Below are 144179 nucleotides of genomic sequence, written 5' to 3' on the forward strand. Positions count from 1 at the left end.
TTCGTTTAAAACATATAAATTCGTTCGGTGGTCAACAAACTTAATGGTCTTGTAGAGGTAATTAAATTTAGAAATTGAATAAATTACTCTTAATATTTTATTGATCAATCATAAGTTCATAACATTAAAAGAATAATTTGCGGGTGTGAACACCTAACAACAAAAGTATTATTACAAGACTATGTAATTAGTTTATTAAAATACTAGTTAATCATCCCGGCTTCAACCCGGACATTTTTACTAAAATTTTAAAAGCAATAAAAATCTAAAAAAATATATAGAATTTTTGTTATTGATATATTATAACTCGGCTTGAAAATATTAAATTGATTAACACAATAAATTATATATATATATATATATATTAGTACCTATTGCATTAATAAAACATAAAAAGACATTTATGATATTATATAAAAAAGAATTTATTTTGTTTCTAATAAAAAAATAAATTTGTAGACATCATAAATAAAATAAAACATTTTAAAAATATTTAATGGGCTATTTATCTTTAAAATTTTATTAATTAGATATGACATCATAAATAAAATAAAAAAATTTTAAAAAAATTTGTAGACATGCCACGTCATAATTCTTTCTAAAAATAGTTTAAAAAACAATTATTCTTTATTATATATAAAGATATTGATAAGTAGCTTTTAAAAGCCTAATTATTTAAGAGATACGATTTGTTCTTTAAATTAATAAATTGCTGTCTACATTAATATTTAGTATTAATATTAATGATTTTATATAATGTACATAATTCATAATGGGGTATCTTGATGTAGACATTAATTTGTTTGATGTTTGATGTATACTTAAGTAGTTAGTCATTCTGGGTTTAACCAGGTTCATAATACAAGTTTTGTGAACAATTATATATATACCTATTTTATTTGCGGTGTTGATTAAAATCAAACGGTTTGATAAAAGAGTTTAGGATTAAAAATGAAATAGAAAAATAGAGTTGGTATAAAAAGTACAATATTAAATAATATTTTTTAAAAAAAAATATGACATGAGATCATGCATTGTTAGAAAATAGCTTTGAGAAAAAATGCTAGTTTGCTAAGCATAAATTATTTCAAAAAATGTTCCCAGAAGCAATGTTGTTTTATGTATATATGTAAGAGATTAGCTTAATATGCGGATAATTAAAATTTGTTATGACGAAATGCTTTAGATTACTGAAATGTAAAACACCATGTATGATTTAAGAGAGTTTTGAAAAGAGACAAAATTTCTTTAAAAATATGACATCATAAATCACAAAAAAAAAAAAATTAAAAGAAAACGAGTATGACATCATAATTAAATAAATGGGGAAAAATAGCTTTTAAGAGAAGATTTGGAGACACCGTGTAATCTATTTTTATAAAGTTGATGTCAATCATAACGCTAAAAGAATAATATACGGGCGTGAACACCTAACAATAAAAGTATTTTTACAAGACTATGTAATTAATTTATTAAAATATATTGATAAGTAGCTTTCAAAAGCCTATTTATTTAGGAGATACGATTTGTTCATTAAATTAATAAATTGTTGTCTACATTAATCTTTAGTATTAATATTAATGATTTTATATAATGTACATAATTCATAATGGGGTATCTTGATGTAGACATTAATTTGTTTGATGTATACTTAAGTAGTTAATCATTTTGGTTTAACCCGAGTCATATAATAAAAGTTTTGTGAACAATTATATATATACCTATATTATTTGTGGTGTTGATTAAAATCAAACGGTTTGATAAAACAGTTTAGGATTAAAAATGAAATAGGAACATGGTATAAAAATTACAATATTAAATATATATGTTTTTTTTTAAAAATATGACACGAGATCATGCACTTTTAGATAATAGCTTTGAGAAAAAATGTTAGTTTGCTAAGCAGGAATTTTTTCAAAAAATGTTCCTAGAAGCAATGTTGTTTTATGTGTGTGTACATATATATACAAGAGATTAGCGTAATATGCGAATAATTAAAATTTCGTTATGACAAAATGCTTTAGATTACGGAAATGTAAAACACCATGTATGATTTAATAGAGTTTTGAAAAGAGAAAAAATTTCTTTAAAAAATATGACATCATAAATAACAAAAATAAAAATAAAATATTTTTTTAAAAAGAAAACGAGTATGACACCATAATTAAATAAATGGGGGGAAATAATTTTTGAGAGAAGATTTGGAGACACCGTGTAATCAATTTTTATAAAGTTGATGTCATCGCAATCTTATTTTATTTAATATAATATAAAGATATTATTTTTATTTTAGCGAGTAGAACATATTTCTAGAGTAAACTTATTATTTAATTCATTTTATATTAATTGTTTACTTTTTTTGTTTTTTTTCTAACATAAATAACCATTCACTAGTTTACCTTTTATACCATTGGAAATTTTATCAAATTAAAAGTTTTCAAGTCAGATGGATCTTATGTAAAAGGATATAAATAGTTTAATATTAAATATATACAAAATCATAAATTACACAATTAATTTTGTATTCCTTAGACAATTTTTCTAAAATGCAGAGTATTATTTATCTAAATATTAAAAGAATTACATGTATAGTTGTTATACATGATGGCAAGATTTCATACACTCTATTCTAATACTCACAAGTCATAACACAGTATATGTATTGAGTTCCTTCTAGCTAGTGCAAATAAACAAAAATGAAATCCAAGGCCTAAGGTCAATCTTTCATTCTATCAAGCATTGAACGGGATTAGCTCAAGCTGTTCATGTTTTTTTTTTTTTTTGAAATTTAAAATCATGTTATTTTTTTAATTAAAAAAGCTTATGTAAAAATTTATAAAGTCTACAAAGCTATGGGTGTGCTGATGTAAATAAATAACCAAAAAAGAGCTTAGGTGGTGCATTTAATACGAATAATAAACGCTGGAAACATATAGAAATTCGGACCAAAAATAAACTTAGGATGCTTTTTGTTACAGAGTGTAAAGTTTTGGAATTTTGAATAATTTTTTATTAATCAATATCTAAAATGACATATTTTATATTAGGTAATTCTGTCTTTAAATTATCAAATTTGCCCTTGGACTTTTTTGTTTTTTTCTTTATGTAAATACCAAAAATCTCTAACAGACCGTCTTCCCCACTACTGCCGCCGCATTGCGCGAGTACCATACTCGTTAATATTTATATACGGAGTGATGATTATATTTCTTTTAACGGATGACTTGACTGGATTTAATTATGGATTTGATATTATAACATAATTAATCAAATACCCGACATCATTACTCCAAATAATTATTTATATTTTCTTATGTAATACCATATATGAACTACATTATTGACTATTTTTGACTATTAAGCAACTTGCTTGTAGTCAAATGTTAATACAATTCCGCCTTTTAAAAAATAAGAAAGTACATTATTATGGAGTAATCCCCCTAAGCAATTCTCGTAATAATCCTCGTAATATCTCAAATTCATAGACATGTTTAATCAATAAGTTTTCTCTCTTATTTTCATCCTTTGATTGTATCATATATCATGATTATACTATTAAAAAGATTTTTAAGATGATATATTAGGGGCTAAGGATTTTTTCAAGTTGGGGTAAAGTTAAGAGACGTTTGGTTCGCAGAATCATATGTAATTCATTGGAATTGAAATTTGAATTTCATGTTTTTCCATGTTTGGTTGGACAAGTTAATGGAATTGGAATTCAATATTATCCATCAAATTCCTTAAAACATGAAATTTAGAATTCCATCACAAAACCCATGGAATGTTTTGAATTCCAAAAAAATTCAAAATTTGACAAAATGACCTTTCCATGTTATTATTATCATTATTATTATTATAGTTATAATTATTATAATAAGATATTTTTTATTATTATTTTAATTTATTTTTTCTTCTTATTATTATTGTTATAATATTTATATTAATTTATTTTATATTTACTTTATTATTTATATAATTATTATTTATTATTATAAATTATATATATTTTATTATATCTAATATTATTATTACTATTTATAGTAATTATTTTTTGTATAATTAATTATTTTTATTATTATATTATTTTTTAAACTATTTATATTATTAGTTATTTATATTATTAGTTATTTATATTATTATTATTATTAATTTAATTATTTATATTATTATTTTATTTATATTCATATATAATATAAATTTATTTTATTATTTATTAAGTAATTCATTATTATTATAAATTATATTTTTCATATTGTCAATTTTATTATTACTATATTATGGTAATTATTTATATTTATTTATTATTTATGTTATTCTTGTTTTAATTAATTATATTAATAATTAAATATATTATTTTTTATATTATTTAGTTATTTATATTATTATTTATATTACTTTTATTTTATTGGTTTTAATATTGTTTTTATCTAAAATTTATTTTATATATATTAAAAATACTATTTTATTATAATGAATTAAATCTTTATTTATTTATTTTTTTATTACTTTTTTTAATTTAATTTTATTATTATTTAGTAAATATATAGTTATTGTGGTTGTAATTATTATTATTAATATTTTTTATTTTATAATGATATTATTTATTTAATTGTATTTATTTATTTAAATATTAATATTTTGTTATATTTATTTAATTATATTATATTAAATTATTAATATTAATACTTGTTATTTTTAGTTATTTATCATTAATATTATTATTTCATTATTAAAAATTTTTATTATTAATTTTTATTTTAATTTATATTTAATATAATAATAATTATTGTTATAAGTATTAACTTATTATGATATTTTTTTATTTAGTATAATTTTTATTACTTTAATTTATAATTATTATATTATTATAAGGGAAAAGTGAGTATGAGACTGTTATGCATCCAACTTGGGTGAAAAACCTCTCACATACTAATTTTTTAATATGTTTTGAATAAACACTTGGGTCCCCATGTTTTTTACCTTTTAAAAAAGGTATGTGATAAGTTTTTCATCCAACTTGGGTGCCTAACAGCCTCATATTTCATTCCCCCTTATTATAATTATGATAGCTTTATTATGATGGTAATTTATATTTTATTGAAATATTATAAAAATTTTAAAAAGGGTAATTTTGTCATTTGTTATAATTTCAATTCAGATTCCTTAGTTGAATTCTGTCAACCAAACACATGACAACATTTAAAATTTTCCAATTCCAATTCCTTCAAATTCTAGGAAGATCTCAACCCTTTAACTAAAATCAAGGGTCAAGATTCAATAACCATTTTTTATTTTTGAATCTTAACCTTTGATTTTAAATCAAAAGTCAATATCCCTCCGACTTTACCTCTCTTTACCCATACCGAGGATCAATCATTTTCTTTATTATAATTCTTAAAAGTCTTTTCAAACTTATTTCAAAAGTGCATTGATTAGACTTTAAATTTATGTTATTGCGTAAAACCTTTAAAATCCATGGACGAATTTGCATGGAACTTGAACAACCTGAACACAATGGCTCCACTATGAAAATGAGGAAGTTTCGAACAGAATGATGTCGGAATAATGTCCAAATTCTTGACCAAATCTTCCATACCCACAAATTTGAGACTAATTGAAAACTTAAACATGTCAATTAATGCATAAACCTGAAACATACAATCTCTATCTATTTATAACGGGGAGAGGAGTTATGCCTCCCAAATTTTTATCTCTCCCAAATCCCACCAATCAAATACTTCAAACTCAATTTTCCTTTTCAACTCTCCCAACCAAAATCAATGGCATTCATCACTTTCTCAACTCTCCCAAATTTTATTTTTCTTTTTCATTTAAATTTAATCAAACATAAACATAATTTAAAAAATACATCAACATAATTAAAAAACTATATATTGAAATCAATGAAACATATTAGCCACAAGCCTAAAACTAGCAAGCGGAGTAAAAAAAATAAAAAAGAACAAAGAAATTAATCTAGTGGAGTGGTTATACAAAAAACCAAGTGCTTTTTATACGGACTCCAAATTTCATTAAATCTAATTTTATTTCTCATCATCTCCTATTCTCTTTCTCCACTATCTTCTTCATCATTTACCAGACCAAAAAAACCACCATTTTTCTATATTGCAAATATAGTTTAAATGGGCTTAACTAAATAAGAGTTTTTTTTTTATAGCTGTTACATTATTTTCAGTGTGACCCCACCTCCACATGCTCCCCTAGCTCCCAACGGTCACATTCTTCTTCAAACCGCGCAGGGCTTAAAGCTCGTCCACTTCCATGCCATTGTCATGCTGCGTTGATGGCGGCGATGTTCCTTCAGCGGGCTGGGCAAGCCGCTTGCCATGTCGTGACCACTCCTCTTTCCCTAAGTTTTGAAAGAACAAGCTAGCTAGGTTTGATTGAGAATTTAAAATATTATGTTTATGTTTCTTAGATAATTAGGTTTGAACTTTAATTTATTATGTTTATATTTATATTATTAGACAGATTAAACGACTTATAAGGCTATGCATGGTTGTAATATACGAAATTTTATGGCATGGAAACTTGTTTGATTGACGAGATAGGTACCCGCGCAATGCGGCGGTGGTGACGGCAACGGATGGTGCTAGTGGCAGTGGTGGTAACGATGTGGTTATTAATCTAAAAATAATTGACGTAAATGGTAGTGTAGTTATTTTATGGTTAAGGGATGTATCTTTTCTAAATAACTTTATTAAAAATATTGGAAATATTAGGTGAAAATATTTAAGTTAATTAATATATTAGGGATATATCAGGTAGATTTAGTGTGTGAGTTAAGAATGTGTTGAAAATTAAAGGTATTTTGGGTATTTTAAAGGTAGAGAGTTGAAATAAGGGGAGAGTAATTTGTTTATTAATATAGTATAGATATAGATAAGAATATTGGAGATATTATGTGGAAACATTTAAGTTAATTAATATAGGAGATAAATAGTTTGGATAAATATGTGTGTAAAAATATATTAGGGATATATCGGGTAGATTTAGTGTGTGAGTTAAGAATGTGTTGAAAATTATGGGTATTTTAAAGGTAGAGAGTTAAAATGAGGGGAGGGTAGTTTGTTTATTAATATAGTATAAATTAGGTCCAAAACTTTTTTTTCTAACGACATAATAATATAATTCTACTTTTATTCATAAATTATACGTATTTTTGGGACAAAACTCAAGACTCTCGGAAAAAACTCAATATTCCACCCCTACAAATGTAAGAAGTAAGATCAGAACCTGGTGTCTTTTTTCAAGGTCAAAGACCTTACGTATATATAGGCCACCAACCTCATTGGCAAGGTCCAAAATTTATTACCAATACTTTTGTCTTGTGATGGCAAATTTATCATTCAAATTGTTGCTAATCTTAGTATTTTTCAGGGTGATAATCATTTGGTTATTATCTTGGCCAAAGTACTTTTTTTCGTTCATGTGGTTTTTTGATTTTACGGTTTTCATCCTCACCGTTAAATTTTGGCTAAAATCATCCTCGTGGTTTGCATTTCATCCCCGCCATCATAACTTTGTCGTTAACCCCCTCACATGTAAGTCATGTGTGGGGCATTTTTGTCTTTTCACCCATTGAAGTGCAAAAATCGTCTCAGTGGTTTGTCGTTTTTGCATTTTCCATCTTCGTCATTAACACCAAGAGAACGTTTCGTTTTTTATATTTTGGTTTTTCTAAAAAAATATTTTTATAATACTTTAATGTTATTTTTTTTTTAATTTGTGAACTTTAAAACTTATAATCTGTTATAAGGTACTTGTTTGGTATTATTTTTGAGTAAATTGTAATTATATTTTGACTATTTTCGTTAAATTTTAGTAAGTTTTATAACATTTTTATAAAAAATAAAAATATATTAAATTATCCGTACAGACTAGTATTTTCGATATCGATAATACAGTAATACCGGATTAAATCACCATATCGGTACGACCAAAATACCAGTTTTTAAAACACTGCCTACATATGAGGATATGGTCATCTTTCTCATTTTAACCTGCATTTGAATATGAAGTGGACTTTTAGACATAAATCTGAGTTAAAATGGAAAAGATGATCAGATTCTTATATATGGATTTTTGGATTTGTAGGTGATTGATTAGGTTTTCATATGTAGGTTTATTAGATTTTTTTATTTGAGTTTGTTTTGGTTTTTGATTAAATTCTTGTTTGAAGGTTTGTTAAAAACAAGGATGGAAAATGTAAAAACGACAAATCACATAGTCGAATTTTGCAAATAACTATAAGGACAAACCATAAAGATGGATGAAAAGACATAAATGCCCCTCACGTGCATGGCACATGAGTGATTTAACGGATCCAAAGACGAAATGTAAACCACATAGATGATTTTAGCCAAAAGTTAACGGCGAAATGTAAATGTTGGGAAAGTTCAATAAATATAGAGTCAAAGGGTTTCTAAGATAACTTTTATTTAGTCCTAGTGGCTAATTCTCATTTATGATTGTAATATGTAAATGTTTGGGAAAGTTCATAAACTCTGTTTGTATACCAATCCAGACCCTTAGGGGGTGTTTGGTATGATGAAATGGAAAGGGGAGAAAGAGAATGATAAAGACTTTTCTTGTTTGTTTGCAATGGAGAAAGGGAAGGAGAAAGGGAATGAGAAAGGAGAAAGGGGAATCGATTCCATTCTCTACAAATCTACAAATTGTAGAGAATGGGTGAGAATGAAATTTTTTTTTTAAAGATGTTATATGTAATAAATGTATTATTATTTAAAATATTTTTTTTATATATCCATTTTGTGTGGGTATCAAACAACGAATTCCATTCTCTTTCTCACTATTTCCATTCTCTATTACATTTCCATTCTCTATGATTCCTTCCTACCAAACACCCCCTTAGAACGTAATGATGGAGGATGTATAAGATGATTGACTAGCGATTTCCTTACGGTGAGGTAATACCTTTTTTGTACGCCAAATATATGTATACAAGTGTGTAGAGGAGGGGTTATTTGAGAACTCCTAAAAAAAAAACTCAAGAACTTCTATACACCCTTGGATCAAAGAAAATGGATGGACAAGATTAAAAATAAAAAAACTCCTCTCAACACTAGAGGGGTATTTTCGTCAGTTCTTTTTTTTTTCTCTCTCTTACTTTAATAGAATTCTATCTAATTCACTAAAAAACATTTATCTCACAAACCGTAAATCGTTAGAGGAAAAGAAAAACATGGGTAGTCTTAGAATTTCATCATCTTTCAATAGAGATGCAATTCGATATACTTTTGACGACTTTTTAAATTTTGTTTTTTTTTTCATCACGTTCATCTTACACATGTGTAAGTTGTACTTACCCCTAATACATCCCGCTCTAGGGTTTAGGGTTTGAAGGTCGAGGGTTAGCCATAACCCTCGGGCTTCAAACCCTAAACCCTAGAGTGTGAACCCTCATCCTTTTTAGGTTTTTAAGGTTTAGCATTTAGGGTTTAGATTTTCAGGGTTTTTAGAATGTAGTGTTCCCCTCGGATTAGCAATTAAGGTTTAGGGTTTAGGGTTTCAAGTTGTAGGGTAAAGTGTACCGGCTAACCCTCGACCTTAGTGGGAGCCCTCATCCGTGTTAGGTTTTAGGGTTTAGCATTTAAGGTTTAGATTTTCCAGGGTTTTTAGAAAGTAGCTTCCCCCTCGGATTAGAAATTAAGCTTTAGGGTTTAACATTTAGGGTTTTACAATGCGTCCTCATCATTTTTGAACTTTATAAGTAATTTACCCATGTGTTGGTTATACTTACCCATGGGCAGGTTGTACTTACGCATGGGCAGGTTATATAACTCACTACTTCCAGGTCTTTCCTACACATGTGTAGGTTGTACTTACACATGTGTAGGATGAACGTGATGAAAAAAAATGAAATTTAAAAAGTCGTCAAAAGTATATCGAATCGCATCTCTAATGAAAGAGGACGAAATTTCAAGACTACCAATGCTTTTTTTTCCGTCTAACGATGTACGGTTTGTGAGATAAAATTTTTTTAATGATTTATATATTTTTTGATTTAATAAGAGAAGAGAAAGAGAATGCTGGACAACTTTTTTATAATGACAAACATGTCCTTCCTAATCTTGATGAATGGAAAACTGAGATTGGTTCTCACGTTCTTTTTTTTTTAGTGGTTCTCAAAATAACTCACCCCTATATATCCTTAATTCGTATGGTGTGTCATCCTTTTATAGGGGTTCGAAGTTTTTCCTCCAAGTCGGTTACAAGCTTTGTATATAATCCTTTCCGAGAATATCTTGATTCGTATATATCTCGTTACTTGATAATTGTGTTGAAGATATGCACGTATCTTTTCCCTTCTTATTGGATCTCATGAGAGTGTGTGTATAGTCTGCATATCAATGGTTAGGTGGATACGTCATCAAATTCCAAGAGTTCAATGTTGTTATATCCAATCGGTATGATCATATGAACCAAAGTTTTCTTATTATTAGATTTATGGAAGTGTTATACAATGCAAAATTATGTACACGCAAATTTTACCCATACAACTATGTATTTGTTTACTTCAAATTAATCACTAAGTTTGTAATAATTATATACTTATGCAAACAGTGTTAGAATATATGAATATAAACACATAACAAATCACGAGTGGAAAAGAAACGTTTATGCAATCATATTAATTAACAAAGTAATGAATAGAATATGTGTATCTTTGTGTAAAGCTTCCAATAAAGTTGATAATAATAATAATTATTATTATAGGGTCTAAACTAAAACTCCTCTACGATCGAACACTTGACACCCTTATATCGTATGCTAATACCCGATCACGAACTCACAATCCCATTGTGTAAAAAATAAGTTGCAGTCGAACAAAAAACATAAGCACACTTAATGCTAAGTGATTTAAATATATTATATAACATCACTTTGAAAAGTAATTCAAAGTCTAATGTCGTTGGCTTTGTTGTGTCTAATGTCGTTGGCTTTGTTGTGTTTCTTTTCGACCGAGAGAGAGGATAGATATTTAGGGTTTTTACAAATCTAATTGTCTTGAATGAATAAAACCCTTAACCCTTGATTTCTATTTAAAGGGATTAATTAGAAGGGTTTTCTAACTTGGTGAACAAGTTAGAATGGGATTAGGAAACTCCATAAGGAATTTCGACCCCCCCCCCCCCCCCGCTTTGTACAATTAGGAAATTTCTAAGTTACAATATAATCCTTCCTCTTTAATTAATTAAACACTATTAAACCTTTAACATAGTTTAATTAATAATTCAAGTGATCGTTTAATTAATATATTATTATAATATACTTATTAAATATAGAAAGTTAACGTGTCATTTTGTGTAACCCCGTAGGCTTAAATAAATACCGGACATGCGTTTATTATAACGTGATCATATTCCAACAAACAGTTATATATATAAAAATACACAAATGTAGTTCATATAGTCATATAAATATACTAGCATAGTACTTACGTAATGCGACAACGGTGACGACGATGATGACATGTTGCTAGTTGTGGCGAGTAATGTGGTTAATTGATATAAAAGTAATTAATCCTACAAGATAACAGAGACAATTTAGAAAATAAGATCTATTGGTATAAGTTAATTTATTAAGGATATCTCTATATATATAATTCTCTATCTCTTTGATGATGTGACATATCTCAGAGCTCGCCACATCATCTTTTTCCTACGTGGCGATCTTACGTCGTTAGTCTCTTAAACGTTGACACGTAAGCTAACACCTATACATACTTGACAAATCATCATCATAGCTTTTATTAATTATGAATAAATAGCATATTAAAAAGTCATAAGCATGATTAGAACCCACAACCTCAAGTTTTTTATGTGAAACATAAACCACTTGATCTAATGAGATTTTTGTTTATATTTTGAAAAACATGATAGATATTCGGACTAAAATCCCACAAAAAATTATTAAAAATATTATTTATATAAATAGATGACACTTAACATATATATAAAAGAGATATATGGTAATAGTTTTTTACCTAAAATATATATTAATGACATATTCCAAATTTATAAAAAAGTTTTCATATTTCAAAGATCTTTTTAATTCTTATTAAAAAATAATAATGATTCTTAATTTTTTTTTTTAATATAATATCTTTTGAGATGTAAATTTTTTTAATTTATATTTAATTTTTATTTTCCAACATAAATATATTGCAAAAATATAAACTTTAGATTACTTGGAACATAAAAAAATGTTGTCTTAATTTAAGTTGAATTTATGTTTTTATATACTCTATGTTTAATTCTTTGAAGGTGGACGTAATACGTAAGGAGGCAAGGTGGTGATCGACTAGTGACCAGTTGGAACACCACCCGCCCTGTAAGTACCAAAGGGGTGGGTAGCAAAGTGGTGATGGTGGTGTAAATCTGGTTTCTTTCTCACCCTCTCACCTTTTTAGTTTTATCTTTTTCTTTGTTTTTTTTTTTATCACTTTCAACCTCACTCAGTATGTATATTATGTATGTTAATATGAAAAGAGAGTAAATACGTACAAAAATATAGAAAACAAAGGTGAAACTTATTTCTCATTCAATGACTGAACAAGCCTTAAATAGGCAAAACTACATCTCATGTGATCCTAAAAATAAAGAAATAAACTACCAACTTTACCTAAGGAATTAGTCATGGGTATGACCCATAATGTCCATATTCTCAATTGCATATAATTCGGTCAACCCTATGACTTTATACCATTTATTTGAAGCAACACTAAAACCAACTCAAATACTAACTTAAATAAAAGCAACTCAAACTAGATAATATGACTGAGTCAGGATTAATTCCTACATAGACGGTGAGAGAATGGTGAAATATTCATTGCTTGTGGAAGGGGTGATGGAGGATGAAAAAAAGTGAAGATTTATCTTGAGGTTTATAATTTTTCCTTCTAATAATGTTTATTACTTTGTCATTTGATATTTTACTTCATTACATAAAAAAATATCTCTGTTTTTTGATGACAGTTTTTTTTTTATATTGAACATTTGTTGAACTATTTGATAGAAATTTATGTTATCTCGTGCAACGCACGGAGCTAAACCTAGTAATGAATATTTTCATATAACTTTTTCCAAATGTGAGGTTAATTAAAAGTACTTTAGTCCATTTCTAACTCACTTTTGTGTAGAACTTTTAGAAGCGGGATGAAAAATCTTTATATAGTACTACAAAATTAAAAAGATGGATATACAAACTTAATACAAATACAAATAGATATATGGATATAGCTAATGCTGAGCTGGGAAGAGGCACTTAGATCTTGAGTTTGATACTCACGGAAGGCTTGTTTTGGGGTTTTTTATTTCGAATATTTGTTTAGGGTACATGCAAAGTTTTACTATTATACGATGAGATTTTTCTGATTTTATATTTCGACTGAATGTTCGAAAAAAAAATACATCGATAGATATTTCTTGATCGACTACCTTGGCTGAAGATGACAGGGACTAGTTAAACTTTATTTGGCGTCTATATATGGTCCCATTGAGATTAAAGAAGAAATATCTTCTTAAAATTTATATATTATTAGGTACCATGTGGAATTTTACCAATTCCTTTTTATTCTACACATCTTGCTCTTCGTCTTTATTCCTAGCTCTTTTTTGCTTTTGTGTTCAGTATTTCATGCGTTCATTTAATGAAAACAAAAAAAACAGGTCTATTTATTAAATATTACGTTATTACTGTATATAATACACAATAAATTCGTCGACGTATGTATAACCCCACACCTTAGTTACCTACATAGCAAAATACTCTACAGTTTTGTTTGTCTCTATATTCTGTTTGTTTATAATCAGCTACCAACAGTGCCAAACAAGCAAGTGTTTAAACAATAAGTTAAGCTATAAAATGTCATTCTATTTTTCTTCTAGCAAAAAAAGTTTAGATAGACGATAAACTCCCTACTTGTGGTTCTTAATTTGGACCCACCTGACCATTTTCCAAAGATCTGTTTGGGAAAATAAGTACCTCCATTTGGATACCATTTCATAATGTTGAGAACGGATTTGAACCCGTCATTCATCTATATCTATATTTTTTATTTGAAAGACAGAGCGGATAACTGGCTGATACTCTCAACTTTGGTGCACACACGCCGGGTTCGAATCCTGGCAATACCCTCAGAGGCGGTTCTCTTTGGGAACCAGTGAGAGTTCGGACCACCGCCGTTTTTTCGCTTAGTAGTACTAATATATCTGTATATTGTCCAAAAAAATTTATATCTATTAAGTCGGCTCTCAGAAATTAATTTTTAAAAAACTTTTGATATGTTTAATAAATTTAATAGTCCAATGAAATTTACCTTTTTAGTTATAAACCACAATTTACTTAGTCCATTCATAATTCTATGTTAGCCCACAATTCACCAATTCATGTAATAAGGTTTTCCTTCCTTTTTTGAGTTTTAGGCTCTAGCAAAAAATAAAATTTACCTTTTCAGTTTTTATAACCCACAATTATTCACTTAGTTCATTCATAATTCTATGTTTTAGCCCACAATCCACAATGCACCTAAAAATGTCTTCCTCCCACAATCCACGATCCACGTCTTTTCTCTTGGTATTTTCACAAGTCTTTGTAGTTTTTTGCTGGTTATAAACTACGTATTGGTAATTTGAATGAAAAACTTACTATTAATGTTATTTTTGTTTGACCCGACCCAATTTATTGTATTGCATAACCATAATATAATACCCGGAACATAACGATGATAAAAAAAAATAATTTGGCCCTACCGTTAAAACTTTCAAGATCCGCTACTTAATACCCTTAAGGGTTTCTCTCCATGTGTAGATGCGTATAACATTGATAAGGTCCCCTCACCACATTTACATATAATAGGATTTGAACCCATGACCCCCTAGGAAGAAACCAAATACATTAATAATCACACTGCTACCAGGGGCGGAGGCAAATAGGGGGTGAGATTGGCCACGGCCCACCCCCAAAAGCTAACTGATATGTATTTTAGGCTTGCATCTTGGTATTTACTAGTTTGGCCCACCTAAATATAGTTTTATTTTTGGTTTAGTATTAAAGTCCAATGTCATTTCTCTATATCCAATGTCATTTCTCTAGAATTCCCTTATACAAATATCAACACAAGTTCATAGGTTTTAAATTATTTATAAATTAAATTTGGGGGTTTTTAATTTAGAGTCTTTCATTTTTTAGGATGAAATTTCCATCCACCGGATGATTTTTTTGTTTAAATTTTTTCATGCTAATCAATATTCAACACTCATTTATGTTTTTAGTTTACTACCAATAATTAACTAACTTTTTCTTTTTATTTTCTAGTAATGAACTATTTTATTGTTTATATAATATTACAGTTGTTATTGTACTAGTAATTAACTAATTATTGTTTAGAAATATGGTGGCTATCTTTAATAGACTATTATCATAATTTTACTATTTATAATTATAAATTGTAATTTGTGTTTAAAATTTGTGCTTTCATAATATGTTCCAGTGTTCCACTCACTGAGTGAATCATAGTTCTCTACACCGACGGTGATATTGTTAACACTATTAGTTTAGACACAATTAGATGATTCTAATGGTTTGAGAGAGCCTCATGTACAACTGAAATGAACGGTTTTATTTTACAAGCTTCATATTTTGGTATAATATCAAGTATTGTTTGATATTATTTGGCACACCCTAACCCCAAATCCTATCTCCGCCACTGACTGCTACCGCCGTCGTCATCACCGCCACCACCATCACACTGTCGCATCGCGCGGACATGTAACTATTTCTAGTAAAACTCTTCCAAAGTAGTCTCAGAAAACATTTGTGATGGGAGAATATGAATTATAAGTTCCACAAGAACATAAAGATTTATTAAATGGTTTTATAAATTTCAAAACTTACAAAATGGTTTTATAAGAATTATTATTTAAAACTTGTGTTTTAATTATATAATAGAAATGACAATGTAAAACTTGAGCCTGGGCGACACCATGTGGTTGTATACTTGTATACTCTACATTGTGACATTATATAATTAAGGTCTAAAAGAATGGCTGCCTGATAAGAAAAAAGGAAGATAAATAACATGTGTTTATTTTATGTGTGGCTATAGCTTTCAGTCTCATAATTTCGTCCAGCTGTGTAACAGCCCATCACTTTTTTGCTGGATTGCTGTTTACAACCATATAGGGTGGCACTGACTAAACCTTTGACTTTAAAGTCATGACATTTAGAAGCTCATTATTACCTTGGATTTTTTATGTTCTTCTCCGAATATATGATAATACTAATATGAATGTATCCTTTTTTTATTTGGACTACTCAATCAACTTTTTTGGGCTTTTGAACATTGAAGATTTGAAGATATATTGTTCTTGAATTACATTCCAATTGTATCATAAACTTCAATTAGCTTGTGTAAAGATTTAAGCAACAAAGTAATTAGCTAGCAAATGGCGTTTCTCGAAGGAAAAATCTATCGAAGAAGATGAGTATCGTTTCACTAGTTTATATTTTTTAGCGATAAATAACGACACCATGAGGTTGTAAAGTGAAACTAATACCGCTAGGCTAATGGCCCGTTGGGTGCTTATATTAATCAAGGCTGCATATTAGCACAATAGCACTCTAATGTCAAAAAGACAATACCTCCTAAAATGAAGGATTGATTATGCGGATATGCAGAAAATGAGAAAATTCATACTGTAATAAACAAAGGCTTGTTCCCAGTATAAGAAACCATACCTAAGTATCTTGTATACACTAGATTGTCGAAATAAGTTTTTGTTTTCGGTGTGGCAAAAGACAGTAGAAAGTTGAGTCCTGCTTAAAAGTTTGAGTTGTTTGACAATGCTAGTACTAAAGAGGCCATGTTTGCACTTTTTGAAGCTTAAAGTATAAGATGAGAATTATGAGAAATGAACTTTCTTAATCCAAGTTCATATTAGTTATTCAGTTGTGCTGCAGAGTGCAAATGAACTAAAACTCATCTATTCTGTGTTGCAGTATTGTTACATCTTATGATCTGGTTATCAACTTTTTCTTCATAGTACAGAAAATGAACCAAGCAATTAGTGTGTTTAACCTTACAGTCAGAACATGCCGATTCTATAATACTTAGTGAAATACTTCTCTGTAAATTGTAAAACAAGATCGTTGTAGCATTAGGTTTTTGTAGAGGACCGACCCTCTTAAACTGTAAGTTGCATTCGACATATTTCCTTTGTTTAGAAGGTCAAAATCATGCCAGGCAGATTTCATATGATTTATATACATCATACAATAATAGCAGGATTGGGACAGACGGACAGTTACAAATTTTAAGATGTAATATCAAGTGTTAGTGGCAACATCAGAGGCCCAGGACCTTCTGTACCTAGTACCTGGGATACCAGGCCGGGTTGGCTCATCAAGTGCACTAGACTTTTTCGATAACATCATTACAACGTGGTCCATGGTGGGTCGTAACTGGGGATCAGATTGAGTGCACAACAATCCAATTTTCACACAAGCCATCACCTGATCAGGATCAACCAAAGACACCAATCTGGCCTCTATAATCTCAACAGCTTTCCCTTTCTTGTACATCTTATAAGCCCAATCCAATAGATTTTTGCAATCAGAAACCATAGTAAAATTAGAGTTCTTCTGACCACTAATGATCTCCAAAAGCAAGACACCAAAACTATAAACATCCGTCTTTAAAGTTAAACTACCGTGCATTGCATACTCTGGTGCCATATATCCGTTGGTGTCAGCCACACGTGTGTTAAAACGCGTCAGATCTTCAGGATAAAGTGTAGCCATACCAAAATCAGCAATCTTGGGTACCCATTTTTCGTCTAGTAATATATTGCTTGCCTTCAGATCTCTATGAATGAAGCATTCGTGTGAGCCTTCATGCAAATAACGCAATCCACGAGCAATACCACATATTATATCATATCTTCTCTTCCAATCAAATGAATCTTGGTTTGTAGATCCAAATATAAACTTGTCTAAACTCTCATTAACAACATACTCATATACTAAAAGCTTCTCAGGGTGCACACAATACCCTAATAAGTTCACAACATTGCGGTGCTGGACGCGGGTCAACAACCGGGCCTCTTTTGTTAATTCCTTAACCATCTGAAATAAGTTATGTGACAACCTCTTGACAACAATCTCTCTCCCATCTTCCAACCTTCCCTGTGTATATTTAGAAATTCATTTCAATAGGGTTATTTTTGCATTATAACTTTCGTTACCAATGAAGCATGCATCATAATATCATATCACATAGATTTGATAAAAGTAAACAAGTCGAACACTTGAACACTTCATCAACAAACTGGACTTATACTTACCATAGAACACTATAAACTTGCAAGAACTAGCAGTTGTGGACTAAGAGGGCCGCTAGTTTTTACGTGCTTATGGCTTTAAAAATATGTTTGAAATAAGCAGCTTTCATCTGACTTAAAAATAAGTGAAATTTTCCCTTAAATAAGCTAAACAACCTAATAGCCAAATAGTTTACCAAAGGGTTGCATTAAGTAAGGTGACCATCAACCAAAAAGATTGTAGCTAGGTTCTACTCGTACTATTTAAGCCCATAACTCCATGATGGACATACTGTAAACATTTATAACTATGAATATGTATGGATTACTTTGCCTAGTAAACTAAATAAAGCCAACATTGTGCTTTGGCTTTCAGAAAAACAGTGGCGTAACCAAAAATCGAGGACTAGGGAACCGAAGAAAAAACTTATGCTCTATTGGTTAGTCAATTAACTTTGGGCTAAACTAATACATATAAATAATACTCGTATTAGAAATATAAAGTTTTATAACCATTGTGGTGGGCCGTGACCACCTTTCGCCTCCATATGGCTCCGCCACTGCAGAAAACGCGATAGGCTAGACGCGCTCAAAATACGCACTCCCAAACATTCTCCCAAACTATGAAATCAATCATAAAATGCAAAAAGACATTTAAATGGAGTATCAACAGGTGTGAAAAGATTTAAAAGATGGAACCTTAAAAACAGGGCCAAATTCCCCATGGCCTAGTTTATTTTGATGATGGAAGTTTTTTGTGGCTGAAACTAAAGTTTGGAAAGCGAAGTCCTTGTGTTCTTCTGCAGCAAGCTTTTCCAAGTCTTCTTCTTGTCCTTCTGATAATGATTTCAGTAAACATGAGAACAAAGCATCATATAACAAAATCTTTTACAAAAAAGAAATCTTGGACTTAAAGGTTTTACCTTTTCGCGAATTGAGTTTAAAGGGTTTGATGATATTTTGGAAAAAATGATTGGACTTATTCATGCTGCAAACTGCTAAGGAATAAAACTTTTCTTAAGAAATCGTAACTTGATTTACTTAAGTAGAAATCTCAAAGGTCAAGCAAACATGTGTTGACCAAAACATGACTAACTATTCTTTACATCTTTTGACTTTTCAAGTAAACATCATTTTTATGGAAGCTGGAAGTTTCTTCTCTTTTTTAAGAGCTGCACTCCAACTGTTTGATGTTTTGTGCTGATGTCCAATTGTTCCTCGTCATGTTGTGCTTGGTAGGATTTTGCCATTTTGTTATTGGGTTGTCATGTGTACGCCAAGATTTTCGTTCTCAGAGCATTCACAATCCACAATGGCTCTAATCTATCAATAGCTTTTTTTAATTTCCATCTCATTTTTTCTTTTTCTTTTTCTTTATCATATAAAAGAGATATAAATATGTATTTTTTAAGAAAAATAAAAAGTGATCATAGAAATACCATTTTGGGCTCATTAGATTCGTATTGGCAAGACATTTTCAAAAATACTTTTATTTTTGAAAAATAATTAAATTAAGTATGTTTAATTAACAAAATGAATCAAATCAATAACTTTGACAAGGATAGAAAATATAAATATATAAAGTTAAGGTTGTTAGTGTTGTACATTACATTCTCGTAAAATTGTAAAACACACTTAGTTTGTACAGATCATATTGTCCTCTTAATCAAAAGTCAATATTAGCAACTAATACTTTCAAAATTGAAAAATGTTACCATGATATTGAATAATGAGGCTGGCCTTGTAGTTCTGTCGGTACTCGGTATCAGATACAACTAACATATAGTATTTTTGAACCAGGACCTAGGGTGTGTTTAGTCGGGGAAGACACCCCTTGTTTTTCATTTTTGTTTCCAAAAAGACATGAAAAACAAAAAATGCGTTCAAAAATAGTTTTTTAAAAATGTTTTCCATGAAAACAAAAAACACTGTTTTCCACTTTTCATTTTCCATTTTCTAAATTTTGTAAACCTCGAATTGTTTTCCATTTTCTAGTTTTGAACGCGATTTCAAAATTTTCATGTGTTTTTTAGAGATGGGAAACTCCTTTCCATAGTCACATGGAACTTGGTACGATACGGTACACAGAACGAAAACGGGTACGCGATTCGTAGGTCTCCAAAATCCGGTACGAAGGGGTAGGTTCATTCGGAACGCAAACTCGGTACATGATACGATGTACCATTCTAGGGACGTAAATTTACAAAACATATAAACAAATAACATATACAATAAAATTTGCTCGATCCTCCAAGTTACGAAAAGCCATTGTTAAAATAAAAGAATTTTGTATAACTAATGGATTTTGTGAATGAATTATATTTTATGTCGTCTTCTTATTACGTGAATATATAGATACCGAATATAAAAGAGTCCAGACTTTAAAAAAGGCCCAATATAAGCCCCCTCTCTTGTTCCTAAATATCTTTTTCCTAATATAAAAAATAGGTCACACATTTACAGCCGCTATATCTCTTTCTCCTTTTTGACTTCTCCCCCCATCTGAAAACGATTTCTGATTTCTGTTTACTGGTACATCGATTTCTATTAAACGGTACGGCCAACCGAAGCTTTTAGAACACGAATTTCAAGCTGAATACATCAAATCAGGTACGCTAAATCTCACGTTCTGGATCGCGTTTTCCCATCGTTCGGTACTACTTTGTACCGCGTTTTGGTACAGAGTGTACCGTACGAAAAACGCAGGCTCGCCCTAAATTCTTCTATCAAGTTGGCAAGGGAAAACGGCCATGATGAATAACAATACTTTTGGAATCCAGATTTTCAATACATTTTAATTTAACTCTGTTCTATTTTGGAAAAACCGAACTTAGTACAGGACTAGAATGATATAATTGAAAATTTGGATTCTCAACAACATTGTTGTTCATTATAAATAATTCCCACCGCCAATTTGATGGTTCCGTTCTTAGTTTGGTTTTTGTTTCCTGTTATCTGTGTGTTCTCATGGGCAAGGTTATTTCAGCTAGCTTCCTGTTATCTGGGTGCCCATGGCATTTTGAATACAGTAAAATAAGCCATTTGTTTATGAGCCTCATTGATATCAGCACATGTATTTTGATATTTTTATCAAGCTTTTGTAGATGGAATTATATGTAAATTATATACGTATGATTGATCATATGGGCCAAATCTGCATCCTGTTTCTCACTCATTTTATCTTTTACAGGATTTTAGGACCAGGATTATACACTAGTAAAGATGTGGTTACGTTGTAAAAATCCCCTTCATCATTTGGAGGCTTTTAAAATATGCGTAAAATCACCATGGATCCTTCAAACTTCTGGATTTTCAGATACCGCTTTCAAGAAACCAAAGCTTGCACCCCTACAGGTCTCCTCTCTATCCCCATTCCTAGTGACCGATATCTATTGCTTTTCAACTGCATCAAAATAATTTTTTTCGCGTCTAACATTACTTGTCCACATAATATTATAATTGTTGTTGAAGGAGCGTAGAATGATAGACCGCCGCAGATTGTGTGCTAAAGGAGGAGATGGCGGCAATGGCTGCATTAGCTTCCACCGTAGTCGTCATGAGCGTCGTGGTAAAGCTGATGGTGAGCAATTATGCCTTTAATTATTTTACTAGGTGATTAATGTCAGACACAGTCTCTTTGTTAATTTGGTAAGGTTCCTTACACCTTTTTAAATCTGTGTTTAGGTGGAAATGGTGGGAGGGGAGGCGATGTGATTCTAGAATGTTCCCCAACGGTTTGGGATTTGAGCAGCTTGCAACATCATATTGTTTGTTATCTGTCCCTTGTTTCATCTAATCTAACTTTTTGCATTTTCTTTCAACATCCTGTCCTCCCTTTTCAGTAAAAGAAAACAAGCACTCGCATATATCCTCATTACTAATAAGTAATGACTAATGAGCTTTGGTATTTTATAGAATGCAAAGAGAGGGGGGCATGGAACTTCAAAAAATAAGATAGGAAGCCGAGGAGATGATCAGGTGATATTCAGTTGCATTATTTTTCCTTGGCATTTCTTAGAGGTGGCAACTGGTAATGAAGTAGCATGTTTTGACCCGAATGTGTCGACATGCCGCCACACCTATTTTGCCATCTCTGACATTGCTCCACCAAAATAAATTTCATCCCCAACTTCTTTTTTTTAGGTGGTTCTAGTACCTGTTGGGACTGTACTACATCTAATAGAGGGTGACACACCTTCCATGGTCGGAAAGGGACCCTCTGCACCATTGAACCCTTGGGAAATTCCTAGTACCCTCAAGGGTGATGAACATGAAAGTGCCTACAATGATTCTGCTTCTAGCAAGAACCAGGAGACCTTTAATAAGGAAATGAAAATACCTAAACTTTCTTCACAAACTTGTAGCAAGTCAACCGTTGATTCGGAAAACTTTGACTTTTGGGATGAAAACAAGATAAACTCATGGGAAGCTCGAGTATCAGGTAATCATGCGTCTGAATCAGAGCATGAAGATGAAATGGAACAAACTGACGGGGAGGAAGAAGAAGAAGAAGAGCATATTGAATATAATGTTGCTGAGTTGACGGAACCAGGACAACGTGTAATTGTAGCTCATGGAGGCGAAGGTGGTTTGGGAAATGTCTCCCACTCAAAAACTTACAAAAAACTAATTCAGAAAAAACGTAGTGGAGTAGAAATACGAGATAGCACTGAGGTGCAAGAAGATGAAGATGACAAGAATTCATCACTCACTATCGGTTCTTCTGGTTCAGAAGCAGTTCTTATATTGGAACTCAAGAGCATTGCTGATGTTGGTCTTGTAGGGATGCCAAATGCCGGTAAAAGTACCCTTTTAGGTGCTTTATCTAAAGCACAACCTAGAATAGGTCATTACGCATTCACAACTCTAAGGCCTAATTTAGGAAATCTAACTTATGATGATTTATCAGTCACAGTAGCTGATATTCCTGGACTTATAAAGGGTGCTCACGAAAACCGTGGACTCGGGCATGCTTTTCTTCGTCATATAGAAAGGACTAGAGTTCTTGCTTATGTTCTAGATTTGGCTGCAGCATTAGATGGTAGAAAAGGGGTCCCACCATGGGAACAACTTAAAGACTTGATTTTAGAGCTGGAGTTTTATGACGAGGGTTTGTCGAGTCGACCAGCATTAGTAGTGGCAAATAAGATTGATGAAGCAGGGGCTGATGAAGTATACAATGAACTAAGGAAAAGGGTTCGTGGTGTAAACATATTCCCAGTTTGTGCTGTTTTGGCCGAAGGTGTGCCAGAGCTAAAGGATGGTCTTAGGATGCTTGTGAGTGGCGAAGACTCGAATAGACTAACATTGGATGACATTGATGTTGATTAGGATGAATTCTTGTTTAGTACTAAACATCTTAGTTGCAGCTGGTGTTTGATATGCTATTGCCAAAACAGATGATGCAGTTTTGTGATAAAGATCCTGCTGGGAGCAGTTTTAGTTATATTTTTCGTTAGTTTATGTTGCAGACAATTAGTTTTTAGATACAATGTAAAACATATTCTCCGGAATAGTAGTTTTTTCAACAATCTCAAGATGAGAAAATGATGTTTCCAAATACAAATGTTTCTATAGTATGCGTGAGAGATGTGTTCCATGTAAAAGTTCAGACGATAGCTCAGGCACACAATGGGTCTGGGAAGACAACATGTTTTGTTCTTGGTATGTTGAGTCGTGTTGATCTGAAGCTTGGTGCTCCTCAGGCACTTTGTATATGCCCAACCAGAGAATTGGCAAAATAGGTAATTCAATATACAAGTTTTTTGTGTTTTAATCGGCTAGTGTTAATTGTTTTTCTGAGGTGTGGCTGGATTCTGATAGCACTTTATTCATGTATTTAGGTTATTCATGTCATCATTTTGTTATAATGACAATACAAGATAAAGTTATGATATGATATGTTCTAAAAAATCACACCCATATACATAGTAGGAGATATAGTTAACTACAAAATATGTGTAATTGTGTCTTTTGGTACTCATATCATCTAGCTATGCCAAAGATCTGGAAAGTTGAGCGGTAATTATGATTTTTCCTTTGTGCCTGATAACATGGCGTAGCTTTAAAATTTGAAAGGAGTTTATTTATGGCGTGTTACGTAATGTTGAACAAATTAGACACGAATTGATAATAAGACTGCTGAAAACAGAAATGATACATAGGGAAGATTGAATTTATGATCATAATGGTTGTTTGGATGTGTGTTTAAGTTTGTTAGTATGATCGGTTAAATGTTTGCAAAAATTTCCAAGTTTAGGATCAATGTTATTCGTATATAAATCTTAAATGTGTTATGGTAAGAAAACTGGTTATTGACATACAGATCTAGTTTTGGACCGAATAGGATTGTGAAGTTGCGAATACAAATATAGGGCTGATATACACTATTTTAAACATATCATTCTATGAGTTATGGGAGGTGTTGCAGTCATGCGTCTTTGTGGTTGCACATTTTTATCTTTAACCAACGTTATGATTCTGCAGAATATGGAAGTGCTACTAAAGATGGGAAAATTTACTGGTGTAACAACAGAGTTGGCTTTTACGGATAAAGCGAATTATGTTTCAGTTGCCAAGAGAGCGCCTGTAACTGCGCAAGTAGTTATTGGCACCCCTGGTACCATAAGTAAATGGATTGCAGCTAAGAAACTAGGCACAAGTTGTATGAATATTCTTGTGTTTGATGAGGCAGATCATATGCTTGCTGAGGTGATATTGAAATTCTGACATGTTATATTCTTTTTATCCATTATTATTAATATTGGAATTGTTATGGTTGGTGAATTCTCATGTTCATATTGTTATAGAGCGGTTTTAAAGATGAATCTGTGAGGATAATGAAGGAAATAGTCAAGTGGAGCCCCGACTGCCAGGTCTGTTGTCTCTATTATTATTCTGTTTATTTACGTGTGATTGTAAAGATGTAATGTACGTAAATCCAGGTAGGTTGTTAACTATCAAAAGGGGTTGAGCTGAAATGAGACAACTACTAGATGATTAACATATGTGGTTTTATGCTCGGGTTGTCGAGTGTTGTTTTATCTTGAACAAACAAATTATGTAATATTACATTAAATTTTTTTATCTCATGCACAGGTGCTACTGTTTTCTGCAACTTTCAACGACAATGTGAAGGCTTTTGTGTCAAAAATTGTGAATGACCTATTTGTAAAAGAGTATAACCAGTTGTACGTAAAGAAAGAAGAACTGTCTTTGGATTCTGTTAAGCAATATAAAGTGAAGGTACCTGACGAGCTTACAAAGATTATGGTGATTAGAGACAAAATAATATACTTTGGAGAAAAGGTAGGGAAGACAATAATATTTGTTCGCACAAGAAGAAGTGCTGTTATTTGCATGATGCACTAGTTAAGGATGGGAATCAGGTAACTACTATTCAAGGCGCTCTTACACAAGAAGATAGAGATAAAATAGTTGAGGAATTCAAAGATGGGTATACTAATGTTCTCATATCAACTGATCTTCTTGCTAGAGGGTTTGACCAATCTGAGGTTCGCATTCCTTACTTTACCTTCTCATAATGTGTATTCGTGCTTTACCATGCAGAGGTAGCAAAATGGGTGGGTCCTGAGGGATGGGTAATGTTCAAACGGGAAATTTTGTGGTACTCTTTTGGGTGACTACTTACTTATTTCCATTTGCCTAATTCCTTTTTAAGCTCATTCTTTTTTTGTATATTGTTAAAAGGTTCACGGGTTAAGAATTAAAAATAAATTTATCTCAGATCTTCCAATATGTAATTATGGCTTTCCTTTCGTCAGGTAAACTTGGTGGTTAACTATGATCTTCCCATAAGACATGAAAGTCCTTCAGATTCCGATTACGAGGTATACTTGCATCGGATTGGTAGAGCAGGACGGTTTGGCCGGAAGGGTAAGTCTCTTTTACTATATCGGTATACTCCTCATATTCTCATTGTCATTGCTTCCTAGAGTACAAGGCCCTTGTTGTATTAATATATTTTTTATTCTATAATGCAAGCTTTTGACATCGTATCTATCTGCTAAACATCTCTTTTATTATATTTGAGTTTTTTTATGGAAAGTTTTTTGGAAAGGACCTAAAAGTGGGCGTGTGCTGTCATGATTAATGGCCATAATCTGAAACACGCTCGAACGCTTCTAAATGACCATGTCCCTGGTCAAGAACTGCGTGTCCTTTCAGTCAGGTAGGTGTATAATGGGGATCACTGAAGTAAATCAAACGTCACCCTCTACAACAATAACGAACTGATGATTCATTTAGAGGTGACGATTCTAACCAAATTACCCGAAAAAGGGTCACTTTGGGTGACATTATAGCCAATGGGTCAAATGTGTATAACTTGCATAAAATGGAACAAGTGGAAAGCAGTCTAAAGGAAGTGTATTAAAATGCTTAAAAGTGTCTAAATTGATTGTTTCCATAAACAAGATTATTACATATTTGATAGTGTAATTAATCTTGTTTAATGCATGAATAACTTATCAACACTAAATAAACAGACTAGTAGGTCAACCTGACCGGCCCATTCTGACCTGTTTCAAATAATACTCATTTGACCCAGACCCGGTTTTCAAGCGTTACATGACTTGGTCGACCTACCTAATTTGCCACTTCTACACTTTGCCTTCACATGGATCTGGGAAATCATGAAGAAGGATGTTAACATGGTTGTAGACTTACAGTTTGGGGATTTAAAAACTGAACTTCACAGTGCATTTCGTTTTCTACCATTGTGCTCAAACTCATTCTTTATTTTTATTTTTTTTTCTGGTTTCTGCAATGCTGTTCCTCTTTTTTTTTTTTTTCAAGCAATCTGGTCTGTTCTTGCAAATTTTGTGTATGCATATGGCAATTTCTGTTGATGTGGATAGCTTTTCAAGTTTCTTGTGCTTAGTGTAGCGTTCAAATTAGAATAATATCTGAACAGTTTCAGAGGGGATATAGTTGAAGCACATCTAAATTCTCTGAATTCTGTATTTATATGTGTATAATGATGATGAATTTGTTAATGATACTTGCTAACATATTATCATGTAACAGGAGCTGTATTCAACCTGCTGTGCGGTGATACAGATAACATGATTATGAAAAAAATAGAGCGCCATTTCAATCATTATGTTGCTGAGGTATAAAAAATGAGACAACTGTATTTTGTTAGTATTTTTTTGCTTTAAGATTGCAATTACATGCTCCCCTAAAAGCCAGAAAGGTTAAATGGGTCAACTGTGTAAAAAGCAGCCCCATGTGTAACCAAATGTTTACAACGTCCTAAATCATTTTATATAAGGAACCATATAATATGTCTATCATAATGATTAACTTTCCTTGTCATTGAAAAAACATTACTTGTATTTGTTTATGAAAAGGGACATTATTATTATTAGAGTTGTCACAACCTGACCTTTGCCCGATTGTAACCCGCACAAAAATTAACCATTTCGACATACTTTTCAAGCAGTCCGTCTTTCTACTCTATAATTTTTCCTGATCAGCTGGACAGTTATCAGTGATCAGATGGAAGAGTATCAAAAACAAATTTCATTTTGAGAAAAAGTTAATTTTTTACAAAGTTGTAAACTTGTTTATGTGGTGTGTATCTATAGGTACCTTCTTGGGAAAGTGAAGAAGACTTTGAGGATGCTTTGAAGAGAGCTGGATTAAGATAGATTTAATATCCAGTCCTTGTTTTAAACTCGTTATCGCATAATTTTGTAGACGGCATGCACTGATAGTTTGTGGAGGTACCCTGCAAATCTGCAATGCGTTACGCTCAGCAGATGCATTATGTTCAGCAGTTTTGAAATAGATTTTGCATTAGTTGGTTCGGTATCTAATTATCAATTCGTATAGATAGTGCCTTTAAGTTTCAACTTCCCTATTCATCCTCATCAGCCATTTCTTATAGCGAAAGTATGATATATAACTCATTATTAGGTAGGTGTATTCCGTAATTGAATTGTAGGCTTACATTTTACCTCGTAGATTTCAACGTTTTTCGTGTTATATATATAGGCTCATATTCCACTTCCACAAGTCCACAACCTGTCGCATCCCTTGCTCCATTTTGGTATGCCTCACAACCAAAGCCATCTCTCGATCTCTCTCTCTCTCTTTTTGCTTTACAACTATCTATTGAGATTATGAATCTGTTATCAACCCACTGAGACAACCAAAATATGAAGAAAAAAATGTACAGCATTTTATAATAAAAATATTTAAAAAGAAGATGCCCTTTTTCAATAAAATTGATATTTTCCTTCCCACTAAAATATCAATCATCAACCCAGTGGGAAAAATGCAAGCTTCGAGTCTTCCACTTGTGCATAGTAAATTAGTAATAAAGATACTTTTAGTAGTTAAAAACTTAAAATACACTAAAAAGAGAGTAGGCATCTTGGAAACGGTTCCTAATAGTCCTAAATGATATCTAAGATAATACTATAAAATAAATGATAATCTTCATATAATTATGTCGATACTTTAAGCAACACGCACCAAACTAAATATCTTAGAACATCTCCGGTGGTATAAATTGAAAACCCAGTTTGCCACCGCTAAAAAGAGCCTGTCTGTATAATCGGGGCCTGCTTGACAATATTTAAAATGTGAAGAACAGGTTGTGAATTATAATTTCGTATGTCGTCGACTGTGAAAATAGTCCTTGCCATCCAATATCGTCTGAAAAATTGCTTGTTGGTTTAACTGTTACCTTCATCAAAGTAGTAATTTTAGTTTATACTTGCTAAAACCCAGTTAATCACTTTTAAAGACAAACTAAATTCATCATACTAACTCACTTTAATGGAAAGAGATCATATGCATTAATTTACCATCATCATGATTCATACATGACAATTTTTTCTTAATTCACAAATTCATTAATCTTTAACATAATCACATCAAAGCTTCCATTCAAATACTCCATAGTCCACTCACATCATAAAACAACACTCGTCAACCCGAGCATAAAAACCACATATGTTAATCATCTAGTAGTTGTCTCATTTCAGCTTAACCCCTTTTGATAGTTAACAACCTACCTGGATTTACGTACATTACATAAAAACATTACGTGTGTTGAGACCGTCACGCTCATCATCACACACACAACATCACCGAAAAACCCTCAAACCCTGTCATTTTGGCACCACGGTATTCTTCTCTTCACATTACATCGACCTTTTCTTCCTTATATTGTTCGGCTTCTCGTGCCATTACCACCATCACTTAACTTCTTCACATTTGACTGTCATACCGCCTACAATGTGTATCCCTCGGGCACCACACAAACAAATGCCGGTTCATTGAAGATGTCCCGGAGAACTCGAGGGCAATTATGGGAATTCATATACCATTGTGATCTAGTCAGCAAATTGAAACCTGCACTGTGGGTTCAGATGTCCATGTGAAAGATGTGACCAGTGATATGATATTTTGTCTTCCCCGTTGAAACTTATCCTCAGTCCTTCGCATTGGCCCATCCTCGAACATTATTACATGGTGATTCTTTTTATTTTAGATCATTTCATAACAAAAAGGGAGCGTCCATGAAAAATTATTGCATAGTGGCAAATGCTAGAAGAAAATTAATAATAAATGTTAATGAGTGACGAATATCAAAAAGTTGTTTTTGTTGACATGACTTCCTAATATTCTTCTTTTATGATTAATGGCAACAGTGTAATCGGTTCTTTCTATTGGTTTGTCCATTGTACATTTTGGCACATCGGTTCCATTACACCCTAATTTTGGCATATATCAGCAAGGGGCATCGGTAAGGTAATCAGCCTAATGGAGTCGTTGCATATGAACGCTGAGAGCAATTGAAGTGAACGGCGAAAGCATTTGATTGGATGTGGTTGTCCGTACTTTTTGGTAAGAATTGGTTCCACCACCCCCTTAAATTTGATAGTTTTTGGCAAAGTTTGATTTAATTTTTGGGAGCCCACGTGTAACCATTTGATTGGATGTTGTTTGTGGCAAAATTTGGCACATCGCATTACACCATTACCCCTTAGAGGATTGTCATCGGTATCGTGGGTGTTCATTATTTCATTGCTTCAAACTGATATCATAGGCAGAGCCTCGTTCCTTTGTGAAATTGGTTTCTTTGACACTTAACTGATGATGCTAAGACCGAGGGGTGCGGGTCACCTCTTTTTATATTTGTGTTACTTGTGTGATATTTTTGTTATTTGTATCTATAAAAAGTAAATAAAAGTCAAAGATGAGAAGTGACGAGAATTGACAAGTGATTGTTGGTAGTGATGCGTCAGTTTAATATTAGTTAAAAAGTGATAGAAAAAAAACTTAAATACCCAAAAATCACTTTGAATATACCAAAATACCCATTTATTTTTTAGTTTTCATTAAATAGCCATAAAATCGCAAATCTTAATGGAGAATCGCAAGTCGGAATAGAGATTCGTAAACAGTCAAAAATCGCAAATGAGATTTGCGATTTTGATGCTAGGTATTTTTCTTATCTTTTATGTATAATATAGCAAAAATATGTGTAAGAAGTACAGAAAATCAGAAAATCCAGCAAAAATCTTACCCAAAACCTTATCTTAAAAAGTCAACTTCGCAAATCGTAAATCTGATTTGTGATTTTGGTCTAAATCGCAAATTTGATTGCGACTTTGGGACTATATCGCAGATCTGCGCTTTTATAGGTATTTTATGAAAACTCAAAAAAAGTTGGGTATTTTTGTATATTTAAAATGATATTTGGGTATTCATAAGGTGGAGCTAATGTGATAAACCTGATGTATATGGACATACGTCACCATTCAGAGTGGTCTAATTGAAACATACAAAGGTATGTAATTTACGATCAAATGTGCTAGTTGTCGTGAATTTCACGGCAATGAAGAAATAGCTTCGAGACACAAACTCGAATAATTAAATGGTTCAAAATGATGTTGCGTTGCTACTAGTCATCTGGATGTTGTGAATTTCACGACGATTAGCTTTGAAACACAGTAACGTTAATGAAGTTAATGGCTAAGTTGATGTTGAGATACCATAGAAAGATGTCAAACTAAAAGAAGATGTCTTATCAATTATGAATGGGACCATAATGTAACGTACTAAGTACTAACCGGTGTCGATTTATTATGGTCTTGAGGTATTCATGTGCATATTTTTTGATACATTTAAAAAAAAAAAAAAAATTATAAATCTTAATATCCCGGAATGTAAGCAATTTTACAACTTTTCTTATTGTATGTAAGTATCAAAAATTTTGTACATTGTATCAAGTAGGGATGTGCAAATGACCCGACCCGTGAAAAACTAGCCCGACCCGCGACCCGCGAATGCATGAAAATTGGAACCGTGACCCGGCCCGTGAAGGTACAGGTAGGGTTTGGGCGGGTCGCGGGCGGTTCACGGGTTTTCTTCACTTTTTTTTCGATTTTTGCCTTCACTCGGCCCGGCCCGGCCCGACCCGCGTGACCCATGACCCGCGAATGCAACAAAAGCGTGACCCGTGACCCGGCCCGTTGGGGCTTCGGGCGGGTCGGTTCGGGCCGGTTCCGGGTCGGTTTCGGGTCAGGTGCGGGTCAACGGTTTATTTGTTCATCCCTAGTATCAAGGACGGATCTACAATGGGGGCAGCTACCCCCACTCCAATTTTGGTACAATGTAATTTTTTAAAATTTAAATGGTATGTGTAATTTTTTTTTTCTCAAAATAAGAAAAAATGAATAGGAAATACATACAAATATTATGTTCGTTGTCATAAGCTTATTCTTTAAAAGTCATTGGTCATCGAAGCATTTCCATTGATAGAATAAAAATCTGTTTTAATTTTTAATAATCATAGTAGTTACGTAGAAAAGATATATATACAAGCTAATTACTTTATTAAAATTATATTTTTCGGGTTTCCAATATTATGATTGTATAAGTTTTCATTTAATAAGACTTGCCCGACAAGTGTGGTGTTTATTTATTAAAAATAACTAGTACCTTTTGAATATGAGCGTTACACCTGATGTGGGGAACAAAATTATTTTGAGGGTCCATTTTTTAAACCCTGAGCTAGGGTCCAATTTTTTTACATTATCGGATACGGCTTTTATAAGTATGACAGACAACATTAAAAATTGCCCCATCACAAAAAAAAAATTCGGCTTCGTCTCTGCATTGTATGTAAGTATCTCGCTAAATTGAACAATTAATGTAAAAATTTTAGGTTGACCAATCAAAAACTTCTACGTTGGCAACTCATATGGTTGCCATGTATACATTTTTACATTAAACGTTCCATTTAGTGAAATACTTGCATACAATGTCAAAAACTTTGATGCATACACACAATAGGAAAAGTTGCAAAGTTACTCACACTCCGAGATACTTAACCTATTAATAACGATCAATAAAAATGTCCAGCTTCAAAGACGATATGTTAAAAACATTTTTTAGTTTATGCTCTATATTGAATATTGATCAACCTATACTTGAGAATGGGTCATATTCGCAAGGTTACCTGCCCAAATGTCAACTCTAAAATTGCAACCAAGATGGATAAAACTCGATCGGGTCTCCACTCGAAAATCATAATCCCCACTTCCTAAGGGCTCTCAAAAAGAGTTTTTTTTTTTGGTAGTTAGACGGTATTCAGAATTAATAAACACTTGACTATATGTTGATGGAACGCTATAAGTACTTTAAACTATAAGGTGTAAATAATGAGCTGTTATATGTGATTAAAAGAAAACCGTAGGTGATTTAGAAAAATCTATTCAATTGTGAATTTTGCATAATACATGCATTATTGAAAGTTTGAAACCATTAGGCCGGAGGGAGTACTAGTTGGGTAAGGGGTCGGGTATCCCGACCACAATCGGGAACATCGCTGCCACCCTTCGGGTACGAATCGGGTGTCAAATTGGCTTGTGAAACCGAGTGTTGGGTATGAGAATTGGAACGTTGGGAAGGCGGTCCCTACCCCACTGCACCTATTTGTTTTTTTTTTAACCCTTCTCATTTTTATATCTACATATATATAAAAAGTATGCATGTATGTATAGTTTGGTTTTGTAGGTGACTTTTTTGAGAAGACAACATATTTTAAATATTAGCAAGTTTAGTCCCTGTAGTTTCAGATTTGGTAAATATGTATATGTAATATAATTTTGAGTAAATTACATTTTTCGTCCCTGAAGTTGGCACGTTTTTCACTTTTCGTCCCTTAAGTGAAAAAATTACAATTTTGACCTTAAATTTGGCAGATTTTTTCAATCATCGTCCCTCGCCAAACGTCGTTAAGTTTTAACCGTTAAGTCGGACACGTGCAAAACACGTGAGGGACTGAAACTGCAAAAAATGACAAGTTCAGGGACAAAAACTAAAATTTACTTTTCTGTTGTCATCATCTTCATCTCCTCCGGCTTACTTTCGTCGGAAAATTCGCCGGAAAACTTAAAAAGCCGATATCTCACTCGTTTATTCGAATTAGACCACGAAACCACCACCAAATTTTTCAAAATTAATTTTCGCACGAATTCTAACCAAAAGATTTCAGATTCAACACTTGCCGAAAAACTCAAAATACCCATAACATGGATTTTGAGCAATATTTTTATACGATTTAGCTTGTTCCAAGAATGCACATTTCTATTTTTGCAAATAAGTCCATGTTGGATTAGGTTTACGTGCTCCTCACTAAGACACCAATGGTGTGCCTCATTTATTATTCCATAAGCTCTGCACCAAAAAGAAAAGTACAAAATGGGGAGAGACCTTCATGTGGGTTCGGTTTTTATTAATGAGGCAAAGACATAAGATCGAAAAATTAGAAACATATACAAAGAGGGACGAAAGGACCAGGAGGTCTGACAAGCCCCTGCAACTCAAATCTTTTGGTTATGATTCGTGTGGAAATTAATTTTGAGAAGTTTGATGGTGGTTTCGTGGTCTAATTCAAAGAAACGAGTGAGATATCGGCATTTTAAGTTTTCCAGCGAATTTCCAACGAAAGTTAGCCGGAGAAGATGAAGATGATGAAAACAGAAAAGTAAATTTTAGTTTCGTCCCTGAACTTGTCAATTTTTGCAGTTTTAGTCCTTCACGTGTTTTGCGCGTGTCCGACTTAACGGCTGAAACTTAACGACGTTTGGCGAGGGACGATGATTGAAAAAAACTGCCAACTTTAAGGTCAAAATTGTAATTTTTTCACTTAAGGGACGAAAAGTGAAAAACATACCAACTTCAGGGACGAAAAGTGTAATTTACTCTATTATTTTAAACATTTTTAGTCCCTACAACTATTATATATTGCTTTTTTAAAGTGTAATCAATTATGTATTGTTTTTATTAATTTTTTTAAGTTTATATATTTATGTAATAAAAAGTATATGAAAAAAGAAAAATAATTTGGGTAAGAATTAGATATGTATTGCTAGTGATTTGGGTAAAAATTAGATAAAATTGAGTATTTATGAGTTGGAAGGTTTTGATTAGAAGAAAGATTGGGTGGTACCAGGCCTTCCACTCTCTACGATACAAACAAACGCTTCTTTATCCGATGGGAGGTCATGTCAAATCAACCAATCAATCCATAATTCTTACAAATACTATAAAAAACAAAATAGAGTTACACGATCGCACTGACTAAAATACTTGTTTGCTTTCAAGTTTCCTTTGTAGAAAGTAAACTTTCTAACATCACAATTCACACGAAACAATTCATACATATATTCGATCATTACGGGACTTAAACCCCAACTGAATGTTAAAAAAAAATTAAATTAAATTGTAAGAATCATCTCCTCTACCAACGACATCCAGTTGGTTAATAATTTGAGAGTTTTAATGTCTTTTATTCAAGTTTCTATTTTAAATCTCAAAGCTGTTTGTGAAAAGAAAATAGTCAAGTCATTGTTGAAGGATAACTTGTAACCATGTTGTTGTAAAAACTCAAATATCACTGGGAAAATACAACTATATATTATGTTAAACACTTAGACACTCATATAAAGTGCCATAGATCGATTAATGTTTCCACATGATAACTTGTTATTCACCTTAATTTGCTACATATAATAGTGATCGATTTATTTGTTCCTAAGACGATTGTACAAAATTGTTAGTATATGATCGCGTAAAATGAACGTATGTTTGGAAATATTTTAAGCTTACGGGGTCACACAAAATGACACGGTAACTCTATATTATTAAATAATATATTAATTAGTTTGATCACAAAATGATTAATTTAAATAAGTTAAAGAATTAATTGTATTTAAATTAATTAAAAATGAGGATTAAATGTGACATTAGGAAATAGAGTTGGACCCTAATTCCTAAATGGAGGGACCGGTTTCTACAAGGCTTTTAGGGTCTTGATTAACTTGGTCACCAAGTCATTAAACCCTAAATATCTACCAATAAATTAAAACATGATTGTATCTCTTAAATCGATATGTGGCGTTTTTTTAGATTGACATGTATACCTTTTTATTATAACAGAATTTAAATATATATTAATTCCTTATTTGTAGTTTCCTTATTCTTATGAAAAACTAATATTATCGATAAGTTTTTACCATATATAACACTTATCATCTACAAAGTTATAGGATTTTTTATTTCAAACATCACACGAAGAACAAGTAATATATGATTTAAATTCTATTATCTTTTTTTTATTTTTATTAATAAATTAGATTAGACATTAATCAATACTTCTTACATTATTAGGCTACCATCACAGATACTATAAGAATGTACTGGTCAATCCGTACATCGTACTGGTATTAATACTCGTATCCCTATATATAGAGGGCTTTATTAAAAGGGTTCATTCATTCACACAAGAAAACCTTTTCTTTCTCTCCTCTCTTTTTCGGCCGAGAATTCTCCTAGAAGTTTTCGGAATGTACTGGTCAATTCGTACATCGTACGGATATTAATACCCGTATCCCTATGTATAGAGGACTTAATTAAAATGGTTCATTCATTTATTCACACAAGAAAACCATTTCTTTCTCTCCTCTCTTTTTCGGCAGAGAATTCTCCTAAAAGTTTTCGGCTTTGTGCCATTAAAATATCCACATGTATAGAGGGCTTAATTAAAAGGGTTTGTTTGTTTTGACGGCAACAAAGGATTTCGATTCATTGGGATTTCGAAATTGAGGAGATACACAACGGGTTTGTGAGTTCGTGATCGGGGTACTAGAATACGGTATAGGGGTGTCTAGTGTGCGATCGTAGAGGGATTTACTTCAAATCCTTTTAAAGTTTCTTTACTTTATCATGTACATTAAAAGGTATTCCTTAATCCTATTTCAAGGTTAATTATTTGATTACATGGTCTTATTTGCTTCCATTGCGTACTCGTGTTTAATGATATTTGTTAAATATTCCAACAAAAATAACTCAAAATCTAAGTTTATTATTTATCTTACATAGTACTTCGCTTTTACATCCTACCGTTTTTAGCTCGATATGTATAATTCTTGTTAACTATAAAAACGTACATTATTCTTAATTGTTTTTATTAAAGTAAAATTATGCAAATGATCTTTATATATGGTTTACTTGGAAATTCATGTTTTGAGCTTTATTTTCTGCACGTACTCTAAACAATATGACCATAAGCTTTATTTTGGCTACTAGCTTTTCTAAATGTCAATTTTATCGCTTTTGTTTTTATTTAATAAAAAATGTATCATTTTTCATGTTTTCTACCATTCAAACAAAAAAAATAAAATTAGTATCGCTTTTCATGTAATACTCTTAAATTTGAAGTACTAATTGAGAACCTTGTTAACTAATTTCAACCTTTGTAAATCGAGGTAGAAAAACTCAATGAAGATTCCCCTAAAGTTAGATTCATCTTGGTATTTAGATTCAGAGATTCAAATATCATTTTTAAATCTAAACTTTTAATTTTAATTTAAAAGTTAAGATATCTTCAATTTCAACTTTACCATTCAAATTAGAAACCACTTAACGGGATTTCATCTCGAAAACACCTAATTTTGTATGACGAGACAATTTCGTCATACAAGTCAAGATGGTTTAGTTCCATTTACTAAACCATGAAGGTAGTTTAGTAAGATGCATTTGACTAAACAATTTCGTTTTGAAAGAATCTCAACGTATATAAACATTGTATGACGAGAATACACGGTCCATGTTATCATGAGACGATTGATATAGTTTCCTAAACAAAAGATATATTTAATTAAGAATTTATATGAATAAAATTCCTATATCTATGCTTTAATTAAATCTTTTAAAAGATAAATCGATGTTTGCATAAAGCGTAGAAGGCATGATATATGTTCGGTGATAAGAGAAAAGAAACAAAAAGCAAATTCTCACCGTAATTGGATAAATGCTGTACGACTTTTATTTGGGGTGGAATTGTTTTTGATAGAAAAGGAGAAACCTTTTTCTTAAAGTAAGGTATGGGACTCCATCAATTATCACCATACTTTTTTTTATCACAAAATAGATGTGATGAGGGAACCCCTTTAATTACATATCATTGATTTGTAACCCGAATGTACATATGTAGCATTTTAATCACCGATTACCATATTGAATTGTATAATTATTGGAATATTTTTTTGCTTACCCTAGTAAATATTTCTATATTTAATTAAGTATATCTATCTTGATACCGGTTTTGATAACGAGGTAAGGATATGAAGTGTGGAATATACAACATGTTTTAAGAAGTGAATTTTGAAAATGTGAATACCAATATGTTACCAAACTCTGAAACTCACAAGTTAATTAAACACATCATGTGTTTTAATTTGACACCAAAGACTCTACCAAAATGTTTAGAAATGATATAAGTTTAAAAAGTTATTTGATCGCTAATAAAAAGCCCAAGTATATCCTCAAAATTTAAATACTTTCACACTCATATACAAAATATAAAAAAGTTTTTTTAAAAATATGTACAACATCAAACTAAACCAGCCTAATATTAAATTACAAATGTAAAATTGAATCACAAAATTAAATACATAATATAGTATTAAAAATGTAATATTTATAAATATTAATGATATGATTATGCCCTCTACATTAGTTATTACATACCTAATCCATGCATAGTCATCCACTAATAATATCATGTCATATCATTTCATGTCTATCTCATGTCTAAATATGTCTAACCTCTGACAACCATGTCTCTCTCATACCGCACAATCTCCCAGTACTTTCATACAATCATACACACTTTGTATCCTACGCTCTTCACAACACACTTTTTCTCCTCCATGTCTGTCGGCAATTTTTGCCTAAATCTCATGCCTAGCCCCATGCTTTTATCTTGACAGCGGTGTTGTCGCTAGACATGAAACATGCCTAGCCCATACGTTGCTCCATTGCTACCTTCCTCAGAGACAGAGACACAATGGGGGCAATTATCTCACTCCAATTTTGATACAATGTAAAAAAAATTTTCAAGGGTATATTTATAATTTTAACTTAAAATTTTAAAAAAAAAAAAAATTACATACAAATTAAGGAGTATATTTGACCTGGATAAACCCAAGACAAACCCTCATAAAAAAAACTTCTTTATATCCTCCTAGGGCTCGAACTCAAGACCTCATGAATGGAGGATGATTTTTCAACCATTAAACTAATCCTCGATGAAAAATATACTCCATAATTAACTTCATAAAGTATATCATATCATGTTGACGTGATAGATCAAAATAATGTCATGCAATTCAACGCAAATGGACAAATGAAACACATCCATACACGTGTACGGTGGATAACCATTCTAGTCATCACTTTTGGCCTATAAATAGAGTCCATGGATCATATTATTAAAACCACTAAACATACTAATTAGCAAACTCGACTAAAAATCATTGTCAATATATCAAAATGTCTTGCTGTAATGGAAAGTGTGGTTGTGGATCAAGCTGCTCTTGTGGCAGCAGTTGCAAAGGGTACGTATTTAATAATATTTCATCACAAAAATTTATTACTCGTAATATCTTTTTGCATGTTATCTGGAAATTTTTTTTTAAAAAAATTATGTAACGAAATATTATTTCAATTTATTTGCAGATGCGGAATGTATCCTGACATCGAGACCTCGAACTCTGTCAACAACGTGATTGTTGACGGTGTTGCACCAAAGAAGATGTACGTATTATATCATCTTTAAATAGATACTATTATGTATTGATATCATTGGTAGCAATTTAATTTTTGTGGTCTATAAATATTATAAGGCCTTGTACTGTCACACTTCAAACACATGACCAAATAGTTCAAACATATCAACATGAACCAAAGGTTTTGGACTAGCAGTATATGATTTGATTCCCCTGTTTATATGTGAGATATTTGCAATATCTAAAAGAAGAAAAATAATTATGACATAAAATGAATTACTCTTGTAACTTCATAACAACCATATACAAGTCAAAAGTGATATATATTTTTTTGTGGCATATATGTTTCAATTATTTGGTTATTAACTATGATTTTGGACATTTTGTAGGTATGATGATGGAAGTGAGGGAAGCTTTGTAGCTGAGGGTGGACAAACATGCAAGTGTGGGGCAAACTGCAAGTGTGATCCTTGCAATTGTTAATTAATTAAAAGAGTGAAGATATGATGATGATAGTCTAAATAAATCAACTTATATATCTTCCTATCTTTTAATATGTGTCTTTAAATATGTCTCTCCATGTTTTCTAGCTAGTGTTCAAGTGAACAATAAAAAGAATCTCTATCCCTACTCAGGGATTGTTGGTTGTGTGTTTATGATGTGAGTGGACTATGGAGTATTTGAATGGAAGCTTTGATGTGATTATGTTAAACATTAATGAATTTGTGTGATAAGAATTAAGAAAAAATTGTCATGTATGAATCATGATGATGGTAAATTAATGCATATGATCTCTTTCCATTAAAGTGAGTTAGTATGATGAATTTAGTTTGTCTTTAAAAGTGATTAACTGGGTTTTAACAAGTATAAACTAAAATTACTACTTTGATGAAGGTAACAGTTAAACCAACAAGCAATTTTTCAGACGATATTGGATGGCAAGGACTATTTTCACAGTCGACGACATACGAAATTATAATTCACAACCTGTTCTTCACATTTTAAATATTGTCAAGCAGGCCCCGATTATACAGACAGGCTCTTTTTAGCGGTGGCAAACTGGGTTTTCAATTTATACCACCGGAGATGTTCTAAGATATTTAGTTTGGTGCGTGTTGCTTAAAGTATCGACATAATTATATGAAGATTATCATTTATTTTATAGTATTATCTTAGATATCATTTAGGACTATTAGGAACCGTTTCCAAGATGCCTACTCTCTTTTTAGTGTATTTTAAGTTTTTAACTACTAAAAGTATCTTTATTACTAATTTACTATGCACAAGTGGAAGACTCGAAGCTTGCATTTTTCCCACTGGGTTGATGATTGATATTTTAGTGGGAAGGAAAATATCAATTTTATTGAAAAAGGGCATCTTCTTTTTAAATATTTTTATTATAAAATGCTGTACATTTTTTTCTTCATATTTTGGTTGTCTCAGTGGGTTGATAACAGATTCATAATCTCAATAGATAGTTGTAAAGCAAAAAGAGAGAGAGAGAGATCGAGAGATGGCTTTGGTTGTGAGGCATACCAAAATGGAGCAAGGGATGCGACAGGTTGTGGACTTGTGGAAGTGGAATATGAGCCTATATATATAACACGAAAAACGTTGAAATCTACGAGGTAAAATGTAAGCCTACAATTCAATTACGGAATACACCTACCTAATAATGAGTTATATATCATACTTTCGCTATAAGAAATGGCTGATGAGGATGAATAGGGAAGTTGAAACTTAAAGGCACTATCTATACGAATTGATAATTAGATACCGAACCAACTAATGCAAAATCTATTTCAAAACTGCTGAACATAATGCATCTGCTGAGCGTAACGCATTGCAGATTTGCAGGGTACCTCCACAAACTATCAGTGCATGCCGTCTACAAAATTATGCGATAACGAGTTTAAAACAAGGACTGGATATTAAATCTATCTTAATCCAGCTCTCTTCAAAGCATCCTCAAAGTCTTCTTCACTTTCCCAAGAAGGTACCTATAGATACACACCACATAAACAAGTTTACAACTTTGTAAAAAATTAACTTTTTCTCAAAATGAAATTTGTTTTTGATACTCTTCCATCTGATCACTGATAACTGTCCAGCTGATCAGGAAAAATTATAGAGTAGAAAGACGGACTGCTTGAAAAGTATGTCGAAATGGTTAATTTTTGTGCGGGTTACAATCGGGCAAAGGTCAGGTTGTGACAACTCTAATAATAATAATGTCCCTTTTCATAAACAAATACAAGTAATGTTTTTTCAATGACAAGGAAAGTTAATCATTATGATAGACATATTATATGGTTCCTTATATAAAATGATTTAGGACGTTGTAAACATTTGGTTACACATGGGGCTGCTTTTTACACAGTTGACCCATTTAACCTTTCTGGCTTTTAGGGGAGCATGTAATTGCAATCTTAAAGCAAAAAAATACTAACAAAATACAGTTGTCTCATTTTTTATACCTCAGCAACATAATGATTGAAATGGCGCTCTATTTTTTTCATAATCATGTTATCTGTATCACCGCACAGCAGGTTGAATACAGCTCCTGTTACATGATAATATGTTAGCAAGTATCATTAACAAATTCATCATCATTATACACATATAAATACAGAATTCAGAGAATTTAGATGTGCTTCAACTATATCCCCTCTGAAACTGTTCAGATATTATTCTAATTTGAACGCTACACTAAGCACAAGAAACTTGAAAAGCTATCCACATCAACAGAAATTGCCATATGCATACACAAAATTTGCAAGAACAGACCAGATTGCTTGAAAAAAAAAAAAAGAGGAACAGCATTGCAGAAACCAGAAAAAAAAATAAAAATAAAGAATGAGTTTGAGCACAATGGTAGAAAACGAAATGCACTGTGAAGTTCAGTTTTTAAATCCCCAAACTGTAAGTCTACAACCATGTTAACATCCTTCTTCATGATTTCCCAGATCCATGTGAAGGCAAAGTGTAGAAGTGGCAAATTAGGTAGGTCGACCAAGTCATGTAACGCTTGAAAACCGGGTCTGGGTCAAATGAGTATTATTTGAAACAGGTCAGAATGGGCCGGGTCAGGTTGACCTACTAGTCTGTTTATTTAGTGTTGATAAGTTATTCATGCATTAAACAAGATTAATTACACTATCAAAATATGTAATAATCTTGTTTATGGAAACAATCAATTTAGACACTTTTAAGCATTTTAATACACTTCCTTTAGACTGCTTTCCACTTGTTCCATTTTATGCAAGTTATACACATTTGACCCATTGGCTATAAATGTCACCCAAAGTGACCCTTTTTCGGGTAATTTGGTTAGAATCGTCACCTCTAAAATGAATCATCAGTTCGTTATTGTTGTAGAGGGTGACGTTTGATTTACTTCAGTGATCCCCATTATACACCTACCTGACTGAAAGGACACGCAGTTCTTGACCAGGGACATGGTCATTTAGAAGCGTTCGAGCGTGTTTCAGATTATGGCCATTAATCATGACAGCACACGCCCACTTTTAGGTCCTTTCCAAAAAAACTTTCCATAAAAAAACTCAAATATAATAAAAGAGATGTTTAGCAGATAGATACGATGTCAAAAGCTTGCATTATAGAATAAAAAATATATATTAATACAACAAGGGCCTTGTACTCTAGGAAGCAATGACAATGAGAATATGAGGAGTATACCGATATAGTAAAAGAGACTTACCCTTCCGGCCAAACCGTCCTGCTCTACCAATCCGATGCAAGTATACCTCGTAATCGGAATCTGAAGGACTTTCATGTCTTATGGGAAGATCATAGTTAACCACCAAGTTTACCTGACGAAAGGAAAGCCATAATTACATATTGGAAGATCTGAGATAAATTTATTTTTTAATTCTTAACCCGTGAACCTTTTAACAAATATACAAAAAAAGAATGAGCTTAAAAAGGAATTAGGCAAATGGAAATAAGTAAGTAGTCACCCAAAAGAGTACCACAAAATTTCCCGTTTGAACATTACCCATCCCTCAGGACCCACCCATTTTGCTACCTCTGCATGGTAAAGCACGAATACACATTATGAGAAGGTAAAGTAAGGAATGCGAACCTCAGATTGGTCAAACCCTCTAGCAAGAAGATCAGTTGATATGAGAACATTAGTATACCCATCTTTGAATTCCTCAACTATTTTATCTCTATCTTCTTGTGTAAGAGCGCCTTGAATAGTAGTTACCTGATTCCCATCCTTAACTAGTGCATCATGCAAATAAACAGCACTTCTTCTTGTGCGAACAAATATTATTGTCTTCCCTACCTTTTCTCCAAAGTATATTATTTTGTCTCTAATCACCATAATCTTTGTAAGCTCGCCAGGTACCTTCACTTTATATTGCTTAACAGAATCCAAAGACAGTTCTTCTTTCTTTACGTACAACTGGTTATACTCTTTTACAAATAGGTCATTCACAATTTTTGACACAAAAGCCTTCACATTGTCGTTGAAAGTTGCAGAAAACAGTAGCACCTGTGCATGAGATAAAAAAAATTTAATGTAATATTACATAATTTGTTTGTTCAAGATAAAACAACACTCGACAACCCGAGCATAAAAACCACATATGTTAATCATCTAGTAGTTGTCTCATTTCAGCTCAACCCCTTTTGATAGTTAACAACCTACCTGGATTTACGTACATTACATCTTTACAATCACACGTAAATAAACAGAATAATAATAGAGACAACAGACCTGGCAGTCGGGGCTCCACTTGACTATTTCCTTCATTATCCTCACAGATTCATCTTTAAAACCGCTCTATAACAATATGAACATGAGAATTCACCAACCATAACAATTCCAATATTAATAATAAATGGATAAAAAGAATATAACATGTCAGAATTTCAATATCACCTCAGCAAGCATATGATCTGCCTCATCAAACACAAGAATATTCATACAACTTGTGCCTAGTTTCTTAGCTGCAATCCATTTACTTATGGTACCAGGGGTGCCAATAACTACTTGCGCAGTTACAGGCGCTCTCTTGGCAACTGAAACATAATTCGCTTTATCCGTAAAAGCCAACTCTGTTGTTACACCAGTAAATTTTCCCATCTTTAGTAGCACTTCCATATTCTGCAGAATCATAACGTTGGTTAAAAGATAAAAATGTGCAACCACAAAGACGCATGACTGCAACACCTCCCATAACTCATAGAATGATATGTTTAAAATAGTGTATATCGGCCCTATATTTGTATTCGCAACTTCACAATCCTATTCGGTCCAAAACTAGATCTGTATGTCAATAACCAGTTTTCTTACCATAACACATTTAAGATTTATATACGAATCACATTGACCCTAAACTTGGAAATTTTTGCAAACATTTAACCGATCATACTAACAAACTTAAACACACATCCAAACAACCATTATGATCATAAATTCAATCTTCCCTATGTATCATTTCTGTTTTCAGCAGTCTTATTATCAATTCGTGTCTAATTTGTTCAACATTACGTAAACACGCCATAAATAAACTCCTTTCAAATTTTAAAGCTACGCCATGTTATCAGGCACAAAAGAAAAAATCATAATTACCGCTCAACTTTCCAGATCTTTGGCATAGCTAGATGATATGAGTACCAAAAGACACAATTACACATATTTTGTAGTTAACTATATCTCCTACTATGTATATGGGTGTGATTTTTTAGAACATATCATATCATAACTTTATCTTGTATTGTCATTATAACAAAATGATGACATGAATAACCTAAATACATGAATAAAGTGCTATCAGAATCCAGCCACACCTCAGAAAAACAATTAACACTAGCCGATTAAAACACAAAAAACTTGTATATTGAATTACCTGTTTTGCCAATTCTCTGGTTGGGCATATACAAAGTGCCTGAGGAGCACCAAGCTTCAGATCAACATGACTCAACATACCAAGAACAAAACATGTTGTCTTCCCAGACCCATTGTGTGCCTGAGCTATCAAATTCTTATAAGGTGGTGTCAAAATCACCGGTAAACTGATTGACTGAATCTTACTCGGCCTCTCGAATTTCATCTCCACATATATCCCCTTTAATAACTCATTTGAAATATTCAAGTCCTCAAATCTCAATGCAGATGTATATGGAGTATCTCCTGCGATAACCTAAACAGAATTTCAAATATATAAACCCTAATGTAAATATTCAATCATATCATATGTCATGCAAAACATTAATAACTGTATGTACATAGATAACATCATAGATGTTAGACACATATCCAACATTACACCAATTAGTATGTATCTCTCTTATACTATTAAACTTTTACTTTTATTGATTAGCGTATTATTGTGTATATGCATATTAGGGGGCGTTTGGCATTGCGTTTCATTTTGAAAAAACGTGCATATCCTTACCTACTTTTCAAAACTCCATTTACTCTCAATGCAAACGCAAATAATCACTTTTCCAACACTTTTTTGATTATTTGAGTTTTACAAACACAATAATCAGATAATCTCTTCAAAACGCAACATAGGTTACCAGATAATTGAAATATATACAGTATGGGAGGTGATCCCTACACAACACAATTTTGCCATACACAACAATATATGCATCAGACAGTTGTACTGTACAACCTTTTAATGCGTATATTGTTGTGTAGGGATCATTTCCCATACAGTATTTATACATACATACATACATACATACATACATAACTACATATATATATATATAACGATCGAATAGTAATGATAGACATATATGAAATTAAGCATATATAACAATATATACCAATAAACTAAAACAGGATTGAGATGTTCTTAAAACAACACGTGGCGTAATCTTTGATCGACACATGTCCTTTTAATTTATTTATTTTATTAAATTAATTTTTTTTTAATTGTGTATAGATTCAATTTCCTTATTAGATTCAGACTTAAACGCTAATAAATACAAAACACATTATAACCTTATTTGATTGATCGTTTTCAAATTAATAAAATTGTCTCTTTTTCATTCTAAATTCTTCAACTACTATTACTTATATTATTTATAATAAGTTATTAGCATGAAGACTTCTAAAATTTGTATCCACTATGCTTATAAGTTCCGATTTTAACGTAATTGTAAAAACTTTTAAATAAATCCAAAACTTTAACTAAACATATATTATATTTATCATTACTGTTTATTATAATTTAGTTTCGATCATTAGTTTACTTTAACCACGATTTATTTCATACTCATGAATCATGTACGAGGCATATTAGAATCTCTTTATGATACAATCTATATAGCTACAGTACATTAGGAATTTAGGACTAGTATATATATAGAGAGAAAGAGAGCAAAATGAGAGAATGTGTGTAAAATTACCCATTGAACGTTGGAATTTTCTGAATTGTCGGGCAAGTAGTTAGGGTTTGTAGACTGATCGGCGATGGAGAGGGAGTCTAAGTGCGCTTCTATTGAAGCTTCGGACGGCTGATCATCATCGGCAGCTGATTGAACCGCCGGGGGGTTCACAGTTGTGGCAGACTCAGCGGAAGAGGCGGCAGCATTATGGTGGTTGTCCATTATTTTGTGGGGGAGGAATTAAGCATATTCTCACGGATGATGACGATCGACTGCATATATACATGGCGCCAAGCAGCTTTAGAATGACGCTATTTCTATTTCTATTTATTTTTCTCTTTTTTGTTTATTATTATTATTATTATTATTATTATTATTATTATTATTTTGGTGTAAATTGTGTGCATATATTTGATGAGAAATTTTTGTGTGAGAAACACATCTTTACTAATAAATTTTACAAACCAAATGAATCAATAAAATAAAAGAAAATGATATAGTTTCTGGTAATTTTAATGTTTTTTTAAAAAATATATTGACATCTAAATATATATTTTTTAGTGATTATGTGACGCACCACGTCATCATTTCTCTACGTGGATATTTTTTTTTATCAATTATAAAATAGCAAATTAAAAAGCTAAATATAAGATTAGAACTCATAACCTATAACTTTAAATATTATGCACAAACCACTTAATCTAACTTAATATTTATTTATCTTTTGCAAACTAAGATAGATATTTAGTGAATATTAAAAATAATTAAAAGACATTGATAATATAATTATCAATCTTTGTAACTTATCATTTTTTTGTATTTAATTAGTATTGTACATAAAAAATATAATTTACTTTAATATAATATAAACTAGATTATATTATTATCTAATTCCTACCTTCATTTATATATATTTTTTTCTTTATTTTACTTTATATATGGTCCTTTCAGATTTTACATGCATAATAAAAGTATAATTATCATTAAAAACTCTTTTAGTTATAATTATTATATAAAATTTATTAATACTTTTGACGTATATATGTTAATCATTGTTTTTCAAGTAATATTACTTAAAATCTTATATTTGTAATCAATTTAATGTAATATATACATTATCATGCATCGCATCAGGATTAAGGATATAAAAATCATTAATCTAAATAAACTTATATTGTTGATGTATATATGTTAATCATTGTTTTAAAGTAATATTACTTAAAATATTATAATTTTAATCAACTTAATATACATTACTTTAACCGTGCATCGCACGGAACATAATCTAGTATATAAATAAAAAAATTGGTTTCTAGAACTTTTTTTCTTATATGGCATGCTAACATTTTTTTCTTAAGCTATTTTCTACAAATTTATGATGTCATAATTAATTTTCTTTATTTTTAAAAACTCTTAAGCTCTTTATTTTCAAAAGCTCTTAAGCTTTTTATTTTGTACAAATTATTTTTCTTAAGCTCTTTATTTTTAATTCTATATCTGTCATTGATTTATGTTAGTTACTTTTTACTTTTTCATCGTGTTAATTAGTTTATATATTAATGTTAATTTTATAAGTATGTTGTTATCTCCATATAAAAATTTATAATGTATTGACAACAAAAACATGTCCATGTGCGTAAGAACTCCCTTAAACCCCCTCCCAGCAAACCAAAAAAGCAAATAGGGTTGAATCAGACATACATAAAACTCTCTTAAATTACATACATAAGTCTATATATTCTTTGGTTTTAGCGGGTTGAACCCGGGTTTATTAGCTACTATATAACACAATCAAAGAATTAAATTAGAAAAGAGAATCAGTGGGTCACACTTGACATGAAGTTAATGTTTTAGATATATCTTTGATTGATATATTTTTTCATTGGGTATTATATTATACAAACAAAAATAGTTACGGTCAAAGTTAGAGAAAAAAGAATTAACAAATCAAATTTGGACATTTAAATTGGGGCGGAGAGGGTTTTTTTTTATAGTTTTTATATGTGGTTTCTTTTATATGATATTTTTATCATTATGATTATTTCAATATTACATGTTTAATAATAATGAGTACTTTTACACATTATTGTTTTAATGTCGCGTGTTACATAATAATTGATACGTTGTTATTTTACTGTGATTGTTAAGTTACGTGGTATAAATGGGAAATGAACTGCCCACTGTTGTTTTTTTACGGGTTATGAGCCCTAATTATGGAAGAGATTAAGATATAGACAAACATTACCTCTATCCAGGTAAATAGAGTTCTACCTAAATAGTAGAAAAGAAACTCCGACCTAAAATGGGATGGGGAACGAATACCACACCGCTTTGTTATGTTATATGGTATATAAGTGTATATTTTGTCAACTGATTGATGCTATTTCATGTTGAATGGTAACTTGAAGAGTACAAGTGGTTTGTGAGCAAATGCATTGTGTGTGAGAATCATAAATCCTAACCACTGCCGGCTTAATAACTTTAGTGGGCCAAGCAATAGCTTTAGGCCTCCACTTTTTTAGGGCCCCCAAATTTTTTAATTTTCGGACTTTCAGTTTTTAGATCAAACAATGTAAAGTCTTGTTACCACAAGAGTAAATGAATAATTGCTATAAATATATAAAGAAAGCATATAAAATAAAAACTCACAACCCCATAGAATTGGAAAAGCACACACCATGACCCTAAGTCAAAATGAAAATCTCAATCTGTGGTTGACAATTTCAAGCCCAACTTAGCGCAGTTAGTCCAACTTTATAGTTTTTGTGGTTCACAATTTTGAAGACTAAGAATCTGTGTAATTCGAAGTTTTAAGTGCGGCTGATTTAGGTGGTTCACCATTCCTACGAATCAATATTTCTTTTTTTATTTTTGCACTCTAAAGTTTTCTACAGATTTTGTGATTCGTTTCATTTAAAAATGGAAAAAACTTCGAATCTGAATAGAAGAGAAGAGTTTCAGAGGTGAATGTCAAAGTTAAGTCATTTGGTTGTATAATGTTTTAGAGAAAATGTTTTAATATGAAATATTATCCCACGCAAATGACTGCTTTAAATATTGAAGTATGAACAAATTTTCAAAAATCTCTCCCGTTTTAACCTTTAAACTTTGGGCTATTGTTTTCTAAAGGTATCCAACTATTCCCAATCATGATTGTTATTTGTTAATTATGTTTAAGCATACCATAAACTACCAAAGGCGTCCAAAGCGGTGTACTTAAAAGACTCATTTAACCAACTCCGTGAAGTTGCCCAGAGGTATCTTCTAAATCTACTATGTAGGCCCCGGAGGTGAGTTTTTCCCAAGGTCTCGGGTTCGAGTCTTGGGTTTCTCATCTCAAGGTATTTTCCATAAGGAGTGAGTTGGAGGTCCAGCAAATCGCTGGTTAAAATAGCCTTCGGCACGTAAAAAAAACAAAAAAACAAAAAAACCTTAAAGACTCGTTTAACTCGCACTTATAACCAAACTTATAGTTATTCTAAGTTTAAATCAAACAACCCATCATTCTCCTAATCAAAACCCAAACTCACAGATTTTCATTTTAACATATCTACCATCACTCAACTTGTATAGTCATTAAGAATATGTTTAATTCGTAGATTGGTTTTACAATATCGGTATGGGTTTGATACAGTGAATCAATGAAAATGAAAGAAAGTGTGACTGACTATCGAAATCCATCCCTTTTACGGGTTTGATATTTTACCTACACCGATCACTAGTTGACTCACATATTTCATAGGTACTTAGAGTAATGAGAAACTTGTTCATTTTTCTTAGCATACTTCAGCAGAAAGCATACATAACTTGTAAATAAATCAAATTTGCTAAGAAGTGCAAACCGGACGGGTTGGATAACAGGTCGAGGGCTAATTAAGAAAACCAGGTCACATGGTTATTTCTAACAAAAATAAAATCATAAGACATGGCCCTGCCTCTTTACTAGAAGGTCTTATCAGATTATAAGATACATTGTGCAGTGCCAAAAGATTGAAGGCAGATGAGATAGTATTATCAGCACATAAAAATACAGAATTATGTCAAATATCAATCTTTAGGTAAGATAGCTAATGAACTCTGCAGCAGTTGCAATTGCACCTCCTGTGATGGCACCCATTACAATATCATCTCCTTTGCTGCTGTTGCTGACCGCAGATACGACTGCCCCAGTCAGCGCACCACCAATCATTGCATTCTTCTGTGACATCCAAAAGCACAATTTATGTCATAATAATAATACAGTATGATTTATACAAGCAATTTATCATGCCAAATTAAACCCGGGGGGTGGGGGTGGAACTTTTGTAACACAATAGTACTCGACCTATGTGTTTTTTTCTAGATTAAGGAACCAAAGACACATAACATTAGCTTACCCAGTCTCTAGTGCCACGCACTCTCTCAACGCCATATTCCATTCCGACATATACCCCAGCTATAGCGCCTGTCACGGTGAGATGAAACTAATTTTCAGTCTCCAATGAAAGAACCATGTATAATGATCAGTTTTCATGTAATAAATAAAATTACCCCAGTATGCGCCTTCTTTACACATCTTCTTTAACTGCAATAATAACAGCAGTCAAAATTCTCATACCGAATGAAACATTTTGGAAGGCCAAACTAGTTTGATAATATAGTGTGGCAGAGAAAGAACGCGACAACATATGTGTTTATCTACACTATAATGCTCCAATCAAGATTTGGATATAGTGATACTAAACTCGGAAGTACTTAACATTTAACAATGCCTAATTGAAAATTCAAACTAAATAGATTTAAAGAGATACCAGTATCTTACCGCAGTCTCAAAGTTATGCTTTGAAACACTCCCTGAAAGAGGAATAAGAACACAATCAAGTCAAAAACTAAAATGCGCATTTGGGTATACTAACTATGAAGCATTCAGTATGATAAACACTAATGCATTTGGGCAACTTTTACATTTATAAAAAACACACAAATGATCATCATATCAATATCAATCAATGAGGTAAGTAGTAAAACTGTAAAACTGAAACAAACCCAATAAATTAAGTTGTATATACAATAAAACATGTACATTTGTTGTACTTATATGACTAAAAAGGAAATTAATATGCTTCTCATATAGATTAAAAAAAAAAAAACCTCTTTTGACAACATGGTAAGTTTCCTCCACAGCTACTTTTGCAGCAGCAACCTGAAATATATAACCATTGAAACAATTAAAAAAATACAGAAACACACATATAATTAAGGCCTAAAGGCTAAATGATAGTACATTAAAAAAAATACACACAAGTGCATTATATTATATACATACAGTTCCAATCTTCAAGAAGCCATCAAGAGTGTGATTCAGCAAAGGGTTTCCCGTATCGACGAAGATGTCAACCTTAGGAGATGAGATTGAACCCATGAAAGTCTTTCTTGGCATATCCTCTTTTTTCTCTACCGTATTTTGTACACACTCGAAGCTAGCCTTTGATTGTTTTTGTAAAGAAATAATAATAAAAGAGTTACGAGTATTTTAATTGAATGATTAACGGTGACAGACACTTTGTCATGTACACACGTGCCATGCATTGTGTACCACAAAACCAATGCACTTTATTTGCACCGTGGCCCAATGTTTCATATCCACAGTCGACATAATAATCAAATTAATTTTTTTTTTTTTATTAAAATGATTCTTTTGGTTTTAACCTTCCACGTTCGATTTCGGGGTTAGACTTGCGAAGGATCAAAAAATTCTAAACGTAATTGTCACTACTATAGGTAATCGAACCTAAAATCTATGGATGGAAACCAATGAAGTCAAATAAAATTTGCCTTAAAACAATATAATGTTATTTTAAGATGTTTATTTATTTTTAACTATTAACTTTTTTTTTGTGTGTGCCTTTAAAGTAGTCTTGCATTTCTTGTAATAGAGACTTGCCTTTGAAATATTACCCTAAGATTAGTGACATCTTTGTAATCATTTAAATGAAAACTTAAATAAGCATGTTAACTTTATCTTGTCGGCTTTCCCAATTAGATGTCTTTGAAGGTTTAGGATCTAATTGACCTCTCATTGTTGGGCTACAAGGGCTACAAGAAATCACAATCATAAATGCTATGTATATGAATCGATTCCAAATCCTGAACTTAATGTTATTGTATCAGTGAGCCTTATTTCGCTATCAACACGTTTATTAGAAGAAACTTTTTTTTTTGGATTTTCAGAAAAATTCCAACATTTTTTAAAATAGATATTTGAATCTAAATTTGTATATCCAAATATCTTAACTCTCAGATTCCTAGTTTTTAGATCAAACAACCATAGTCCTAGTAGTTCTATGGTTTGTTTAACTGAGTTTTAATGAGCTTAATAAGAAATGTTTGAAAAGATGAAGTCAATTAAAAATATTTGATTGTAATTTAATAAACCACAAAGGTTTTAATAATGGAAATATCAATAACGTGTACAAATCAAGTATATTTTTATCATAAAATTTATTGGCCAAGTTTTTGATATGAAAAATATAAGTTTTTTAATAAAGCAAACACCAATTATTTATTGATAATCTATATTTCTTAATAAAGCAAATTACTCATCCTTCCCTTTTTCTCAAATGATGATTTGAAGGGTTTATTTTATCAAACTTTCTATTGTATCTTTTAATTCCCTTATTGATGTACCACAAGTATCGTGAATGAAATAATTTATATCATCAATCCTTTAACTCCTATTATAAGTACACAACCCTTTTTTATATCCATTTCCTTTACACCAATGGCCTAAATCAATCACCATCACCACCACCACTAATTGTCGTCGTCACATCACACTATTATCACCGACATCGTCGTATTACACAAGGACCCTTATGGTTTAGTCAATATAAGAGTTATTAAAGAAAACCAACCTAAGACAAACTTTTCATTTTCAAAAATGAAATATGATAGTAATATAGATAATTAAAATAAAAATTTTTAAAAACAAAATTATTTAAACTATACATAACTCAAGTTCTATACATAACTCAAGTAATTCATTGTTTTATAAGCTCGAATATTTTATAAAAAAACTTAAAATAATCATGATCTAAGAGTTTATTTATTTACTTATTTTTTGTAATAAACTTTTAGAGTTTTGCTAACCTTTTAATCCTACATTTTAAAAAATGTATCATATGATTAGTAACTAGCCATGCACAAACAACATGGTTGGATCAGTGGTAAACACTCTTGTCTTTGGAAACAGAGGTCATGAGTTCGATCCTCATCCCATGCAAAGGTTGGAGGGCCTTTTTTACCATTTAGGTAGAAACTGGAAGCAACAGTTACTTACTTTAGTAACTATTAGCCATGCACATTAAAACTGGTTTCTCCGAAACCGGGTTGAAATACCCAAAACAAAACTTGGTCAAACTTGGGTTATACCAAAACCGATCGGGTTTGGTTAAATTAGGTATTTAGTTTTGTTGACCAAATCCGGTTCAAGTCGGGTCCAGCAAAATCCGATTCTTGCGCATCTCCATTTGTATCTATGAAATATGGATTATATAAGATTTAATTTTAATGGGCTCCAATGCTGAACAAAGGCAGCCCAGTAAAGCCTCAACAGACTATAGTAATAAACCCTACTTTGAAATTCAACATTTTACCCCAATATAAATTATGCTGCTCTGAAGAACAGGGCTCCACCATCTCTTTTCTTGTTTATGCTTGAAAAATAAGCAACTTGGATGAATAACATAAATAAAAATTGAGGTTTGCTAAATACAGGTGTTTAAGGTGCATAAATTGTTTGTATATTTACCATAAAAATCAGGAGGCGAACTTTTAATATGAAAGGTATAAGTTTTTTTTATACACGTTAAATACCGCCTTTATGCTGGATTTAGCATTTCCCATAAAAATTCATATGTATTGTTTATTATATGCAAATCTTTACTTTCGTTTTCTCAAATATTTTATGCTTGGTGCCATTGTTTATTTGTTTATAAGATATATTGACACATTGAGATTTGAAATTTGTTTCTGAGGTAATCCCAAATGATTTGTTTAATGTAAATTTAAATTTATATAATTGCGTTGAAATACACTGAATCTTGGATTTATTTATAAAGTATGAATTTGTTTCAAAAAGGTTTTGAGTCAAAGACCCTTCTGTTTTTATATTCAAAGTCGGATTTTTTTTATTTTTAAAGTAACTTTAATTAACGCGCCGACTCTTCAAATTGGAGAGTGGCCAACAATAAATACAAGAATTTACAGAGATTTACACTACATTTTTCGAGTCGGATAATTGCATTTTTTTTTTCGAGTCAATACAATACGCAAAGTCGTAGCAACATTTTTGGGATTTGTTTCATAGCTTTTTTTTAAGCTTATTTACTTATTTAAATTTGTGTAGGTGTTTTTCGTTAAAAAGGCTGTTTTTGTAGTATCACTTGTTTCGGTCAGGGTGGCCGTTTTAGATGTTTGATGTTGACTCTCGATTTACACTTTCTCGTTAGTATTCTTCTTTTAATAGAATTGCCTTTTGAAAGAAACAAGAGTTTCCTGCTTCACATAATATTGTTTTACATGACTTACCTTTGTAAGTTATGCATTTTGTGTGGAAGCAATAATAATATATGTTCTCCTAAAAACCAATGCAATTATGATGATGATATTGCAGTTGGACGTTAAGGGAACAACATTTATGCATGATTCAAGAATTGTGTGTACTCAATTTGTATGATTTCATCCTTAGAAGTAGCTGTGGCTCTCGGAAGGGGTAAACCAACCCTGTCCGGGGGACTTCTTTTAGGGCAACTAGAAGTTTTACGGAGTGTTTTTATTTTATAATGTTAGTCATCATTTATAAGACAAATTTGCTTATATATTTGAATTCGTTAGACGTCATGAGCATTTCTTTCTTGACACTTGGATCCTAGTATGTACCAGCCTTGCATAGAAGTGAGATTTAAGGGTGTCCGACACTTTTCATGAATTTGTCGCATGATCGGTCTTGTGTATGATCGTGTGAACCATTTTTTACATTCACACATGATCGGTCTTCATGGCAAACACAATTATTTAGAATATATAATTGAAATAATTTGCCGTGTTAAGTGTTGAGATACTTGTTCATTTTTCTTAGCATTCTGCTGCTGAAAGTTCACATAACCTAGAAAATAAAATCATATTTTCTAAAAAGTGTCTAAACAAACAGGTTGAGTAACAGGTCGAGGCCTACTTAATTAAAGAAAACGGGTCAGGTGTTGTTTTTAACATAGAATCACAAAACATGGCCCTTCCTCTTTATTAGAAGATCTTATTAGAATGTAACATACATTGTGCCAAAATATTGAAAGCAGGGGAGATAGTATTATTAGCACATAAAACACAGAATTATGTCAATTTCAATCTTTAGGTAAGATAACTAATGAACTTTGCAGCCGTTGAAACCGCACCTCCTGTGATGGCACCCATTACAATATTTTCACCTCTATTGCTGCTGCCAACCACCGATACGAGTGCTCCGGTCACTGCACCACTGATCATTGCATTCTTCTGTGACATCCAAAAGCACATTTTAGGCCTCATTAAGAATCTGATTTATACAATCAGTTTAAAATGCAAATTTATACAATTTAGGTCCAGTATCGTCGTGGAACTTTTGTTACACAATATAACTGGACCTATCTGTTTTTTTTTTTTTTTATTAAGGTGTGTGCAACCAGAGAAACATAACATTAGATTACCCAATCTTTAGTGCCAAGCACTCTTTCGGTACCATACTCCATTCCGACGTATACTCCAGCTACAGCGCCTATCAAAATGAAAAGAAACTAATATTCATTCTCTAATAGTGAAAGAACCATAGAGGTGTATCATGAACTTTTCATGTAGATAAACTTACCCCAATACACGCCTTCTTTACACATCTTCTCTAGCTGCAATAATAACGGTTGTTAAAGTTCTCGTACCAAATGAAACATTTGGGAAAGGCCAAACTGATTAAATAACAATGCAACTGAGAAAGTACATTACAACATATATGATATATGTTTATCTATAGTGATACTAAACTCGGACGTACTTAAAAATACTTCAGAATTCAAACTACAATAATTTAAAGAGACATTAGTATCTTATTACCGCAGTCTCAAGGTTGTTCTTCGAAAGACTCCCTATAAAAACAGAAACACAATCAAGTCAGAAAGTAAAATGTGCATTTGAATATGCTAACTACAAACTATGAAGAATCAAATATAATAAACACTCTCTTCAGAAAAAATAAATAAAAAATACAAGTAATAAACACTAATGTGTCATCAATAATAGACATTTGATTTACTATATTTACTTTAAAGCAACATTTTAAAAACCATCTAGATTGGATCAGTGGTTAGAGACTTTGCCTCTAGAAATAGAGGTCATGGGTTCGATCCTTATGCCCAGCAAGGCTAGAGGTCATTTTCTACCTTTGATAGAACCTGAAAGCAGCCTCTTTACTCTTGATAGGGTAAGGCTATCTACATATCAACCTCCCCCATACACCGTTGAAGATCGGCACTTGGGGGTTACTTTTGTTACTTTAAAGCAACTCTTAATTGTTCATAAGGACTCGAATTCACAACCTATTAGTGGGCGAACGGAAATAATATATATGTGAAATGTTGCAAATAATAGGGAGTAAGTAAGAAATCCAAATTAATCCACTGCTCACTTGTTCGATAAAGATATATATTTTTTGACTTTGAATGGTAAACATCATAGAAGTCAACTTCAAATAGTAAAATTGTAGTATTTTCGATCCTACCTACTCATAAAAGGTCATAAAATGGTTGACAACAATAAAATTTGATATTATTTAAATCATAGGCAAAACACACAAATAATGATCATCATATCAATCAATGAGGCAGTAAAATTGTAAAACTAAAACAAAACGATACTTGAAACACACCTCTTTTGACAACATGGTAAGTTTCCTCCGCAAGTACTTTTCCAACAGCAACCTAAAAGATATATAATCAACATTGATACATTAGAAAAACACAAGCACACAAATACATATTAAAGGCCTAAATGCTAAATGATACATTGTACACACACATACAGTTCCGATCTTCAAGAAGCCATCAAGGGTATGATTGAGCAAAGGATTTCCTGTATCGATGAAGACGTCAACCTTAGGAGAGGAGATTGAAGCTGAAGCCATGATACTCTTTCTTTCTTGGCAAATCCTATGTAACTTCGATTGTTTTTGTAGCAAAAAAGGAAAGAAATAAAAAAGAGTAATTTTAATTGAATGATTGGTGACACTTTGTCATGTATACACGTGCCACGCATTTTGTACCACATAACTCCTGCACTTTATTTGCACCCATGGTCCATGGTGCATGCATATTTTGATTCTTCATATAGTCGACGTGATAATAATAAGAATTTTCATTTAGTCGACATGATAATGAGAATTTTTTCATATATTATCATTTATCGACATAAGAATAATAAGAAATTTTCCACATATGTCGACGGAGTTATAGTATGGATAAATTGAGCTCACTTGCTAAAAAAGTCTTATTTTATGATATTTAGTGGTAAAAAAAGCGTAAAGTATGTGTTTTTAATAATTAGTATCAGACTTTTTGAAAATCGATATTTAATTAATTAAGTATATACTTAAGGCACCAAATCTCTATTATTTTTTCTTTTCTTAATTAGGCCCAAACACAAATATCTTAAACTATATACTACTCGGTCATAATTTCATTACTATTTTTAGAAAAACCTTTCAACTCCCAATGGTAGCTATGAGGAGCAAGGCTTCCCCATAAAGCCTCACATAGGGGCATCTCATGCCATGTGGCATCTTAGTCATCATAAGGCTTTTTCCTTTATTTATTTGGAGTAATGCCTTCAAAAATAGAAGCCCTCCTATATTAAAGAATCTAACAAAATGGACCCCTACCTGACCCTATCATCCCTCCAATCAATTAAGCTTTAATCTCTCTTTCTAAATCCAAAATTCTCAAACACATATAAAAGTACAATCTGTATTGAAAAGTGTACAATTATTGAGGGGGTGTTTTTCTGAAAATAGTAACCATGGATCTGGAATAAAGAATTGCTTTTTGACAAAAACAAAAGCTTTTGGGTCCTACCTGGTGTCATAGTATATACTGCTCCAGAACTCTCACGCCTCCTTCACCCTTCCCATTTCTAACGCCTTGGCTGTTTCTTTCTCCAGAACGCCCCCTTGGGGCAATGTAGGAGGCGTTTTGGGGCGTTTTCGTGTGTGAAAAGTGAAATATGATGTCTTGCTCCGTTCAGTCTAACATGCCTACCTGCAGTCTTGTACGTCCAAAACCATTCTTTTTGATATGAAATGAGTTGCTATATGATCAGATACAAACTTCTATTATGGAATTAGTACTTAAATATAATTTTTGTAACAAATGATCGTAACTTCTTATATGGAATTAATAACTTAAATATAATTTTTGTAACAAATGATCGTAACTTCTTATATGATAAGATGGTTAAATATTATGTTTGTGTATTAGATAGTTATTAAGTCATGTTTGTATATTAAGTCATGATAAGATGGTTTTATTCGGGACTAGTTGGGATTTGGTACTGATATCTCGGTCCCGTCTCAATTTGTATCGGTGCCGATACCGACTCATATGATTTTATGAATATCAAGATCAATACCGTCAGGATCAGGATCGGTATGGGACGGTACCAGTCTCATGCCCATCCCTACTTGAAACCTGGTGTTCACTATTAGAAAATTCGATATTACCAACGACCAAAATCTGTCCCAAATCCGACCCAAATCTCGTTTACCGACAGATTTTCGCGGATTTTTGTCGGACCCTAAAAACATCCTCGGTAAAATTTATCCACGGATTTTGGGACTACCGCATATTTATTTAACAGATTTATGACGACATATCTAAGGAAGGATTTGCGAGAGTCGTTATACGGACGGACATATTTAGGACGGATTTATTTGGATAACAGATTTGAATGTGTATGATTTTCAACCTACAAGGCATAGATGGTGAGAAGACTTTTTTAATATGGATCTGGTTAAGAAAACGACTGTGAGTAAGTAATCCACAAAAATAAATAAAAGTTTTGTTAAGCGGACCCTTGGAAAGTATATCATGATTGTGTGATATGTATCTATGGATCACGCTTCAATAGTTCAATGTTGTATATGCGGCCCAATAAAGCCTAATAGTAAACCAAACCCTACTTGGAATTCAAGATGTAACCCCAACTAAATCGAAATATGCTGCTCGCCTGCTCTGAAGACCAGGGGCTCCATTTTCATCTCTTCTACATATTTGTTTGCACTAATGAGCAACTTGGATAAATAAAATAAATAAAAATGCATATATATTGTTTATTATGCATAATCGTTACTTTCGTGTTTGTCAATATTTTATGCTTGATACCATTGTTTATAATATTGACACATTGAGAATCTAAACTTGTTTCCGAGGTATACCCAAATGATTTTACATTTAGGTTTAAATAATTGCTTTGAAATAATGAAATATACTGAATCTTGATTTTAAAAAGTGTGAATCTGTCTCAAAAAGGCACATATCCATTCGATTCAATTACTCTTTTGTTTTTATATTCAAATTAATAATTGCGTTATTTTCTTTCCATGGACTGAGGAAGCATTATTTGTTGTCTATGTTAATAATTTAATAAATAGTGTCAATACAATAAGCAAAGTCGTAACAACAACATTTTGGGGTTTTTGTCTTGGCTTATTATCAAGCTTTTTTAATTATTTTAGTTTGACTTATGTTTGTAAATTAAAGTTTATGTCTAGCTAGTGTGTTATTTTTTTTATGTTTTGTTTATGTGTTTTTCATTAAAAAAAGCTGTTTTTCTAGTATTACTTGTTTCCGCAAAAACCTAAAGTTTATTGCTAGTTTTCTTCTTTTAATAGAATTGCCTTCTCACATCCACTGATTATAAAAAGAGTTTTCAGCTTCACACAGTATTGTTGGTTACATGATTTACTTTTTTAAGTTATGTATTTTGTGTGGAAGCAATAATAAATGTTCTCCTAAATACCAAAGCAATTATGTTGATGATATTGTAGTAGGACGTTAAGGGAACAACATTTTTATATGATTCAAGAACTGTTTGTACTCAATTTGTGTCCTTAGAAGCAGTTGTCCCGGACCCTTTTTTTGGGCATTAAAAAGTTACTTTTATTTATAATGTTAGGAGTCATTTAATTTATAGAAAAAAGTCGTTTATATATTTGAATTCGTTAGAGTTTGGATTATTTGTAAAAGTTGAGTATACATTGATACGTTGATACATCAATACTCACTGAAAAAGCTTAACATTAGTTATGAATCTCCTGAAGTAGCCGGGGAATACGAAAAGCACAATAACAGCAGCGGATTTGCAGGACAATTACACTGTATTCTTTAATTTTGGTTAATGAAGAAAGGAAAAGAAAAGGGAGGAGAATAAATCATCCTAATTTGAGAGGAAAGATGCTAAAATAATTTCCACTATAACTTCCTTTCCTTCTCCTCCCCTCTCCTTCCTTTTCCACCTTTTAAAAAATCTTAAAATGCAATTGATAAATTTTTCCTTCCCAATCTTTTCCTTTCTTAAAAAATTCTTAACAATACAGTTTAGTGCATCGAATACTGTTGTTTCAAGGTTTATTAGAGGGATGGTTATCTTCTAAAGTTAAAACATGATAATCTTGAACTTTGGATTAAAAAGAGTCAAAATTTAGAGATTGGGTTTTAACTTTTATATCTTGATCTTTGATTTTAATCTAAAAGTCATAATCCACCCAACTTTATATGGTAAAGTTATTTCTAATTTTAAAGAATTCTCATCTTTATTAAAGTATATTAAAGGGTGTGGGAATGCACGGACATGGAGCGTGTAAAACGTTCATTGGATTCTTGTATTCAATCGCCTGTTACGCTTAAAAAAGGATTTGCATATGAAGATGTAATCACAGTTAACATTTAGATTCGACATTTTCTCATCCTATGCATATAGATGAAGTGGGTAATATGGTGCGTGACATATAAAGTATGGTTATCTTCTAAAGTTAAAACATGATAATCTTGAACTTTGGATTAAAAAGAGTCAAAATTTAGAGATTGGGTTTTAACTTTTATATCTTGATCTTTGATTTTAATCTAAAAGTCATAAGCCATCCAACTTTATATGGTAAAGTTATTTCCATCTTTAAAGAATTCTCATCTTTATTAAAGTATGTAAAAAGGTGTGGGAATGCACGGACATGGAGCGTGTAAAACGTTCATTGGATTCTTGTATTCAATCGCCTGTTACGCTTAAAAAAGGATTTGCATATGAAGATGTAATCACAGTTAACATTCAGAATTCGACATTTTCTCATCCTATGCATATAGATGAAGTGGGTAATAAGGAATAAAGGTTTGTGCCTATTAAGACCTTAATACTTTTCTTTTTTTCTTTTTTTTTTTGGTATTTGTACATCTGATTGAGCATGACAAATTAGTATATACGCAATGTGCCAATGTGACGGATCGAAACTCTTTGGGGCCTTTGACAAATATCTAATGGTAGACGTGACTCGTTTTATACAATCGCCAAATTTAACATTTGTTGTTGATATGTAACGTGCATTTTGAGCCAAAAGGAATAAAATTGTAAAGCACTAACGCCTATGTATAAATGTTGTGTAGAGGTAAGTATTGACTAAGACAAGAAGTGGATACAGGATATATAAATGAAATTCGCATATGAAAGTTGTAAGTATTAAGGACATTGTTAACGATTTCTATACACAACTTAAAGGTTTGTATTTATTAAGAGTTAAGACCGTAATAGTTTATTAACTAAGAAAAATCCATTTTATTAAATGCTTTTTTTTTTAAATAAATGGTTAATATATTGTTTGTTAATAATATTATATATATATTTAATTTAGAAAATGCTAAAAAGCGTAATAAAAAAGAAAGTCTAGTTTGACCATTATGGCGAATATGTCCTAAGACTACCTTTATCAGTGAACCTTAGTTTGGATTGTGGAATATCTATCTATAACTCTTATAAAACAATAGTTAACCAAACATTTTAAATCCCTCTTGCAATCTAAAACTAATGTGAAAATTTGCCACATAAGATTTTATCCTATGTGTCAACTCCATATTTTTCTTTAAATAAACTATATATTTAGAAAACAAATGAACATAGAATCTAAGATCTTCTCATTAGATAAAATGATATCTTCTCTTTAATCTAAAAAATCACGTCTATACCTAATGATATTTCATTATTTTTTTATTCAACATTTATATGAGGTTCCTTTCCGATTTTTTTTTTTTTTTATGGTGATTATATGAAAGTTTGTTGAGACCGTTGGTTAGTTGAAACTCTCATCGCATTAATCATTAGTGGCAATCTTTAAAGTTTATAAGTTTTTTTTATCACCACTAAATTATATTCATCTTATATGAGTTAAGAGCTTTGTATAATATCATAACTTTCTGAAAGAGTTATGTTAATTCTTTCGTTCATATCGCTATGGAAATTATGTACAATTTTTGGTTTAATTCTTTTATCTTTTTTTGAATTTTATGATAATGGTTAATATAATCTCGTTTTTCTTTTGTTTTTTAACAATACAATTTTTCATTGTGATGATGAGAAAAATACTATGATGGTAGACGAAGAGTTAGTTCAAAACAAGTGTATATAACAATTAGTTTAATGATTGGATAATGAATATGTTATTGCTAATTTAATTAAGTGAAACTAAATAGATTGTTCGTCCATATGTTTTTTTTACGATCATTATTGATCTATTCCATTAACTCATTTGTTCACATATTAAGCGTTTCATTAAATGTTTTTTTAAGCAAGTTTAACTCAAATCTCACTTTATTGAGCACCTTTTTAAAGCAACCGCACATCGTGCGGGTAAAAAAATCCTAGTTAAATTATAAAAAACTAAAAAGGACGCTCGATCTTGAACAATCCAGCCTCGAAAACGAGCTAGTTGTTTTGAGAGTTTGTTACATCATACTCGCCACGTGGCAGCATTTCAATGGAGGACTTTTCTTATTATTTTATTGTATATAATTAATTATAAGTTTTATTAGTTTTTCTTTAATATAACTTTTATTAAAAATATAAAAATATAGTATTTTTTATTTTTTCGTTGCGAACATTTTGACATAAATTTTATTAAAAACGGAGCTATTTAAAAAAGCGTATTTTTTTTTTTGATAAAACGATTTAATTTGGATTTTTGAAACAAAATAAGAATATTACATGACTATTATAAAAGTAATTTATTTATTTTAGTTTATAACAAAAAGTTTTAATATTATAAAATAATAAATCATTTTAATATAATAAAAAAATTGGTTTAGGTTGGGTTGAGGATGAGAGTAGAAATTTGAGTTAGATTGGGTGTATAGGTGGAAGAGAGAGAAATTAATTTTCAACTGAAGATTGAGTTAGATTGATTCACTGATATAGGTAATCTAAGTACCTGATGTAATTTTTGGTGTTTTTATGTGATTCATCGAAATTTCCGGTTGTCAATAAAATTACTGTCTAAAAAAAATTTACTATAAAGAAAATCAAGAAATTACCTACTATAATAAAGGAGTAGGATGTAAACAATTTTTTTTGTCTTTACATGCAGTTTTAATATAAATAGTAGACTTAGCAATTATAACAACAAAAGTGGATTTGGTAGTGGTTGGTCTTTAGGCTTAGGGGTGGAGTTCATGGATTCAAGGCTTCCCCCCCCCCCCCCCCCCCTTTTTTTTTGTTTTTTTTTTAAATAGTAAAGTATTTGCATTTTAGTCCCTCCCTTTTTTGCTTTGTACTTTTTAGTCCTTTCTGTTTCTCTTTTATTACTTTAACCACCTAACTTTATATAATTTGTGTTTTTTTCATCTTTTGTAACATTTTGTTTTTTGTATACCTTTATCACATTTAATAATTATTTATAACTTTTTAAAATGCTATATATTTTGTTATTTACTATGTTTTTTTAATTCTGTTTTTAAAAATTTTTTGTTGCGTTGTATTTCTTTTGTACTCTTTTAAACATTCCATTTTTATACCTTTTTCACATGTAACATTTGTTTTCTTTATATAACTTATTCATTTAGTTTTCATATTTCTTTTTCTTTTTTTGGTTCTTTTTTTTTTTGGTTTACTATATTCCTTTTATAATTTTTTAAAATTACGTTTCAATATCATTTTGTCACGTTTTCAAAAACTTGCGCCGCCCATTAGGCGGCATGAAATTCCTAGTTAATAATATTCTATTAAGAAAGAAATACAGTACATAAACTATTTTGATTTTTGAATATCTAAAAAATAATGCTCTTTCATAAACGGGCCACAATGATAAATGGAAAGTGACCCAATACTGCTATATGTCCAGCCCATGGTCCAATATATAAACCCTCAACTCCCTCAGTTAAAAGTTAAAAATATTGCACTGTTAAATACTTAAACCCTAATATTCTGTTCACTGAATTATTACACAAGAAACGGAAATTTTGAAAAAAATGGACAAGAGTATGTTTGAGGACCTGAAATCGTCTCTCCCACCTCAAGATCAGGCTCGAATGGATTCCATTATCGATCAAATTCAAATGAAAAACAGGTTATAATTCTCTTACAACATTGTAGTTAAATTTATATATAGTAGTATGTGTTTTTTTCATCTCCACATTTTATATACCTTTTTTTTTTCTCCAGATATTGTAGTTAAATTTTTAATTTATATGATTGAGTCACTGGCCTACCCGATCATCTTTTTCCATTTGTAAATCAGGAAAACCACTATAGGTGAAATAACGATTTATAGTTAGGCATGAATAGATTATACACTCCTGAGCACTTAAAACATATCTATATCTTTTTGTTGACTTCTATTTTTTGTTGCTCGGGTCGCATTTGTTAATATTTGCTACCATAACCAGTTTTTGTTGCTCGGGTCACATTTGTTAAAATCTGGATGAATTAGCTTTTTTAAAACCTTTTCTAATGAAGGCTATTATGTGTTTTCTATCCGGGGCCTTGTGTATTCGTTTTGTGAAAAGAAAAAGATAGCGAGTTCATGTACTGATGATGATTTTGTAATTTTGTTTTTGACACTTTCAGTTTGAAAACATACAATACAATTGTGGAGAAATGCTATACAGGTTGTGTTGACTCCTTTTTTATGAAGTCAGTAAACGGAACAGAGGAGAGATGTGTTATGAGATGTGTAGACAAGTTTATGACGATTTCAAAGCGCGTTGGATTGAGACTGGCAGAACTTAAACAAAAAGCCGCTGCTGCAAAACAAGAGCAACAAGATCCAGTCAATGATCTATTGCCCTTGAATTAATCCGACAATCCTTGATTTGGTTTCTTATGCTTTTAGTTTGATATCCAATCCAATTGTTGGATATGCAGAGTGACCATTATTCCAAAAAGATTAATAGAATCTAACTTATTGTATAGAGGTAATAGAGGTTTACGTTATCTGTAAGACTAGCTATGCGGTACTGGCTAACAGTCTTAGTTTTTCCATTGAAGATCGTTTTGACGGGATTACATGTATATGTGTCAAGGATTTACGGGTGTATTCCTATTGCGTTATGTATGATGATATTGGATAACTAATCAAGGTAATTAGATCCTTGATACTTTTATCTTGGCAATCCTGCGAGAAATTAAGTAGCAATTACATTGTTGATAATCCTTGAAACATCTTAATCTCTTGGAAGATCAAAAGTTCAAAACATATTCTACATAGATAGTTCTGCGAGCATCTCTTGGACTTCATGCTCCTTATGGGTTATGAATAATGAGAGTTGATGCTAGTCTCAGAATCTAGAGAGAATCGTGATAAAATCAAAGTCATTTGCATTAAAATGACAAATCCTTCCAATATATGTCTAGAAGGCTTATTTAAGAGGAGTACAAGGGCCGATTCATCCCCAAATTTGAGACCAACTCTTCTCTTCTTGATCTAACCAGAGACGTAACTGAAATCCGTGTTTTTTTGAGATTCATGATATGTGTACGGTAGTGTACCCGATCCCTTCATCGACGACACACTCGAGATATATAATCCCACGTCTCGTCTCGATCACCTATTCAATAATTCATCAAAATGGTCAATTTAATCCTCAATATAATTTCTCTTATATACTCAACTCATTTCATTATTGAAAGTACTAGTAGTATTTTTTAAAAATGAATATCAGGATGTTACACGTTCAAACTATAACTATATTTTTTCCTTGACCATCAAATAAAAGTGTATAAATAATCAACTAACGGAAGAAAATTGTGTCCTGTAAACATTCCCTTATACCGTTTCCAATAAAACTCATTGACTAAACAAAATAAAAACAACATTACGAAAATTATAATCACCTTTTTGGCTTTTTCCCCAAAAATCCAAAAAAAAAAAAAGTCAAACAAATCAACTTTGAAAGACCAAAATGTCATGTTCTATCATCCCATGTCTTAAAAAAAAAAGACGGTTTAAACACTAATACCTAGTTTTTTTATTTATTTTTTAAATGTTACAAAACTTAGCTTTTACGGAGTATTTCTTTTGGAGTCATAATTTTATATGGAAAAAAAAATGAAAAATTTCAAACGTACATGGTCTGAGCCGATCACCAAAACGACAATCGCCATGTCAGCAGCAAAGCTAACAGAAAAACAGCAAAGAGTTTTTTTTGTGCAAAACCCAGCGTACTTTTCCCTGCTCCCTTTCATTTTCATACCCATTTTTTTTTTCCATATATATCATATATTTTTATTTTATTATACATATTTTCATTATCTACTTTGAAGCTACTCACAAAGATCAAACTTTACAAAAAACTTAAAAATTTCACCTAAAGATTTTGCTCTGCTTTTTCTACCATTTTCATCATCTTCTATAAACTCACTCTCAGGTATATATTATTTTGTATTTTCTGTTTCTATAATATATAATATGTATCTTTTATAAACTCACTCTGTTTCTATATATATTTTGTACTTTCTGTTTCTATGATATATAATATAATGTGTATATATCTATCTATGTTTATATCCCCTGTTTTTTATCTTTGTAAAGATTAAAAAAAATAAAAAAAAATAGCAAAGAGGCCCTGCAAAAGATTGAAAAAACATGTAACAAAGTACAAGTTTTTCTTAATATATATTTAAATTTTTTTTATTTATTATAATTTGTAACCCCTGTTTTTCTCAAAAAGCAAAAAAATAAAAAAATAAAAAATGGTAGCATATTTTCTTGTTTAATGTTAACTTTTAAAAATATTTATGAACTTATCATATAGATTGTTGTGAAGTCCATCTGCCATTTAGCAATTTTGGTGCAAGTAGACAGATGTTTTATATCTTATTAAGAATTTAAGATTAAGATTAACATGTGTAATATTGATTTAAATTATTTATATATATTTTATATGTAAATTTTTTTTTTATATGCTCTCATTTTTATTTACTTTTTCAGGTTTTTGTTTAGTAATATATTTAGTTGATTAATGATTGGTAAGACTGTTGATCTTTATGGTGTCAAAATTTCCTAAAAACAAATGTTTGTCGTAGATCAACGTCGCTCGTTGTAACATGTAAGAATTTTAAGCATGTATATAAGCTTACGGGCTACCCCACTATCACGGGTTGACTTAGAGTGGAACCCGAATCTTGTATGAGCTATCCAGATTGGTAAATCCTGAGTTGTGTTTGAGTTACAATTATTTTTCTTTTTATTTATTTGATAGCTTTTTGTCATCAAAAAAGCATGACCTGCTTGTTTTGTGTTCAACTGCTTAGCCACATTCAGGTCAAGGTTATGAAATCTTGGTGTAAAGTTGTTGTAAGAATATTTTAAGAGAGACTCTTCATGTCTTTTTCATGTATGGCATTTAGGTACATTTAGAATGTGTGTGTCGTGTGTGTGTGTGTGTGTGTGTGTGAATACAAGGTGTTCAGTGAATAGGTTGATCTAAACATAATGTATTAATGCGATAACTATAACAAAATCGTGTCCAGTATATCAAGTGAGGAAATTGACGATGACTGTGGACTTGTATAAAATGAGCCATATGTTTTGAGTATTTTTGACTCTGGTTGTACGTTGCCCTCCTCCCTGGGTATAGGTAAGGGTTGCATACGCCACGGGGGTGGGGGGACGCCTGAAGCAAAAGCTTATAATGGGGTCTTTATGATAAAAAGTTAACGATATTATATACCAAGTTTGTTTTTGACTTCAGTTAGATGCAACATCCTTGATGTTTATCACTATTTTCATGTTTATTTTGTAATTCTCGCTTGAAGGCTTTGGCCTTCTAAAACGTGAGGCCAAAAGCCCTTGTTTAATTGCTTTACTCTCGAGCCATTACTGTCCCTAGCTTGGAAAGAAAATGAAAGTGAAACGCTTATTTGAGAGCCTTGATGAGAATATCAGTTGTTTGAAAGTTAGAAGGAAGAAATGAAAGTGTCCTTAACAAAATAGCAACCCAGTTCTATATCTGTTGGATGCAACATCCTTGATTAAAATTTTATATTGAGGTCTGACAATAGACCTCTTAACCAAGTTAATTCACAAGTGGTGTCTGCTTAAGCCCTGTATGAGTGTATTCAGCGTTAATAGAATAGGGAATCATATGTTGCTTCTTTGACTGCCAATCTGCCATGAATTAGATATGACGGCCAAAGAAGATACTGTAACCGGATACAGATTATGAAATTTTGCAGCTACCCAAGTCATTATCACAAAATGCAGTGAGATGAGTGTTACTGTAGGGAAGGAAAAAGTGCTTCGACCTAGTGACATTTTGGTATAACAAAGGGTTCTTAGTTAAGTTGCATATATAAATACACACACACACACAGTTGTAGGGAGATTCACATATTCAGGTCAGGTTCTCAGCAAGAAGTTTTCAAACAATATAGAGAAGGATCCTCAAGAGGCTGAGAATTAAGAGAGAACTTGACATTCGTGCCTCGGAGTGTAGATGCATGTTTTGAGTGTATAGTGTTCATTTATACTAGGAGATAAAGTAATTAAGGGACCCTAGAGTTCTATGTCTAAAGTTTTTACAAAGACGAGATTTAATGTATGTGATCAATAATATATTGGATCCGGCGATGACTATTTCCATCTACATAAATAAGACAAAAAAATAAAAAAAATCAGAATCATGCTTCTTAGTGAAGAGTGAGTGACCTGCATGAGTTAGAATGAAGTCCATATGTTTCTGGTAAAGACATGAGCTTAGAAAACCACTGTCTATATCTATATGTCACTTACCATAAACTTTTATCAAGCTTTAAGTTCCTATGAGTTAGCTGGCATACTTAAGAAATTGATGCTTTAGAAGTGTAAACTTGATGTGCCAAATATTTTGATTAAGGCATTCACTTACACGATGTATGTCCATAGAATTGCATTGTTCTGTATCTCATTAGTTCTTATGATTAGTGACTGCTTCTGGTGATATTATTGTAACGCGAGTAATACCAGATTAAATATATATCGTGATCAAGCTCAAGCTCTTCTTAAGATAGTTTCTGTAATTTATGATGAGCTCATTTGTTGTGTTTTTAGATTGCAACTTAGGTGTGCAATGAGTCAGCAAAGAAAACAACTCACAAGTAGTATTGATCCTGAGCTTGAGAGATATAAACGCAAGTATTACGAGGAAGATGTAGTTGTTTGGCCTTGGATGGCTGTTGTGGCTAATATCCCCAAGACAAATACTGGCAAAGAGCTTAAAGATAACTGGATAAACCAAGGGTACTATCCGGTAAAAGTTACGCCTTTGTGTCTGTATGACTTCCGATGTCATACAGGGCTTGCTGTCGTTGAATTCGCAAGAAATTGGGATGGCTTTGGTCATGCTATGATGTTTGTGAAGGCTTTTGACATCAACAGACATGGAAGAGAAGACTGGTATGAGTATGATAGGAGAAGGTCCAAAGATGATGATAGGAGAAGGCCCAAAGATGATAAGTTGTATGCTTGGTTTGCTGGAAAGGATGATTACAAGTCTTCCGGCTGGCTTGGTGAGTATCTGAGAAAGAACGGTGATATGAAGACTATTTCAGAAATTAAAAAACTAGAAGAAAGAAAAGATCAAAAGTTTGTGCAAGGGTTGAAAACCATGTTGGAAGAAAAGGGCAAGAGAAGTGAAGAAGTTCAGAATCAGATAAGTAAGACAGATTCACATATAGTGACTGTTATGAAGCAGAAGGAAGTGATGACCGAGAATTTTAATAAAGGTATTACTTTTTTGAGTGTTTCTTAAAGTTACATTGATCTGCATAATCGTCGGCATCTTAATTCTGAGTTTACTTGAGTAGATATGAAAAGGATGCAAGAGAAGGCCAATGAGCAGCTAAAGTATATTACTTTTGAGCACGAAAAGAGCAAATTGCAGTTAGAAGATCGTGAAAAGAAGCTAAAAGCACGTGAAGCCAAAAATGAAGTTGAGAAAAGGAAGCTTGAAATTGAGAAGAGAATGGTAGTCATAGATTGTGTTACTTGTATTTATAATTTTGTTAATCTGCTAGACTATATGACTTTCTTATACAAAATTTTGATACATATATTTGGTAATAACCTTTTGTAGAATAGGATGGCACTTCTGGAACAGAAGAAGGCAGATGAAAGAATGTTGAAGCTGGCCGAAGATCAGAGGGTATGTGACAAACTAATTTTCTTACGTTATTGGAATTATGATAAATGGATCTTTGAAGTGACTTTTTTGATTACTAATATATATTTACCTAAACATGACAGAAACAAAAAGAAAAACTGCACAGACAAATCATAGAGCTTCAGAAAAAACTTGATGATAAGCAGCGGTTGGAGCTACAAATCAACCATATGAAGGGAAAGTTAGAAGTGATGAAACACATGGCTGAACAAGATGCCGAAGCTAAGAAGAAAAAGCAGTCAATTGAAAAAGATCTGAAGGCAAAAAAAGAGGAACTTGAGGACTTAGAAGATCTGTGCCAAGTCTTAGTCGTAAAAGAACGAATGACCAATGATGAATTGCAGGATGCGCGTAAAGAATTAATTTCTGTACGTTTTTTCTCACTATCCGAACCTTATTAAGCTCTGACGCATTAGTCTATACTTAGCTTTTCACCCTGGTTTGAACAGGGTTTGAAGGGACAGGGACAAGTTGGACGTGCAACTATCGGTGTGAAGAGAATGGGTAAGCTTGATCAAAAGCCTTTTACTGATGCTGGTAAGAAACTTGGCACTGGTAAAGATGGGGTTGAGAGTATGAAAAATTTGGCGGCTTTGTGGGAGAAGCATCTGAGGGATCCAAACTGGCATCCCTTTAAGGCCATCAATGTTGGAGAGAAGTGTGAGGTATGGATTTCATTGATCTTTTCATCTCATAATTGTTATCAATTGCATCGGTTTTTTCCTTTAAACTGTAACCATATTGTCTTACATACGAGGATACGACTTCAAGAGCTTGTGAGATGAGATTATTAATGTTCTATATGTTGAATTGTATTTTTGTTATCTTGTATTATTTCCGATTTTGCCGGTTGAAAATAGTGACTTTATTCCATTTATGCCAATTACTATACGGATCTGTCCCATATATGGCATATATATTAGTTATATTGATTATAATTCTACAGAGCTTTTTGTCCAAAGTAGTCGAAAATCAATAAAAAAAACGGGGTTTTGTTACCACAATTAATCAATGATCCATTGATATCCTTGTCAGATTACAAGTTTGTGATCGACGTTTTTCTGTTGAATATGTAACTGAAAAGAAAAAGTGTGAAATTTTGATCATCATTCTATCCGTTTTGTCTTTTGTTGGATCTTACTCTTAGTTTCTATATTTATCTCCATTATATATCATAAAGATCTCTTGGTGTGATTAGAATAGAAAAGTTTTGTCTTCAAGCATTGAGTTGTTGTCTGATATATATATATATATATATATGCCTAAAACACGTCATACATATTAAGGTTTTAATGTTAATATCACTGATGATTCTTAGTGTCAAGGAGAAACAAATACAGTGTCAAATATAAGCTTGTATTGTTTCTGCTTTAGTAGCTTATAATAATGGTTTGTCAAACATGGTTCCCCAGGAGATACTCGATGAAGAAGACGAGAAGATAGCAAGCCTGAAGATGGAGTATGGCGAGGAAATATGTGATGCTGTTGTGACTGCTCTGAAAGAACTGAATGAGTACAATGCGAGTGGCAGATATCCGTTGCCAGAGCTTTGGAATTTCAAAGAGAACAGAAAGGCATCCTTGAAAGAGTGTGTTGAATATATTCTCAGGCAGTGGAAGTCATGCAAAAAACAAAAACATTGAAATAGTTTACTGGTGAGACAACATATTGACAATTCTTTTCAGTACTAATCCTTTTGTTTTAAATATGAAAATGAAACTATCATATAAACTTATGCTAGCAATGTATCATGTTAAGTTTTTCTACAAAAGAATGAAAATGTAATATCCCTATTAAAACCAAAATAAGCTAAGTTATCCATATCCTAAAAAGACCAATCTACAACCAAAATAGTTTTATTATTTGGAAATAAGATTAGACATATAAAATTTGGATTGATTAATATCTTCTCTTCTGTTCTATGTACTAAATGATGTATACTACTTGAAAATTTGCAGATTATATCCAAGTGGTACGAAGATCTTAAAAGATAAAGGCAAATCATCTTAAAAGATAAAGGCAAATCGAGTATACGGGACCCCAAGAATCTAGGGTATGTTTAATTTTGTGGAATTTGTCCTGTGAATGAATCCAAGTAGAGATGTATTAATAGAACCGTAACTATGTCGTATTGTAGAACAGTGAAATTTGGCAGAATGTTTGCGTATTTTTGTTTAACTGAATGATGCAAAATTCAGATTGCATGTCTTGGATGAAAGACGGGTTAAGCTGCAACGACTGTAAGGTGTAGAGATAATTATATGTTGGAATTTTATTAGGTGAACGTGTAAACTATGTTGCAATTGTTTGTGATCAAACAGATGGATTGTGATTGAATGCCGGTTTATCATTTGCGAGAAGTGTGTATTTCTAGCTGGCATTAGAGCCATGGTATAAACTGGAGAAATGCTAGGATGCTAGCTAGCTTTTGTGCTGGAGACCGTTTGCAGGTTACTGATTGAAAAGAAAATATGACAATCAGAAAGTGAAATAGTAGTAGACCGATATATTTTAATTTAGAGGCAAATATGAAGACCCAAAATCTGAATGGAATCCGAACGGCGATCATGCTCGAACAGGGGTGGATCCATTCGCTAATAGTTGGGGGAATGGCCCCCAATGGCCCAAAAATATATAACTCTTTTGTTCTAGTCTATAAGATATTTTTCTGTACTAAGCCCCCGGGCCAAAGTAGAAAAGTCAATCGTCAGAGACAGGTTTTTTTTTTTTGAACATTACAAGAGAAAAGATATTATTGATAACCAAAACTAGCAAGATGCTAGTAAGTACAACTGTACAAGAGAAAAGGAATGAGGCGTAGAGGGATTACAACTAATTACAGCTATTGGGTATTTAGAAAGTAAAGCTATTCCAATTTGACCATTCAATTCGATTTGATGTCATCCTGTTCGAAATCCAAAGGAAGCTTAAGGATTTGACCTCTCTGGTAGCCTGGTGGATTCATGGGGGCTGAAGAGCGTGTCATTTCTTATCTTCCAAATCGTTCAGACATAGGCCAGGATAATTGAGTTGAGCAACTTGGACTATTGAGGGTCCAAGATTGGTTCCTTGTGTATCTTGAAGAGTGCTCTAGTCTTGGAAGGTTTTATCAATGGAATTTTGCACCAGGATAGTATGAATTTCCAGAGTTGTATAGCATAGAAGCGATGGACGAAGGAGTTAAAGATGGACAATATTGTTTTAGAGTCAACTTGATCCAATCCATTTTGACCCGTAAAAAAAGTCAGTTTTACCTTTTAACTTAGTTATTAAAAATTTAAGGGTTTTGTTATTGTCAGTAAAAACTAATTGGGTGCATTAAAATTTATACCTTGTTGTTAGAAAAATCAAAGGGCGGTTTTTAATATATAATGTACAAGTTTTTAAGCATGTAATATGTTGTTAGTGACAACCCTAAGGGTTGTCATTATCATTTTCCAAAATTTAAAACTGTCTCTATGCTTATTGTCCCATCTGGAGATATTTCGTAAATATTCGTTTAGTCCAACCTTTTTTTAGTCCTATTATATAGTTGTCATTATAAGCTAGTAGCCTAGTAGTACATCATCATAGCTACTCGTATTATATAGTTGTCCCGGTTGATAAATTAAAATCGTAGAGTATACTTTTTACAAAATGCTTGTAACTTTTCAGAAGGTATTTAGTTTAGCTTTTTGATGAGTCAATACAAAGAATTACAAATATGGCTTTAGTTATAGTAGTGTGCGTTCTAGTTGTTCTGACTTACATGGTAGACTAATTTAAAGAAGTTTTAGTAGAACATTGCAGTTTATTTAGGTGATTCTGATTCAGCTTGTTGGAAGTTATCAGGAAAATATGTAATCTATGTTGCAATGGGATCAAACAGAAAAGAAAATATGGTTAGAAAGACATGAAATGTCAGTAGACCAATATCTTCATTTAGTGGTGATTATGAACACCCGACAATTCAGGATAACGTGGAATATAAGACAGTCATGATGTTTGTAGACTAGTAGACGTATGATAATCGAATAACAAGAATGCGAGTTATAATACTTGGTATTGATGAATAGCGTCGCACCAAATTTGGCATAATATGGTTCGGTGAATAGTCTTGTATAAAATTTGGTATAATATGGTTCAATGAATAGTATGACATCAAATTTTTACTCTAGGCCCTGGAGAATGTTTGCATCAAATTAGTACACATTTTCGGTATGTGATAAAAATGAAAAATGCCCTTTGAGGCTTTGACAATTTATCTTGGAACTAGTAAAATCCATAATTGTGCAAATGCACAACTAGCCCACACGAAATACACGAACCTGTTAAGGTGGAACACGAACACGACCTATTAACTAATCGTGTCATTATTTTCAAACACGGATACGCCATGAAAATTTAGAGGTGCACCTGTTCTGTTAAGAAACCTGTTATATAGCAATAATAATCCTTAACGATACAAAAGTTTATGGACATTTACCTTATAAAAATCATACAAATCTCAACTATTATATAACAATAATAATCCTTACATCATTAAAGTTCATGGACATTTACCTTAGAAACATCATATATCAAATCATAATATCAATTCTTAATATTTTATATATATGTATAACCTTAACAGGTCCTAACAAGTCTGGATCTGTTAAGACACGAATCTTAACAGGTTTTAACAGCTCTGGACCTGTTAAGACACGAAACCTGTTAAGGTTAAACATGAAATCTGTTAAAAACATGTCATGTCATGTTAACATTGTTCCGTGTCAAAATTGTCAGCCTTACACACAACCCACTTCGAGTAACATAAAATTCATGGCTAGATAAAGAATAGTGTAGTTTTGTTAATTTTAAGATTCATAGAGGGTTAGAAAAAATAGAGTTATTCTAAATATTAGTTTCAAGATTTAACAAGACTTCTTATATTTCAGGCACCAAGAATTTATGTTACTCCATCAAAGTGTCTTTACAAAAAACTCAAACAACTTATCATACTATTCCAAGTAATCATGCCTCGGCCAAAGCCAACAATCAAATAGTAAAGTGACACCCAATGTCATATTTTACGGATTTTAAGTCTTAATATTTCGACAGCGTGTCAACCATTAAATAGCTTACACGCATTAACAACATTTTGCACGCTTAAAACACGGTGCAATCATTAAATTCACCACATTATGATCACCTCCAAAACCGAATTTCAACAAATACCATGAACCATTTCCCCAAAATCTCCATCCGCAAGTGTCCCAACACAACTAAATGTATGACCATGTTCAAATCCCGTTTTCATCTTCGTAATAAACAAACACACACTAATGCTATAGACATTAATGTAATAGATCATACCCAAAAACTACAACATGGAAGAAGCCTTGAGTCAAACAAAAGAAATTAAAGGAATAAAAATATGTTCATGATAAGAAAACGAAGAATATAACTAAAGCGAAAGGGGGGCAAAGTTAAAAGATGAGAACACATGAAAGATACTTACTGGTGTAGGCTAGCTACAGTAACTTTAAAAGCGGCTGGTAAAACTATTAATGAGTACTCGAGAACTATTCGAATTCGCCTCGTGAAAACATTGTTTTCGTGTAAAAGAAATAAGGCATTATATCGACATTTAGCAACGTCCTAATAGCATCTAACTAACTAGGTGGAACTAACAACTAAGTTTGTTCCTTACAAGTAAATATACATGTTTTACGACTCCCTATGAATTGACTTCCAACAAGGTTCAATTTCAGTCGCAAAGGTATTGTCGTATTGATATTCCATGTATATTATATTTGATTTGTAATGAAAAGTTGAAGTAATTGAGCATGTTATGACCGATTGCTACATTGCATCAAAGATTTGGAACACAATATATATGGATTGTAATTCAAGCATTATAATATTTATCACTGGTCACATTCGTACAATATCGGGATTCCATGCCTTGGCTTTCTATGAAGAAACAATATTATTGGAAGCGATCCTTTACCAATTTTTGGCTCACCTAAGGATAGGGAGAAGCCGGGTCTTTTTGTTTTTTTTTTTTTAAATTTAAAAACAGGAATGAAAAATTATTAAAGAAAAGTGAATATGAGGCTGTTATGCACCCAATTTGGGTGAAAAACCCCTCACATACTAATATTTTAATATTTTGAATAAATGTTTGCCTTCATGATTTTTATGATTTAAAAAAAAGGTATGTGAGGGGTTTTTCACCCAACTTAGGTGTGTAACAACCTCATATTCCCTTCCCTAAGTTATTATATACTTGTAAAACTAGATTAAAAAATATCCTTCAACATACAACAACAATAACAACAACATGACCCAATCCCTGCGCGGGGTATGGGGGAGGTAAGCTGTAGACAGTCTTGCCTCTACACAAAGGTAGAGAGACTGCTTCCATAGGGACCTCCGGCCACAAAGGTAATGCAAGACGAAAAATGAGAAATGTTTAGAAAATCATACCTGTCTGCCGAGAATCTGAAAAGCAGAAATACCTGTCCGCTGGGTCCGGCTACTATGCGGGTCGGACGTTTATCAATCATGCGTTCTACCGATATCTTAGAAACATGTTTAACAATACAAATACCAATACGAAAGCAACCATATTGGGCATATTAAGCAACATAATTTAATATAAAGTTATGTTGTTTAAAAAACATGAACTTAAATGAAAAATGATAAATCCACAACAATGTTTAGCCACCAACAATAACTAGACCAATACTCGGTCGTTGACCGGGTTATGAAATTGACATAAAAACAACTGATTTGACATACTTAATCAAAACCAATCCACTTAAAAGCATACTTGACTAACCAACTTATCTTACTTATCAACCCGCTAACCTATAATTTAATCAACTTATTTTTTCTTATCAACGCGCTAACCTATAACTTGGCCAACTCTGTAAACCCAGGTCGATCACGAGTTGAACTTTTGAACATGAAACTTTTAATGTTTAGAGTTAGATCAGAGAGTGCAACATGTCAACATAACTGGGTCGTGCTTATATATTATATATTATCGTAATTAAAAAGTTAATATAACAACAAATGGTAATGTAAAAACAATACAAATAAAAAATTCAACTTTGTAGTAAAAAAAGGTAATTGGATGGAAATCATCTAATGTACCATTTGGTATCCACTAATCCTCCAGTCAGGCTAGTGTCCAGATGATTCTCAGTCACTTAATAATCCTTTGATTATCTCAAATTTAACCTCCCCTGTAAAGTGGTGGCTAGTGGCTACTGGACTATTACCCAAAGGTTTTCAACTTTGTAGTATGATACACCTTATACTCTCTATGTTACACAACCCTCACGGATGCCAGCATCCAGAAACCGTCACTTACTTTTTAACTTCATGTCCTTACGATAACATTTAAAAAATATTTGGATGCCATGTATTACACGAGCACACTTCTAATCTATGTAAAAACTCTAACATCTAGTTATTTTTGAATCTATGATTACAAAATTTTGCATGTAATGGGCTCCCTTTGGGGGTACCAGCGGTGTAAGGCGTTTCGAACCCTAAACATACTGCCCGTTTGGATGTCACTGTTCAACTCGATGGAACGACCTTCCCATCCGCCGTTCAAAAAAAAAAATCTATCATATTCTTTCTTATAGTATTTTTTTTTCTTAGAAATTATAAATTTGGTGTGAGAGTTTATAAGTTTACCATTTACCAAATTAACTAAAATAGAAAACTTCCATTAATTTGAAACTAATCGATCAAAAATGTGAAAATATCAAACATTATTCATCATATATAATTCAAAACTAATTAAATTTTCCCCCCCATTGGGTATTTGAAATAGACATTTCTACTTCGAGTGAGCTCTCTAGCGGGGACACGGTTAAGACAACGTATGCTAGACCTCTCGCTGTCGAGTCATGACACGAAATATTCAAGAGAAATTCACCTTTCAAAAAAACCAATTTTTTTTATCTACTGTAGTGTAAGAATAACTAATTAAAGTATGTTGTTATACATAAACACTCTTATCATTGTCGTATGATTTTTTTTTTCCTTAGTGTACTATGTACTTAAATTTTTTAAAGCAATGAGTTAGTATGTTTAATACAATTGAAAAGTTACCATGTTTATATCTTTTGACTTTTATAATTTTAGAAATTTGACTTTGAATTTTAAAGGCCAAGATTTAAAGGATTGTGAATTTTAATGGTTAGGATTAAAAGTTAGCTTTATTTTTTTCTCTATGCTATGGTAGCCATATATATATAATTTATATTTTATACAGTTATAAATTAGACAATACAATATGCTCTGTGAATGACTAAAATTAAAGTTATTGTACTATTCAATTGAAATACAACAATTTGTTCATTACTTTTTACCAGGGCCGATATATAGGGTAAACGAAGTGGACAACGGGCAGAGACCTGATTTTTTAAAGGGCCCAATTTTTTAATTTTTTAATATTATTATTACATATATAAAGTACTTGTAGATAAAAGCTATATTGCCGATTATAAAGAAAAAAAAAGGTATTGAAAGTCAAGCGGTACTATCACTTTCATTAATAGTTTTACAATTTCAATTTGTCTCGGCTTTCTTTTATTTTGCAAGCAGGCATTAATTTTTTTTTTTTATTGTTTTGTGTTAGATAAAAACTAATTGTAAACCACATCTATATTCATTTTTAATGTTTATTAATTATTATAAAGACAATATAATAGTTTATGCAATTGACAATATATATAAGATTTTATCATTATTATTATGAGTATTTATTAAATAAAACAACAACATAAACTTTGTGATTTGTCATTTCTATAAGCATTTTCTGTGTTGTTTTAAACTTATGAAAATTTTATTTATGATTTTAGGTTTTATTCATATTTTAGTTTCTTAGTAATATAAAATATCAAGAGTTAGTCAACCAGTTTGATATGAAATATATTAGGAGAATTACTTGATTTTTCGGCTAGCTATTACGATATGTTAATTTAATAGTTTGATTTTGCATTGTTTCTTTAGTTTTTTGAAGAATAACTTTTGCTATATATATATATGAATATAACATATATCGTCGTTTTTAAATATTAGTTTGTTACGTTTAGCCTATGAGTCTTTCTTTTTTGTGCTCTGCCAATACCCATAAATTTTTAGAAACGACCCTGCTTTTTACACCCTTAAACTAAAACAGCTCATATTATTCACCAATAAAAAAAAGGTGTAGAAATAATAATAAAACAAAAGGAGCTATGAATTACACATATTAACATGCTTGGTTAACTTGAATTTGCATTTTACTTTGTCAATGACTCCAACAAAGACTATTTTCATATTCAAATATTTCCCGGTGTACATTTAAAATGGGAAAGATGAAGTAACAAGGGCAACGGCCAAGCAAATTTCTATTACATTATAAATATTTACTGGACTTATAAAATTCGTAATTTTAATATTTAAATACTAGGATATTAATTTTATACTTTTGCTAAAATAATTATGGCAACTATTTTCATATTCAAATATTTTACCAATTCTTGTAAAAAATTAATCATTTCATTAATAAATTGTTATTGGATCTTAATATCCTATGGGTTTTATTTTCTATTTTAATTAAGACAAATAAAAGTATTTCTATAGAACTATCAAAATATCCGGGAGTAGTTTATTACAGTAAAAAAATTTTAAAAAAATTACTTCAACATATACGCATTACACGAAATCACGAATTCTTTTTGGTTTAGCATTTTCCTCCTTTTTATAATACGGAGTAGTTTATTAATTATTACAGTACATTGTTTATTGTTACCACTTACTAGGGAGGGCGGTCAATGATTTTTCCAGGAAAAAGTATCCTAACAAACTTGATTCCATTAAATGACCCAATCATAACCCACCACGTGGGCAATTGGTATTGGAAATAACTCTGTTCATTCTCTCTCGTTATTTATGTGAGTGAAGAAAGGATGCGTTCCCACACACATACACATACATATATATATATATATATCGTTGTTACACACACAACTCCACTGCTAAATATGCTACTCATAATGGAGTTTTTCCCTCACATCACATTTACTTAAAATAGAAACACTAGAACCTTCCTTCCTACAAACCATAGTTATTCTTACAATTTATTATTTAAAAAAAAAATCAAAATCTCCTTCACAAAATAACAATAATAATACTTGAAAATATGTATACTCTGCTATATACATATACATACATTTATATATAATAATAATAATAATAATAATAATCAGTAGACTCAACGCCGTTAATTAATCAGAATTACAAATCCTATCGTTTTTTTAAGCTCTACTTCAACCTTCTACAAGCTTTCACCAGGACAGGTATACTTTACTACTTTTACTACACTACTAGCTGATAATTATTTATTGATTTATTTTCCATTTATGTACTGATATATATAATGTTATATATATATATTGCTATTGCTATATATCGATATTGATTACTCTGTTGTTGTTTAGTTTTGTAATGGATTTACGTCACGAATTTGCATATATATATATATATATATACGACTTCCAAATCTGTCTAGAAATTGTGTGTATCAAGTTAAATTTTATTAGTAATTACCTGTAAACCGTTGGTATTGATGACGTGGCAATGACGTCATCTGTCATCAACAATGCTGGTTACTTATCGGATACATACAATAGTCAATAGTAAGAAACTGGAAGTTTGATTCACGGATTGGAAGTTCGATACGCACGATAGCTGAATTTAACGAAGTTTGATACATTTTCGTGCGTTTAGGGAGTGTTTGGCTAGCTATTTTTATGGCCTATTGGTTTGGTGAAATTTTATAAAGCTAATAAGCTCATTTTTAACAGATTATGTGGTCATTAAATTGAGTTTAATGCTTATTTGACGTCATAAGCTCGTATTAAGTAGTTTATTTCATGCCATTGACTCATAAGCCGCTAAAAATGAGCTAATGATTTTATTGCTTGTTTGACGTCATAAGGCTGTATTAAGTAGTTTATTTCATGCCTTTGACTCATTAGCTGTTAAAACTGAGCTTATGAGTTTATTGCTTATTTGACGTCATAAGCTTGTATTACCTCTTTTAGTTACTTGTTCAGGATGATCTAGCTTTTTGAAGTCATTATTTGTGCAGTTGAGCAATCGTATGAAGAAGGTTCAGTTATTATCATTGTTGGTTCTTTATCTTCTTTGTGTTGACACACATTTTGAATGTATTCTTATTAAGTAGGATATCACAACTTGTCATTTTGAGATTTTTCAAGTACATGAATTTGTGAACGTTAGGTGAACTTTTCATGCATCTGGTTTCATACTACTTGTTGGATATTGAATTATTTGTTTTGTAGAGACTATAGTCATTGTTTCGTTTAGCAGACCTGACAAATTTAAGTTTAAGTGTATGTTGCCGTTGTTGATGTTGATCTATTATTGGTTTTGTCTAGCATTTTCTTAATTATTGATACCATTTGGCTTCCGGTGATACTTTTGTAATGACTTCATATTCTATTTGGGTTCAAGCTTTTGGTTGACTGTTTCCTGTTAGAAGTGACTTTCTGCTGTTCATTTTTTTGTTTATGACAATGATAATAAATATAATATATATATAATGTTGGTGTAGGATGAGCCGAAAAAGAAAAGAGAGAGGTGATATTGATCCCGAACTTGAGGATTGTAGTTACAACTATTACAAGGAACTCAGGGATGCAGAATTAAAAGTCTGGCAATCGGAAAATGTTATAAAATGCCCATATTGTACGAATAGTAGAGAATACAGTTACAGTGACCTTGTTAGGCATGCAAATCGGATTGTGATAGAATCTAAGAGTGCTGGGTTTAAAGAAAAGGCTAGACATATGGGATTAGTGAAGTACTTAGAGCGGAACCCTGTTTCTACATTGAAGTGTTCAGAACCACCTAGTGAAAGACAGAGCAAGCTAAAAGTTACTGTCACTCCGATGCAAAAAGCTAAGGAAGAGTTATCTGTTAACATCAGTCCAAAGAATAAGATTAAGGAAGATATACTTCTTAGCACCATTCTAATGCAAAAACCTAAAGGAGAGCTATTTGTTAGCACTACCCAAAAGCAAAAAGGTAACGAAGAACTATATGTTTGGCCCTGGATAGCTGTGGTTGCCAACATTCATGTTGAATGCAGAGGTGGTAAGTATGTTGGTGACGGTGGAAAAAAGCTAAAAGATGAGTGGATAACACAAGGGTACAATCCACACAAAGTTGTTCCGTTGTGGAATCGGCACGGTCATACTGGACTTGCTGTGGTTGAATTTGGGAGAAGCTGGGATGGATTGGACCATATGATGAGGTTCGTGAAGGCATTTGAGGTAAACAAGCACGGCAGGAAAGATTGGCAAGACAAAACAAGGTTCAAAGATGACAAGTTGTATGCATGGATTGCTGGAGACGAAGATTACAACTCTTGTGGTCTTATTGGTTATCATCTTAAGAAAAATGGAGATTTAAAGACACTTGCTGAAATTCAACAAGGCGAAGAAGCAAAAAACTCGATGCTTCTTATGGGTTTGAAAACTATTATAGAGGAGAAGGACAAACGAGGTGAAGAAATTCAAAGTGAAATAAGCAAGACAGATTCACATCTGGTTACTGTTGTGAAACAAAAAGAAGTTATGACTGCAAACTTCAATAGAGGTGCTAGTTTACAGAGTATTTTTTGAAGTTACCAATACATGTATAATCATTTGTTTTCTAATACTAGTTTATATCTGATTTAGAAATGGAAATGATGCGTGCGAAGACCAAGGAGCAGCTTGTGAAGATTGACAGGGACCATCAACTGAGAAGAGCGCAGTTGGAAAACCGAGAAAGGGAATTGAAAGAACGTGAAGCTAAAAGTGAAAGTGAGAAAAGGAAGCTTGATTATGAAAAGAAATTGGTACCAAGATTTGTGTAATATATATTTGATTTTGTTTTATAAATGTTAATATACATTTAACTTGACAAATTTGTTTGCTCTTTTTGAAGAACGAAATGGCAATTTTGGAACAGAAAAAGGCGGAAGAAAGAATGGTGAAGTTAGCCGATGAGCAGAAGGTTCATTACAAACCTTTTCCCTTAAATTGTTTGTGTTAGGACTGAGGATAAGCATATCTTGGCAACATATGATATTAATTTATCTAAACATGACAGAAAGAAAAGGAAAATCTTCACCAACAAATCATTGAATTTCAAAAGATGCTTGATGAGAAGCAACGTTTGGAGCTAGAAATCAACCAAAAGAAAGGTGCTTTAAAAGTGATGAAACACATGACTGATGAACATGAAGCCGAACAGAAGAGGATTCAAGAAGAACTAGAAGAAAAAGAAGAGGAACTTGAAGCTCGGATGGATCTTTATCAAACCTTAATCATCAAAGAACGTAAAACGAATGATGAGTTACAGGATGCACGTAAAGAATTAATTTCTGTGAGTTGTTTCTCACTATCCACATTCTAAACCTTGTTAAGCGATACATTAGTCATTTATATCTACCTTTTCATCACGGATTAAACAGGGTTTGAAGAAACCTGTTGCACGTGCCATTATTGGTGTGAAGAGAATGGGTGAGCTTGATCCAAAGCCTTTTACCGATGCTGGTAAAAAACTTGGTTCTGGTAAAGATGAGGTAGAGAGTATGATAAAGCTGGTGTCTTTATGGGAGGATCGTCTCAGGGATCCAAGCTGGCATCCTTTTAAGGTCATCATTGTTGGAGAGAAGTGTGAGGTATGGATTCATCATCTCTTCAGCTCATGGTCATATCAATTGCATCTTTTTTTCCCATATAATTCTGATCAACATGTCTAGCTTAACTTCAAGAGCTTATGAGATGAGATTATTCATGTTCTCTTTGTTATAAAGTTAGGGTGTCATAAATTGCCGATTTTTGTTGGTTGATTAAGAGTGGATGTGTGATTGATATAATTGTCGGGGTCTATGTATATGGTTAATTGGTTATTGATCTTTGTACGGAGTATGTATGTGATAAAGAATGAAAATAGAGTGACCATTTTTTCCATCTATACCAATTACTAGGCTGGCATATATCATGCTGATCGTCCCAAATTGGTAATATATCAGTTTAACTTGATTTTAAGTTTGCAACCATAATCGATTTTATCAGATATCAAATTTGTGATCGAAATTTCTTTGGGGAATATGTGATTGACAAAAATTGTGAAATTTTGATGGATCATTTTATCTGTTTTGGCTTTAGTAGATCTTAGTCTTAGTTTCTACATTTATCTCCATTATATATCATAAAGATCTCTTTATGTGATTAGAATAGCAAAGTTCTGTCTTCAAACATTAAGTTGCTGTCTGATAGATAAATGCTGAAAACACTTCAGGGATCTTTTAATAACTTTAGGCCGTATATTCGGTAACAATTCCAATTATAAGTCCCACTTACTTACTAGAAGGGGAAATAAATACAGGACTCAACAAATGGCAACCTAAGAATATAAATTCAAATATGCGTGATAATTATAGCACAACTACAAAGATAAGATTTGTTTCCTTTCTGATTTATTAACTTATTATAATGGTGTGTCAAACATGGTTCTCCAGGAGATACTCGATGAAGAAGACGAGAAGATAGCAAGCCTGAAGTTGGAGTATGGCGAGGATATATGTGATGCTGTTGTGACGGCTCTGAAAGAATTGAATGAGTACAACCCGAGTGGCAGATATCCGTTGCCGGAGCTTTGGAATTTCAAAGAGAACAGAAAGGCAACCTTGAAAGAGGGTGTTGAATGTATACTCAAAAAGTGGAAGTTACACAAACGCAAAAAAATTTGAAGATTGCAGCGCTGGGAAGTTGGTGACTTAAATTCTTTTCTGAATATGATTCAGAATCATATAATTACAGGTTTACAGCATAGTGACATGACTTGGATGCTGTGTATATATTGACGGTAATGATGTGTCCGTTGTTTTCATCTTCCATCATGGGTGATGAGCCTTTGGTAGTTTGGTTGCATATTATATAAGTATAGATATAAGAATATATGTAGACTCTCAGTTTGACCGATGTTCTTTAGGTAACCATTGTTTCAGGTATAAGTTTTCATCTCATCAATATTTGGATTTTACTTGTCTTGGTAGTATCAGTTTTTATGACTTGCCTTTCTCACCGCTGTTGTATGCTAATGACTTACTTTCTTGGTAGTATCAGGTTTTATGATTTCAAGTAAGTTTTAACTCAAATGACTTGCCTTTGTTGCCGCTTATGCGATCAGATATTTGATCTGCAAAGTCATTTTCTCCACTGTCAGAATTTGCCATGCTCTTCTTAGCATGTTTCTCACTAGGCACCCCACACCTGGGTGCAGATACAACAAAACAATACTTACTACTTGAATTTACACCAATCATCTCACGTAATATTTTCTTCTATTTTTATACCAAAGGAACTCCAAGGACTTCACACCTTGCAAATAGAATCCGCATTAACCTTGATATTTGAAAACAGTTTCATTCCGCTTCTTCAAATGTTAAAACAAGTCACAACAATAATACTCTTGAGCGCTTTCTTCTTTTTGCTATCCATCCCCGCATGTTCATGAATTTCGAGCTTGTCTTTAACATAAAAAACAAAGAGCCGGTTAGTGTTTACCAATGTACTATTCTCATTCTAGTCAGCCAAGGCCACCTCGCACAAGCTTAATAAATGATCAACTGACTCTTCCCAATAGTTGCATAAGACATATATAGTGTCACCAAAACAACATGGTTATGAGCTTGAAGAGCAATTAAGGTTGAAATCCAATCCATGGCCGTTCTCCAGATATGCATATTACACTTGTTTGGTATTTATGTAGAGCATTCAAAGATGAAACTATTACTGCCTAGCATGAACTCCTTAACTGATCTGACAGACATATCTGTGTTGTTTCCTCCCATCCATGTCCAGCTATCCTCTTTGTTAACCAATCTAACATTATTGAGCACCCTATGAACCTATTGCCAGCCCTACACACACCTCTTTTCTTTTTTCACTTTGAATAACAAGGGGTATCTATCTTTCAGTGGCTTGTTACCAGCCCAAACATCCAACCAAAATCAGATACAATTACCGTTACCCACTACTCCATTTAACAGCTGACCCAACCCTTTACCCGCTATCTTCACATTCTCAATTGCCTTCACAATCGAACACTAAACCCCAGGAACATACTTATTACACGGGAGGGCTGCTCCACAGCCACATTGACAGTAGGCAATATTTGCGGCTTTCGATTTACATATCCCAAGTCCACGTACCCATACTAATCGGTAGAGCCACCTTATAAGAAGTGAGATAAGCACAGACCATTTTGATTCAAATTAACACCTTTTATAATACCCCACTGTTAACCATACCAGTCAGCCTCCATTACCAAAATGGACAAAAGGAAAGGTGAAATCGGGTCATTTAAACGCATCCTTTTAAAATATTGGAATTCCAAACGTTGGGGATCCATTAACTAAAATTAAGGATCTAGCCGAGGACAAAATTCCTAGTATCCACTTACACCATTTTTCCGAGAAACCCATGAGATATATAATCGACAAAAGAAAACTCCGTTGTCATAAGCCTTGGCAAAATCGATCTTAGATATAAATGCCCCCACTTCCTCTTCTTGATCCATGACTATGAGATGACTTCATTCAACACAAGTGGTCAATCCAAAATAAATCGGTCACTTAAAAATATTAATTGATTACAGGAGATAATGGAACCGAAAATAACTTTTAATAATCAGTTGGTCGGTAGCCTGGTTCACATAATTTCTTGAAATCCGATGAAATTGGAATTTGAATTTTCAAATCATATCATGTTTCGTTGGCATAATGGAATTCAAGTTCCATTCTATTACTTGTTTGGTTCATGGAGAAAAATGAATTGGAACCTTCAACTTCCATCATACGAAAAATTTAAGATTCTTTGGCAAATTAGATTGAAAGTTTTGAATTCCACTTAATTCAAAATTTGTTAAAATAACTCATGTATAAACGTTATAACTATTAATATCTATGAGTGAGTTTTCTCGTCCAACACATCATCTATAATACCTTATAAAGCAAATTGGATTCCTCCATTAACTTAATTAAGAACCTGATAAGACAAAAATACCCTTAAATAATCTTCCTTGCTAAGCACTCTTTCACGTGATATACCAACTATGCCCTTCAACCATTTTCGTCTCTAGCAAAGTAAAACCCTATCAACGCAAACTGCATTCGTCCCTTAACTTAATTAAGAACCTGATAAGACAAAAATGCCCTTAAATAATCTTCCTTGCTAAACACCCTCTCATGTGATATACCAACTATGCCCTTCAACCATTTTCGTCTCTAGCAAAGTAAAACCCTATCAACGCCACCACCAGATTGTCTTCCCCACCACCGCCGCATTGCGCGGGTACCATGCTCGTTTAATGATAAATGATAGGGGTTTCTCATCGAAGGTTTAAATTGAGTATCTATTCGGCGAGAGCTCTGTAACACATACACGATTAAGACAGCATATGCTCTAGAGAAAGAGGTAAAATGTTCGATTCGCATCTCATGCAAAGGCCGGAGATCCTTTTCCATACAGGTAGATACTGGGCCGGAGGTCCTTTTCCATATAGGTAGATACTGGAATAAGCCTCTCTATCTTGCTACAGGTAAGATATGTCTACATTTTAAACTCCCCATATACCGTCGTATTGGGGCCTAAAACCGTGTAAGACAATGGTAGGCAATTCCTTTCCTTTTATATTATTGTTTTTTTTTTTATAGAAATTCATTATTTTATAAAAATTATTAGTATTTTATTTAAAAAAATTTTTGTTTTTCAAAAAATACTAATATTGTTATAACACCCACAAGATATATATTAAGTAGGTATGAATAGGAAAAGTTATATTGTAATAATTACGAGTATCTGCAATGAAGATAGTATCGAGATCAGTTATATACAAGAAATCAAGGATGCTGTTTGGGATTGTGGAAGTGATAAATCCCCGGGCCCAGATGGGTTCACTTTTGGCTTTTTAAAGAGATTCTGGTCCACCTTACAAGACAGACTTTATTGCCGTTATTTCCGAATTCTTTGACAAAGGTGAAATCCCTGGGCTGCAATTCTCTTCATAACACTTATCCCAAAAGTCGCCTCTCCTCTGTTGGTTAGTGAATTTCGTCCCATAAGTCTTATTGGTGTCATATATAAGATTACTATATAGATTGTATAATACAAAAATTTGAATATGCCTCATACATGATTCATGAGTATGAAATAAATTATGGTTAAAGTAAACAGATGATCGAAACTAAGTTGTATTAAACAATAATGATAAATATAATATATGTTTAGTTAAAGTTTTGGATTTACATTAAATTTTTACAATCACATCAAAATCGGAACTTGTAAGCATAGTGGATGACGGCAAATAGGCTTAGATTTCAGACCGTAAACTCAAAATTTGAAGCATGCATGTTAATAACTTATTATAAGTAATATAAGTAAGAGAAGTTCAAGAAAATGAGAAAAGAAAATTAAAAAAAACTAATTAAATAAAATAAATATAAAAACTTGATTTACATATGTCGATCAAAGATTACGTCACGTATCGCTTCAAAATATCGCAATCATGCTTTAGTGTATTGATAGATATACATAAACTTGGGGTATAAAAAATATATAAACTTGAGGGAAACATCGACAAAATTTAATTATACGAATTAGACATATATACAATTTTAGACAAATATATTTAAAAATAAATGATGTCGTAGATAAATTATGATTGTAATTAGAATTCCAAGAGCTTTCCTTATTATGTAAAATACGTATATATTTTATTTTATATTATAGATAATAATAAAATAAGATTATTATTATTATTATTATTATAAATTATAAATTTTAATTTGATTCAAATTTACCAATAAACTAAAACAGGATTAAGATGTTCTTTAAACGACATGTGGTGTAATCTTTGAGAGACACGTGTCTTTTTAATTAATTTATTTTATTAAGTTAGCTCTTTTAATTGTATATGGATTTAATTTCCTTATTAGACTTAGAATTAAACTCCAACTCTGGCTTATAAATACAGAATACATTACAACCTTATTTGATTGATCGTTTTTTCACTAATAAAATTGTCTATTTTTCCTTTTCAATTGTTCAACTCCTATTACTTATATTACATATAATAAGTTATTAACATGAAGACTCTAAAAATTTGAGTTTTATTATAATATAGATTCGATCATTGGTTTGCTTTAACCACAATATATTTCATATTCATGAATCATGTATGTGACATATTCGAATTTCTTTATGATACAATCTATATAGCTACCGTACATTGTACGGGTATTAGGATTAGTAAGTTTATTTAAAAGGACACTTGTCGTTTAAAGAATGCGCCATGTGTCTATTAAACAATATTTCAATCCTGTTTTAGTATATTGGTAGATTGCTAAAATTTTGGCTTCTCCTATTGCAATGCTCATTGATGACTTGGTTGACCCGGTTCAATCCGCTTTCATTAAAAATCGTCAGATTCTTGATGGGCCATGATCTTGAATGAAGTGATCAAGTCATTCAAATCAAAAAAGAAAAAAGCCATGTTTTTTAAGGTGGATATCGCGAAGGCTTATGACTCATTAAGCTGGGAGTATCTTTTTTCGATTCTCAAATTTATGGGCTTTGGAGACAAAAGTGTAGGATGGCTAAATGCTTGGCTTACTTCTGCAAGATTTATATGGTAGGGAGCTATAGGCGAATCAGCTTTGCACTCTTTGTGATCATGTTAAACTTGTCACGATAGCTAATACTCCAGATAGATGGAAATGGAGCTGTGGTAACATGGATTGGTTTTCTGTTAATGGGCTGCGTGAACACTTGGACCATTTGAATCTTCCTAGCCATCATGTTCCAACATGTTGGAATAGGATTGCTCCTCGTAAGGTCAACATCCATGTGTGGCGTTTGTTTAAGGACAGACTTCCTACTAGACTAAACTTATGTTTTCGTGGGGTCGATAACATTTCTATAATATGCCCATTATGCTTCAATGGTATTGAGACTTCTTTTCACATCTTTACGGTTTGTGATATTGTCAAGATGGCTAGACATACCCCTGCCATACCACCTTTCTCCATGTGATTTCCTCGATGCCATTGATCATTCCCAAATGAGTCCAACTAAAAAGGCTGTTATTGGCTTAATCATCTTTGCTACATGGTGGGATAGAAACGAGACTGTCTTCCAACCTCACAAAAAAAAGGGCGAAACCATTGGCGGACTCGATCATAAGCATCTCCTACGAGTGGTACAATCGCAGACAGAAGAAGAAACTCATACGATGGGACGAATGGATTAAAAATCCATTATTGGTGTTATGATGTGTTATTGCTTCTAATTTGTACAGGTGGTTCATCACAATTTCTTGGAACTAGAATTGGTCATATTGTGTTTCGCTTTCTTGTAATTTTGAATCTCTTGTACTCATTGCTAGATATTTTGAATCATCTTCCATTTTAATATTATACTATTTTCTGTTGAAAAAAAAAAATATCTTTAAGAATCTTTAGATATCATTACTATTGAAATATATGCGTAGCCAAGGATTTGTGGGTAATAATCCTTAGCCAAGGATATGTTTTTAGAATATCTGAAGTATTTTTTTTTGTTTTTATGTGTATAAATTATGTAAGGATATGTGATGATGTGAAAAATGTAATGATATGTAAAGATATTTATATGGTTTTAGGTAAATTTAAAAAGGAATAAGTATCCTAGAATGTAACAAACTTTGGACAAATGTCTATAGTAGGATATAACTAAAGTTTTGTGTATTGTATGTAAACAACTTTAAAAAATGTTTATTGTATGTAAGAAAATATACGTGGCAACCATATAGAGGTGTCACTTGTCTGATTTTAATTGGTCGAATACATTTTCTTACATATAATAAACATTATTTTCGAGTTGTTTATATACAATACACACAACTTTAGTTATTTACTACTATAGACATTCGTTCAAAGTTTGTTACATTACAAGATACTTATCCCATTTAAAAAATTGGAAAGATTTATAAGGATTTTGAGGATTTTTAAGAATATCATGTGACAGCCTAAAAACACCTAAGAACGTCCATAACATTAGAGATAACCTTAACATTGAAGATAACTTTATAATAAAGTCATTTTATAATTACTTTTCAACGCAACAATCTTTCTTATTCCATTAAATGACCCAATCTTAATCCGCCAGGTGGCATCGGTATTGGAAATTCCAAATTCGAATTGAAAATTGAAAATAACATATACATACATAGTTACATACATAGACATACAGACATGTATGTATATTGTACATACTGCTAATCATAATAGAGAATTCCCCTCACGATCATTTTTACTATTAATAGTTACAATAAGGCCTGTGCTTATAGGCAAGCCGTCCTCAGGACTTCTTGCTTGCCACGTCAGCATCACATTTCTCAGGACTCTCCTCAGAACCCTCACTACCTATAAGGATAGCTTCTTCAGAACTTCTTCACCACATTATCAATTCTTTTAACATTTTTTATAACTATATATATATATTTAACATTAAAACACACTTAATTAATTGAAAAAACACATTTTATTATAAAACCACAATTATTTATAACGACAACAACACGATAACATAAATAAAAAAAAACACATTACAACATTTATTTAAAAAGTTACGATAATTATAATAAAAACATTAATAAAACATCATCAACGTTGACGGTAATTTTCCGGGAGGTTCCAAACATGTTCCACTAGAGCATTGTGAAGTTGATGGTGCATCCTTCTATCACGTGAACCAGACACGTTATTGTTTGATTCTTCTTCGTTACAAAGATTAAAAATGACGCCTGCGATCTCTGGATTAAATAGCGTGTTCATTTGTGTAACAGTGTTAGAAAGGAAATTGAATTCATCACTTGCTGATGATGGAGTAGACATAATTTGGGTGGTGTTTGAAATGAAATGTTTGTGTGTTAAAATGAAATGAGAAGTTTGTTTGATGAATTGTTTGTGTGTTAAAATGAGAATAAGGTTAGTGTTTAAATAGGAAAAATAAATATGTTACCGTTGAAGAGAAAAAATAAAAAATAAAAAACGAGTAACTAACGGCTACAAACGGTCCCACCTTGGACGTCCTCGAGCTTCTTGGCGAAGAACAAGTAGAGGGACGCAGCGAAAAGGACGATCAAGGCTTATACACCGTCCGCGTCTTGGCAGCTTGGGACGCTACTCAAGACGGTGTATAAGCACCGGCCTAATACACTACAAAAGTAGAAACTTCCTTCAAGTCCCAACCACCACCTTACTTCTATTTATTAATCCGATCATTTTTACTCATGATCAAAATATATACTTGAACACGGTTATATTTCTCTCCTACATATAATCCGATGATCATTTACAAAATTACAACGCCATTAAAAAGTAGTTAAATTAAATACCCTAACGTTTCTTAAGTTGTACTGCGACAGTGCAACCTCTAACGAGCTTTCTCCAGAAGAGGTATACTTAACTACTTTTACTACACTACCAGCTCATAATTACAGTTTATTTATTTATTTATTTTTATTTTTTGTTATGGATGTACGTTTGGTTATGTTACTTAGGAATTGCGCCAAAATGTGTCCGACTTTGTCATCTTTCTGCTATAGTGTGTATCGGACTTTCAAATCTGTTTCAAGTTAATAACTTTTATTATTTGTGCCGATTTTGGGTTAGCCCACTTGGTTTGGAAGTCGGATACGTACAATAGCCAAACTTAACAAAGTTAATTAGATGAGTTTTTTTTTTTCATACATTGAGTGGCTGTTTGGCTAGTTATTTTTATGGTGTATTGGTTAATTTAATGAAGTTCTGAAAAGCCAGTACTTAAGCTCATTTTTAACAGCTAATTAGTAGGTTGTCAAATTAAGTTTATTTCTTATTTGACGTCATAAGCTCAATTTGACAACCCTAATTAGTTTTCTTCATACCTTTCCTTCCAATTATAAGCTCGATTTGCGTTTTTCTAGTTGTTTTTTCAGGATGATCTACTGTTTTTATGCCCTTATTTATTTGTGCAGTCGAACAATCTTATTAATTAGGCCGGTTTAGTTGTTATCTTTGTTGGTTCTTTATCTTCTTTGTGTTGACACCACTCCAATTTGGTACAATGTAATTTAATCATATTAAGCAGGATATCGCAACTCCAATGTGGCTCGCTTGTCATTTTGAGATCCTGCAAGTACATGAATATATGAATGTTATGAACTCATGAATGAATTAAGGATGGGGGCGTAGGCCGGTGCCCCCACTCTAATTTGGTACAATGTAATTTTTTATATATTAAGTGTATATTTGTAATTTGCCTCGAAAAAAATGAAAATAAATAGAGAATACATACAAATGTCACATTCATTGTCATAAGTCTCATAGTTGGTTTCGAATAGAATTGTTGAAGAAAGTGTATTTTATGTTTGGGTAAGTGTGTAAATGTGTAACATAAATATCATAGCCGTATGTGCAAATTTATTCTCTTCAAATTATTATAATAAATGTTTATCTCAAATAACTAATAATAATCACAATAGTCATGTAGGAAAGATATGTACAAGTTAATTATTTCATCAATTATCATATATTTGATACAATATATATATACTCGTATCATATTTCGATAAACGTATTTTATGTTTAATATAACGCAACTCCTCGGCCACCACATGCTCTAAAATTAGACCGAGGGTCCCATACCTCGCTTTAACCTAAGCTAAACTCGACCTTCTCAACACCAACCTTTGATAATTTGATTTAACCCAACGTTGAGGAACAATATTCTTTTAGCGACCCATTTTATCTATTTTCGGGATAGGGCCTTTTTCTTTTACCTTCTCGGAGACGGATCCGATAAGTATGACAAATGACTTCTAAATTTTCCCCCGTGTAAAAAAAAAAAATCTGCCTCCGTCCCTAGGTGAACTTATTATGCATCTGCTTCTATGTTTTTCAACTTAAAAGAGCTCTTCAACTTGTTGGATGTTGGATTTAGTTACTTTCTAATGTCGTTTTTCATTTAGCTGCTGTTGATGTTAATCTGTTATTGATTTTGACTGTTTTTTTTTTGTTGTTGTAATGACTATATCTATGTGAGATCAACCTCTTGGTCGAAACTTAGAAGTGATTTTCGGCTGCTCGTTTGTGTGTTTGATAAATATATATTGTATATTAAAAGTTTGGCAATCAGAAGAGGTTTTAAAATGCCCGTATTGTAGTAGCAGTAGAGAATACAGTTACAGTGACCTTGTTAGGCATGCGAATCGGATTGTGAAAGAATCAAAGAGTGCCGGGTTCAGAGAAATGGCTAGACATCAAGGATTAGTAAAGTACTTAGAGCGGAAGCATTTTTCCACATTCAAGTGTTCAGAACTAATTAGTGAAAGAAAGAGCAAGTCGAAAGTTACTGCAACTGGAATGCAAAAAGCTACGGAAAGAGATAATTATTCGCACCACTCAAAGGCAAATGTAACGAAGAGCTAATTGTTAGCACCACCCAAAAGCAAAAAGGTCATGAAGAACTATTTGTTTGGCCTTAGATTGCTGTGGTTGCCAACATTCATGTTGAATGCAGAGGTGGTAAGTATGTTGGTGACGGTGGAAAAAAGCTAAAAGATGAGTGGATAACACAAGGGTACAATCCACACAAAGTTGTTCCGTTGTGGAATCGGCACGGTCATACTGGACTTGCCGTGGTTGAATTTGGGAGAAGCTGGGATGGATTGGACCATATGATGAGGTTTGTGAAGGCATTTGAGGTAAACAGGCACGACAGGAAAGACTGGCAAGATAAAACAAGGTCCAAAGATGACAAGCTGTATGCATGGATTGCAAGAGATGAAGATTACAACTCTTGTGGTATTGTTGGTAATTATCTTAAGAAAAATGGAGATTTAAAGACTCTTTCTGATATTCATAAAGATGAAAAAGCAAAAGACTCGATGCTTCTTATGGGTTTGAAGACTATTATAGAGGAAAAGGATGAACGTGGTGAAGAAATTCAAACTGCAATTAGCAAGACAGATTCACATCTGGTTACTGTTATGAAAGAAAAAGAAGTTATGACTGTAAACTTCAATAGAGGTGTTTGTTTACAGAGTATTATTTCTTGAAGTTACTAATATATGAATAACCATTTGTCTTCTAATGGTTGTTTATTCCTGATTAGATTTGGAAATGATGCGCGCAAAGACCAAGGAGCAGCTTGTGAAGATTGACAGGGACCATCAACTGAGAAGAGAGGAGTTGGAAGAACAAGAAAAGAAATTGAGAGAACGTGAAGCTAAAAGTGAAAGTGAGAAAAGGCAACTTGAGTATGATAAGAAATTGGTACTGAGATTTGTTTAACATATGTTTGATATACATTTAAGCTGACATACTAATTTCTTTTCTGTCTTTTTGAAGAATGAAATTGCAATTTTGGAGCAGAAGAAAGAATGGTGAAGTTAGCCGAGGTTCAGAAGGTTCGTTACAAACCTTTTCCCTTATGTGGTGTGTGTTAGGATAAATATATCTTGGGAACAATATGATATTAATTCACTAAAACATGACAGAAAGAAAAGGAAAATCTTCACCATTAAATCATTGAAAATCAAAAGATGCTTGATGAGAAGCAACGTTTGGAGCTAGAAATCAACCAAAAGAAAGGTGCTTTAAAAGTGATGAAACACATGACTGAAGAATATGAAGCCAAACGGAAGAGGATTCAAGAAGAACTAGAAGAAAAAGAAGAGGAACTCGAAGCTCAGATGGATCTTTATCAAACCTTAATCATCAAAGAACGTAAAACGAATGATGAGTTGCAGGATGCACGTAAAGAATTAATTTCTGTGAGTTGTTTCTCACTATTCAAGTTCTCAACCTTGTTAAGCAATACATTAGTCATTTATATCTACCTTTTCATCCCGGATTAAACAGGGGTTGAAGAAACCTGTTGCACGTGCCATTATTGGTGTGAAGGAAATGGGTAAGCTTGATGAAAAGCCTTTCAATGATGCTGGTAAGAAACTAAGGTTGTCATCTTTATGGGAAGATCGTCTCAGGGATCCAAGCTGGCACCCCTTTAAGGTCATCAGTGTTGGAGAGAAGTGTGAGGTATGCAATTCGTTGTCTTTAAATATTGTAGTCATTTCAATTGCATCTTTTTATCGAAAATTTTTTCGAAACGGACTTATTTCAAGGGTGTTTTGTCAAACAAGTTTTGGAAAAAAAAAATTTATCAAACAAGTCAAACCGGTATTTGAAATACCGGATTCAAACTTCTCGGTCAAATCCGGTATTTGAAATACCGGATTCAAAATACCCGGTCAAATCCGGTATTTGAAATACCAGTTTCAAAAAGGGAAGTTTGAATCCGGTATTTCAAATACCGGACTCGAAAGATGATGTGACAGAGCAGACCAGCAGACAGAGCAGACAGAGAGAGACAGAGTGAATAGTGGTACGGTAGTACAGTGGTCAAATGCACGTTTCTCGAAACCGGTATTTGAAAAACCGGTTTCGATGAAACCCTAATACGTGTCATGTCGTGGTGAAACCCTAATATGCTAGGTTAACTTAATTAGATTTTTGTTGTATATATATAGTATGTGATGGCTTCTTCAGATAACATTAACAAACATTTTCAGATAACATTTCAAACACTTTAAAAAAAAAACAAACATTTTCAGATAACATTTCAAACACTTTCAAAACAAATGGCTTCTTCTTCATCATTCAAACCCATTGTAGTTCAGTTAGTATGGGATGATCAAGTATCATTCATAAATGGAATCCTTCAAAATACAGATCCATCGAAAAGAAGAAGTTTTCCCATTTTCCACATGATGACTTATTCACAAATCTGTGATATAATTTACAGTTGTTTTGGTGTTTCAAAACAACAGTTCAAACTGCAATTATATTTGTGGTATGAATTTAAGGGTGTTCCTTTTAGGAACTTAATTACGGATGATAATACTTTGGCAATGATTTATCATCTCGGTGAAGCGCAATTTGAAGTGATGTTCGAGCCTACTTTTACAAACCAGTTGTTAAGCTTGAATCAAAGCCAATGTTATTTCCAAGGAAGTAACGAACCAGAAGATAACGAAGATGATGCAGGCAATGACAATGACGATGATGAAGACAATGACGATGAAGACGATGAACATGTTCAAGATCATGAAATTGACCCAATGGTTGGTGGATCAAGCGACGAGGCACCTTATACAAGTGATGATACCATCGACGCATATAGCGTTGATGGGGATGTATCTGGAGATGAAGAAGAAGAAGGGGCTCATGCACAAGGTCCTTTGGAGCATGAAGAACTTGTTAATCTTGAAGATGATAATGAAGATCGTCTAATGCCATTCAATGAAGTTCAAGAAGATGTGAAATTTTGGTCGCCGGATAGAAATGTGATAGAAAAAGGAATGTTTTTTCAGAGCAAGGCGGAGCTTATACACGCTGTTAGGCTTTGGAACATAAGAGAAAACAGGGAACTTATTGTTATGAATACAAGGCCAACGTTTTGGAAAGCACAGTGCATGACCAGGGGAAGAATTATCGTGGTGTTTTGGACCGGGTCCCGTGTAGGTGGCTTGTAGCTGGATCTAACAAAAACAGATTAGGATTGTTTCAGATCACAAAGTGGGTGGAGAGTCACAATTGTTATGGAGAAGTGATATCTAATAACAATCGTTGTATGACAGCAAGTATGATTGCTTCTGAAATTTTGTCACAAGTGCGGGAGGATTTAACTTTAAAAGTTAGATAGATCCAGGCCCAAGTAAAAACAACGTTCAATGTTGATGTGAGCTACGCCAAGGCGTGGAATGCAAGAAGGTTAGCAATTGAAAGGTTGTATGGAACTTGGCCGAGTAACTTTGATGCACTGCCCAAGTATGTTGCTGAATTACAACGTGCTAACCCAGACACTGTTGTGGAATGGCTCCATTCTCCAACCAGTTCAAGCCATATACATACATTCAAGTATGTATTTTGGGCATTTGGACCAGCAATTAGGGCATTCCAACGTTGTATTCCGGTGATCTTTGTCGATGGCACTCATTTGAAAGGCAGCTACAAAGGTAAGTTGCTAACTGTAGTGACAAAGAACGCCAATGGACAACTATTGCCGGTCGCTTATGGCTTGGTTGATGAAGAGTCTAATGAAAGTTGGGGATGGTTTCTAAATCTCTTTGAAGAGCATGTTGGGTCGCAGAGGCAAGGAGATTTGTGTATCATTTCAGACCGTCACCAAGGCATTCTTAATGCAGTGAGCCAAATTAATGGGTGGCATCATCGGTATTGTTTGAGGCACATTTGTAGCAACGTCAACTCGCACTTCAAGAACAGGAGAATCAAGAATCTGGCTTGGGTTATCGGTTCCACCTCCCAATCATCCAAGTATACTTGGGTGATAAACACAATCAAAGGTGAAGATGATGCTGTTTGGCCGTATTTGAGGAACATTGGTTTGGACAAGTGGACTCTAAGGCACGACTCGGCGCTTCGTCGTTGGGGTAACTTAACGACAAACATTGCCGAGTGCCAAAACAATATCCTTGGTAAGGCTCGAATGTTACCTATTAGAGCTTTAATTGAGAGCACTTTTACTTGGACAAGAGACCATTTTGTCAGCCAATACCGGAAGGCAAGTAGCTGGAACCCACCACTAGCTCGCAAAATGTGGCAGGTTTATCAGATGCGTGAACGAGCGTCAACAAGCCATAGAGTGGAAGTGTTTGATGAACGAACAGGTAATTACACGGTCAGAACAAACCAAAGAAATGCAGAAGGCGAGTACACATACAATGTTGTCATGGGGGAGAATAGGAAAAAATGCTCTTGTGGAGCTTGGCAGCATCAAAGGTTTCCATGTTCTCATGCCATTGCTGTTTGCGGGTATAGACAAGAGAGAGCTGCTAATCTTCCAAGTAAAAGGTACACAACTAGGACATGGATAAATCAGTATAATGCTGCACTTTCTCCCCTTCGAGAGGTGAATTACTGGGCGCCGGTAGATTGGCAGATTCAGGGAGACCCTGATAAACTGGTCACCCAAAGGGGTAGGAGACGCACCAGACGGTACCGGAATGAGATGGATGAGAGTTCTACGAGTAGATCTTCAACCTCAAGACAACAAGCTAGATGTGGTATTTGCGGTCAATTGGGCCATAACAGGAAGACATGCCCTGAAATTTGAATATGTCATGCCATGTAATTTCAACCTCAATTAAAATGTTTTGATGGTTTGTTTTACCTGAAATTAAAATTTCTCTTTGTATTGATGAATTTAAAATTTAGGTTTGTTTTTTCCTGAATTCCTAATCTGTTTTTAATTGGTTATCTGTTTTTAATTGGTTCCAACATGAAATAAAAACACATTTTATTGATAACGTTAACAATACATTAACAACACATTTTAATTGGTTATCTGTTTTGAGTAAAATACAAAGTAAACATAACAATACATTAAAAAAATATTAAAAAATATATACATACGTAAAAATTGAAAAAAAACTATTTAATTGGGATATAAGCCAAAATCTTATAACCATCATTAAAAACTATGTTTGTTTTTACGTCATCCTTGTATTTTATGTTCATTTATTTTGAAACTGGTTTTTGAAATACCGGTTTCGAACTTAGTACCCATTACCCCTATTCACGATCATATCAACCTGACAGAAACCTGCAGTATCCGGTTTTTGAAAAACCGGATTCAAAAAGCAACATTGATTAAGCCTGTTGTCTTCAGGTGATGTGACAGGTCTGTTGACTGGCTACAGTGGTCGCGTGCATCAATTTCGAAACCGGTATTCCAAATCCCGGTTCTAAATATAGTATATATATATATAACTCGGGTGTTTAAGCATTTGTAACATATATATCCGACATCTAAAAACCCATAACGATTTGTAAGTTATGGCTTCCTCATCGTCATCTGACCCATCATCACCTCCTACGGTAACATTTCATGCATTGAAAGCGCAATGTAAAGAAGATATAAGCGACGGGTATGAACTTTACTTGAAAATTAATGACTGTAAGCTGCTTATGGAACAAAGGAAGCTCGAACATAAGAAGAAAATAAAAGAAATAAGCAAAAAGGGCATCGGAATGATTATAAGTGAAGAAATGCATAAGGATTATCTTGAGACGACATTACCAAGTATCGACGAAATAACATCTGAACTTGAGAAAATGTTAAAGTTGGTTAACAAAAAAATCGACTTGGCGACAATTTACAAATTGGAAGCTGAAGACGGTTTCAGTTAAAAAGTTTATGTAGTATTTCAAATATGTATTATGTTTATTTAAGTTTACGTATTCCATTTATCTTTTATTTCAAATATGTATTATGTTTATTTAAGTTTATGGTTTCAGTTAAAGGTGCTTTTTTTTTAATAATTCAATTAAACAATATTATTAAAAAAATATATTTATTTATAAAATATACAGATAGTTATTAACACAAACCTAACAAAGAATTACAAGAAAAATATAATTTATCTATGCCCCCCAGTTCCACATCCCGGTGGATTGCCACGTTCTCGGTTACTTCTTCTTGGTTCGAACACGTCTTCCTCTTCTTCTCCTTCATCATTTGCCAGATTTGTAGCTGGCAGTTGACAAGAACCAATATAAGGAGAGAAGTCTTGCATTGGATAAGGAGAAATGTTTCGAGCCGGTGGACCAGATCCGTAGTAAAAATCAGGATTAAAATGATGTGGAGGGAGATCAAACAGATTAGTTGGTCCTGCATTTTGGGTATAATAACTCGGGGTTTGAAAGCTACCCATGAAGAAATTACCAGGGAACATTTGATGGGTTGCTGAAGTCGAGGCTCCAGCCTGTGGGTTACCCGGTTGGTAACTTTGAAACCCTGAATTGGGTGTCGGCCTAAACACAGTTTGGGTATTGAAACTGGAAGGACCACCTACCCAATTAGAAGGACCAGCACTTGAAGGAGCTTGATAACTTTGGGAGGGAGGCATTTCAAATGGCTGTGGCTCAGGAAACTGCCAATTTTGAGACGAATAATTCATTCGTTCTTCCTGTTGAGTCAACGAAAATGTCTCCCTCGTTATTGTTCTAAAATCCCCAAACAAGTGACTTATCTGCGGATTTGCTTCTTGTTGTTGACGAGCTCGCTCGTCAACCTGTACCAAACTGTCTTGCTGCGCACATTTAAATATTAGTAACAAATAAATATTTAATAATAGTAAGGTTTATTTAACAAAAAAACACTTACATAAAACTGTTGGGTAACGCCCCATTGAGGGTACTGGCCTGGAGGCTGTTGCTGACCGGGCTTACCGACTGTTAAGACGGTACGCTCCAAATACCACTGCATATACCCCGGTGCACAGGTGGCCCCTCGGTCTCCCTGGTGGATCCGCTGCGCCCGGTTGTTCCACTGGTCGATATAGTCGGCATGTACTTCACAGTAATCGACCCTCGCTTTTCGCATTTTGATGAGGGTCTTATGCTGTGTTGGGGCCACCAAAGCATCATTATCAGGAATGGCTTGTATCAAGCCGAACTGTCTAGCAACTCTATCTGCTAGATGGAACTCCACTTCCTCCCAACAAATCAAGGGGCCCATGTATCTCCATATGCTTCGCCCAGTCTTACAACTCGCGGGGAGTATGTTGATGAAGTTGTTATACGGAGTCCATTCAAACTGCATTAATTAAAAAGTATTCAAAGATATTAACATATTATAACTTAGAGATTAATAAGTAAATATAACTTAAAACGTATTAAAACATATTAATTATTACCTGGTCAGGTGTTAGCGCATTGAAAAAAGAACGAAACGAAATTATACAGTGTCCCGGTGTATCACGATTTGAGTGGTCTCCACACCACTTGTTTGCTAAACAGCTTCCGTATTCATACACCTCTTCTTCTTCTTCTCCGTCATCCGGTTTGAATGGCGTGACTCGTGGGGCAATGCGTGGAAATCTTTCCCACGCCCAGTACTGCAACAACAACAAGGGTCCATCAATGCCTTGTCTAGTAGGCCAAGTCCCCTTAGACAAATTCCTATACAAACAACAAAGGGTCGCTGAACCCCAGCTCCTTCGACCCGCTATGCTCAGGTCTCCCAGAAACGGCAAATAGTTAAGACTAACATCATAGCTGTTAGAATCAGGAAAAAGCTGCGAACCAATAAGAGCTAGAATAACTCGTCTAGCCATTTGTTGGCAACGCTCGTCATCATTCGGGTCCCAATGTTCAAAAGTAATCGTACCCGCCAACCGATTAAACTTCATCCGACCTTTGCGCAAGTCGTCATCTTCCGGGTAAATACCCAGATACTCCTGACACAAATTCTTCCAATACTCAACATTTCGGGTCTCTGTAACCCACTTACCACACACCGGTGGTCCCTGTATGGGTAAACCCCATATCACCTGCACATCTTGCAAGGTGACAGTCGCTTCACCGATAGGAAAGTGAAACGTGTTGGTTTCAGGACGCCATCGCTCAGCCAACGCGATGATCAAAGAATGATCAAGTTGGCATGTATATGACTGGAAGAGTTCGTAAAACCCAGCACTCCTGATATAACGTACAACCTCGTCGGCCACACCATCTTGCATTAGTCTGTTAAGCCCTCCATCACCTCTTCTGCAACGTGGCTCTTCTGTGAGGGCACGGTCATGCGAGATGTTGTATGACCGGTGTTCATCTGCAGCTTGTAGCCACAACAACTCTGGGTTTCTGGGAACACAGCTAACATTGATAGAGGCCATTTTTTGTTTATGAAAATACTGCTTTGATAAATTGTTTGTTGCTTGTTGCTTGTTTATGAAAAATATATGTTTTTGTGTGATCATCTATGAGGAAAATATGCATGTATATATACAATACATAGACTGCTACGTTGCATGGGTTTTTTTTGTCTGAACTTGAAACCGGTTTTGGAATTACCGGATTCATAGTCATCTCGTACTGTTCCTACTGCCATCTTTCTGCACCTCTGAACCAAGGTCACATCACATCAACCAGGGTATCACCAGGCATCGACACGTGTTAGGGTTTGGTTGAATCCGGCATTTCAAAAACCGGACTCAAAACACTGTCTCTGCACGTCTGTCTGTATGTCTGTCGCGCCACTGTACCACCTTCCACCTCTGTACCACCACTGTCCCCTCACTCTGTCTCTCTTGTCACATCACGTTTGAGTCCGGTATTTGAAATACCGGATTCAATATTCCTTTTTGAAACCGGTATTTCAAATACCGGATTTGACCGGGTATTTTGAATCCGGTATTTCAAATACCGGATTTGACCGGGAAGTTTTAATCCGGTATTTCAAATACCGGTTTGACTTGTTTGATAAATTTTTTTTTTCCAAAACTTGTTTGACAAAACACCCTTGAAATAAGTCCGTTTCGAAAAATTTTTCTCTTTTTATCCCATATAACTCTAATTAACTTGTCTAGCATAACTTTAAAGAGCTTATGAGATGAGATTATTCATGTTCTCTTTGTTAAACAGTTATTTCCGTCTGCATCATAAATTGCCGTCTTTTGTTGGTATTAAGAGTTGATGGAAATAGTGTGATTGATGTAATTGTCATTGTCTATGCCTATGGTTGTTGATCTTTGTATGGAGTACATATCTGAAATGTATGAAAACAAAGTGACCGTTTTTTCCATCTATACCAAATACTGGGAGCCATATATCATATCGATCTGTCCCAAATTGGTAATTTATCAGTTAACTTCATTTTAATTTGCCACCATAAGCGATTGATATTAGTGTCAGACTACAAGTTTGTGATCGACAATTCTGTGGTGAATATGTAATTGAAAAAAAGTGTGAAATTTAGCTGGATCATTTTATCCCTTTTTTTTAGTTAGATGACTTAGATCTTAGTATAAGTTTCTGCATTCATCTTTATTATATATCATAAAGATCTCTTTATTTGATAAGAATGTCAAAGTTCTGTCTTCAAGCATAGAGTTATTTGCTAATAAATAAAAGCTGAAAACACTTCAAAAACATGAATCTTTTAATAACTATATTCAGTAACAATTCCAGTGAGCAACATGGTTTGGATTAGTGGTAAACACCTTAGCCTCTGGAGACAGAGGTCATGGGTTCAATCCTCATCCCATGTAAAGGTTGGAGGGCCTTTTCTACCATTTAGGGCCCAACAAATGGCAACCTTAGAATATAAATACAAATATGCTTGATAATCATAACACAACTACAAAGACAAGGTTTGTTTCCTTTCTGAGTTATTAGCTTATTATAATGGTGTGTCAAACATGGTTCTCCAGGAGATACTCGATGAAGGAGACGAGAAGATAACAAGCCTGAGGATGGAGTATGGAGAGGGAATATGTGATGCCGTTGTGACGTCTCTGAAAGAACTGAACGAGTACAACCCGAGTGGCAGATATCCCTTGTCCGAGCTTTGGAATTTTAAAGAGAAGAGAAAGGCATCCTTGAAAGAGGGTGTTGAATTCATTCTCAGGCAGTGGAGAAAAGGCAAAAAGAATTGAAGACAATTGCAGCTGGGAAGTTGGTGACTTTAATTCTTTTGTGAGTATAATTCAGAATCATATAATCAGAGGTTTACGACATTGTGACATGACATGGACCAATTTCAATTATTATTATTATAATTATAGATGTTGTGTATATATCTACGGTAATCACGTGTCCGTTGGTTTCATCTTCCATCATGGGTGATGAGCCTTTGGTTGCATATTATACAAGTATAAATATAAGAACATATGTAGACTCTCAGTTTGTCTGATGTTCTTTAGGTAACTATTGTTTCAGGTGTAAGGTTTCATCTCATTATTTTTCAAAATTCACCATTCTTGGTAGTATCAGGTTTTATGATTTCAACTTTTCAAGCAAGTATCAATTGAAATGCTATTAACTTGCCTTTCTCACCACTGTTGTATGCATGTTAACCATCAGATATTTGATCTGTAAACTCATTATCTCCAATGTCCGATTAAAATTCTTTTTATCCGTTAGCTTCTGTGAACATATCCAATGACGGTATCGAGTATATTTTTGTGTGGATTTGGCATGAAGAACTGCTGAAGTAGGGGCACCTATCCATAAATCACAATGGATGATGCCGATCATTCTCGCCCATTTGGTCAGCCACTTCATTACCTTATGGCTTATCTTCAGACGGTTTCATGAAGTTTATTCACTAAACAATTTTTCTTTTTGGTTTTTTTTTGCACCAAAGACAATAATGCTAATAAAGTTGGTAGTGAAGTAAAACCTTCTTTTGGTAAGTTGATAGATTTGGCTATTCTATATTTTGTAGGATTTACAAATGATGAGTTGAGACAACACCAAAATAAAGATCGCAGGAAAGTTTGTAACTTTGGATAGTGTTTTTACATTGCAACACATGATTTACAAATGATGAGTTGAACTCAGATAGTGTTTTTACTTGGTTAAATGTCTTAATAATAGGAATATAGTTATTGCGCTAGTCTAAGCACTATATATATAACAAGGAAGGAGGGGGGGGGGGGGGGGGGGGGGGGATCCTATCGTATACATGGATATAATATTGATAATAATACTTTGTAATACAAATAAACAATCACATGGTACTTCTTGCTTCCTACTCATCGTATCTTCTCGTGTTAGCATGACATAGAAAGCAAATGTTGAAACTACACACTGGAGCCCGACATTCAAGGATCAAACGCCCATTGATATCACAATTACAAGTAGAACACACATACTTCGGATTTGATTTGTTTCTTCTGACGAATGTTAATGGATGCTCGTGATATGACCATGTTTTGGTGCCCGCATCCCATACTTGTGCGTTCCAATCAATCGGACTAAGGCAGCCCAAGTGAAAAGAATTTTTGCATTTTTTGAAACAATAATAGAGCGGAAACTTTGGGTGCATCTCCTCCTCACAAATTTCACAATAGAAATCCTCTGGATGATTTTCAACTGGTGGATATGTCAATGATATTTCATGTCCTTTGCAAAACCTATGACTTAGGAAACGAGGCGATCTCAATGCACAATACAGGCATAATTGGTAGTCATGACAATTATCTTTGCAAGCGTAGCTAATAACATTTGTCCATGTGCCACATGCCTTACAACGAGGTTTAGAATCAATAACTTGGGTAAGAGGATGGTTATGGAATTCATGTTTAATGGTGTTGGGTAAAAATGCACAATTGACATCAAGATAGAAGGAGCAAGTTGTTTCAGTACTACATTGGTACACAAAAGTGTTGACCCAACTCTCACAACCAGTACATCGATAAGGGTACAAATCTTCCGATGTATTTACCAAGTGAAGCACATGATCAGGATGGAGATGATGTTTTAATGTGAGGGGTAACTGGGAACAATATTTGTGAAGAGAGAAAAAGCATCCATCTTGGCTGCAACTATAGTATGGAAGGGATAAGGGTTGTACACAGACACGACATACCTCTACAAGATCGGTACTACCTGCTGAATTTGAGTTTATGTTGTCGTTGTTGTGACCTTGAGGGGATTCAACATAATTAATAAGAATTAATGGATGATTGTGACTCCAATGGCCGTGAATCTCAGTTGTCGTTGTTTCATCGTCGTCTTGTGATGGCTCATGAGTTATATTTTGATGATCAGAATGAAGTAGTTTGAGTGGATCTGTAAATGCTTCTGACATTGGAAAATGCAATAAATCCTTTCCCTCTTCTTCTTTCTCTTTGTCAGCAAGAGGTCCGAGACCATCTCTGAAAATAACACATATTCAATTTTAGCATTTTTAGAGTTGAAAGAGTTGTAGTTATCTAAAAAATCAAAAAATAAATACATATGTTTGTTAAAAAAAAAAACAGGGTTGACCTTGAATGTAGCTCTGGATTTAAGATGCACTCAATGTGGGCAAAATATCTGCAATTGGCACAATGATACAGCCAAACATTTTTTATGATGTATGCTTTGCAAAACTCGCAATAATACCTAAAGTTATAGAAATTTTCGGGAAGTGAATAGATGAGAAGAAGAGGGTGGTGATGATAGGGTAGATTAATGGTTTTGGCCAAGGAAGCACAAGTCTTGTGGATCCAAAAGTCACAACTATCACATGTATAGAGGAAATCCTTTTTCACAGAATGGCAAGCGTCACAACGAAACGTTGCAGACCTTGACTGGAGGGTTAAAGTGTGTACGTGTGGGTGGTGACCTTCGTGTTCCAATTTGATCAATGCTTCCTCCTTGGGTGCGACCTCAATGCCACAATTAATGCATGCATCAAAGTCGCACTTTGAACACCAGTAGCTGAAACCTCTTACCAGGTGTTGCTTACGACACACATTACAGTTCCAAGAGGAACGGCGGACACTAAGTGTAAGAGGGTGGAAGGGATGAATATGGTGATTGATAGTGGGAGTTAGTTCTGCACATGTCGTATGCAAGAAGTAACCGCATTGAATGCAAGCGTATGCAGAGCCACCCCCTGATGATATACGTTCCCGACACCCACCACAATCAAGCATACGTTTCTTCTCAACATCATTTTCCGTTAGCCACATCAAATAATGTTTTTTATGGCTAAAGTGATGAATCTCTCCATCCTTGGGTGCAGAAGAAACATCACATTTCGTGCATACCACAAAGTCACACTCAAAACAACTATAGTTGAGCCCAAGATATATAATTTGGTCATCACACACGCTACAACTCCACCGTTTGTAGTCACGTCGGGCACTAAGTGTAAGAGGATGCAAGGGATGGAGGTGGTGATTGATAGTAGGCTTTAGTTCTGCACACTTCTTATGAAGAAAGTAACGACACAGGATGCAGCCATATGCCGAGCCACTACCTGGTGATACCGATATGGGTTCATGGCATCCACGACAGTACATAACATCAACTTCTTTCCCGTCATCATCTTTTTCACCAAAAACCGCCTTCCAGTTTTCGATTAGCTTCAAGGGATGTTCTTTATGGATAAAGTGATTAATCTCTCTCATTCTCTCTATATGGCTCTCCCTCGATCTCTCTACTCTTTCTCTATGAATCTTTCTAAGGAGGGGTATTTATTAACATGAGCATCATAAGAAAAAGTCACTCTCTTATTAAACCAATACTAATTATAAAATACCTGATGATATATAAAGTATATATAGAGTCAAGTTTAAGAAAAGAATCACAATTATATATTTTCTATAACATTATTCGTTTCTCTCTTTTATTATTTTGTGAAGAGTGGAAGAAGAAAGGAATATGGTATGTTTAAATAACCATATTGTTATTAGCCCCCCTAAACTACTATATCTATGACAATGACATGTAGCTAAAAGAGGAACTCCATGTAGTAATAACGAGATATATCACCAACACGTTCTCCTGAAAGACATTACGTTTATATATATAGGGGTTAAATATTGTAAACCAACTATTAAAGTAAAACAAATAAGATAAGATCTTGACCCTTAGATCATAGTTAAATTGATGCACGAAGATTCACGAAGCAATTGATGTACGATGATATTTATGATGCACAGTGATTTCTACTGATGTAAAACCTATTGTTTTATTTGTTTTACTTTAATATTTGTTTTATTTTACCTAAAACCTATATATATATATATATATGGTAGCATGTAAAATTAATAGGTTATTTCAGACGTTTATTGTGTGTCATAAGATCATTCGTAACCGTTCGCCCTTTTACTTACACTTTTTTTGTGTCACATCAGTATTACCTTCTCATTTCTTTCACCTTCTACTTTCTCCTTAACCATTCAGCTATTAGACTATTAGGAGTAAGGGGTTCCAAGAACTCCATCTCTTCCACCTTTTTTTAACATGTGGCATGACACCCAAAATGAGGGATTCTTTTGGATTAAGGGGTTCCCTTTGGAGGGATTCTTGGTTTTTTTTCTTTTTTTTTTCATGCTTGACTTTATTTTTTTTTTAATCAAAAATTTTAATTAAAAATATAATTATTAGGTATATTTTGAAGATACATGAAATTATAAGGTTTAAAGTAAAAAATTTCTTTTTTATATGTTTATTGTAAGGTATATTTTGAAAATACATGAAATTATAAGGTTTAAAATGTAAAAACTAAAACCTTTCCCCATCACATATATCTCCTTTGTCTTCTACATACTCCATCGTCTTCTTCCTTCTTTTGTTTTTTGCAGGTCATTAAAACACAATGATATATATATATATATGAAAAGAAAAAGAAAAAGAATAAAAGGGGAAGAAACCAAGGGAGAAAATGCATAGAGACTCACGCTTCCACCCTGTCTCTTTCATGCCGCTCTCTTTTTTTTTTCTCCGAGAACGCCGTTGGGAGCGGTGTTCATGGAGTTTCTCTAGCGTTTTTCCGTGTTCTCGTACTTTTTTTGGGGGACGCACGTCCTGCTCCAAATAGTCTTATTTGGTCCCCACTTTTCTTCCACTCTATATCCAGTCACAATAAAAGAAAATAAGAAAAAATATATATAAATAAAATGAACTCCACATTTTATCTTTTTTATCTATCAACTATTTGATATTTTAAAATTTGACCATTAAAATGTTACATTTGCTTTTCTGTTTTGTCTCTTATGTAATGGTTTTTTTATAATTTGCATAACAACTTCATACCATTTATAGTCTCAACACAAAACTTTTAGTTTTAAGATTTTATAATGCATTGTATAGCCATTTGTTAACTCTGGTCTGTTGGTAACTATAGTAAATTACATGATTAACAAAACTTACTTCCTCAAATTACATAGTTTATAATAAAAGTGAATGACTTATGTAGTTAAGTTTAACACTATAACATAAGAGAATTGTAAAGATAAATGATACGAGTAATTATTATTTTTTTTTGGCATGTTATCTATTATCTATTATGTCTATAATATAATATAACTTAAAAAGAAAGTTGGGGTACACTTGGCACCCTTAATCTCACACTTTGAGCCTAATCCTCCATCCTTATTAATTCTTCAATTTTTTGATATTTATTTACTAGTTATATTTATTAAGGCCGACTTTTATATTATTAATAAAAAAAAACTCCCAAGAACCCTCACATATTCTAAACTTAAAAACCCTCACATATTAACATAAGAATTCAATGTTATTATTTTCTTATCTATATATATACAACTTTGAAAAAACCTTCACATATTCTAAACTAAAAAAAAAACAACAAAAAAAGAGCTACAATCGACTACCAAAAGAGTTTTTTATTTATATACTATGCTCATATTTATTCATTATTATTATTATTATTTAACATTGAATTTTTATGTTATTGTTATTATTATCTCTTGTAATTTATTTTGTAGTTTATTATAGGTTTATTATGTCTCATTTCTCAACAACAAAAAATAAGATCACATTAGTTCATCTTGAAGATCTTAAGCCAACACATGTTAACCATAATCTACGACTCCGTGTTGTGCATGTATGGACTGTTTCGGAGTGGAACAACCCGAGGAAAATTAAAACGTTCGACATGGTCTTTGTTAATGAACTGGTATGTATTTTTCAAATTATATGCTGTACACTTTTTGTTGAGTTTAACTCTAAATTGTTTAGTATAAAATTGTTGTTTGTGTTTGTAGTAAGTTTAGATATAAAAAAATTGCAATTTTTTTTTTTAACTAAAGTTGAAAAAAAAGGGTAAACTGGAATCAATATTTATATGAAGTTACTTTTCATATGTTTCTTCTTTAGCTTTCGTATTGATTAATGAAATCGTTGCGCAATATATGTATTATGTATACATTATGAATTGGCAATGGATCTTGACGATCATGAGTTGATTCAACGTGGGGGATAAAAGTATTATGAACGTTTCCTTGAAATTTGTTTTAGTTTACCAAGAATCAATTTTATGGTTTGTCTATGTGTTTTTAATTCTTTGGATACGTTATAACGTCTAAATTGTAGCATGTTTCTATGCCAGAACCTATCATTATTCATTACTTGACATATCTTGAGTTCTTTTATCATGGTTTTATAGCTAAGGATGGTTTTATCATGATTCCGATATGTGTGACACGCCTTCCCCGAAAGATTAGTTTATTACGCATTAGTTCTTCAATTTTTTGGCCTTATTTTAATCGTTTTATGTTTTATTTTTAGTTTTTTTAATTTTATTCGATATCTATTTAATATACTTGAATTTAATTTTTTAGATTTGATTGATATAGTTTGAGACTACCCATCCATCGGACCGGCCTGAGGACTAGTTAAAAAGTCACATAAAAGAAAACGTTGATTCATACAATATATAATTTCAGTTATATTAAACTATTTCTCTTCCACTTTGTTACTTTTGTTTTTTTTTATCGAGTACGAAGCAGTTTTTCTATTTTTAAAGAGAAACAAGACGGTTTACATCTCACATCCTCATATCTATATCTAAGGATTGGGCTCGTTCTTTTTTTTTTAGCCTTTAAGTGATGAATGTATAAATAATGTCTGTATATATTAAATAAAAAATAAATAATTGAAGGTTGTTTTTATTTAAGTAAAAAAATATAAAATTTGATTGGATGTAAAGTTTAGAAAAAGGATAATGATAAATCATTTAATTTGTATGTCTAAAAATCAACTTAATTAATTATAGGATGATGAAATATGAAAAAATTAAGGGAAAAGATTAAAAAAAATTTATTATAATACACATTTTAAATTTTTAAAATTTTAGTTTGATTTTTAGATATAAGAATTAGGTTATTTTTACGAGCCATGAGAGAGAAAACAAATAAATTGGCCCAAGTTGGGTCCAAGGAATCCTGACATAAAATTTTAACATTTGTTTGCCAAACTGATATCAATCGACGACACTCTGTGATGATATATGAATCTGTTAGACTCCATCGACCACGATTTCTGTAATTTTCAACTTTCAACCCAGTTTCTCTTTTGGTAAGTATATTTTGTTATTGAAACCCTAATTCATGATTCTGCTGCATTAATATTTATCCCAGTTTACATCCCTTATATCCCCAATTTGATTTTAAGTTTTTTTTTACAAATTTTTTTTTTTTTTAAGCTAGGTATAAGTTCCTTGTTAATGACGTCATCAAAGAGGTTTCAGGCAGTGCCATTAGTAGCTTCACCGACATACCCAAATGCCATGGCATGGTCCCATGAAAACCTGCTTGCTATTGCCTCTGGTCACTTGGTTACTATTTTGGTACTAATTTTACTTTTACCCTTTTTTTTTTTTCCTACTGTTTTGTTTTTACCCTTTTCACCACCACCATATTCATTGTTGATTCATTCATTGATATAATTTGATTATTGATAATTTTGATAGAATCCGGCTATGCCGTTTGGACCGAAAGGTTTAATCACAATCCCGGCCGCGGCTCCTTTTCAACTTGGTCTTATACAATCTAATAAAGGTAACCCGCAAACGTACAATACATGATTTATAAAATTATTAACTTTAATGTGTAATGATTTATTTATGAAGAAATGTTGTTCACAGATTTGGTCTCTGGTTGTTTGTTGCCTACTTGTTTGTCTCGTGATCCTCGCCCTTCTGTACGCTCGATATCGTGGTCTTCTCTCGGTTTGGCTCCTAACGGCGGGTATCTTTCTGTTATCAAACTCATTTGTACTTTTTAACTTTTCCTCTTTGCTGATTTCTAACAAAGTCTCTACCTTTTTTTTGTGTGTAGGTGTTTGCTTGCTGTTTGCACCACTCAAGGGGTCGTTAAGGTTTATCGTTCCCCATTTCTTGAATATTCTGCAGACTGGGTAGAGGTATGTGCAGTCACATAGCTATTTGTTTATCAAGTATGTTCGGGTGTCTTGATCATTCAGGAGAAGCGTGCTTACATTATATTCATGCATATGCATCATAGTTGTCAAAAGCGAAGGCGCATTCAAAGCACAATGACCTCAAATGTGGCCTAGGAGAGAGGTGCAAAAAAAACGCGGACCCGAAGAAAAAAAAGCGCACTTAAGTAAATAACAAACCAAATGCCATTCAAATTACTAAATACCATTTAAATAACTCATAATGCATTCAATCAAAAAGTTCAACATACATTGTTCATAAATTGGAAACAAAAAACTTGAAACCAAATTATACATAATTATGTTGAAATTATGTATAGTAGAATTTAGAAAAATATAAAAACAACTACTAAAGAACGATAACATACACTAGTAATGTTAGGAAACTGGTTTCTGTAGCCATAAAGAAAAGAATAGAAACACTATGAAAAAACAATAGAAACCCCTTACGGAAATCGGTTTTCACACAATATAAAAACAGGTCTCCAAAAAGAATAGAAACCGGTTTTTACAATCCATTATCAAAACAGCTTTCTATATCCTTAAGACTGGTTTCTATATCCTTAAAACAGGTTTCCTTTCTTTTGTTAGGTGTCTATATCCTTAAAACCGGTTTCCTTCCCCATAATTTCGCCTTTCCCATTATGGGCCTTGGGCTTAGGGCTCAGATGCGAACTGGCGGGAATCTAATGCGCCTAGCGCCCAGGCGCCAAAAACGAGCGCTTTTAACAACTATGATATGCATGTATATTCCCTGTTCTTTTATTATCATATAAACACCTTATCTAGAGAAGAAGGAAAAGTAATGACAACTCTTGTGTCGCCACGTTAGTCTGCTGTTGGGAGAGATTTTAACACTCGATTTTCTATGGCTGCGGACTCTGGCATTACGCGGCCAATGGCCAGACGCCCAGACACCACAAATAGTCGACTATGATATTTGTATTTTGTTATTCTAGAGCATTACTGTAAAATCCTGAATCATTACATACTTGGATGCAATTCGTGGACCCATCTTAATTGTCCCAACATTAAGTAAATGGGCGTAGCAATGTATCGTTGTTTTATCTCTAAACAAGACCTTTGAAATCTAAGAATGGTATAAACAGATGGTGTTTGAAGGTCATTAAAGTTTCTTTTCCTTGTTTAAGCTTCGTATCGTTAGTATTAGATCTCAAATATGTCCTGGATAATTTGTGATGTGCTTTCCTGTTGACATCTAGTGTTGAGTTGTGTTGCGTATTTATTTTGTAGGTTGTGGATATATCTGAAATGATACATTCTTACTTTTCAAAAAGTGGATATGGGGAGGTTGATGTTCCATCTTCAGAAGATGTAAGTTGAATGCTTGGTATCTTGCTTCCTTATCTGTTTCTTGTGTTCTTGCATTGACTTTTGGTCACTTTTCTTTATAAGTGTCGAGCTAGTCAACTTGATGTAGAGCAAGGGAACAATGAGGATCCATCATTATCAAATTTAGGAAGCAGAAAGCACAGAAGACTAAATCCACAAGATAACCGCAATCTCTCTTTCATAAGTGCAGAGCAGTATGCTTCTCGCAGTGCATTGGTTTCATCACTTATTGTTGCCTGGTCCCCAATGCTTCATAGTAACTTGTCAAGTAGTTGCTCTGTACTCGCCATTGGCGCCAAAAGTGGAAAAATTATGTTATGGAGAGTCCATGTACCACAATGCTACTCTATAACAGAACAAAGCAAGGTGCCTGTTGTATCACTTAGTGGATTTATTCAAGCACATAGTTCTTGGATCACTGCAATCAGCTGGTCAACATTTGTTTCTGACGGATCAACCCAGCTTCTATTATGTACAGGATGTGCTGATGGAAGGCTAGTCTTCTTTCTGTCTGTTCTTTTCAATGCAGCATATTTTGGGAGGGTTTGACAAACTTACAGATACCCTGAACTCACGAGTTGTTCTGTCTTTTGTTCTTTCAGTGTAAAAGTCTGGCGGGGATATATGAATGACCTGGTTGAGTCCACCAAAGATGATATGGGTTCATTCTCACTGTTGAAGGAGGTCAGTGTTTTGTCTACGTATAAATTTCATTATCTATCATACTAGCTCTATTTAACGTTCCTATTCAATGAAAATAGGTTATAAATGTTGGGTCAGGCCCTGTCTCTGTACTTTCACTTCTCGTTCCAGATATTTCCCCACACAAGATAACCTTGGCTGTTGGAAAAGGTTCTGGATCCTTAGAAATATTGACTTATGATACATCCATCGACAAATTCAATGTATTTGGACATTATGCACATGATCATATTGTGAGCTTCTGCAACTCCTTCTACTTTATGGGGGTCAATGTTCATAAGATATTTGTTACCTTATCGACTGTAAATTTTGTTATTTTGTTGGTGTTGAATCAGGTTACAGGTTTGGCTTGGGCTTATGATGGTAAATGCCTCTACAGCTGTAGCCAGGTACTGGATTTCATCATGTCGTGTGTATGGCTTTTGTGACTGGGAATAAACAATATGATATGATATGCAATTACCAGATATGGACTTCTAGGTTATCTTTGTGGCGCCTGGCAAACATAAAAATGATGGGCTAGAATAGACCATATAAGTTTGAGCCTATCTCTTGGCTCATATGACATTGTATTAGATTAAAAGCATTTTTCTCGATTTGACCAAATATCTGAACCATATGCTAAACATATACTGAAGTTCTGAGTCAGTTATCTATACAGAAGTTTATAAAATCTGTTTAGAATGTAACTAGTAGTACACACCATGATTCCAACTATTCACTATGATGAAGCTTAGAATGTAAAAAAGCGTATGGTACATTCCAACGATCCACTACGAGGGTAAAGTTATCAAGAGAGATTTAAATTGTTTGTTCAATGAATTTATTTCGTAAACTTAACTTTTTAGACTGATATAAATTGGGTTGCAAAATTATAAACACAATTCAATGTCTTTCGTCTTGCCATTGCTAACTCTGCTCATGGCAAAACTAATGTGCCTCATATGTCTCAGGACAATTCATTGCATAGCTGGATCATAAAAGACGATTTGCTCCATGAAGTACCCATACCTTCAAATATTCTTGGTGTGAAGATCTCCACTGATGTATGATTTAACTTTTTTTTAGCTTTGGTGATTTTTCGTTCTAAAATAGAAGCAATATTTGCATTGGGCTTGGCTGGATGAAATAGTTTGATAATAGGCCAAATATTGATAATTTTCCTTGATGAAGACACAATAGAAGGATCTTTTTGACCAAAATCTTGTAATACTACTAAAGGCAGAGAAGTAATGTCAGAATGAATATATATTTGAAAGGAAATGTCTGCCTAAATTTTGGGACAACTTACATGGATATATATTTTTGCGTTGTTTTGGGTGAAGGAGATTATTGACTAAACTATAAACCTTTTGGCAGGTCCCTAATGTGTTCGATGCATGTTTTGGCATAGCAGTATCCCCTGCCAATCTTGTGCTTGCTGTGGTATGTCAAAATTCTACTTGGAATCTGCTCCCTAAAAAATTATTAAATAGTTGAGAAGACATCATATATATCATTATTAATGTGTAATGTCTTGTTTGTGGGAGTTGAAGCTCCTTTAAAATCACCTGCTATGGCCCGTATATAATTTGGAAACTTCCCGTAGCTAAATAAACTGTGAACTGTCGTAAGAAAGTAAGTTTTTTGCGCACTATTTGACCCGTATGTATTTGGGATTAAAGAAGCATGTATTACTATCTGACCCATATGTATTTGAAAAGATAATGTTAGATCAATGAGAATTTAGATAAATACTTCATATATGCAAGGGAATGTTAGCTAGATGAAAGTAGTAGTGCATGGCACCCTCTTTGTCATGTTAAGGTTAAGTTTTAAAAAGTTTCTTCTATAATTTTTACATGATTCAAATCTTGCAGGTTAGAAGCTTTGATATTAATCTGTTAAATCCAATGTATGAGGCCAGGTAAGTCTCGCTTTGATGTTAGTCTTTTTATTTGATGTATCAGCCATCAGGAATGTAAGTCTAATGCTATGATATATTGAAAATGACTCAGGTCACTGAAGGGTGCTGTTGAGTTCTTCTGGATTGGTGGGCAAAAGCTGAAAGAAGATCCAGAATCTAATAAAGAAAGTTTGCCTGGTTTTCCGAATATGGATTTAGTTAATTGGGGAAACAACATACTATGGTCATTAAATCAGTGTGAACGTTTTTATAAGCCCATCGTTGTATGGGACGTCATAACCGCATTATCGGTTTTGAAGAAATCTAACGTTAACTATGTTGAGAAAGTTCTGGCTACGTGGCTGCTCTCATATGCTGAGTTTGAGTGGGGTAGAACCCTTGAAACCGTTTTACCACATGTTTTTGAATGTCTCCCAAGTTTAACTTCACGCCAGTTGCATCTACTTAACTTAGTGAATAGGCATGTCATACTTGGAGATAAAATTACCAGTGAAGAGGGATCCGAGAGTGGAGAATCAAACCTATGGATTAAGCTTCTTGAGATGTCTGAAAGAGAACTTAGAGAAAGGCTCATTGGTTGTAGTTTCGCTGCCACACTTAATGGGTGTAATGGTAATCTGCAGCCTGTTAAATTGACACAAATGAAATGGTGGGTTTCAAAAAATGGCCGTGTGGTAAAAGATTTTCTTCGACTCCTTGCATCCGAAGTTACAAAGATTGAGAAAAGGTATGTTAAAAATCAGATATTAATGAAGAAATGGATATTTTCAAGTTATTTATGTCATTGGATGGTTTAATGTGTACACAGATATGTAGCAGAAGAGGAATGCATATACTGTTCTGCACCAGTTCCATTTGAAAGTACAGAAGTTGCTTTTTGCAACAAAGGAAACGATGAGAGGCATAAACTGGCAAGGTGTGCTGTTTCTATGAGTGTGTGCCCTCTTTCTCCATTATGGTTTTGTGTATCTTGCAATAGACGGGTCTCAAATTTTGCTCCAGAGAGTCTTTTTACATTGCTCAGATACCCTCCGGCTGGTGACTCTGTGGAAAGGATTCGCAAGAGATTGCATAGGGAAACTAATGACAAAGTATTATTGAAACCACTGTGTCCGTTTTGTGGGGTATTGCTGCAAAGGTTGCAGCCTGAATTTCTGTTATCAACAAATCCTGTGTAGATAACCTGAAACGTAGCAGCAAAGGGACTTAGGGCCTGTGGGGTGGGTGTTCTTCTATGAGCCATATCGTTCATCACAAGAAGCAAAGGTATATTATTTCAATATTTTCTATTTGTATCTTATTTTTTTTATTGGGTATACTCTGAGCAAGGCAGGTATTGTTAAATCCTTAATTAGCATTCCTTAGATAAAAAGCTCTCTAGTAAATTATTTGAACGAGTGTTATATGGCAAAATGCTCCTTCTGTTTTTGATTGTCTCTCTATGCACTCATAAGTCGTACTTCTGGTATAACCAAGGTTTGGGAAGGGAGAGGAGGGGGACACGGGTTTTTGGAAACTCGAACTCGACTTGGTCAAAACCTGGATTGGGGTTTAATAAAAAAAAAGTATTGTTTTTGTAATTATATGACAAAAGACCATTCTTCCCTTGTAAGATGGGAAGTCAAAAAAAAGAAGAAAAGAAAGTTTCTCTTTTGATTATCTTCCCTTTTAATTCTTTTCTCCCAAAACTACTTTTCTACGGAACCAGTGATGGTATTAAGAAGATGCAAGGAACTAGGATAAAGCCAAAAGAGTTTACACCTCTTGAACGACACTTGCCATACTATTTGACGACTCTTTCACCTCTTCTGCCTGAAGAATCCAGAAAGATCTACCTCGCGCGACAGACCCTTAAGCCTAAGGTAATTTATCCACAAAATTACTTATAGAATTTAACTTATTTTCATAGTTTGAAACTTAAATTCTAATTTCGTTTGATGCAGATGAATTTGCAACTAAATACCCAGAGGCAATATCCAATATCGAGAAGCTCAAGAAGTTGTGAATTAAACTCAAACTTGGCGTCGGCTTGACCAAGCCGCTATGAATCCGAAAGTACGACTCCTTAGTTTTCAACAACTCGTTGGAAACGGATGGATCATAGTTTACAAAGCAAGCTAAGGACATACATCCTGGAAAAGTACTAGTGTTTCAATATTCTACTATATGGGCACAGCCGCCTCAGTACTCAAAGTCAAGGTAAAACTCCCTTTTTCTAATAGCACATTGGGAACTCTTGAACCCGATGGAAATATATCTTCACCCTACCATTTAGCCATACATCCGGTGGGACCTCAGACTGTGCGCTTAGCTGTCCAATGGCCAATTTTAGACTGGAGAAGAAGTTTGTTGATACAAAATTTGCCGGGTGTACCGGTTATGGGGTCCGGGAGCAAGCCTCAATGCGGAGAAAACAGAACTTGAAGTTCCATATTTTTGTGAAGGATGTCAAAGAAAAGGGCCAATCCTGTAGATTTGTTTTAATTTTTTTTTTTTTCCTAACATGTATGTAATCATTTATTTCTATGTTTGCTTCATTCATGATTGATAAATGACTACATGTTGTGTTTGAGATTTTTACGTCTAGAATTAATGATCACAGATTACTTCTTAATCGAATTGCTGAGTTACATACTTCAGTTACCTGCTTAAGATCAATCAGACTGACCGACTAGTTTATGATGACTGTCAATACAATGAATCACAATCCAAGATGATTCAACATTCTTTTCATTGTGACGTACATGTTTTGCATTATCAAGCTATTCATTTTACAAAATTCTGATGATGCCGTTTTGGCACCTAATGAAGTTGTTTAAGTGTAATTAGAGAATTTTGTTTTTAGGTACCACCTGTTTAAAAACTTCGTTTACTCTTCCGACTTGGTTAGAACAGATGGAATATCCAATCTGTATAAAGCCCAAATTCACTGAATTGTGTCTATCAGCATGCACCTTGTTTTTAACTTAAATATGGGCGCTTAAAATTATGGAAAGATTAAACAGCCAAAAGAAGTGTTAACATAGTGATTCAAATTTACCCATTGTCTCCTTTCCCTTTCCCCCTCTAATTAGTATGAAAAATATTTCGTCAAGTCTACACTCCCGTGACAATTGGAAACATAACTCCTGTTCTAAGGTCCCCAATGGTTCGTTCTTTCGCTCGTTCGACTCACAGGGACGAGTCCACACTGTTGGGTGGGACTCGTTCCCCTCTCGTCCGCCTCACTCGTCCGGGTGCTTCGTTCCTGTAGGGACGAACGTTTACCTTTGTATTTTTTTTTTGAATGCAACGGTATCATTTCAAGACTAGTCTTTGGTGGATGAGTCCATTGGGTGCATTTTGGGGGGATTAGTCCTTGGAGTGTTTTTTGCTGATGTGACGCTGACAGGGACTAGTCTTTGGTGGATGAGTCCCTTCCACTGGGGAGCCTCTAACGAGTTTCTATGTCTAAAAACTAGTTCAAGTCACATATATAAGATGTACATTTTTGAAATTTGTAACTATTTGTACATTACTTGCTTGGAGATCAATATACTTAGTGTATATATATATATATATTTTGGAAAAAAAAAGAAAGTAAAGCAACGAATCATAATATATAAATTATTCGTCTCAAGTCGATCTTTGCCCTATTTATATTCAGATATCCTCTTTGCATCAAATATTCTCGACCATAAACTTGGATTAAACTTATCTGATGCGATACATATACATATACCTGCATAGAAGTCAGTAATAACATGACAGGTCATCCATACATCTATACTCTAGAAGGGTACCTGCGCGATGCGACAGTGATGACAGTGACAGTGGTGGTGGCGTGCGGCGATAGCGGCGGTGGTGGAGGTGACAGTGGTGATGACGATGTAATGGCAGCGACGGTGGCAATAATGAATGTTGGCGTGCGGCGGTGGCGTCAACGGTGGCGACAGTGTTGGTGGCGGTGATTGGTGGTGATGGTGGCGGCGACAAGTAGTGTAACTTACTGTATTTATCTAATGTGGTTTTATGAATTGTGGAATGTTGAAACTTAAAATTCAACAAAATGAGATTTGTTGTATAATCTACCAATAAACTAAAACATGATTGAGATGTTCTTGAATCGACACATATCGTAATCCTTGATCAACATGTGTCTTTTTAAATTATTTAAAAATCGTGGATTTCTGGGTAAATGTTGTGTGAAGAATTATACATCTAGAAGCAACAATTGATTGATGCCATCATCTAGTATAGTATTCACGGTGTGTTCTGTGACATGCGGGTGGTGAATTTAACACGAGTAGCACACAAGATTGGAGATTTCGTGAATCGAACTTGAAACTGCCCGGGGGAGGGGGGGGTGGTTAGAAGTTTTTGAAAACCCGGATTTGACTTTAGAGTACTGGATTACGATTTTTATATATAAAAAAATAAATTTTGAAAATATATGTAACATAAATTAAAAATAATATAAAAAACTTTAAACTTAAACATATATTTGTGGAAACATAAACATAACTCAACCTCATCAAGTAATTAATGAATAGGATATCATAGTTATTCCAAAAAATTCACATAACTAATTGTCTTTTCATGAATTATTATGATTTGACTATTCTAGTTAAAAAGATTAAGATTAAAGCCGACACAAACCCTAATGGCTAGCTTTATAAAAACCTCAAAGTCATTATTTCCATCTTCCTTGTTCACCTAACCATCTCAGTAGTCTCATATTCATCATTTCCATCTTCCTTGCTACTTACCCACCTTAACAGCCTCAATCACCACCACCAAACTCTCAACTTTACAGTCACAAGTCATAATCCATTAGTGGTGCTCAACATTTTGATGTTTCATGAGGCACTCAATTATACTTGTTTGTCTTACAAAAAAGTGATAACTGAGCTCTCTTACCTTATGATTCTTTCTTGTTGTTAAAGTTTGTTAAAAGTGAACATTCAGTAAGAATAGCCCATTAAGATGAAACAACTGTGTGACCATACATTTTTCAGTTTTCAAGCCCTTCAATCTGAAATGAATAATCAACAACCACCCCATAAGATTTTATCATACTCGATCTACCAATCAAAATATTCAACGACGATTTCTTTGTTTAAATCAAGTAAGTTTCATTCGAACCTTGATTTAAAGTGTCATTTATTTTTTATTCTAATAAAGGTTTTATATTTGGGTATTTTTCATTTATATATACTATTGAACGAATTGCATTTTTGGTCTATGTGTTATCACACTTTTTGCAAGTTTGATACAAACATGTGCAAAGTCACGAAACGCATCCCTGTCATATGACAACCGTTGCAATCTTGGTCCAAAGTTAACTTTCCGTCTAATTTTACCGTTAAAGACATCATGTGCCTCTCACGTGAGGGGATATACTGTCTTTTCATATAAACGAGGACTATTTCTGCAAATAACAATTTATACATATCTATTGGACGGAAAACCGGCTGGAAAGAAAACAAATCTGAAAATTTCATATACATATATACACCCTCAAATAGACTCATACAAAGAAAAGAAATCTGAAAATTTCATCAGTTACACAACTGGAAAAAGAAACATTACCAGTGGCCGGAAATTTGAACCATTGGACGGAAAACCGAACCAGTGGCCGGAAGTTTGAGCCATTGGTCGGAAAATCAAGCGGCTGGCTAGCAAAAGTGACTAGCAAGCCAAATAGAGTATAGATCTGGATTCAAAGGCCGAAGGTAATCGATGACGGCGATAGTATTAACCACTGATGGTGGTGGAGTTTTGGGTTGCGGTGGTGGCATGTGACGGTAGTAAATCTGTTTTTCAGTAACCTCTCATCATCACGTTTTTCAGTAATGAGTACATCATCACCATCATGGTGGCCGGAGAAAGACGATGACTGGAAAAACATCTTTGCTTAGCCGTCGTCATTTCTTGCTAAATTCCATCTTGATTTGTTTTGATAATTATCACAATCAACAAATGCACAAAAGAAAGTTGGAATAGTGGAGGATTTGGGATCTGACGCCACAAAAGAAAGTTGGAATAGTGGAGGATTTGTGCATTTGTTGATTGTGATGATTATCAAAACAAATCAAGATGGAATTTAGCAAGAAAAGACGACGGCTAAGCAAAGATGTTTTTCCAGTCATCGTCTTTCTCCGGCCACCATGATGGTGATGATGTACTCATAATTGAAAAACGTGATGATGAGAGGTTATTGAAAAACAGATCTACAACCGTCACATGCCACCACCGCAACCCAAAACTCCACCACCATCAATGGTTAATACTGTCGCCGTCATCGATTACCTTCAGCCTTTGAATCCAGATCTATACACTATTTGGCTTGCTAGTCACTTTTGCTAGCCAGCCGCTCGATTTTCCGACCAATGGCTCAAACTTCCGGCCACTGGTTCGGTTTTCCGTCCAATGGTTCAAATTTCCGGCCACTGGTAATGTTTCTTTTTCCAGTTGTGTAACTAATGAAATTTTCAGATTTCTTTTCTTTGTATGAGTCTCTTTGAGGGTGTATATATGTATATGAAATTTTCAGATTTGTTTTCTTTCCAGTCGGTTTTTCGTCCAATAGATATGTATAAACTGTTATTTGCAGAAATAGTCCTCGTTTATATGAAAAGACAGTATATCCCCTCACGTGAGAGGCACATGATGTCTTTAACGGTAAAATTAGACGGAAAGTTAACTTTGGACCATGATTGCAACGATTGTGATATGACAGGGATGCATTTCGCGACTTTACACATGATTGTATCAAACTTGCAAAAAGTATGATAATACAGGGACCAAAAATGCAATTCGTTCTAGACTATTAGAAAAAACCTATTTTGTTAATTAATTTTTCAAAAACTTAAAGCGAAATTAAAAACATGGTGAGTAAACCATAATAAACCTAACAGAAATTTGAATCCATAGCAGAACAAATCATCCATATTATGTAGAGCATAGCATAGCTAATCATCATAAAGGTAGAAGCAAATTCAAAGAAAACTCAAATGCAAAAGCAAATCAAAGTAATATGGTTATGGATTAATGCACAACAGTGGTAGTAAACGATTTTCCAAAACCATTACATAGCGTTCCAAGAAAATTAACTCATATCCCAGGAAATTTCAGCCCTATGCCCACTTTCCCTTTCTGAAGTACCCAAAACAAGTTATGTGTTGCCAAGTGTTTCAAGCCTCTACCAATTTGAGGACCCAAAATATGACAACCTCTGTACACAACAACTGTGACACCACCAACTTTCACAAAAGTATCCACATGACCCCACCCACCTAGCAATTTCTCTGTGTTGCAACATCTAATGGAAAGCAACAATGTGAGGCGCAACGGGGGGCATGGTGTCAAATTGGCCGATGATGTGGTGGAAACTATTCATATCCCCTAGATGGAAATGACACACGGCTAGGAGGTGAAGGCTCGTTTGCCTCTTGGAAACAGGAGCAATGTCAACTTGGGAGGTGAGCTCCGAAACAAGCGGCCCTACATCACCCTGGTCATCTGAGTGAGCCTCAACTAACTTCAAATCCATATAACAATAAGGCTTTTGATTTTCAGGCAGAGCATTATACTTAGCTTGAACATGATGCATTAGATCTTAAAGAACAAGTATTCAATGAAGAGGTGGAACATGGTGAAACAATCTCACTTTCTGATGAAGAACTCCTATTTGATGAAAGTAGTATGAAACAATGCATGTTAACTCCAAAGAAGACAAATGAAGACTACTTTTATTTGAAGACTATTTTATTTGTATGAAGACCTTATTATTTGGTTGAAGACTTTGTATTTGTTTGATGAAGACCAATGGATACCGATTTGAAGACCAATGAAGACCGATGAAAACAAACGAAGATACACATGAAGATTGAAGACTATTTTATTTGCTTGAAAACTTTGAATTTGTTTGAACGCTTTGTATTTGGTTGAAGACTAAGACTATGTCTTTCTATTGAAACTTTGATCTATAATAAAAGTGTGCACTTTTAAGACAATTTTTAGCATTTTTGTTTGTTTTTACTTAATTTGGTGATTTTTTGTGTGAAATAACTTTGGAGATTTTTGTTTCAATTAATTAGATATTATCATTTGGGAGGTATCTTGCTCCTAGTCTGAGTCATTAGCAATCATTTGGCCGAAAGTCGATCTACGACGAAAAAAAGTGAATTATAGTGAATTATAGTCCTTTTTAGTGAGTTTTTACTTAACTTTAAGTCTTTTTTTTTTGTAAAATAGCTTGGAGGTTATTTTGTCAATACACTAGATATTATCATTTGGGAGATATTTTAGGGCTTAGTCTTGAGCCATTAGCAATCATGTGGTCGAAAATCGATTTACTACCAAAAAAAGATGAGATTAACTCCTGTTAAGACTTTTTTTAACGACCGCTAGGCACTAATGGACCATTATTGCACTCGCTAACAGGCGTTAGTATAATTTTTAACGGTCATTAGGACCACTTATGCAAAAAATAAACGAGTTTTGTTTTCAAAATGGTTTGGACACAAACCGGTCCCAAGTGACCCTAATTGGTCTGGAATGGGTCGGGTATTCCATCCCTGAATCCGATTCCAAAGCCACTCGAGTTTTCGGTCAAAATCGATCCGAGTTAATGCCACCCCGAACCGGTTCGAACTGGGTCAGGCCAGGCTCAAAACCAACAAATGGGCACGACTACGTGAGGCTAATTATGTGTACATTTCTCGTTTTTTAGAACGACTATATTACTTCTAAATTACACAAATGTCTAGCATGCAACTCAAGAATTTCATAGATATCTCTTTCATTTATCTTTTTAAGTATAAAAAATTAGACTTGAACTTTGATTAAAAAAAACCTAACGTTCTTTATTTTATCCAAGGAATTATGAAATATGAAAGTATGAAAGGTCCTAATTATGTCTTATATATATAAACTCTTAAGGCTTTAACCCATGACATGACAATTTTAAGGTTAGCAAATGTGAAGCTAATTATGTGCACATTTTAATATTATTTTTTAAAGAAATATTTTACTTTTAAATTATACAAATATCTATTATGCAACTCAAGGATTTCACAAAATCCCATAATCAACCGTTACATCAGTTATTTTTTCATTCACTACTAGGTCATAAACGTCACCCTCAACACACGTTGCCACCAGGCCGATACCACCACCACCGTCACCGATTGTCGCCGTATCGTGCGAAAGAGTGCGTCTAGGTTCATCTAATAACTAAAAAGTTTAGCATGCCTGAATGTTACATCTATAATATAATCTAATATTTGGTAATCTATATCTATATCTATAATATAACTAAAAAAGGGGATTGGTGGTATACTTGACACCCTTAATCCCCCTCCTTTAGCCTAATCCTCCATCCTTATTCATTCTCTAATTTTTTAATATTAATCAAAATTAATTTACACTTTTTGGTTTTCCATCACTAATTTACACTTTAACCCAATCTAAAACAATTAATTTACACTTTTTGGTTTCTTATCACCAATTTACACTTTTCAACCCAATTTAAAAATAATTAACTTACACTTTTAGATTTTTCATCACCAATTTACACTTTAACCCAATTTAAAAATAATTAATTATACTTTTTAGTTTTCCATCACCATTTTACAATTTCACTGAATTTGAAAATAATTAATTTACACTTTTTGGTTTTATTGGTAATCTATACTATAACTCACGTACGACAAAAAAAAAAGCTACGGTCAAATACAAAAGGGGTTTTCTTTTTATATACTTGCACATAATTAATCATTATTATTATTTTTTAACATTGAATTATTATGTTATTGTTATTATTATTTCTTTTAACTTAGTTTGTTGTCAATTATAGGTTCGTTATGTCTTTTTCTTCAACAAAAAAAATATGACCACATTAGTTCATCTTGAAAATCTTAAGCCAACACATGTTAACCATCATTTACGACTCCGTATTGTGCATGTATGGACTGTTTCGGAGTGAAACAACCTGATCAAAATCAAAGCGTTCGAGATGGTCTTTATTGATGAATTGGTATGTATTTTTCAAATTATATAGTTTACTGTTTGAACCTAAAATGATAGGATCAGTGACGATACGGGTTTGACCGCGACAACCATCGCATCTCCTGAATATACAGTACGAACCTAACAAGCTCTTAACGAGCCTAAGGTGGCAATGGTTGTCCTAGAGTGGGATAGATGTTTTTCGCTTGTACTCTAGAAGGATTGGTAGAAGTGATTATGATCACTTGCTTTTGTATGTGACTTGAATGTATGTGAAGGGAATATTATTCACTTGTAAATATTCACTTGTTTTGTATCAAACACATACGTATGAATGTATACCGTGAATGCATGAGACAATAAGTGACTCTAATATGTATCATGTGATAGAGATATTGAAGTGAGAGGGCATTCACATGCATACATGTATGTTGAAGTGAATACTTAGCTTAGCTTGAATATATGGTAGTGAGGAATACTTATAGATGAAATAGGGAAGTAGGTGTCTATTTAACAACTATCATCCATTTCCTTTAAAGCATATAATATATAAACATATATAAAACGAACCAAAGGATTGTGTTGTTATACATTTGGGTCTTTGTAATATGTATGTAACTACATACGTGATCAAGTCCCCCAAGTTTAAGCATAAAGATATTATCCAAATATTTTTGTGTTTAAACTTATAATGATATTTCTTTCTTCCTTTAGGAAACGAATCTTTGATAACTTGCTCTTGTACTACTAGTGGGTTTTGCTTGTTGATGGAGCCTTTGGCCTAGTGATAGGCTAACGTTTTTTTTAGCTGATGGCTCTTGAAAGATATTTATGTACATTAGTACATAAGTATAATATATTTCTTCATTTTTATCATAAAGGAATACAATCCATGTCCGCTTTCGTCATCACAGAAGAACGTAATCTATGTCCTCCTTCTCACAGAGGAACACAATCTATACCCGCTTTACAGAGGAACATAATCCATGCCCGCATTATTTCTTGTCAATGTTATAGCTATCGAGTAATGACTTTTTCAATATCAAGTCCCCCAAATTCAATTGTGAAGGACTTATTGTTAGTATCTTTGCATTTGAATTTTTATTTATATTTTACCCACGTCTGGATCTTAAAATATTTTATAACTCGCGAGGATTGTCATGTCCCGATGAGAAATGCTTACCTTTTTATCCAATGAATAAAAAGATGATTAATTTTAATTTTTATTTTTTGTTTGCGCACCGTTTCCCGATGAGAAACGCTTAACCTTCCATCCAATGAATGTGAAGGATGAATAAAGTCTTGGGTGTTGTTGAGGTAATTACCTCTTTAATCCCTTTTGATAATATCACTCCCTGATGAGAAATGCATATCCTTTCATCCAATGGATGTAAAAGATGGATAAAATTTTGAAAGTTGAGGTGTCACTTTATATATATATATATATATTTTATATCACTTCTCCATAAGAAGTGTTTATCATTCCATCCAACAGATGATTTGGATGAAAATTTTTTAAGCATTTAGCCAAGTTTATATTCTTACGTTGGCTTCCTCCACCTTGAGACTTATCTTTGATATATTTTTGTATCTTGCTTCCCAATGAGAAATGTATGTATGTATGTATTCTCATTCAATTAACGAGTAAGATGCTCTTTAAGTGTTAGCCAAACTTTTTTGCTTATTTTGGCTTAATTTATTGAGAAGTTTTGCACATGCATTGGATGTCTTGTCCTTTAGATAATTGGGTTTTTATAATCTAGATCGGAAGTTGCTTAAAGGAAGAGTTTTTTCTTCATGCTAGCTTTAGCATTTTGCTTCCGTCATATCATTCAGATTACCCTTTGATCTTGATTCATTTTCAAGAAGTTGTTTTAACTTCCATAGTTTTAAAACGTATTTGCTCGTGCCAAAGCGTCCGAGCATGTATCTATACATTTTACTCATCTGAAAAATACGGCCAAGCTACTTTCATGTAGCTTTTACACATGGGGTATTCCCAATTATTTATGAAGTTTCTTGATCGAACTGCATTATTTTATTTTATAACCTTTTTTGAAAACTAAATGATGCTTTCATCGATGGCTTATAAAGTTGAGATGCATGATATGATGAACTTTTATCTTTTTGATCGGGAGTAAACTGCTAAGTAGCTTCACGTTTGCACAGAATAACTTCTTATTTCTATCCACAATGAGTCATTGCTTCAAAATTAAGCTTTCAAAATGTCAACGACAAGTTGAGTCTATAGGCAAGTGAACTAAAATTTAAAACACGCCTAGACATGCATTAAGATATTTAAGTATACATGTGTATACACACGCATAAACATTTGTTCTCGTACTATATGCACATGCTTGCAACAATACTATATTTATGCAAAACTAATATAGGCTAGGCTAGAGAAATAGTATTTGACTTAATAAAGGTGTTAATAAAACAACGCCTATGTACGGTGTGTGTATATTGTTGAAATATGATCACATAAAATGAACGTATGTCCGAAAAGTATTTAAGCCTACGGGGTTACACCTCAACGTGAATGTAACTATAATTAATTAATATATTAAATGTAATTTATTAATTATTTTGATCACGAAAAACTGACGGTCGTCTGTTAAATGTTAATAGTTAACGGTACTTAACTAACGGACTTAACGGAGGAGATAATTGTGATTGGATGGAAAATTAAGAAACCCTCTAGAAACTTCCTAGAGGGGGACGGCTAACATCAAGGGGTATTTAGAAAACCCTAAACTTGTTTTTCAAGCTAATGTTTGGCTATAAATACAAACCAATTCTTAAGTTTTTCACACACACAATTACTAAGGTTTTCTAAAACCCTAAAATTCTCTCCTCCTCCCTCTTTCTTGGCTTCGGCCGATCCTCACAATACAAAGGGTTTTGGGTTTTGTTTGGTTCGTGTGAAAGGGTATTAACAAAGGGTTGTTTGTTCGTGATCAAGTACTAGCATACGTACGTTCCAACGTTGTGTGTGCAATCGTAGAGAGGTTAATTTAAACCTTGTTCTTGTTTTAATCTCTCCAATATAAGGTACATATTCTATACTTTGGTTAATTAATAAAACTGCATAGATCTTGTCTTCCGTTGCGTGCTTTGTGATTTGTTTGATAATAGTTATATAACCCAACATATATATAAGATATACATGCATTTGCATACACATCTCTATGTATGTGTTGAAATTCTCCTCTTTTGAGTCTTTGACTAGACAAGTCTACTATTCATCCTTTCTCATTGTCAGTATATCATTTAGGCTAGAATAATTTTTCTTTGCATGAATAAAATTTATACTATGCATATATCTGAAGGAAAAAGCATCCTGTGCATACTCAAAAGACTCGGCTAAAAAGAATCCAAGAGTGCATTTTTATTTCTAATTATACTCTTTTAAACTCATCAATCATGGCCATGTTTTATATAAAAATATATATATGTATTGCTTTCATTTAACCATACAAAAAATAGTTGTATGTGTCTCGATCCATGCATACATGGATAAAGGGAGAAGCAAACATATATAGCTAGATACCATCAATACACATGCTCATGAGTTTTGTATTTATTGGATTGAGAGAACGTGAATTAATTATCTCAATACATACTGTATAATAAAAAAAAAAGTGAAGCCTTATCCTTTTTTATAGGTTTTAAAGGCTTTCATAGCTTGATTTTCTTTATACACTTACATCTTAGCCATCACAAAGAAAGTTAATATAATGTATATCTAGTATCACGTATACACTTAAGACTTTTATGCTTACTTTTGTTTACTGTTTGAGGCAGAATTGAATAAAGCAATGTACACCACTTTGTATACTATTTCTTTTGTGAGGCACTTATTTTATAGACTACAGCCTAAGTTAAGCGTTTACACATAAAGTCATTTGCCTAAAACATATACATAGTATGTAAGACTTTATACCTTGAAGAATGAGTCGACTCACTGACAGGAATTAATCCAAAACTGCCGCTAAACTCCTCTTGTCGATAAACTGGAAATTCCACGTTCAATCTCTGAAAGAAAAGAAGAGATTGGAGGAGCTTCGGCGTTGCTTGACCGGTAAGAAGAAAACTCACGCTCGATCAACGCGAAAAAAGAAGGGGAGAATCCCTTGATTGCAACTCGTGGATGCCTCACTTTATGGCTTGGATCGACTTTTTAATGAATGCGGATAAAGAATTAAGTGAAACTAAAAGACGAGATCACCCCATTTTTTATTTTATGTGTACTACTTGAGCCACCAAGTATATTTATGTGAAATAAAAATTTGGGTTTCTTTCCTTTTCACCTTCCAGCAAGCTACTCCCTCCATCCATGTATGGATGAGTGTGTTTTGGTATATATATATATATATATATATTTTACCGGAAAAGAAGAGCAAAGATCCAAAGTTTTGGCTTGTTTGTATTTGCAGAGTAGATCTGGCTTTCTTGTTGAAAGATGATTGAGACATGAAGACCTATTTGCTCGGGTCCCACGGATGACGCCAATGTTTGAACCTAAAATGATAGGCTCAGTGACGATACGGGTTTGACCGCGACAACTATCGCATCTCCTAAATATACAATGCGAACCTAACAAGCTCTTAGCGAGCCTAAGGTGGCAATGGTTATCTTAGAGTGGGATAGATGTTTTTCCCTTGTACTCTAAAAGGATTGGTAGAAGTGATTATGATCACTTGCTTTTGTATGTGACTTGAATGAATGTGAAGGGAATATTATTCACATGTAATTCACTTGTTTTGTATCAAACACATACGTATGAATGTATACCGTGAATGTTTGAGACAATAAGTGACTCTAATATGTATCATGTGATAGAGATATTGAAGTGAGAGGGCATTCACATGCATACATGTATGTTTAAGTGAATACTTAGCTTGAATATATGGTAGTGAGGAATACTTATAGATGAAATAGGGGAGTAGGTGTCTATTTAACAACTATCATCCATTTCCTTTAAAGCATATAATATATAAATATATATAAAACGAACCAAAGGATTGTGTTGTTATATATTTGGGTCTTTTTAATATGTATGTAACTACATACGTGATCATTTACACTTTTAGAATATAAGAAATTGTAAATTTTTTATTTAACTAAAGTTGAAAAAAAAGGTAAACTGAAATCAGTATTTATATGGAGTTAATTTTCGTATGTTTCTTTTTTTAGCTTTCATATTAATTAAGTTGTGATATAAGACTTAATTAATCTAAATATTATATATTAAATTTTGTGTTTGTAACCTATATTAACTCTTATGATTTACGATTATATCTTTTTATAACATTTTAGATATAAAGTCTAAATTTGCTATGAGTAGGGTTCTGATTATTTTAATATATTGACTTTGATTATTTTGATATCGTTTTGAAAGTAGCTCATTAATGGTGTATACAAGATTTACGATTATATCATTCTATAAGCTTTTATATGAAAAGTCGCATTTTGCTATGAGTAAGATTATGATTACTTTAATATATCGACTATGATTATTTTGAATTTGTTTTGAAGCTAGCTCAATAATGGTATAATTTTTTAACCGCTGTTATTCTATCAGGAAAAAATGCTACATATTGAGATGATGTTAAATGTTTTAGTGTAATTATTTAGCATGGTATAACAATTCATCATTTTAGTTTGTGTATGACAGATATACTTCGGATTTTATAAAAAGCATGATATCAATTTTAAATAATATCTTTAGATAAAACCCTTTGAACCACATTATGTTTAGGATTTAACATAATAGTAGATGGCTTTGCAAGGTTTTTTGCTCGACTTTTTTTTTTTATCAAGAATTTTTTTCCTATCTTTCTTGCATTAGCTGATAAAATCATTTGATACATGTTTAGAATGTCCTTGGTTGGGTTTCTTTTTTATCCTGAATAATTTTCCTGGGTCTGTATGTAAAGATGTTTATTCGATTCTTATAGTTAATTTGTTTGGGGTTTATTTTTTACAATTGGATTAAACACATAGAAACACTAAAAGAACTTACCAGTTTTTCCATGTTTTTTTTGCTATATGCGGGACACTATCATACATGGCTCGGTAAATGGTGAATGGACGGAAAATTGTAGGAGTATATATTTTGACCGATGGAGTGGCTATTCAGTTAGCAAATTTCCAAGTTAATTTCGATATATCTATTTAATATATTTGAATTCTAATTTTTTAGCTTTGATTAATATATTTTGAGACTACCCGTCCATTGGACGAGCCTGAAGACTAGTTTTACTATATAAAGCATCAATCCCTCTCTCCTTTTTTTAAACTATAACTTTTAACTATCTAAAATAACTCTTTTTATTCAGTAATTTAAACTTATCTAATATACTTATGATAACCTTAATAAAATAATTTACAACATAAAATTCTAAAATAACTACAATACTACATTTAAAATCAATTACTTTAACATTTACTATCATTGCTGCCACCGCCAACCCCACCATCTGTCACCACCACGGTTCCGCTACTACCGCCACCACAAAGCTACCGTTTTTTCATCGCCATCTCATTGCGCCATTTAAAAATGGGAGCCCATACTTATACCACAACTTTTGATTAATTTACGACATTGTAGAACTAATATAACATCCCATACAAGTATATATATTGTATAATAATGATAGATAGAATTAAAAGCTGTGGTAAGATTATCAATTTTTTTAAAAACTAGATAGGATTCTTGTTATTTGAAGGAACACATTCAAATAAAGCGCCACGCATCTATTTCTCCTCTTTTCCGGTAAAATCTCCTTCCTTCACTTATTATATAATCCGATCTCCTATTATTTCATCGATATGTATGATTTTGCTGTTTGATTATAGTATTGGTTGTTACTTTTTTGATCGGTTTGTGATTTACTTCCGTTTTTTTAGTTTTTTCTTAATCTTTGGAAACCATCTTTTATGTCTGCAAAATTAGGGTTTTTCCTTTTCCTCTTATACTAAGGTGATTAATCTACTTTCTCCATTATTATTATATAAATTTGTAAATATTACACATAATACTTTACTGTTAATTACGAATCTTCTATCTAATAATTATAGTATGTATCCATATGTAACATGATCTGCTTGTGTATCTATATATCAATTTTGTGATGCAGAATTATATATATAACATTTAAAGAACACTTAGCAATAGTAACCTTTTTGTTTCTTTAGCTTTGGACACTAAACTTTTGTTTTTCCGACATTTGCAACCAATTTTACCACCAACTTTTAGTAAGCTTTTGAGTTTTTGTCACCAACCTTTGTGTTTCTTTAGTTTTTGCCCTTTAGATCAAGTGGTTAATATCCTTTCCTCTAGAAATGAAAGTCAGTTTTTATTCCCATCTTTTGCAAGACCGAAAGTCATTTTTTTTTTCTTATAAAGAACCTGTAAACAGCTTCTCTACCTAGATATGGGTAAGACTGTTTACATCTTACCCCCCGGCCCTATATACCGTAGTGATATAAGGATCCAAAATCTGTGAAAGATGGCATTGAGTGTTACTCACTTTTTTTAAATGTAGAAGATCTATAAAATTATATTTAATTCTACATCTAAACGTTGAATCTTTAGATCAAGTACTGGTTAATACGTTTATTTCTGGAGACGGAAGTCAATAGTTTTATTCTTGTTCATCATATTTTACCACGATTATCCAGATGTATACTCGTTTTGTTTTATTAATTGATTTGCATTAAATTTGTGCATACTCGTTTAAGTTTGTACGATGAATTTATATGTTAGTGCTTATTTGAGATGCAACATTTTTTTCGTGAATTTGTTGATTTTTATGATTGAATTTGAGTGTTCTGAATGTTTCAAATATTAAAACTGCTCTTTATTTGAGGATATCATGAGGAATAAGTGCCATGTATATGTATATTTATGTGTATGAAAATCCGAGGGTTAGGTGCCTTATGAGAAGCAAGATGCATATGAATCGCATAATCCAAAAAATATGAATCCAATAAAATTATAATGTAAGTTGTATTTTTTGTTATTTTGAAATCCATAACGTGTATCCGGTGTCTCTCTGTAAATTGCAGTCTATTAAGATTATGTTTTGGGGAATGTTTTTATCTGAACACGGGGAAGAAGCTATGAAAATGCTTGTGAAAGAAGCAGTTTGGTACCACAATTTTCAAGGATTAATGCTCCAAAATTATCACACGAAAAGTCTCCCCTATGAAAAAACACGTCTACTCTTTGAGGCTATCCTTAAATGCCATAGTGCCTTTTCTGCGTTGGTCGATATCATGTATTTGGTCGAAAAGGGGCAGTGGTGCGACAGCCGGGACACTTTGTATCGCATTCTCAACCTCTACAGATCAAAGTTTTACGAGGAGCTTTCCAAAACTGCTGATAAGGTGACAGAGTTTAAGAGCCACATCGAGGATTATAAAGCAGAAGCAGAATCTCTAGACACAGGACGTCTTAATGACACCTGTGTCTTTCGTCGCTATGAAAAATTTGAGGTTAACAAATTAGGAGATCAATTAACTCTTTGTGTTATAAAAAATCTTGCATATTTAATGCGTAAATTTTAATTTACGGCCTTTTGAGCTAGAATTTCTCGCATCATAATGTTAATTACATCTAATCTTATCTGATCTGTTACTCACAGATTCTTTGATGCTGCAGATTGAAGCTTTATTTGCAGCCGAAACAGAGTTTTCTGATTTACAGAACGAGAATATGAACATCATCTCTAAAAGTATAGCTTTTATATTAGTTCAACGTGTATTGTCTGTGATCTAAATTCATTCCTATTTGCTCATCTTATTTCATACTCAAAAATATATGTGTATTTCTATCCAGATCTTGCGATAAGTAACAAGAAAAGGAGGTGCCCGTTTGTGGAATATGAATATGGCACTGAAAGCTGCAAAACCCTGGAGATTGATCCTCGTAATATTTTTGGTGGATATGAATCACTTTTGATGGATCTTAGCAAGCCTGGTAATAATTATGTACCCCTTTTGTGTTCTTATATGGCCCATTGTTGTTACATTTTGAATCTATTAATTATTGAATGTGTGTAATAATATGTTTTCGCTAGTTAGATGCAATAATGGTAATGTTTTTAGGTGTCATATTCTGGAATCTAGGTGTTTGCTTCATAGATACTTTGTCTGCACGTTTTTTTGTATCCCATTTTTGTAGATTGGTGAGGTCAAATCCTATATATGTCAGTTTCACCTGGGAAAAATGTAGAGTTCTGACTACACTTTTAAAGTAAGAGCACACACAATAGTGGTGTATAAAAGACGTCTTTAAATCATGCATACATAGCACTATGCAAAAGATGGGCCAATTAAACATTTCTGTTTGATTTGTCATCTAAGAATTGAGTTTGATCTCCCAGGATCATCTCGCCTAACATTTTATTATTCTTTATTTCTGCTATATCCGCGAAGCTTCATTATAAGTTTAACTTTAAAATGTCATGAAGTTTGAAACTTTTTCTTTTTTATAAATTCTTTTAACTAATGTGTTTTTTTTTTTTTTCTGATAGAATCTTCAAAAGCAATAGATTTACTTTTGGAAAAAATAAGACTGTACAATGGTTATGCTCATTGCATGGATGAATTTGCCCACGAGGAAAATACCCCCTGGGAGCAAAAACAGCTACTTTTGAAGGTCTGCCGTGAATTTGTAAATGCCTACAAGGCTGTGGTTCAGCTCATGTATCAGGTCGAAAGCAGGGAGTGGTGTGACAAACTGGACCAGTTGTATTTCGCTATCGATTTGTATCAAACAGACCTTGACAACGAGCTTGTTAAAATTTATGATAAGGTTACACAGTTTAGAGACTACCTTGAGACGTATAGATCAGAGGGAAAATTTTTCCGTGGTAGCTATCTCTATCCGCACCATGAGTATTTCCAGGTTAAGGATTTGGATTTTGATGTAAATATATTGTTTCTAATTGTGTTATTTCATGCATGAAGTTGTTAAGAACTAGAGTTTAATTATTTAACTAGAGTTTCTCACATAAGTATGTTAATTAATTATCAATGGGTACATCAAACTTTGACCTGATTTAATTAACACTGCAGATTAAAGCTTCTCTTGTACATTCAAGAGTAAACTCTGATTCACAGGAGGAGAATTCGGACCTCGCCACAGAGGGTATAGCCTCCTTCATGTTATTTCATTCTTTGTATTATGTTTATCTAGAACATTCGCATTTATCAGTAAAGAATCCTTGTGTACAAGCTAAATTGTGTTGGTATGCATTTTGTAAACTTACGCCTACCTAATTCGCTTGCAGTTCTTTCTCCTGCGAGACATGAAGAGAAAGAGGTTGTAGTAGATGATGATGATGATTATGAGGTATTGTATTGGAAACTATTTATGAGGTTTATATGCTTCTACAAAATTGATTATGAATAGCACGTTTAGATACTTATATCTGCCTTTACTACTTGCAGTATCTTTTTGAGTAATCTTTGGAGCCAGTGAGACCTAAATGCAGCGGGCTACCAGACTTTTCTCTCTAGCTTGTGCTTCCTGTATTTTGTGTATGTGAATGTCAGCGTCATTTCCAACCAACCTTTAGTTCGTTGTTTATGGATCCTGGAATCTGTGAACCCGTATGTGTATATAGCGTTAAGTTATCTGTGGAACCGTCCATAATCAACTAAAATGGTTGCCAACTGAACTGTAATCTTTTGCTAACAAGAGTAGTTAAGGTGGTGGTCTTGTTTTGTTCTTGTATGCATATTTTTTATTTTTATTTTTTTTGCCTCTTCTCATACTCCGGAATTCATTTCTTGTTACAACCTTTAACAAAATTGTAATCACACATCAACGACACTGCAATAGTAAAATAACCCCGTAGACTATGCAATGACGAAACAATAATCCATACCAAGAAGGCAAAAACTTAGAAACAACACAAAACTCTATATAAAATAAGAGTAAATTTATGAAATTTAAAGAGATTTTTTTGAAAAAAAGTTGATATATACCATTGAGTCGTATAGCTTATTTCATGGGTAGATCGACAATCTTTTGAGCAAAAAGTTGTTTCCAAATCAAGTGGTAAAATATTAGCATGTGAGGGTTTTTCACTAAAATTGGATGTACAACAACCTCATTTTCATATATATATATATATATATCTTGGAGAGTTTGTTAGCACCTTCAGTAACCTTGGCAACAAAAAGAAGAGCAAGTTCTATGCAAATAAACAGTGAAACAGCCTTCGATTTGCTCCTAAGTTCAGGAATATTGATTCTCTCTGTTATTAGCATTCATTTAAGTAGTTTTAAAACAAAAAAAGAAAAGATAAAAAAAAATAATCATCATCATGAGGATCATGACTCACATTCATTTTTGGTAGCTTTTGGGACTCGAACCGAAAGGTACCGGAAAATCTCAAAGTTTGCGAGATTTTTCCTGTAGCATCTCCATCCCATTCTGACATTGCTTTTTATGAGACTGAAACCAACATCATGGTTCTATGATTTTTGTTATGGGTTATTGTCGGTCTAATATTATCCGTCTTAGTTTAGTTGAAGATTTAAACGGTAAAAACACTAACTTGACTTAAGTTTGAATGGGTTAAATCATTTTGAACATTAAATGGGTTTTAACATTTTGAAGAAAAGTTGAGTGATTAAAAACCATAATATAATATATATTATTTTCTAGCAGCATGGTTGGATCAGTGGTAAACACCCTTGTCTCTGGAGACAGAGGCCATGGGTTCGATCCTCATCCCATGCAAAGGTTGGAGGGTCTTTTCTACCATTTAGGTAGAAACTGGAAGCAGCCTCTCTACTTAGGTAGAGGTAAGGTCTGCCTATATCTTAACCTCCCCCATATACCGTCGATGTATTGGGCTCAAAACCCGCGGGAGATGGCACTGAGCAGTTACTTTAATATATATTATTTTCTTTTAAACATTAGATTATACTATTTAAAAAATAAATAAAAAAAGTGATTAAGTTGTATGCAAGTTTTTTTTAGAGGATAAATGACTAACACTCTAAGCCCAAGCTGGTTTGTCTCCTGGCAATGCCATAAAGATAATGCCATAAAGGGTTTGTTTTTCGTCCCTTTTCAAGTAAGTTAATCTAATTACTCCATAATTTATATTTTATATGATCTATATGTGTATCTATATATGAAGTTTGTGATACTGAATTCACCATTTCCTATCCATAATCATCCAGATTTATTCTTGATATATATATATATATATTTAATCGATTTGCATATAGTTTATGCATACTCATTTTATATTAGCATAATCTCATTAGGACCCACAGTCACAGATGCAAAAACTATGTTTTTTTTTTTTTTTTTATGTATTTTGAAAACCCTAACGTGTATCCGGTGTCTCTCTTTAAATTTCAGTTTATTAAAGTCATGTTTGGAGATATGTTTTTATCTTAGCACGAGGAAGAAGCTATGAAAACGCTTGTGAAAGAAGCAGTTTGGTACCACAACTTTAAAAGATTAATGTACAAAGATCATGACATGGAAAGTCTTCCCTTGGAACAAAGTGATGTACTCTTCGAGGCCATCCTTAAATGCCAGAGTGCCTTTTCTGCGTTGGTTGATATCATGTATTTGATCGAAAAGGGGCAGTGGTGCGACAGCCGGGACACTTTGGCTCTCATTCTCAAGCGCTACAGATTAAAGTTTTACGAGGAGATTTCCAAAACTGCTGATAAGGTGCCACTTTTTAAGAGCCACATACATCGAGGCTTATAAAGCAGAAGCAGAATCTCTAGACACAGGATGTCTTAATGACACTTGTGTCTTTCGGCGCTATGAGGAATATGAGGTTAACAAATTAAGAGATCAATTATACTTTTTTGGTTTTTAAGCTTAAAGTTGTCAAAAACATATGAAATTTCAGTTTACGGCCTTTTGAGCTAGAATTTCTCGCATCATAATGTTTATTACATCTAATCTTATCCGATTTGTTACTCACAGAATCTTTGATGCTGCAGATTGAAGCTTTATTTTTACCGGCAACAGAGTCTTCTGATTTACAGAACGAGAATATGTTTTCACTAAATAGATGCAATAATGGTAATGTTTTTACGTGTCATATTCTGGAATCTAGGTGTTTGCTTCGTAGCTACTTTGACTGCACGTTATTTGTATCCCATTTCTGTAGACTGGTGAGGGCAAATCCTTTATATGTCTGTTTCACCGGGGGAAATACGTAGAATTCTGACTACACTTTTTAAGTAAGAGCACACACAAAAGTGGTGCATAAAAGATGTCTGCAAATTATGCTTATATAGCACTACCTAGCAAGAGATGGGCCAATTAAAAATAAGATTGTACAATGGTTATGCTCATTGCATGGATGAATTTGCCCACAAGGAAAATGCCCTCTGGGAGCAAAAACAACTAGTTTTGAAGGTCCGCCGTGAATTTGTAAATGCCTACAAGGCTGTTGTTCAGCTCATGTATCAGGTCGAAAGGAGGGAGAGGTGTGACAAACTGGATAAGTTGTATCTTTTTATCGATGACTGTCAAACAAACCTTGACAAGGAGCTTGCTAAAATCGATGATAAGTTTACAAAGTTTAGAGACTACCTTGAGGCGTATAAATCAGAAGGAAAATTTTTCTGTGGTAGCTATCTCTATCCCCACCATGAGTATTTCCAGGTAAAGAATTTGGATTTTGATTTAAATATATTGTTTCTAATTGTGTTATTTCATGCATGAAGTTGTTAATTAAGAACATTTGAAAATTCGAGAATTTAATTATTTAACTAGAATTTCTCACATCAGAATGTTAATTAAATTCTCAATGGGTACCTCTATTTTTTGATCTGATTTAATTAACACCGCAGATTAAAGCTTCTCTTGTACATTCAAGACTAAACTCGGATTCACAGGAGAAATCGGACCTCGCCACAGAGGGTATAGCCTCCTTCATGTTATTTCATTATTTGTATTATGTGTATCCAGAACATTCGCATTTATCATTATAGAATCCTTGTGTGCATGCTAAATTATGTTAATATGCATCTTGGAAACTTATACCCTGCCTAACATGCTTGCAGATCTTTCGCCTGTGAGACATGAAGATAAAGAGGGTGTAGTAGATGATGATGATGATGATGATGATGATTATGAGGTCTATTCCCTTAAAAAAGATGATTATGAGGTACTCTATTGGAAACTATTATGTGGTTTATATGCTTCTACAAAATTGATTATGACACCAGTAATAGCGCGTTTAGAATACTTATATCTGCCTCTTGTACTTACAGTATCTTTTTGAGTAATCTTCGGAGACGGTGAGACCTTAAATGCAGCGGGCTACCAGACTTTTGTCTCTAGCTTGTGCTTTCTGTAGTTAGTGCCCAAGATATATCATGATATTACTATGTCAGAAGCCAAATGGTTGAGTTTTTTTCTCTTTATTAAAGGCCAGCAGCCTCTCACGGAGTAGAGTTCTGGAGGGTTGAGCCTGAACTACCTGAATTAGAAAGGTTGTCTTCTATAAGTAAATTCATAACAGAGTTCCAAGTGGCCTGTTCATAGACCATGGCGTAATGTTGGAACCTCCAGTTACGTTTTCTAATCCAATTTGTCTCCAAGAACGTTTCTTAGATGCAACCTCTAAATAAATAAATGTTTTTTAGCTAGCTATTGAACTTGACTTTACCTGTTGTGACTTGTGAGATACCAAGCGTATTAGGAATTGAATGAGATTAAGATGTTTTTGTGCGCTTCCCATCATCAACTACATGCTTGAGTATTAGGAATACAGTTTGATGTAGCTGAAAAATGAGTGTAACGCAGAGATAGTTGCTCAGATACACGAGGTGACACAGAAGCATGCCTCAAAGTCTTAGGATCATCAATGTTGCAAATAATAAGCATAATGGCTTCAAGTCCTTTTCAGTAAGTGTACAAAATGTTGACATCTTATATATTAATCCACCATCCAAATAGTTAAGGCCGACCCAGACTACATCAAGCGGCTCCATTTAAAAACCAAACCATTTATTAGCTCCACCCTTTTATCTACGTAACATTTCATCATTAATTAATCATCATCTATCTTTAATCAATCAATCTGTTAATAAAAGTTCGTGAAACCTGAAAATCTTTAGGACGGTATTTATGTTTCATCTAAAGTTCCATGACACAATGACAAATCAGGTAAGTGATAATCACATGACAATATTCAGATAGGATAAAAAACATTAGACAAATTTGACCCAACTACTTATGAATGGGTTAAAATGGGCTATGTTTCTTATATGAAAATTTAAACATGTATGATATTAAACAATAGCTTGGAGAAAAATGGGTCAGATAGTTTATATGGGTCAAAAGATGCCCCAAAGTATACTCTTAAGACATTGAACTTCAAAAATCAGATTACTATTGAAATAATATGATGCTTGTTATAATAGACACAGTGATTATCTATACTATCTATATCTATACTATATTATAAAGCAAAAAGTCCTTGTCTAAATTTTAAATTTCAACATTTACATTACCAAAATGTTCCCTATCAATTTTATATTTACCTAAAATAACTATAATACTATTTCTTTCTTCTAAAATCTCAACCAATCATTTTTTTTTTCTCTCCTCCATAAATCATTTACCAAAAGAGGAGTTTTTAACCAAAATAGTGTATTTGAAAATTTTATTTACCAAAATGGTATACTTTAAAAACTATTTACCAAAATGGTGTATTCGTTTTAGATTCTTTTCATTCTATTATCTTTATCATTCACCCAACTTAA

At 33.0% G+C, this 144179-nt stretch overlaps 10 protein-coding genes and 2 pseudogenes across 11 annotated transcripts; 8 read left to right on the top strand and 4 right to left on the bottom strand.

The window, feature by feature from the left end:
- Positions 1 to 17262: 17262 nt before the first annotated feature.
- LOC122593081 (cysteine-rich receptor-like protein kinase 10) lies at positions 17263 to 19427 on the bottom strand. Its single transcript, XM_043765426.1, has 3 exons — positions 19289 to 19427; positions 19065 to 19201; positions 17263 to 18231 (listed from the first exon to the last, which is right to left on the bottom strand). The coding sequence occupies exons 1-3, from the start codon at positions 19350 to 19352 to the stop codon at positions 17374 to 17376; spliced, it is 1059 nt and encodes a 352-aa protein (XP_043621361.1). The 5' UTR covers positions 19353 to 19427; the 3' UTR covers positions 17263 to 17373.
- A 1416-nt stretch (positions 19428 to 20843) lies between these two features.
- On the top strand, positions 20844 to 28243 carry LOC122591208 (probable GTP-binding protein OBGM, mitochondrial). Its single transcript, XM_043763433.1, has 12 exons — positions 20844 to 20975; positions 21556 to 21719; positions 21837 to 21945; positions 22050 to 22132; positions 22281 to 22343; positions 22509 to 24109; positions 24852 to 25076; positions 25175 to 25240; positions 25464 to 25879; positions 26150 to 26261; positions 27414 to 27499; positions 27977 to 28243. Exons 2-6 carry the CDS (start codon positions 21588 to 21590, stop codon positions 23694 to 23696), a joined length of 1575 nt encoding a protein of 524 aa, XP_043619368.1. The 5' UTR covers positions 20844 to 20975; positions 21556 to 21587; the 3' UTR covers positions 23697 to 24109; positions 24852 to 25076; positions 25175 to 25240; positions 25464 to 25879; positions 26150 to 26261; positions 27414 to 27499; positions 27977 to 28243.
- LOC122591209 lies at positions 23912 to 28243 on the top strand (annotated as a pseudogene).
- Positions 28244 to 39192: 10949 nt separating this feature from the next.
- Positions 39193 to 40202, top strand: LOC122593588 (metallothionein-like protein 1). Its single transcript, XM_043766017.1, has 3 exons — positions 39193 to 39313; positions 39435 to 39512; positions 39874 to 40202. Exons 1-3 carry the CDS (start codon positions 39249 to 39251, stop codon positions 39965 to 39967), a joined length of 237 nt encoding a protein of 78 aa, XP_043621952.1. The 5' UTR covers positions 39193 to 39248; the 3' UTR covers positions 39968 to 40202.
- A 1015-nt stretch (positions 40203 to 41217) lies between these two features.
- On the bottom strand, positions 41218 to 47089 carry LOC122592507 (DEAD-box ATP-dependent RNA helicase 38-like). Its single transcript, XM_043764751.1, has 8 exons — positions 46883 to 47089; positions 45367 to 45660; positions 44397 to 44621; positions 44232 to 44297; positions 43590 to 44006; positions 43206 to 43317; positions 41962 to 42047; positions 41218 to 41484 (listed from the first exon to the last, which is right to left on the bottom strand). Exons 1-8 carry the CDS (start codon positions 47081 to 47083, stop codon positions 41422 to 41424), a joined length of 1464 nt encoding a protein of 487 aa, XP_043620686.1. The 5' UTR covers positions 47084 to 47089; the 3' UTR covers positions 41218 to 41421.
- A 3710-nt stretch (positions 47090 to 50799) lies between these two features.
- On the bottom strand, positions 50800 to 52354 carry LOC122592833 (outer envelope pore protein 16, chloroplastic-like). The gene is made up of 6 exons (XM_043765151.1): positions 52167 to 52354; positions 51992 to 52043; positions 51663 to 51694; positions 51392 to 51425; positions 51238 to 51305; positions 50800 to 51059 (listed from the first exon to the last, which is right to left on the bottom strand). Exons 1-6 carry the CDS (start codon positions 52278 to 52280, stop codon positions 50916 to 50918), a joined length of 444 nt encoding a protein of 147 aa, XP_043621086.1. The 5' UTR covers positions 52281 to 52354; the 3' UTR covers positions 50800 to 50915.
- Positions 52355 to 56114: 3760 nt separating this feature from the next.
- Positions 56115 to 58107, bottom strand: LOC122592894 (outer envelope pore protein 16, chloroplastic-like). The gene is made up of 6 exons (XM_043765219.1): positions 57945 to 58107; positions 57792 to 57843; positions 56981 to 57012; positions 56742 to 56775; positions 56584 to 56651; positions 56115 to 56392 (listed from the first exon to the last, which is right to left on the bottom strand). Exons 1-6 carry the CDS (start codon positions 58044 to 58046, stop codon positions 56249 to 56251), a joined length of 432 nt encoding a protein of 143 aa, XP_043621154.1. The 5' UTR covers positions 58047 to 58107; the 3' UTR covers positions 56115 to 56248.
- Positions 58108 to 67711: 9604 nt separating this feature from the next.
- Positions 67712 to 73926, top strand: LOC122594117 (factor of DNA methylation 4-like). The gene is made up of 8 exons (XM_043766592.1): positions 67712 to 67815; positions 70479 to 71152; positions 71234 to 71394; positions 71503 to 71571; positions 71673 to 71957; positions 72039 to 72254; positions 73002 to 73244; positions 73548 to 73926. Exons 2-7 carry the CDS (start codon positions 70498 to 70500, stop codon positions 73230 to 73232), a joined length of 1617 nt encoding a protein of 538 aa, XP_043622527.1. The 5' UTR covers positions 67712 to 67815; positions 70479 to 70497; the 3' UTR covers positions 73233 to 73244; positions 73548 to 73926.
- A 9272-nt stretch (positions 73927 to 83198) lies between these two features.
- LOC122594385 (protein INVOLVED IN DE NOVO 2-like) lies at positions 83199 to 86642 on the top strand. Its single transcript, XM_043766849.1, has 6 exons — positions 83199 to 84243; positions 84327 to 84487; positions 84577 to 84645; positions 84742 to 85017; positions 85106 to 85315; positions 86159 to 86642. Exons 1-6 carry the CDS (start codon positions 83199 to 83201, stop codon positions 86387 to 86389), a joined length of 1992 nt encoding a protein of 663 aa, XP_043622784.1. The 3' UTR covers positions 86390 to 86642.
- A 6834-nt stretch (positions 86643 to 93476) lies between these two features.
- LOC122590891 lies at positions 93477 to 106182 on the top strand (annotated as a pseudogene).
- Positions 106183 to 113411: 7229 nt separating this feature from the next.
- LOC122594210 lies at positions 113412 to 121023 on the top strand. 2 transcript variants are annotated; one of them, XM_043766681.1, is made up of 17 exons: positions 113412 to 113566; positions 113694 to 113837; positions 113961 to 114048; positions 114135 to 114237; positions 114328 to 114412; positions 115703 to 115783; positions 115865 to 116295; positions 116404 to 116485; positions 116563 to 116736; positions 116839 to 116892; positions 117457 to 117549; positions 117863 to 117928; positions 118363 to 118409; positions 118501 to 119136; positions 119218 to 119675; positions 120118 to 120271; positions 120353 to 121023. In XM_043766681.1, the coding sequence occupies exons 2-15, from the start codon at positions 113715 to 113717 to the stop codon at positions 119585 to 119587; spliced, it is 2433 nt and encodes an 810-aa protein (XP_043622616.1). In that variant the 5' UTR covers positions 113412 to 113566; positions 113694 to 113714; the 3' UTR covers positions 119588 to 119675; positions 120118 to 120271; positions 120353 to 121023. The 2 variants fall into 2 exon arrangements, with proteins under 2 accessions (XP_043622616.1, XP_043622615.1); XM_043766680.1 differs by having other exon boundaries at positions 113698 to 113837.
- Positions 121024 to 135099: 14076 nt separating this feature from the next.
- On the top strand, positions 135100 to 139192 carry LOC122594154. The gene is made up of 8 exons (XM_043766626.1): positions 135100 to 135183; positions 136479 to 136907; positions 137074 to 137146; positions 137251 to 137391; positions 137948 to 138321; positions 138492 to 138564; positions 138707 to 138768; positions 138867 to 139192. Exons 2-8 carry the CDS (start codon positions 136491 to 136493, stop codon positions 138879 to 138881), a joined length of 1155 nt encoding a protein of 384 aa, XP_043622561.1. The 5' UTR covers positions 135100 to 135183; positions 136479 to 136490; the 3' UTR covers positions 138882 to 139192.
- Positions 139193 to 144179: the final 4987 nt, after the last annotated feature.

Source organism: Erigeron canadensis, chromosome 3 (genome assembly GCF_010389155.1).
Source record: "Erigeron canadensis isolate Cc75 chromosome 3, C_canadensis_v1, whole genome shotgun sequence".
NCBI classification, from domain to species: domain Eukaryota; kingdom Viridiplantae; phylum Streptophyta; class Magnoliopsida; order Asterales; family Asteraceae; genus Erigeron; species Erigeron canadensis.

Excerpts from the sequence above, each read along its gene's own strand:
- LOC122593081 (XM_043765426.1), bottom strand. The coding sequence starts at position 19,352 with ATGAATAAGTCCAATCATTTTTTCCAAAATATCATCAAACCCTTTAAA. Across the intron at positions 19,202-19,288 it reads TAAACTCAATTCGCGAAAAG|AAGGACAAGAAGAAGACTTG; the intron begins GTAAAACCTTTA and ends AATCATTATCAG. Across the intron at positions 18,232-19,064 it reads AATTTGGCCCTGTTTTTAAG|GGAAGGTTGGAAGATGGGAG; the intron begins GTTCCATCTTTT and ends AAATATACACAG.
- LOC122592833 (XM_043765151.1), bottom strand. The coding sequence starts at position 52,280 with ATGCCAAGAAAGACTTTCATGGGTTCAATCTCATCTCCTAAGGTTGAC. Across the intron at positions 51,695-51,991 it reads TTACCATGTTGTCAAAAGAG|GGAGTGTTTCAAAGCATAAC; the intron begins GTTTTTTTTTTT and ends TTCCTCTTTCAG. Across the intron at positions 51,306-51,391 it reads TAAAGAAGGCGCATACTGGG|GCGCTATAGCTGGGGTATAT; the intron begins GTAATTTTATTT and ends TCACCGTGACAG.
- LOC122594385 (XM_043766849.1), top strand. The coding sequence starts at position 83,199 with ATGAGCCGAAAAAGAAAAGAGAGAGGTGATATTGATCCCGAACTTGAG. Across the intron at positions 84,488-84,576 it reads TTGATTATGAAAAGAAATTG|AACGAAATGGCAATTTTGGA; the intron begins GTACCAAGATTT and ends CTCTTTTTGAAG. Across the intron at positions 85,316-86,158 it reads TTGTTGGAGAGAAGTGTGAG|GAGATACTCGATGAAGAAGA; the intron begins GTATGGATTCAT and ends ATGGTTCTCCAG.
- LOC122594210 (XM_043766681.1), top strand. The coding sequence starts at position 113,715 with ATGACGTCATCAAAGAGGTTTCAGGCAGTGCCATTAGTAGCTTCACCG. Across the intron at positions 116,893-117,456 it reads GCCTCTACAGCTGTAGCCAG|GACAATTCATTGCATAGCTG; the intron begins GTACTGGATTTC and ends CATATGTCTCAG. Across the intron at positions 117,550-117,862 it reads GTGTGAAGATCTCCACTGAT|GTCCCTAATGTGTTCGATGC; the intron begins GTATGATTTAAC and ends ACCTTTTGGCAG.
- LOC122592507 (XM_043764751.1), bottom strand. The coding sequence starts at position 47,083 with ATGGACAACCACCATAATGCTGCCGCCTCTTCCGCTGAGTCTGCCACA. Across the intron at positions 44,007-44,231 it reads AGTGGAGCCCCGACTGCCAG|GTGCTACTGTTTTCTGCAAC; the intron begins GTCTGTTGTCTC and ends TCTCATGCACAG. Across the intron at positions 41,485-41,961 it reads TCAATCATTATGTTGCTGAG|GTACCTTCTTGGGAAAGTGA; the intron begins GTATAAAAAATG and ends GTGTATCTATAG.
- LOC122593588 (XM_043766017.1), top strand. The coding sequence starts at position 39,249 with ATGTCTTGCTGTAATGGAAAGTGTGGTTGTGGATCAAGCTGCTCTTGT. Across the intron at positions 39,314-39,434 it reads TGTGGCAGCAGTTGCAAAGG|ATGCGGAATGTATCCTGACA; the intron begins GTACGTATTTAA and ends ATTTATTTGCAG. Across the intron at positions 39,513-39,873 it reads GGTGTTGCACCAAAGAAGAT|GTATGATGATGGAAGTGAGG; the intron begins GTACGTATTATA and ends GACATTTTGTAG.
- LOC122591208 (XM_043763433.1), top strand. The coding sequence starts at position 21,588 with ATGTGGTTACGTTGTAAAAATCCCCTTCATCATTTGGAGGCTTTTAAA. Across the intron at positions 21,720-21,836 it reads CAAAGCTTGCACCCCTACAG|GAGCGTAGAATGATAGACCG; the intron begins GTCTCCTCTCTA and ends TTGTTGTTGAAG. Across the intron at positions 22,344-22,508 it reads GAAGCCGAGGAGATGATCAG|GTGGTTCTAGTACCTGTTGG; the intron begins GTGATATTCAGT and ends TCTTTTTTTTAG.
- LOC122592894 (XM_043765219.1), bottom strand. The coding sequence starts at position 58,046 with ATGGCTTCAGCTTCAATCTCCTCTCCTAAGGTTGACGTCTTCATCGAT. Across the intron at positions 57,013-57,791 it reads TTACCATGTTGTCAAAAGAG|GGAGTCTTTCGAAGAACAAC; the intron begins GTGTGTTTCAAG and ends CTGTTTTTATAG. Across the intron at positions 56,776-56,980 it reads AGAACAACCTTGAGACTGCG|CTAGAGAAGATGTGTAAAGA; the intron begins GTAATAAGATAC and ends TTATTATTGCAG.
- LOC122594154 (XM_043766626.1), top strand. The coding sequence starts at position 136,491 with ATGTTTTGGGGAATGTTTTTATCTGAACACGGGGAAGAAGCTATGAAA. Across the intron at positions 137,147-137,250 it reads TATGAACATCATCTCTAAAA|ATCTTGCGATAAGTAACAAG; the intron begins GTATAGCTTTTA and ends ATTTCTATCCAG. Across the intron at positions 138,565-138,706 it reads TTCGGACCTCGCCACAGAGG|TTCTTTCTCCTGCGAGACAT; the intron begins GTATAGCCTCCT and ends ATTCGCTTGCAG.
- LOC122594117 (XM_043766592.1), top strand. The coding sequence starts at position 70,498 with ATGAGTCAGCAAAGAAAACAACTCACAAGTAGTATTGATCCTGAGCTT. Across the intron at positions 71,153-71,233 it reads GACCGAGAATTTTAATAAAG|ATATGAAAAGGATGCAAGAG; the intron begins GTATTACTTTTT and ends TTACTTGAGTAG. Across the intron at positions 71,958-72,038 it reads CGCGTAAAGAATTAATTTCT|GGTTTGAAGGGACAGGGACA; the intron begins GTACGTTTTTTC and ends TGGTTTGAACAG.